Genomic DNA, 144,179 nt, shown 5'->3' on the forward strand with positions numbered 1-144,179 from the left:
GTCTAGTAAAGTAATCAATTGCTTAGGGAAATTTTCACAACTCCTACCACCACTTTTCCACACTCGCTATACTAACTTTATTGCTTGTTTATCTAAACATCCCCTACTTTTTATTTACGTGCACCTTATATTCTTGCAAACCTATCCAAAAACACCTACAAAGTACTTCTAGTTTTATACTTGTTCTAGGTAAAGCGAACGTCAAGCGTGCGTAGAGTTGTATCGGTGGTCGATAGAACTTGAGGGAATATTTGTTCTACCTTTAGATCCTCGTTGGGTTCGACACTCTTACTTATCGAAAGAGGCTACAATTGATCCCCTATACCTGTGGGTTATCAAGACCTTTTTCTGGCGTCGTTACCCGGGAGCAATAGCTTGGGGTGAATATTCTCGTGTGTGTTTGTTTGCTTTATCACTAAGTAATTTTTATTTGCCGTTCTAAGTTGTTATCTATCTTTAGTTATGGATATGGAACACGAAATACCAAAAAAATTAGGTGTACCTACTACTCATGGAGATGGGGAACCTCCTAAAACCCTCGATGTTGGTTATGTGAAAAATATTATGTACTACTTTGATAATCCTGAGAAAACCCCATTCAATTATGTAATTGGAGACATGTTGGATCAACGTGAATAGTTTATGGATTATCGCTTGACTCAAAAATGGAAACTATTATGGGATCAAATTCATATGTTGCATTGGTATGCTCGGGAACTATGATTGCGATATGATTATACTTTTTACTCTAGGATGATGGCTCCACACCTTCCCTTTTCATACAAATTTAATAATGATAAAACCTTGGCTTCTTATGCTAATGGTATATATGATTACTATGATGTGGAAGAAATAGAAGAATTTGTTGCTTTTATGGGTGCTTATGAAATTGAATCTTTGTTTAAAGAGTGTGAAAATTTTGATGATTCAGTTTATAGACCTGAAAATTTAGCTATCCTTAAATATTGCTATGAGAATTATGAATTCAATTCTGATATTGATGATTTTATTGAGAGAGTCTCCGCTGTCCAAGAAGAGACTAATATTTTGCAGGAGTCTATGGAAGAAGAAATTAATGACATTGTGAGCTCATTGGATGAAATAGATGAAGAGGAGAGCGAAGAACAAAAGGAGGAAGAGCGGATTGATCACCCGTGCCCACCTTCTAATGAGAGTAACTCTTCAACTCATAATTGTTTAATTTCCCTTCGTGCTTACCGAAGGATGATTGCTATGATGACGGTTATGATCCCGTTGATTCTCTTGAAATATCCCTTTTTGATGATGCTTGCTATGCTTGTGGCCAAGATGCCAATATGAATTATGCTTATGGAGATGAACTTGCTATAGTTCCTTATGTTAAACATGAAATTGTTGCTATTGCACCCACACATGATAGTCCTATTAGCTTTTTGAATTCTCCCAACTACACTATATCGGAGAAGTTTACCCTTATTAAGGATTATATTGATGGGTTGCGTTTTACTATTACACATGATGATTTTGATAGATATAATATGCATGTGCTTGCTTCTCCTACTTGTAATTTTTATGAGAGAGGAACTATATCTCCACCTCTCTATGTTTCCCACACGAAATGTTTTGCAAGAAACTGTTTATACTATGCATTGGCCTTTACTATGTGTGCATGAATTGTTCTTTTATGACATGCCTATGCATAGGAAGAGAGCTAGACTTCGTAATTACATGATATATGTTACTTTGTGCTCACTACTAAATTAAAAATCATTGTTAATTAAAATTGGCTTTGATATACCTTGGGATCCGGGTGGATTCATTACTTGAGCACTATATGCCTAGCTTAATGGCTTTAAAGAAAGCGCTGCCAGGGAGACAACCTGGAAGTTTTAGAGAGTCATTTATTTCTGTTGTGTGCTTTTATAAAGTTTTAAAATAAAAATAATGTGCCAAGGTTTGCCTTTAGGATGTTTTAGATTACTTGTTAGTTTGTGCGGTGCAGGACATAAACTTTGGTTGTAGTGAGTGATTTTACATTTTTACTGGAACGTCAAACGGTTCTGAAAATTTTTGCACTGTCTTTCTATACAAATTTTTTATTTTTCCTAATTTTTGTAGAATTTGTGGAGTACCAGAAGTATGGTGAATGTTCAGATTATTATAGACTGTTGAGACAGATTCTGTTTTTGATGCATAGTTTGCTTGTTTTGATGAAACTATCGATTTATATCAGTGGATTAAGCCATGAAAAAGTTATATTACAGTAGTTATAATGCAAAAACAAAATATGAATTGGTTTTCAATAGTAATTAGAGTAGTGATTTTCTTTATTATACTAACGGATCTTACCGAGTTTTCTGTTGAGTTTTGTGTGGATGAAGTGTTCGAAGATCGAGGAGGTCTCGATGTGAGGAGAAGGAGAGGCAAGACCTCAAGCTTGGGGATGCGCAAGGCACCCCAAGTAAATATTCAAGGAGACTCAAGCGTCTAAGCTTGGGGATGCCCCAGAAGGCATCCCATCTTTCTTCAACAAGTATCGGTATGTTTTCGGATTCGTTTCGTTCATGCGATATGTGCAAATCTTGGAGCGTCTTTTGCATTTAGTTTTCACTTTTCTTTGATGCACCATGCTGGTATGAGATAGTCCATGGTTGATTTATAGAATGATATTTGCACTTCACTTATATATTTTGAGTATGGCTTTATAGAATGCTTCATGTGCTTTGCTTATATCATTTGAAGTTTGGATTGCCTGTTTCTCTTCACATAGAAAACCGCCATTTGTAAAATGCTCTTTTGCTTCACTTATATTTGTTAGAGCGTGGGGATATCTTTTGTAGAAATAATTAAAATCTCTTGCTTCACTTATATCTATTTAGAGAGATGACTGGAATTGGTCACTCACATGGTTAGTCATAAAATCCTACATAAAACTTATAGATCACTGAATATGATATGTTTGATTCCTTACAATAGTTTTGCGATATAAAGGTGGTGATATTAGAGTCGTGCTAGTTGAGTAATTGTGAAATTGAGAAATACTTGTGTTGAGGTTTGCAAGTCTCGTAGCATGCACGTATGGTGAACCGTTATGTAACGAAGTCGGAGCATGAGGTATATATTGATTGTCTTCCTTATGAGTGGCGGTCGGGGATGAGCGATGGTCTTTTCCTACCAATCTATCCCCCTAGGGGCATGCATAGTAGTACTTTGCTTCGAGGGCTAATAAACTTTTGCAATAAGTATATGAGTTCTTTATGACTAATGTGAGTCCATGGATTATACGCACTCTCACCCTTCCATCATTGCTAGCCTCTTCGGTACCGTGCATTGCCCTTTCTCACCTCGAGAGTTGGTGCAAACTTTGCTGGTGCATCCAAACCCCGTGATATGATACGCTCTGTCACACATAATCCTCCTTATATCTTCCTCAAAACAGCCACCATACCTACCTATCATGGCATTTCCATAGCCATTCCGAGATATATTGCCATGCAACTTCCATCGTCATCATATACATGACTTGAGCGTTTATTGTCATATTGCTTTGCATGATCGTAAGATAGCTAGCATGATGTTTTCATGGCTTGTCCGTTTTTTGATGTCATTGCTACGCTAGATCATATAGAGTCATAATTTGTTCTAGTATCGAGTTGTAATATTGAGTTGTAAGTAAATAAAAGTGTGATGATCACCATTGTTAGAGCATTGCCCCATGAAAAAAAGAGAGGCCAAAGAAGCCTAAATAAAAAAGGGGGGCCAAAGAAGCCCGCAAAAAAAGAAAAAAAAAGAAAAGGGGGCAATGTTACTATCCTTTTACCACACTTGTGCTTTAGAGTAGCACCATGTTCTTCATATAGAGAGTCTCTTGAGTTATCACTTTCATATACTAGTGGGAATTTTCATTATAGAACTTGGCTTGTATATTCCGATGATGGGCTTCCTCAAATTCCCGAGGTCTTCATGAGCAAGCAAGTTGGATGCACACCCACTTAGTTTCCAGTTTGAGCTTTCATACACTTATAGCTCTTAGTGCATCTGTTGCATGGCAATCCCTACTCCTCACATTGAAATCAATTGATGGGCATCTCCATAGCCCGTTGATTAGCCGCGTCGATGTGAGACTTTCTCCTTTTTGTCTTCTCCACACAACCTCCATCATCATATTCTATTCCACCCATAGTGCTATGTCCATGGCTTGCGCTCATGTATTGCATGAGGGTTGAAAAGGCTGAAGCGCGTTAAAAAAGTATGAACCAATTCCTTGGCTTGTCGTCGGGGTTGTGCATGATTTGAATGCTTTGTGTGGTGAAGATGGAGCGTAGCAATACTATATGATTTTGTAGGGATGAGCTTTATTTGGCTATGTTATTTTGATAAGACATAATTGCTTGGTTAGTATGCTTGAAGTATTATTGTCTTAATGTCAAATGATAAACTATTGCTTTGAATCATTCGTGTCTTAATATTCATGCCATGATTAGATTATATGATCAAGATTATGCTAGGTAGCATTCCACATCAAAAAATATCTTTTTTATCATTTACCTACTCGAGGATAAGCAGGAATTAAGCTTGGGGATGCTGATACGTCTCCGTCGTATCTATAATTTTTTATTGTTCCATGCCAATATTCTACAACTTTCATATACTTTTGGCAACTTTTTATACTATTTTTGGGACTAACAAATTGACCTAGTGCCCAGTGCTAGTTCTTGTTTGTTGCATGTTTTTTGTTTCACAGTAAATCCATATCAAATGGAGTCCAAACAGGATAAAAACTGACGCAGATTGTTTTGGAATATATGTGATTTTTGGGAAGAAAAATCAACGCGAGACGATGCCCGAGGGGACCATGAGGCCGGGGGCATGCCCCACGGGGTCAGGCGCGCCCTGGGCCCTCGTGGCCACCCTGTAAGGCGGTTGATGCCCTTCTTTCGCCGCAAGAAAGCTAATATCTGGATAGAGACCGTGTTAGAATTTCAGCCCAATCGGAGTTACGGATCTCCGAGAATATAAGAAACGGTGAAAGGGCAGAATCCCAAAACGCATAAACAGAGAGAGAGACAGAGAGACAGATCCAATCTCAGAGGGGATCTCGCCCCTCCCATGCCATGGAGGCCATGGACCAGAGGGGAAACCCTTCTCCCATCTAGGGAGAAGGTCAAGGAAGAAGAAGAAGAAGGGGGCTCTCTCCCCCTCGCTTCTGGTGGCGCCGGAACACCGTCGGGGGCCATCATCATCACCGCAATCTACACCAACACCTCCACCATCTTCACCAACATGTCCATCACCTTCCCCCATCTATCTACAGCGGTCCACTCTCCCGCAACCCGCTGTACCCTCTACTTGAACATGGTGCTTTATGCTTCATATTATTATCCAATAATGTGTTGCCATCCTATGATGTCTGAGTAGATTTTCGTTGTCCTATCGGTGGTTGATGACTTGCTATGATTGGTTTAATTTGCTTGTAGTTATGTTGTCGTCCTTTCGTGCCCATTGCTACCTCTTGAGCACTTGTGTTGGTTTTCCCTTGAAAAGGAAAGGGTGATGCAGCAGAGTAGCGTAAGTATTTCCCTCAGTTTTTGAACCATGGTATCAATCCAGTAGGAGGCCACGCACGAGTCCCTCGTACCTACACAAACAAATAAATCCTTGCAACCAACACGATAAGGGGTTGTCAATCCCTACACGGTCACTTACGAGAGTGAGATCTGATAGATATGATAAGATAATATTTTTGGCATTTTTATGATAAAGATGCAAAGTAAAATAAAAGGCAATAAAATAACTAAGTATTGGAAGATTAATATGATGGAAGATAGACCCGGGGGCCATAGGTTTCACTAGTGGCTTCTCTCGAGAGCATAAGTATTCACGACGGGTAAACAAATTACTGTTGAGCAATTGACGGAATAGAGCATAGTTATGAGAATATCTAGGTATGATCATGTATATAGTCATCACGTCCGAGACAACTAGACTTGCTCCTGCCTGCATCTACTATTATTACTCCACACATCAACCGCTATCCAGCATGCATCTAGAGTATTTAGTTCAGGAGAACAGAGTAACGCTTTAAGCAAGATGACATGATGTAGAGGGATAAACTCATGCAATATGAAATAAACCCCATCTTGTTATCCTCGATGGCAACAATACAATACGTGCCTTGCTGCCCCTACTGTCACTGGGAAAGGACACCGCAAGATTGAACCCAAAGCTAAGCACTTCTCCCATTGCAAGAAAGATCAATCTAGTAGGCCAAACCAAACTGATAATTCGAAGAGACTTGCAAAGATAACCAATCATACATAAAAGAATTCAGAGAAGATTTAAATATTGTTCATAGATAAACTTGATCATAAACCCACAATTCATCGGTCTCAACAAACACACTGCAAAAGAAGATTACATCGAATAGATCTCCACAAGAGAGGGGGAGAACTTTGTATTGAGATCCAAAAAGAGATAAGAAGCCATCTAGCCAATAACTATGGACCCGTAGGTCTGAGGTAAACAACTCACACTTCATCAGAAGGGCTATGGTGTTGATGTAGAAGCCCTCCGTGATCGATGCCCCCTCTGGCGGAGCTCCGGAACAGGCCCCAAGATGGGTTCTCGTGGATACAGAAAGTTACGGCGGTGGAATTAGGGTTTTGGCTCCGTATTTGGTAGTTTGGGGGTACGTAGGTATATATAGGAGGAAGGAGTACGTCGGTGGAGCAACAGGGGGTCCACGAGGATGGAGGGCGCGCCCAGGGGGGTAGGTACGCCCCCCTTCCTCGTGGCCACCTGGTTGATGTCTTGACGTAGGGTCCAAGTCCTCTGGATCATGTTCGTTCCGAAAATCACGTTCCCGAAGGTTTCATTCCGTTTGGACTCCGTTTGATATTCCTTTTCTGCGAAACCCTAAAATAGGCAAAAAAACAGCAATTCTGGGTTGGGCCTCCGGTTAATAGGTTAGTCCCAAAAATAATATAAAAGTGTATAATAAAGCACAATAATGTCCAAAACAGAATATAATATAGCATGGAACAATAAAAAATTATACATATGTTGGAGACGTATCAAGCATCCCCAAGCTTAATTCATGCTCGTCCTTGAGTAGGTAAATGATAAAAACAAAATTTTTGATGTGGAATGCTACTTGGCATAATTTCAATGTAACTCTCTTAATTGTGGTATGAATATTCAGATCCGAAAGATTCAAGACAAAATTTAATATTGACATAGACATAATAATACTTCAAGCATACTAACTAAGCAATTATGTCTCTTCAAAATAACATGGCCAAAGAAAGTTATCCCTACAAAATCATATAGTCTGGCTATGCTCCATCTTCACCACACAAAGTATTCAAATCATGCACAACCCCGATGACAAGCCAAGCAATTGTTTCATACTTTTAATGTTCTCAAATTTTTTCAATCTTCATGCAATACATGAGCGTGAGCCATGGACATAACACTATAGGTGGAATAGAATGGTGGTTGTGGAGAAGACAAAAAGGGAGAAGATAGTCTCACATCAACTAGGCGTATCAACAGGCTATGGAGATGCCCATCAATAGATATCAATGTGAGTGAGTAGGGATTGCCATGCAACGGATGCACTAGAGCTATAAATATATGAAAGCTCAACAAAAAGAAACTAAGTGGGTGTGCATCCAACTTGCTTGCTCACGAGGACCTAGGGCATTTTGAGGAAGCCCATCGTTGGAATATACAAGCCAAGTTCTATAATGAAAAATTCCCACTAGTATATGAAAGTGATAACATAGGAGACTCTATTATGAAGATCATGGTGCTACTTTGAAGCACAAGTGTGCAAAAAAGATAGTAGTATTGCCCCTTTTTATTTTTATTTTTTTGGCCTTCTTTTTTTCTTTGGCCTTTCTCTCTTTTTATTTTTTTTATTTGGGACAATACTCTATGAATGATGATCATCACACTTCTATTTATTTACAACTCAATGATTACAACTCAATACTAGAACAAATTATGACTCTATATGAATGCCTCCGGCGGTGTACCGGGATAGCAATGATGCATGAGTGACTTATATGAAAGAATTATGAATGGTGGCTTTGCCACAACTAAAATATCAACTACATGATCATGCAAAGCAATATGACAATGATGGAGCGTGTCATGATAAACGGAACGGTGGAAAGTTACATGGCTATATATCTCGGAATGGCTATGGAAATGCCATGATAGGTAGGTATGGTGGCTGTTTTGAGGAAGGTATATGGTGGGTGTATGATACCGGCGAAAGGTGCGCGGTATTAGAGAGGCTAGCAATGGTGGAAGGGTGAGAGTGCGTATAATCCATGGACTCAACATTAGTCATAAGGAACTCACATACTTATTGCAAAAATCTATTAGTTATCGAAGCAAAGTACTATGCGCATGCTCCTAGGGGGATAGATTGGTAGGAAAAGACCATCGCTCATCCCCGACCGCCACTCATAAGGAGGACAATCAATAAATACATCATGCTCCGACTTCTTAACATAACGGTTCACCATACGTGCATGCTACGGGAATCACAAACTTCAGCACAAGTATTTCTCAAATTCAAAACTACTCAACTAGCACGACTCTAATATCACCATCTCCATATCTCAAAACAATTATCAAGTTTCAAACTTCTCATAGTATTCAACACACTCATAAGAAAATTTTATTTATTTAATCTTGAATGCCTCAAATAATTAAAGCAAATTACCATGCTGTTTTTTAGGACTCTCAAAATAATCTAAGTGAAGCATGAGAGAACAATGGTTTCTATAAAACAAATCCACCGACGTGCTCTAAAAGATATAAGTGAAGCACTAGAGCAAAAACTATATAACTCAAAAGATATAAGTGAAGCACATAGAGTATTCTAATAATTTCCGAATCATGTGTGTCTCTCTCAAAAATGTGTGTGCAGCAAGGATGATTGTGGAAAACTAACAAATAAATACTCAAACAATCAAGACTCTCCAAGCAAAACACATATCATGTGGTAAATAAAAATATAGCTCCAAGTAAAGTTACCGATAGAAGTAGACGAAAGAGGGGATGACTTCTGGGGCATCCCCAAGATTTGGCTTTTAGGTGTCCTTATATTATCTTGGGGGTGCCATGGGCACCCCCAATCTTAGGCTCTTGCCACTCCTTGTTCCATAATCCATCAAATCTTTACCCAAAACTTGAAAACTTCACAACACAAAACTTAAAGTAGAAAATCTCGTGAGCTCCGTTAGCGAAAGAAAAGAAAACGCCACTTCAAGGTACTTTAATGAACTAATTCTTTATTTATATTGGTGTTAAACCTACTGTATTACAACTTCTCTATGGTTTATAAACTATTTTACTAGCCATTGATTCATCAAAATAAGCAAACAACACACGAAAAACAGAATCTGTCAAAAACAGAACAGTCTATAGTAATCTGTAGCTAACGCAAAATCTGGAACACCAAAAATTATAAAATAAATTTCTGGACGTGAGGAATTTATCTATTAATCATCTTAAAAAATAATTAACTAAATATCACTTTCCGTTTAAAAATGACAACAGTTCTCGTGAGCGCTAAAGTTTCTGTTTTTACAGCAAGATTAACAAGACTTTCCCCAAGTCTTCCCAACGGTTCTACTTGGCACAAACACTAATTAGACACAAAAAACACAACCAAAACAGAGGCTAGATAAATTATTTATTACTAAACTGGAGCAAAAAGCAAGGAATAAAAATAAAATTGGGTTGCCTCCCAACAAGCGATATCGTTTAACGCCCCTAGCTAGGCATAAAAAGCAAGGATAGATCTAGGTGTTGCCATCTTTGGTAGGCAATCCATAAGTGGCTCTCATAATAGATTCATAAGGTAATTTAATTTTCTTTCTAGGTAAGTGTTCCATGCCTTTCCTTAACGGAAATTGGAATCTAATATTCCCCTCCTTCATATCAATAATTGCACCAATCGTTCTAAGGAAAGGTCTACCAAGAATAATAGGACATGAAGGATTGGAATCTATGTGAAGAACAATAAAATCTACGGGCACATAATTCCTATTTGTAACAATAAGAACATCATTAATTCTTCCCATAGGTTTCTTAATAGTGGAATCCGCAAGGTAAAAGTTTAAAGAGCAATCATCAAAATCACGGAAACTTAACAAATCACACAAAGTCTTTGGAATCGTGGAAAGACTAGCACCCAAATCACACAAAGCATATCATTCATGATCTTTCATTTTAATTTTAATAGTAGGTTCCCACTCATCATAAAGTTTTCTAGGTATAGAAACTTCCAACTCAAGTTTTTCTTCATAAGATTGCATCAAAGCATTAACGATATGTTTAGTAAAAGCTTTATTTTGACTATAAGCATGAGGAGAATTTAGCACGCATTGCAACAAGGAAATACAATCTATCAAATATCAATTGTCATAATTAAATTCCTTGAAATCCAAAATAGTGGGTTCATCATATTTAAAGTTTTGACTTCTTCAATCCCACTTTTAACAATTTTAGCATCAAGATCTAAAGACTTCGAATTTTGGGAACACCGTCTAGGTAAAGGTGGATCATATTCAGTCCCATTATTATCAAGATTCATATTTCAAAACAAAGATTTAATAGGGGACACATCAATAACTTTTTGATCTTCATCTTTATCATCATGGAAACTAGAAGAACACGCTTTTATAAATCAATCTTTCTTAGCATGCATCCTAGCGGTTCTTTCTTTGCACTCATCAATGGAAATTCTCATGGCGTTGAGAGACTCATTGATATCATGCTTAGGTGGAATAGATCTAAGTTTCAAAGAATCAACATCAAGATAAATTCTATCAACGTTCCTAGCCAACTCATCAATCTTAAGCAATTTTTCTTCAATTAAAGCATTAAAATTCTTTTGCGAAGTAATAAATTCTTTAATATTAGACTCAAAATCAGAGGGCATATTATTATAATTTCCATAAGAATTGTTGTAGGAATTACCATAATTATTAGAGGAATTAGTAGGATATGGCCTAGGGTTAAAGTTTCCTCTATATGCGTTGTTACCAAAAATATTCCTACCAACAAAATTCACATCCATAGATTCGTTAGTATTCTCAATCAAAGTATACAAATGCATATCATTAGGATCAGAAGAAACACTTTTATTAGCAATTAATTTCATAAGTTCATCCATCTTTCCACTCAAAACATTAATTTCTTCTATCGCATGCACTTTCTTATTAGTAGATCTTTCAGTGCGCCATTGAGAATAATTAACTATAATATTATCTAGGAGTTTAGTAGCTTCTCCTAAAGTGATTTCCATAAAAGTGCCTCCCGCGTCCAAATCTAAAAGATTTCTAGAAGCAAAATTCAATCCGGCATAACATTTTTGTATAATCATCCACAAATTCAAACCATGCGTAGGGCAATTACGTATCATTAATTTCATCCTCTCCCAATCTTGTGCAACATGTTCATGATCAAGTTGCTTAAAATTCATAATATCGTTTCTAAGAGAGATGATCTTAGTGGGAGGAAAATACTTAGAGATAAAAGCATCGTTGCATTTATTCCACGAATCAATACTATTTTTAGGCAAAGACGAAAACCAAGCTTTAGCACGATCTCTAAGCGAAAAAGGAAATAGCTTCAATTTAACAATATCATTATCCACATCTTTCTTCTTTTGCATATCACACAAATCAACGAAGCTATTTAGATGGGTAGCGGCATCTTCACTAGGAAGGCCGGAAAACGGATCTTTCATGACAAGATTCAGCAAGGCAGCATTAATTTCACAAGATTCAACATCGGTAAGAGGAGCAATCAGAGTGCTAATAAAATCATTGTTGTTGGTATTGGTAAAGTCACACAATTTAGTGTTCTTGAGCCATCGTGACAAGCAAGCAATCCAACACACAAGCAAACGAGGAACGGGCAAAAAGAGGCAAATAGAGAAAGAGAGGTAGGATAGAGAGAGAGGGCAAATAAAACAACAAGGGTGAAGTGGGGGAGAGGAAAACGAGAGGCAAATGGCAAATAATGTAATTCGGGAGATAAGGGTTGTGATGGGTACTTGGTAGTTGACTTTTGCGTAGACCTCCCCGGCAACGGCGCGAGAAATCCTTCTTGCTACCTCTTGAGCACTTGCGTTGGTTTTCCCTTGAAGAGGAAAGGGTGATGTAGCAGAGTAGCATAACTATTTCCCTCAGTTTTTGAGAACCAAGGTATCAATCCAATAGGAGGCCACACACGAGTCCCTCGTACCTACACAAACAAATAAATCCTCGCAACCAACGCGATAAGGGGTTGTCAATCCCTACACGGTCACTTACGGGAGTGAGATCTGATAGATATGATAAGATAATATTTTTGGTATTTTTATGATAAAGATGCAAAGTAAAATAAAAGGCAATAAAATAAGTAAGTATTGGAAGATTAATATGATGGAAGATAGACCCGGGGGCCATAGGTTTCACTAGTGGCTTCTCTCGAGAGCATAAGTATTCACGACGGGTAAACAAATTACTGTTGAGCAATTGACAGAATTGAGCATAGTTATGAGAATATCTAGGTATGATCATGTATATAGGCATCACGTCCGAGACAAGTAGACCGGCTCCTGCCTGCATCTACTATTAATACTCCACACATCGACCGCTATCCAGCATGCATCTATAGTATTAAGTTCAAGAGAACAGAGTAACGCTTTAAGCAAGATGACATGATGTAGAGGGATAAACTCATGCAATATGAAATAAACCGCATCTTGTTATCCTCGATGGCAACAATACAATACGTGCCTTGCTGCCCCTACTGTCACTGGGAAAGGACACCGCAAGATTGAACCCAAAGCTAAGCACTTCTCCCATTGCAAGAAAGATCAATCTAGTAGGCCAAACCAAACTGATAATTCGAAGAGACTTGCAAAGATAACCAATCATACATAAAAGAATTCAGAGAAGATTTAAATATTGTTCATAGATAAACTTGATCATAAACCCACAATTCATCGGTCTTAACAAACACACTGCAAAACAAGATTACATCGAATAGATCTCCACAAGAGAGGGGGAGAACTTTGTATTGCAATCCAAAAAGAGAGAAGAAGCCATCTAGCCAATAACTACGGACCCATAGGTCTAAGGTAAACTACTCACACTTCATCAGAAGGGCTATAGTATTGATGTAGAAGCCCTCCGTGATCGATGCCCCCTCCGGCGGAGCTCCGGAACAGGCCCCAAGATGGGATCTCGTGGATACAGAAAGTTACGGCGGTGGAATTAGGGTTTTGGCTCCGTATATGTTAGTTTGGGGGTACGTAGGTATATATAGGAGGAAGGAGTACGTCGGTGGAGCAATAGGGGGCCCACGAGGGTGGAGGGCGCGCCCCCTACCTTGTGGCCTCCTGGTTGATGTCTTGACGTAGGGTCCAAGTCCTCTGGACCATGTTCGTTCCGAAAATCACGTTCCCGAAGGTTTCATTCCGTTTGGACTCCGTTTGATATTCTTTTTCTGCGAAACCCTAAAACAGGCAAAAAACAGCAATTCTGGGCTAGGCCTCCGGTTAATAGGTTAGTCTCAAAAATAATATAAAAGTGTATAATAAAGCCCAATAATGTCCAGAACAGAATATAATATAGCATGGAACAATCAAAAAATATAGATACGTTGGAGACGTATCACCCATCATATGAGCGCGCGCGTGGATCGCACCATAGGGTTAGTTGTATGTTGATAGGACTACGTATTGGAGGGCAAGAGTGGCAGAAGCTTCAACCTAGCATAGAAATTGATGCATACGGGATTGAAGGGGGACCAATATATCTTAATGCTATGGTTGGGTTTTACCTTAATGAACGTTAGTAGTTGCGGATGCTTGCTAATAGTTCCAATCATAAGTGCATAGAATTCCAAGTCAGGGATGACATGCTAGCAAAGGCCTTGATACGTCTCCAACGTATCTATAATTTTTGATTGTTCCATGCTATTATATTAGCAACCTTGGATGTTTTATATGCATTTACATGCTATTTTATATGACTTTTGGGATTAACCTATTAACCTAGAGCCCAGTGCATGTCAGGGGGTCAACGAGGAAGCCATGAGGCAGGGGGCGCGCCCACACCCCCTGGGCGCGCCCTCCACCCTCATGGGCCCCTCGTGGCTCCCCTGACGTACTTCTTCCTCCTATATATACCCATATACCCTAAAATGATCGGGGAGCACAATAGATCGGGAGTTCCGCCGCCAGAAGCCTCCGTAGCCACCGAAAACCAATCTAGACCCGTTCCGGCACCCTGCCGGAGGGGGAATCCCTCTCCGGTGGCCATCTTCATCATCCAGGTGCTCTCCATGACGAGGAGGGAGTAGTTCTCCCTCGGGGCTGAGGGTATGTACCAGTATCTATGTGTTTGATCTCTCTCTCTCTCTCTCGTGTTCTTGAGGTGGTACGATCTTGATGTATCACGAGCTTTGCTATTATAGTTGGATCTTATGATGTTTTCTCCCCCTCTACTCTCTTGTAATGGATTGAGTTGTCCCTTTGAAGTTATCTTATCGGATTGAGTCTTTAAAGATTTGATAACACTTGATGTATGTCTTGCCGTGCGTATCTGTGGTGACAATGGGATATCACGTGATTCACTTGATGTATGTTTTGGTGATCAACTTGCGGGTTTCTCCCATGAACCTATGCATAGGGGTTGGCACACGTTTTCATCATGATTCTTCGGTAGAAACTTTGGGGCACTCTTTGAGGTTCTATGTGTTGGTTGAATAGATGAATCTGAGATTGTGTGATGCATATCGTATAATCATACCCACGGATACTTGAGGTGACATTGGAGTATCTAGGTGACATTAGGGTTTTGGTTGATTTGTGTCTTAAGGTGTTATTCTAGTACGAACTCTAGGTCTATTTGTGACACCTATAGGAATAGCCCAACGGATTGATTGGAAAGAATAACTTTGAGGTGGTTTCGTACCCTACCATAATCTCTTCGTTTGTTCTCCGCTATTAGTCACTTTGGAGTGACTCTTTGTTGCATGTTGAGGGATAGTTATGTGATCCAATTATGTTATTATTGTTGAGAGAACTTGCACTAGTGAAAGTATGAACCCTAGGCCTTGTTTCCTAGCATTGCAATACCATTTGTGCTCACTTTTATCATTAGTTACCTTGCTGTTTTTATATTCTCAGATTACAAAAACCTTTATCTACTATCCATATACCACTTGTATCACCATCTCTTCGCCGAACTAGTGCACCTATACAATTTACCATTGTATTGGGTGTGTTGCGGACACAAGAGACTCTTTGTTATTTGGTTGCAGGGTTGCTTGAGAGAGACCATCTTCATCCTATGCCTCCTACGGATTGATAAACCTTCGGTCATCCACTTGAGGGAAATTTGCTACTGTCCTACAAACCTCTACACTTGGAGGCCCAACAACGTCTATAAGAAGAAGGTTGTGTAGTAGACATCAAGCTCTTTTCTGGCGCCGTTGCTGGGGAGGTGAGTGCTTGAAGTTATATCTTTAGATCTTGCAATCGAGTCTTTTAGTTTCTTGTTTTATCACTAGTTTAGTTTATAAAAGAAAATTACAAAAAAATATGGAATTAAGTTTGCCTCATACGCTTCATCTTTTTAATATCTTTCGTGAGTATGACGGAAAGGAATATTGTGCCAAAGTGTTAGAAGAAGAATTCATTAAAATATTTGGCACTAAATATTTGAATGATGATCATGATTGCAATGTTGTTAGTATGAATTCCTTGAATATCCATGATGCTAATGATATGCAAAGCCACAAGCTTGGGGAAGCTATGTTTGATGAAGATGATATTTTTTTGTCCCCCAAGCTTTGATGAGAAAATTTATTATGATGAAAGTGTGCCTCCTATTTATGATGATTATATTGATGAAAGTGGATTTGGAGAGGTCATGACTTTATTTTGTGACGGATCCACTATTCCGGAAGAGGTTCCAATTGATTATGAGAATAAAGTTGCTACGTATGATGATTATTGTGATGGCTTGTATGCTATAAAGAATAATGATATCCATAAAACTTGTCATCATGATTTTAGTTTTCAATTGGATTATGCCTCACATGATAATTATCTTGTTGAGTTTACTCCCACTATTCTGAATGAGAAGAATTTTGCTTATGTGGAGAGTAATAAAATTTCTATGCTTGTAGATCATGAAAAGAATGCTTTAGGTGCTGGTTATATTGTTGAATTCACTCATTATGCTACTGAAAATTATTATGAGGGAGGAATATATGCTTATAGGAATTGCAATAATATCAAGTTCCCTCTCTATGTGCTTAAAGTTTTGAAGTTTTGCTTGTTTTGCCTTCCTATGCTAGTTGATTATTGCTCCCATAAGTTGTTTGTTCACAAAATACCTATGCATAGACAGGGTTAGACTTAAATGTGCTAGTCATATTCTTCATGATGCTCTTTTTATGTTACAATTCTTTTCCTTTATGTGAGCATCACTGAAATCATCATGCCTAGCTAGGGGCGTTAAACGATAGCGCTTGTTGGGAGGCAACCCAATTTTATTTTTGCTCCTTGATTTTTGCTCCTGTTTAGTAATCAATAATTCATCTAGCCTCTTCTTAGATGTGGTTTTATGTTTTAATTTGTGTTTGTGCCAAGTAGAACCTTTTGGAAGACTTGGGGAAAGTCTTTGCGATCATGCTGTAAAAAATAGAAACTTTAGCGCTCACGAGATTTTCTGCCATTTCTTATTGGAGAGTCATATTTAGTTAATGCTTTTTGAAGATTATTAATAAATAAATTCCTCACGTCCAGCAATTTATTTTAGAATTTTTGGGGTTCCAGAAGTATACGTTTGGTCCAGATTACTACAGACTGTTCTGTTTTTGACAGATTCTGTTTTCTATGTGTTGTTTGCTTATTTTGATGAATCTATGAGTAGTATCAGAGGGTATGAACCATATATGAGTTGGAATACAGTAGATATTACACCAATATGAATTTGTAATGAGTTCACAACAGTACCTAAGTGGTGATTTATTTTCTTATACTAACGGAGGTTACGAGTTTTGTGTTAAGTTTTGTGTTGTGAAGTTTTCAAGTTTTGGGTAAAGATTCGATGGACTATGGAACAAGGAGTGGCAAGAGCCTAAGCTTGGGGATGCCCAAGGCACCCCAAGGTAATATTCAAGGACAACCAAGAGCCTAAGCTTGGGGATGCCCCGGATGGCATCCCCTCTTTCGTCTTCGTTCATCGGTAACTTTACTTGGAGCTATATTTTTATTCGCCACATGATATGTGTTTTGCTTGGAGCGTCATTTTATTTCATTTTGTTTTTCCTGCTGTTTGAATAAAATACCAACATCTGAAATTTTTAAATGTTAGAGAGTCTTCACATAGTTGCATACTTATTCAACTACTCATTGATCTTCACTTATATCTTTCGGAGTGGTTTTTTGTTTGCTCTAGTACTTCACTTATATCTTCTAGAGCATGGAGGTAGTTTTATTTTGAAGAAATAGATGAACTCTCGTGCTTCACTTATATTATTTTGAGAGTTTTAGAACATCATGGTAGTTTTCTTTGGTTATGAAACTAGTCCTAATATGATGGGCATCCAAGAGGGATATAATAAGAACTTTCATATAGAGTGCATTGAATACTAAGAGAAGTTTGATACTTGATAATTGTTTTGAGATATGGAGATAGTGATATCAAAGTTGTTCTAGTTGAGTAGTTGTGAATTTGAGGAATACCTGTGTTGAAGTTTGCAAGTCCCGTAGCATGCACGTATGGTAAACGTTGTGTAACAAATTTGAAACATGAGGTGTTATTTGATTGTCTTTCTTATGAGTGGCGGTCGGGGACGAGCGATGGTCTTTTCCTACCAATCTATCCCCTAGGAGCATGCGCGTAATACTTGGTTTTTGATGACTTGTAGATTTTTGCAATAAGTATATGAGTTCTTTATGACTAATGTTGAGTCCATGGATTATACACACTCTTACCCTTCCATCATTGCTAGCCTCTTCAGTACCGTGCATTGGCCTTTCTCACATTGAGAGTTGGTGCAAACTTCGCCGGTGCATCCAAACCCCGTGATATGATACGCTCTTTCACACATAAACCTCCTTATATCTTCCTCAAAACAGCCACCATACCTACCTATTATGGCATTTCCTTAGCCATTCCGAGATATATTGCCCTGCAACTTTCCACCGTTCCGTTTATTATGACATGCTTCATCATTGTCATATTGCTTTGCATGATCATGTAGTTGACATTGTATTTGTGGCAAAGCCACCATTCATAATTCTTTCATACATGTCACTCATGCATCATTGCTATCTCGGTACACCGCCGGAGGCATTCATATAGAGTCATATCTTGTTCTAAGTATCGAGTTGTAATTCTTGAGTTGTAAATAAATAGAAGTGTGATGATCATCATTAATAGAGAATCCCCCCCCTCAAAAAAAGGGGAAGGCCAAAAAAAGGCCAACTAAAAAAATAAAAAAATAAAAGGGACAATGCTACTATCCTTTTTCCACACTTGTGGTTCAAAGTAGCACCATGATCTTTATGATAGAGAGTCTCTTGTTTTGTCACTTTCATATACTAGTGGGAATTTTTCATTATAGAACTTGGCTTGTATATTCCAACAATGGGCCTCCTCAAGTGCCCTAGGTCTTCGTGAGCAACCAAGTTGGATGCACACCCACTTAGTGTCTTTTGTTGATCTTTCATACATTTATAGCTCTAGTGCATCCGTTGCATGGCAATCCCTACTCCTTGCATTGACATCAATTGATGGGCATCTCCCTAGCCCATTGATTAGCCGCGTCGATGTAAGACTTTCTCCTTTTTGTCTTCTCCACATAACCCCCGTCATCATATTCTATTCCACCCATAGTGGTATATCCATGGCTCACGCTCATGTATTGCGTGTAAGTTGAAAAAATTATGAGATTACTAAAGTATGAAACAATTGCTTGGCTTGTCATCGGGGTTGTGCATGATGAGAGCATTCTTGTGTGATGAAAATGGAGCATGACCAAACTATATGATTTTGTAGGGATGAACTTTCTTTGGCCATGTTATGTTGAGAAGACATGATTGCTTAGTTAGTATGCTTGAAGTATTATTATTTTTATGTCAATATTAAACTTTTGTCTTGAGTCTTATGGATCTGAACATTCGTGCGAAAATGAAGAGAATTACTTAGAGAAATATGTTAGGTAGCATTCCACATCAAAAATTCTGTTTTTATCATTTACCTACTCGAGGACGAGCAGGAATTAAGCTTGGGGATGCTGATACGTCTCCAACGTATCTATAATTTTTGATTGTTCCATGCTATTATATTATCAACCTTGGATGTTTTATATGCATTTATATGCTATTTTATATGATTTTTGGGACTAACCTATTAACCTAGAGCCCAGTGCCAGTTTCTGTTTTTCCCTATTTTAGGGTTTCGAAGAAAAGGAATATCAAATGGAGTCCAAACAGAATGAAACCTTCAGAAAAGTTATTTTTAGATAGGAAGCAATACAGGAGACTTGGAGTGCATGTCAGGGGGTCAACGAGGAAGCCACGAGGCAGGGGCGCACCCACCCCCTGGGCACGCCCTCCATCCTCGTGGGCCCCTCGTGGCTCCCCTGACGTACTTCTTCCTCCTATATATACCCATATACCCTAAAATGATTGGGGAGCACAATAGATCGGGAGTTCCGCCGCCAGAAGCCTCCGTAGCCACCGAAAACCAATCTAGACCCGTTCCGGCACCCTGCCGGAGGGGGAATCACTCTCCGGTGGCCATCTTCATCATCCCGGTGCTCTCCATGACGAGGAGGGAGTAGTTCTCCCTCAGGGCTGAGGGTACGTACCAGTACCTATGTGTTTGATCTCTCTCTCTCTCTCTCTCGTGTTCTTGAGGTGGTAAAATCTTGATGTATCGCGAGCTTTGCTATTATAGGTGGATCTTATGATGTTTTCTCCCCCCTCTACTCTCTTGTAATGGATTGAGTTTTCCCTTTGAAGTTATCTTATCGGATTGAGTCTTTAAAGATTTGAGAACACTTGATGTATTTCTTGTCGTGTGTATCTGTGGTGACAATGGGATATCACGTGATTCACTTGATGTATGTTTTGGCGATCAACTTGCGGTTTCCACCCTTGAACCTATGCATAGGGGTTGGCACACGTTTTTGTCGTGATTCTCCGGTAGAAACTTTGGGGTACTCTTTGAGGTTCTATGTGTTGGTTGAATAGATGAATCTGAGATTGTGTGATGCATTTCGTATAATCATACCCACGGATACTTGAGGTGACATTGGAGTATCTAGGTGACATTAGGGTTTTGGTTGATTTGTGTCTTAAGGTGTTATTCTAGTACGAACTCTAGGGCTGTTTGTGACACCTATAGGAATAGCCCAACGGATTGATTGGAAAGAATAACTTTGAGGTGGTTTCGTACCCTACCATAATCTCTTCGTTTGTTCTCCGCTACTAGTCCACTTTGGAGTGACTCTTTGTTGCATGTTGAGGGATAGTTATGTGATCCAATTATGTTATTATTGTTGAGAGAACTTGCACAGTGAAAGTATGAACCCTAGGCCTTGTTTCCTAGCATTGCAATACCGTTTGTGCTCACTTTTATCATTAGTTACCTTGCTGTTTTTATATTTTCAGATTACGAAAACCTTTATCTACTATCCATATACCACTTGTATCACCATCTCTTCGCCTAACTAGTGCACCTATACAATTTACCATTGTATTGGGTGTGTTGGGGACACAAGAGACTCTTTGTTATTTGGTTGCAGGGTTGCTTGAGAGAGACCATCTTCATCCTACGCCTCCTACGGATTGATAAACCTTAGGTCATCCACTTGAGGGAAATTTGCTACTGTCCTACAAACCTCTACACTTGGAGGCCCAACAACGTCTACAAGAAGAAGGTTGTGTAGTAGACATCAGGCCTCTCCCACATAAAACTTGCTATCGGTCTAGTAAAGTAGTCAATTGCTTAGGGACAATTTCAACAACTCCTACCACCACTTCTCCACACTCTCTATACTAAATTTATTGCTTATTTTTCTAAACAGCCCCTACTTTTTATTTACGTGCACCTTATATTCTTGCAAACCTATCCAAAAACACCTACAAAGTAATTCTAGTTTTTACTTGTTCTAGGTAAAGCGAACGTCAAGCTTGCGTAGAGTTGTATCGGTGGTCGATAGAACTTAAGGGAATATTTGTTCTACCTTTAGCTCCTTGTTGGGTTCAGCACTATTACTTACCGAAAGAGGCTACAATTGATCCCCTATACTTGTGGGTTATCAATTTTCCACATCTGTTTTCTTTTGCACATCGCATAATTCCACGAAGGTATTAAGATGGAACGCGGCATCCTCATTAGGAGTACCGGAAAATTGGTCTTTCATAACAAGATTCAACAAAGCAGTATTAATATAACAAGTCTCCGCAATAGTGGTGGGAGGAGCAAGCGGAGTGCCAATAAAATCATTGTTGTTGGTATTTGAGAAATCACATAACTTGGTGTTCTCTTGAGTCATGATGACTAAGAACAAGATTGCACTCAAAAACAGATCCGGCAAGAAAATGGTGAACGAAAAAAAAGAGGCGAATAAAAATGGCAATTTTGTGAGGTGGGGGAGAGGAAAACGAGAGGCAAATGGCAAATAATGTAATTGCGAGGAGATGAGATTTGTGATTAGGAATCTGGTTATGATGAAGATCCTCCCCGGCAACGGCGCCAGAAATTCCTTTTGATGTCGCTTGAAGCTACGTCGGTTTTTCCCCAAAGAGGAAAGGATGATGCAGCACAGCGGCGGTAGGTATTTCCCTCAGATATGAAACCAAGGTTATCAAACCAGTAGGATAACAAAGCAACACAACGTAAACAGCCCCTGCACACAAATAACAACCACTCGCAACCCGACATGTTAAAGGGGTTGTCAATCCCTTTCGGGTAACGGCGCCAGAGATGGCACGTGGACGGGAGAAATTTGTAAATATTGATAGATCAAATGCCAAATAAAATAAATTTCAGCAAGGTATTTTTGGGTTTTTTGGTTTAATAGATCTGAAAAGAAAAGCAAATAAAAATAGATCGTGAAGGCAAATAATATGAGAAAGAAGACCCGGGGGCCGTAGGTTTCACTAGTGGCTTCTCTCGAGAAAAATAGCAAAGCGGTGGGTGAACAAATTACTGTTGGGAAATTGATAGAACCTCAAATAATGATGACAATATCCAAACAATGATCATTACATAGGCAACACTTCCAAGATTAGTAGACCGACTCCTGCCTGCATCTACTACTATTACTCCACACATCGACCGCTATCCAGCATGCATCTAATGTATTAAGTTCATGGCAAAACGGAGTAATGCAATAAGAACGATGACATGATGTAGACGAGATCCATTTATCTATGGCATTAGAAATAGATCCCATCTTTTTATCCTTAGTAGCAACGATACATACGTGTCGGTTCCCTTTTTGTCACTGGGATCAAGCACCGTAAGATCGAACCCACTACCGGGCACCTCTTCCCATTGCAAGATAAATAGATCAAGTTGGCCAAACAAAACCCAAATATCAGAGAAGAAATACGAGGCTATAAGAGATCATGCATAAAAGAGATCAAAGAAACTCAAATACTTTCATGGATATAAAAAGATAGATCTGATCATAAACTCAAAGTTCATCGATCCCAACAAACACACCGCAGAAGAATTACAACATATGGATCTCCAAGAGACCATTGTATTGAGAATCAAGAGAGAGAGAGAGAGATGAAGCCATCTAGGTACTAACTATAGACCCGGAGGTCTAAAAAGAACTACTCACGCATCATCGGAGAGGCACCAATGGAAGTGGTGAACCCCTCCGTGATGGTGTCTAGATTGGATCTGGTGGTTCTGGAATCTGCGGTGGCTGGATGAATATTTTGTCGACTCCCCTAGGGTTTCTGGAATGTTGGGATATTTATAGAGCAAAGAGGCGGTCCGGGGGCACCCGGGGTGGGCACAACCCACCAGGGCGCGCCTGGGCCTCCTGGCGCGCCCTGGTGGGTTGTCCCCTCCTCGAGACTCCCCCAGGTGCAACCAAGGCCCAACATCTTCCTTCTAGTCCATCAAAAATCTCCGTAAATTTTCGTGGCATTTGGACTCCGTTTGATATTGATTTTCTGTGATGTAAAAACATGGAAAAAACGGCAACGGGCACTTGGCACTATGTCAATAGGTTAGTACCAAAAAATGTTATAAAATGACTATAAAACGATTATAAAACATCCAATAATAAAATAGTATGGAACAATCAAAAATTATAGATACATTGGACACATATCAACATGGTAATTTGCTTTGGTTATAAAATTAGTCCTAATATGATAGGCATCCAAGAAGGATATAATAAAAACTTTCATATAAAGTGCATTAAATACTATGAGAAGTTTGATTCCTTATGATTGTTTTGAGATATGTAGATGGCGATATTAGAGTCATGCTAGTAAGTAGTTGTGAATTTGAGAAATACTTGTGTTAAGGTTTGTGAGTCTCGTAGCATGCACGTATGGTGAACCGTTATGTAACGAAGTTGGAGCATGAGATGTTTTTTGATTGTCTTCCTTATGAGTGGCGGTCAGGGACGAGCAATGGTCTTTTCCTACCAATCTATCCCCCTAGGAGCATGCATGTAGTACTTTGTTTCGATGACTAATAGATTTCTGAAATAAGTATATGAGTTCTTTATGACTAATGTTGAGTCCATGGATTATACGCACTCTCACCTTTCCGCCATTGCTAGCCTGTCTAGTACCGTGCAACATTCGCCGATACCATAAACCCACCACATATCCTTCCTCAAAACAGCCACCATACCTACCTATTATGGCATTTCCATAGCCATTCCAAGATATATTGCCATGTGACTTTCCACCGTTCCGTTTTTATGACACGTTCCATCATTGTCATATTGCTTTGCATGATCATGTAGTTGACATCATATTTGTGGAAAAGCCACCATTCATCGTTTTTATACATGTCGCTCTTGATTCATAGCACATCTTGGTACACCGCTAGAGGCATTCACATAGAGTCATATTTTTGTTCTAGTATCAAGTTGTAATTTTTGAGTTGCAAGTAAATAGAAGTGTGATGATTTTCATTATTAGAGTATTGTCCCATGTGAGGAAAAAAAGATATAAAGGCCAAATAAAAAAAGAAGGCCCAAAAAAATATGAGAGAAAAAGAGAGAAGGGAGAATGTTACTATCCTTTTTGCCACACTTGTGCTTCAAAGTAGCACCATGATCTTCATGATAGAGAGTCTCCTATGATATCACTTTCATATACTAGTGGGATTTTTCATTATAGAACTTGGCTTGAATATTCCAATGATGGGCTTCCTCAAACGCCCTAGGTCTTCCTGAGCAAGCAAGTTGGATGCATACCCACTTAGTTTTCTTTTTTGAGCTTTCATACACTTATAGCTCTAGTGCATCTGTTGCATGGCAAACCCTACTCACCCACATTGATATCTATTAATGGGCATGTGCATCTCCCGCTGATACGCCTAGTTGATGTGAGACTATCTCCTTCTTTTTGTCTTCTCCACAACCACAGTCTATTCCACCTATAGTGATATATCCATGGCTCACGCTCATGTATTACGTGAAAGTTGAAAAGGTTTGAGAACGTCAAAAATATGAAACAATTGCTTGGCTTGTCATCGGGGTTGTGCATGATTTGAATATTTTCTGTGATGAAGATGGAGCATAGCCAGACTATATGATTTTGTAGGGATAAGCATTCTTTGACCATGTTATTTTGAGAAGACATAATTATTCTGTTAGTATGCTTGAAGTATTATTGTTTTTATGTCAATAATAAACTCTTGTTTTGAATCTTACGGATCTGAACATTCATGCCACAATAAAGAGAATTACATGGATAAATATGTTAGGTAGCATTCCACATCAAAAATTACATTTTTATCATTACCTACTCGAGGACGAGCAGGAATTAAGCTTGGGGATCCTTGATACGCCTCCAACGTATCTATAATTTTTGATTGTTCCATGCTATTATATTATCTGTTCTGGATGTTTTATCTGCATTAATATGCTATTTTATATGATTTTTGGGACTAACCTATTAACCTAGAGACCAGTGCCAGTTTCTGTTTTTTTCCTTGTTTTAGAGTTTCGTAGAAAAGGAATACCAAACGGAGTCCAAACAGAATAAAACTTTCGCGATAATTTTTCTTGGACCAGAAGACATCCAGGAGACTTGGAGTGCAAGGCAGAAGAGCCGCGAGGTGGACACAAGGGTGGAGGGCGCGCCTAGGGGAGTGGGGCGCGCCCCCAACCTTGTGGGCCCCTCGGCGACCTCCTGACCTAGATCTTCCTCCTATATACACTCTTATACCCCAAAAACATCCAAGGGAGCCATGAAACCACTTTTCCACCGCGGCAACTGATACCTCTCCGTCGTATCTACTTTTCCAAACACGTTTTCCCTGTTTTTGACTCTAACTTGCATGATTTGAATGGAACTAACCCAGACTGACGCTGTTTTCAGCAGAATTGCCATGGTGTTATTTATGTGCAAAAACAAAAGTTCTCGGAATGACCTAAAACTTCACGGAAAATCTTTTTGGAAATAATAAAAAATCCTTGCAAAAGATGAAGACCAGGGGGCCCACACCCTAGCCACGAGGGTGGGGTGCGCCTGCCCCCTAGGCGCGCCCCGTACCTCGTGGGCCCCCTGGAGCTCCTCCGACCTCAACTCCAACTCTATATATTTTCTTTCGGGGAGAAAAAAAATAAAAAAGAAGGATTCATCGCGTTTTACGATACGGAGCCGCCGCTAAGCCCTAAAACCTCTTGGGAGGGCTGATCTGGAGTCCGTTCGGGGCTCCGGAGAGGGGAATCCGTCGCCATCGTCATCATCAACCATCCTCCATCACCAACTTCATGATGCTCACCGCCGTGCGTGAGTAATTCCATCGTAGGCTTGCTGGACGGTGATGGGTTGGATGAGATTTATCATGTAATCGAGTTAGTTTTGTTAGGGTTTGATCCCTAGTATCCACTATGTTCTGAGATTGATGTTGCTATGACTTTGCTATGCTTAATGCTTGTCACTAGGGCCCGAGTGCCATGATTTCAGATCTGAACCTATTATGTTTTCATCAATATATGAGAGTTCTTGATCCTATCTTGCAAGTCTATAGTTACCTACTATGTGTTATGATCCAGCAACCCCGAAGTGACAATAATCGGGACCACTCCCGGTGATGACCGTAGTTTGAGGAGTTCATGTATTCACTATGTGTTAATGCTTTGGTCCGGTACTCTGGTAAAAGGAGGCCTTAATATCCCTTACTTTCCACTAGGACCTCGCTGCCATGGGAGGGTAGGACAAAAGATGTCATGCAAGTTCTTTTCCATAAGCACGTATGACTATATTCGGAATACATGCCTACATTACATTGATGAATTGGAGCTAGTTCTGTGTCACCCTAGGTTATGATTGTTACATGATGAACCGCATCTGGCATAATTCTCTATCACCGATCCATTGCCTACGATCTTTCCATATATTGTTCTTCGCTTATTTACTTTTCCATTGCTATTGTTACCATCGCTACAAAATACCAAAAACATTACTTTTGTTACCGTTACCTTTTGCTATCATTACCACTACTATCATATTACTTTGCTACTAAATACTTTGCTGCAGATATTAAGTTTCCAGGTGTGGTTGAATTGACAACTCAGCTGCTAATACTTGAGAATATTCTTTGGCTCCCCTTGTGTCGAATCAATAAATTTGGGTTGAATACTCTACCCTCGAAAACTGTTGCGATCCCCTATACTTGTGGGTTATCAAGACTATTTTCTGGCGCCGCTGCCGGGGAGCATAACTCTATTATTATGGCAATCGGAGTCTTATTCTTCACAGTACGACCCCAACTATTATTATGGATATCCGCCAGGCCAGCCGTGGCCATAGACCAACTTAGGCTAAAAGCCTAAGCTTGGGGGAGTACGTATTTCTCACCGACATTACATTTATGTTCACACACTCATTGTTAGAAGTCGGTGCTCATACTTTTTCATTGTAATATCCATGCTAGTTTATTTCCTGTTTATGCTTTCTTCTTGTGTGTTTAGTAAACCTTAAGAAAAACAAAAAAATTAGTTGTAGCTTTTAGCTAGTTTTAATTTCCATGCTTGTAGTAGTAATTAAAAAGAAAACCCAAAAAGATTTCTTGTTCTTCTTTTTGCTTGTTGGGAGTTTTCCCATTTAAATAGTTTTATTTCTTTTCTTTTCTTTGGGGGTCGGTAGGAGAAGACCATAATTAAATTGTAGAAGTGGCTGTTATATGCATTATTGTTGATCTGACAAAAGAGCCCATACTGCCTTGTCTTCTCCTGTTTATTGAATGCTTGCAGATTCCAGCTTAGTCCAATGCACATGCACTATTATTATTATCCACATCGTTCGGTCATGCTAGTGAAAGGCAATTATGATGATATATGATGAACTGACTGAGATGAGAAAAGCTGGTATGAACTTGACCTCTCTTGTTTTTGTAAATATGATTAGTTCATTGTTCCTAATTCAGCCTATTATGAATAAACATGTTTGCAATGACAACTAGAGATCATAGTTTCTTATGCCATGCTTAATTAGCTAGGAGCTTATAATGGTTTACCTTGCGTGCCAACATGCTATTAAAATGGTTGTGATATGGTATGATAGGGTGGTATCCTCTTTTGAACGATTCGAGTGGCTTGACTTGGCACATGTTCACGCAAGTAGTTGAAACAAAATCAACATAGCCTCTACGATATTTATGTTCATGGTGCATTATATCCTACTCATGCTTGGATTCGGTGTTGATTAATTTTAATGCATGTTCATGACTATTGTCGCTCTCTAGTTGGTCGCTTCCCAGTCTTTTTCTAGCCTTCACCTGTACTAAGCGGGAATACTGCTTGTGCATCCAATCCCATAAACCCCAAAGTTATGCCATATGAGTCCACCATACCTACCTATTTATGGTATCTACCTGCCGTTCCAAGTAAATTTGTATGTGGCAAACTCTAAACCTTCAAATAAATATCCTGCTTTGTATGCTCGAACAGCTCATTTATCAACTAGGGTTGTTCGTATCTTCCATGTTAGGCGGGTTATTCTTAAGAGGAGTGGACTCCGCTCCTCACCCACGAGAAAGTGGCTGGTCACCGGGATGCCTAGTCCCATGCTTTATGCAAACTAAATCAAAATAATTGCAAACAAAACTCCCCCTGGGACTCTTGTTAGTTGGAGGCACTCATTTTCGAGCAGGCCATGGATTGATGCTTGTTGGTGGAGGGGGGGTATAAACTTTACCATTCTGTTTGGGAACTACCTATAATGTGTGTAGCATGGAAGATATCGCCATCTCTTGGTTGTTATGTTGACAATTAAAGTATACCGCTCAAAATATTATTCACCTCTATTTCAAAATCGAGCTCTGGCACCTCTACAAATCCCTGCTTCCCTCTGTGAAGGGCCTATCTATTTACTTTTATGTTGAGTCATCATCCTCTTATTAAAAAGCACTAGTTGGAGAGCACCGCTGTCATTTGCATTCATTACTGTTAGTTTACATTGAGTATGACTTGACTGGATCTCTTTTACCATGAATTACAATGTCTAGTCAGTCCTTGATCTTTAAAGGTGCTCTGCATTTATGTTTTGCGGTCTCAGAAAGGGCTAGCGAGACACCATCTTGTTATATCATATTATGATTGTTTTGAGAAAGTGTTGTCATCCGAGATTTATTATTATTGCTCGCTAGTTGATTATGCCATTGATATGAGTAAACATGCGACCTAAGCGTTATTGTGAATATGGTTAGTTTATAATCTTTGCTGAAAACTTGAATGCTGGCTTTACATATTTACAACAACAAGAGCAAACAGAGTTTGTAAAAGTTTTTCTTTATCACTTTCAGTTTGTCAACTGAATTGCTTGAGGACAAGCAAAGGTTTAAGCTTGGGGGAGTTGATACGTCTCCGTCGTATCTACTTTTCCAAACACTTTTGCCCTTGTTTTGGTTGAATGGAACTAACCCGGACTGCGCTGTTTTTAGAAGAATTGGCATGGTGTTATTTATGTGCAGAAACAAAAGTTCTCGGAATGACCTGAAACTTCACGAAACATCTTTTTGGAAATAATAAAAAATCCTTGCAAAATATGAAGACCAGGGGGCCCACACCCTAGCCATGAGGGTGGGGGGCACGCTTGCCCCCCTGGGTGCGCCCCCCGACCTCGTGGGCCCCCTGGAGCTCCTCCGACCTCAACTCCAACTCTATATATTTGCTTTCAGGGAGAAAAAAAATAAAAAAGAAGGATTCATCGCGTTTTACGATACGGAGCCGCCGCCAAGCCCTAAAACCTCTCGGGAGGGCTGATCTGGAGTCCGTTCGGGGCTCCGGAGAGGGGAATCCATCGCCATCGTCATCATCAACCATCCTCCATCACCAATTTCATGATGCTAACTGCCGTGGTGAGTAATTCCATCGTAGGCTTGCTGGACGGTAATGGGTTGGATGAGATTTATCATGTAATCGAGTTAGTTTTGTTAGGGTTTGATCTCTAGTATCCACTATGTTCTGAGATTGATGTTGCTATGACTTTGCTATGCTTAACGCTTGTCACTAGGGCCCGAGTGCCATGATTTCAGATCTGAACCTATTATGTTTTCATCAATATATGAGAGTTCTTGATCCTATCTTGCAAGTCTATAGTCACCTACTATGTGTTATGATCCGTTAACCCCGAAGTGACAATAATCGGGACCACTCCCGGTGATGACCGTAGTTTGAGGAGTTCATGTCACTATGTGTTAATGCTTTGGTCCGGTACTCTATTAAAAGGAGGCCTTGATATCCCTTAGTTTCCACTAGGACCCTACTGCCACGGGAGGGTAGGACAAAAGATTTCATGCAAGTTCTTTTCCATAAGCACGTATGACTATATTCGGAATACATGCCTACATTACATTGATGAATTGGAGCTAGTTCTGTGTTACCCTAGGTTATGACTGTTACATGATGAACCGCATCCGACATAATTCTCTATCACCGATCCATTGCCTACAAGCTTTCCATATATTATTCTTTGCTTATTTACTTTTCCGTTGCTATTGTTACCATCACTACAAAATACCAAAAACATTACTTTTGTTACCGTTACCTTTTGCTATCGTTACCACTACTATCATATTACTTTGCTACTAAATACTTTGTTGTAGATATTAAGTTTCCAGGTGTGGTTGAATTGACAACTCAACTGCTAATACTTGAGAATATTCTTTGGCTCCCCTTGTGTCGAATCAATAAATTTGGGTTGAATACTCTACCCTCGAAAACTGTTGCGATCCCCTATACTTATGGGTTATCAGCAACCTTCTGTACCCATGAGATCCCATCTTGGGGCCTTTTTCAGCATCCTGTCGGAGGGGGAATCGATCACGGACGGCTTCTACATCAATACCATTGCCTCTCCGATGAAGCCTGTCTAGTTTACTTCAGACCTATGGGTCCATAACTAGTAGCTAGATGGCTTCTTCTCTCTCTTTGATTCTCAATGCAAAGTTCTCCTCGATGTTCTTGGAGATCTCTTCGATGTAATACTCTTTTGCGGTGTGTTTGTCGAGATCTGATGAATTGTGGATTTATGATCAGCTTATCTATGAATATTATTTGAATCTCCTCTGAATTCTTTTATGCATGATTTGATACCTTTGCAAGTCTCTTCGAACAATCGATTTGGTTTGGCTAACTAGATTGGTTTTTCTTGCAATGGGAGAAGTGCTTAGCTTTGGGTTCAATCTTGCGGTGCTCAATCCTAGTGACAAAAGGGGAACCGACACGTATTGTATTGTTGCCATTGAGGATAAAAAGATGGGTTGTTCATCATATTGCTTGAGTTAATCCTGCTTCATCATGTCATCTTACTTAATGTGTTACTCTGTTCTTATGAACTTAATACTCTAGATGCAGGCAGGAGTCGGTCGATGTGTGGAGTAATAGTAGTACATGCAGAATCGTTTCGGTCTACTTGACACGGACGTGATGCCTATATTCACGATCATTACCTTAGATATTGTCATAACTTTGCGCTTTTCTATCAATTGCTCGGCAGTAATTTGTTCAGCCACCGTAATAATTTCTTTCTTGAGAGAAGCCTCTAGTGAAACCTATGGCTCCCGGGTCTATTTTACAACATATTAGTTTCCTGTCAACTTGCCAATTTCTGTTGCCATTCCCTAACTTTGCAATCTTTTACTTTCCGTTCCATAAACCAAAAATACCAAAAATATTACTTTACCGTTTATCCATCTCTATCAGATCTCACTTTGCGAATAAGTGTGAAGGGATTGACAACCCCTTTGTGGCTTTGGTTGCAAGTTGGTGTTTGTTTGTGCAGGTATTTGGTGGCTTGTTGCGTTGTCTCCTACTCGATTGATACCTTGGTTCTCAAAACCGAGGGAAATACTTATGCTACTTTGCTGCATCGCCCTTTCCTCTTGAAGGGGAAAACCAACACAAGCTCAAGAGGTAGCAGTGATAGAGCATATCATATCACGGGGCTTGGATGCACCGGCGAAGTTTACACCGACTCTCGAGGTGAGAAAGGGAATGCACGTTACCGAAGAGGCTAGCAAATTGCGAAAAGGTGAGAGTGCGTATAATACATGGACTCACATTAGTCATAAAGAACTCACATACTTATTGCAAACATTTATTAGCCATCGAAACTAAGTACTAATATGCATGCTCCTAGGGGGGTAGATTGGTAGGAAAAGACCATCGGTCATCCCCGACTGCCACTCATAGGGAAGACAATCAAAAAATTAATCATGCTCTGACTTCATCACATAACGGTTCACCATACATGCATGCTTCGGGAATCACAAACTTTAGCACAAGTATTTCTACCAATCCACAATTACTCACTAGCATGACTCTAATATCACCATCTCTATATCGCAAAACTATTGCAAGGAATCAAACATATCATATTCAGTGATCTACTAGTTTTTATGTAGGATTTTATGACTAACCATGTGAATGACCAATTCTTGTTTGACTCTCTAAATAAATATAAGCGAAGCATGAGAGTTTAATTCTTTCTACAAAATATATGCCCATGCTCTAACAAATTTAAGTGAAGCAAAAGAGCATTCTACAAATGGCGATTTTCTATGTGTAGAGAAACAGGCAGTCCAAACTTCAAAAGATTTAAGTGAATCGCATGAAGCATTCTATAAAGCCATACTCAAAAGATATAAGTGAAGTGCAAAGAGCATTCTATAAATAAACCAAGGACTATCTCATACAAGCATGGTGCATTAAAGATAAGGAAAAATAAATACAAAAGACGCTCCAAGAATTTACGCATAGCATGTGACGAATAAAAATATAGCTCCAAGTAAAATTACCGATGATCGTTAGAAGAAAGACGGGATGCCTTCCGGGGCACCCCCAAGCTTAGTTGCTTGGGAGTCCTTGAATATTACCTTGGGGTGCCTCGGGCATCCCCAAGCTTAGTCTCTTGCCACTCCTTATTCCTTCATCCATCATGATCTCACTCAAAACTTGAAAACTTCAATCACACAAAACTTATCAAAATCCTTGTGAGATCCGTTAGTATAATAAAGCAAATTACCACTTAAAGTACTGTTTCAAACCCATTCATATTTTATTTTTGCATTTTAGCTACTGTATTATAACTTCTCTATGGCTTATGCCACCAATAAAATCAATAATTTCATCCAAACTAGCAAAACAATGCATCAAAAACAGAATCTGTCTTAAACAGGACAGTCTGTAGCATCTGAACATCTACCATACTTCTTTAACTCGAAACATTCTAAAAAATAGGAAAAATTAAAAAAAAATTTATAGCAGTACTATGTAAAAATTTCAGAAACTTATTACATGCCAATAAAAAATGAAAATTCACGCACTACAGCAAAAGTTTATGTTTTTGCACCGCATGAACCAAACAATCAATCTAATCATCCTAAAGGCAAACCTTGGCACATTATTTTTATAATACAATGGATTTGTACAAGGGGGTAATTATTTTTGTTAAGAAGTTTTTGTAATCAAGGTTCACAAAGTTTCCATGGGCATGAACAAAAGTTCAAGGCTAGCTCCCACTTTAACAATGCTCGTATTTCTCACTTTCACTTTTATTTTTGAAAAAAATTATGTTCCCCTCTATATTTTTTGTTTTTAAACTTTATAAAAGCACACACCATAATAAAATGATTCTCTAAACTTTCGGGTTGTCTCCCTGGCAGTGCTTTCTTTAAAACCGTTAAGCTAGGCATATAGTGCTCAAGTAATGGATCCACCCGGATCCCAAGGTATATCAAAGTCAATTTTAATTAACAATGATTTGTAATTTAGTATTGAGCATAAAGCAATATATATCACATCAAAGTATAACTCACTTCCTATGCATCAGCATGTCATAAAAGAACAATTCGTGCACATCAAGTAAAGGCCAATGCATAGTATAAATAGTTTCTTGCAATTTTATCGTATTGGAAACACAGAGAGGCGGAGATGTAGTTCCTCTCTCATAATAATTGCAAGTAGGAGCAGAAAGCACATGCATATTATATCTATCAAAATCATCATGTGTAATGGTAAAAGGCAACTCATCAATATAGTCCATAATAAGCGCAAACTTCTCTGATATAGTGTAGTTGGGAGAATTCAAAAAGATAATAGGACTATCATGCGTGGGTGCAATAGAAACAATTTCATTCTTAACATAAGGAACTATAGCAAGTTCATCTCCATAAGAATAATTCATATTGGCATCATGGCCACAAGGATAGCAAGCATCAAGTTCATCAAAAAGGGATATTTCAAGCGAATCCAAGGGATCATAGCATTCGTCCCTCGGTAAGCATGAAGGGAAATTAAACAATGTATGGGATAAAGAGTTACTCTCATTAGAAGGTGGGCACAGGTGATCAATCCGCTCTTCCTCCTTTTGTTCTTCGCTCTCCTCCTCATCTTTTTCATCTAATGAGCTCACAGTGTCATCAATTTCTTCTTCCCTAGATTCCTGCAAAATATTAGTCTCTTCTTGGACATCAGAGAATTTCTCGATAAACTCATTAATATCGGCATTATATTCATAATTCTCATACCAATATTTAAGTATAGCATAATTTTCAGTTATGTAAACAGCATCATCACGATTTTCACACTTTTCAAACAAAGATTCAATTTCATAAGCACCATTAAAAGCAACAAATTCTTCTATTTGTTCCACATCATAGTAATCATATATACCATTAGCATAAGAAGCCAAGGTTTCATTATGATTAAGTTTACATGAAAAGGGAAGGTGTGGAGCCTTCATCCTTGAGCAACAAGTATAATCATATCTCAAGCATAAATTCCAAGCATACCAATGCAACGTATGAATTTTATCCCATAAGAGTTTCCCTTTTTGAGTAAAGCGATAATCCCTAAAGTATTCACGTTGATCCAATGTGTCTCCCATTATCAAGTTGAATGGGGTTTTCTCAGGATTATTGATACGCCTCCAACGTATCTATAATTTTTGATTGTTCCATGCTATTATATTATATGTTTGGATGTTTCATGTGCATTAATATGCTATTTTATATTATTTTTCATTATGGTGTGTTTGTCGAGATACGATGAATTGTGGATTTATGATCAGCTTATCTATGAATATTATTTGAATCTTCTCTGGATTCTTATATGCATGATTTGATATCTTTGTATTTCTCTTTGAATTATCAGTTTGGTTTGGCCAACAAGATTGGTTTTTCTGGCAATGGGAGAGGTGCTTAGCTTTGGGTTCAATCTTGCGTGATTTCACCCAGTGACATGAAGGAAATATTCCCTATAGGCAATAGTAAAGTTGTTATTTATATTTCGTTATATCATGATAAATGTTTATTATTCATGCTAGAATTGTATTAACCGGAAACTTAGTACATGTGTGAATACATAGACAAACAGAGTGTCCCTAGTATGCCTCTACTTGACTAGCTCGTTAATCAAAGATGGTTAAGTTTCCTGACCATAGACATGTGTTGTCATTTGATGGACGGGATCACATCATTAGATAATGATGTGATGGACAAGACCCATCCGTTAGCTTAGCATAATGATCGTTTAGTTTTATTGCTATTGCTTTCTTCATGACTTATGCATATTCCTCTGACTATGAGATTATGCAACTCCCGAATACCGGAGGAACACCTTGTGTGCTATCAAACATCACAACGTAACTGGGTGATTATAAAGATGCTCTACAGATGTCACCGAAGGTGTTTGTTGAGTTGGCATAGATTGAGATTAGGATTTGTCACTCCGAGTATCGGAGAGGTATCTCTGGGCCCTCCCGGTAATGCACATCACTATAAGCCTTGCAAGCAATGAGACTACTGAGTTAGTTACGGGATGATGCATTACGGAACGAGTAAAGAGACTTGCCGGTAACGAGATTGAACTAGGTATGATATGATACCGACGATCGAATCTCGGGCAAGTAACATACCGATAACAAAGGGAATAACGCATGTTGTTATGCGGTTTGACCGATAAAGATCTTCGTAGAATATGTAGGAGCCAATATGAGCATCCAGGTTCCGCTATTGGTTATTGACCGGAGATGTGTCTCAGTCATGTCTACATAGTTCTCGAACCCGTAGGGTCCGCACGCTTCACGTTCGATGACGATTTGTATTATGAGTTATGTGTTTTTGTGGACGAAGTTTGTTCGGACCCGGATGAGATCACAGACATGACGAGGAGTCTCGAAATGGTTGAGAGGTAAATATTGATATATTGGACGAAGGTATTCGGACAACGGAAAGGTTTTGGGACGTTTCGGATATTTATCGGGGAACCGAGGGGTTACCGGAACCCCCCGGGGAAGTTATGGGCCTTAATGGGCCATAAGGGAGTAGGTGATACGTCTTCGTCATATCTATAATTTTTGATTGTTCCATGCCAATATTCTACAACTTTTATATACTTTTGGCAACTTTTTATACTATTTTTGGGACTAACATATTGATCCAGTGCCCAGTGCCAGTTCCTGTTTGTTGCATGTTTTTTGTTTCACAGAAAATCCATATCAAATGGAGTCCAAATGGGATAAAAACTGACAGAGATTTTTTGGAATATATGTGATTTTTGGGAAGAAGAATCAACGCAAGACAATGCCCGAGGGGGCCACGAGGCAGGGGGCGCGCCCTGGGCCCTCGTGGCCACCCCGTAAGGCGGTTGGTGCCCTTATTTCGCCGCAAGAAAGCTAATATCTGGATAAAAATCGTGTCCCAAATTCAGCCCAATAGGAGTTACGGATCTCCAGGAATTTAAGAAACGGTTAAAGGGCAGAATCTGGAACGCAGAAACAGAGAGAGACAGAGAGACAGATCCAATCTCGGAGGAGCTCTCGCCCCTCCCATGCCATGGAGGCCATGGGACAGAGGGGAAACCATTCTCCCATCTAGGGGGAAGGTCAAGGAAGAAGAAGAAGAAAGGGGGCTCTCTCCCCCTCTCTCCCGGTGGCGCCGGAACGTCGTCGGGGCCATCATCGTCAACACAATCTACACCAACAACCTCACCACCGTCATCACCAACTCTTCCCCCCTCTATACAGCGGTGTAACCCCTCTTTTACCCGTTGTAATCTCTACTTAAACATGGTGCTCAATGCTATATATTATTTCCCAATGATGTATGACTATCCTATGATGTTTGAGTAGATCTGTTTTGTCCTATGGGTTAATTGATGATCGTGATTGGTTTGAGTTGCATGTTTTATTATTGGTGCTGTCATATGGTGCTCTCCGTGTCACACAAACGTGAGGGATCCCCGCTGTAGGGTTTGGAATATGTTCATGATTTGCTTATGGTGGGTGGCGTGAGAGACAGAAGCACAGACCCGAGTAAGTAGGTTGTTTGCATATAGAATAAAGAGGACTTGATACTTTAATGCTATGGTTGGGTTTTACCTTAATGATCTTTAGTAGTTGCGGATGCTTGCTAGAGTTCCAATCATAAGTGCATATGATCCAAGAAGAGAAAGTATGTTAGCTTACGCCTATCCCCCAAATAAAATTGCAATAATGATTACCGGTCTAGTTATCGATTGCATAGGGACAAATAACTTTCTTGTGTGACAACAAGCTCTCTACTAAAACTAACTTAGTTTTGTCTTTATCAAAACAGCCCCTACTTTTTATTTACGCGCTCTTTATTATCTTGCAAACCTATCCAACAACACCTACAAAGTATTTCTAGTTTCATACTTGTTCTAGGTAAAGCGAACGTTAAGCGTGCGTAGAGTTGTATCGGTGGTCGATAAAACTTGAGGGAATATTTGTTCTACCTTTAGCTCCTCGTTGGGTTCGACACTCTTACTTATCAAAAGAGGCTACAATTGATCCCCTATACTTGTGGGTTATCAGTAGGAGAGGGTAGCCCGCAGGGTGCCCCCCCAAGGGAGTCCGAATTGGACTAGGGGAGGGGGTGCGGCCACCTCTTTCCTCCCCCTCTCCCTCTCCTTCCCTCTTTCCCCCTCTTGTAATAGAAAAGGGAGTCCAACTAGGATTGGGAATCCTAGTTGGGCTCCCCCTTGGCGCGCCCCCTCATGGCCACCGGCCTCCTCCCTCTCCTCCTTTATATACGGGGGCGGGGGCACCCCAAAGGCACATCAATTGTTCCTTAGCCGTGTGCGGTGACCCCCTCCACAGTTTACCACCTCAATCATATTGTCGTAGTGCTTAGGCGAAGCCCTGCGCGGATCACATCATCAACACCATCACCACGCCATCGTGCCGACAAAACTCTCCCTCGACCATCTACTGGATCAAGAGCTCGAGGGACGTAGTCGTGCTAAACATGTGCTAAACACGGAGGTGCCGTACATTTGGTACTTGGATCAATTGGATCGTGAAGATGTTCGACTACATCAACTGCGTTAACCTAACGCTTCCGCTTTCCGTCTACAAGGGTATGTGGACACACTCTCCCCTCTCGTTGCTATGCATATCCTAGATAGATCTTGCGTGATTGCAGGAATTTTTTTGAAATTGCATGCTATGTTCCCCAACAGTGGCATCCGAGCCAGGTCTATGCGTAGATGATATGCACGAGTAGAACACAAAGAGTTGTGGGCGATAATAGTCCTATGATGACCCGCAAGTGTAGGGGATCTATCATAGCCTTTTTGATAAGTAAGAGTGTCGAACCCAACAAGGAGCAGAAGGAAATGCTAAGTGGTTTTCAGCAAGGTATTTTCTGCAAGCACTGAAATTATCGATAACAGATAGTTTTGTGATAAGGTAATTGGTAACGGGTAACAAATAGTAAAAGTAAATAAGGTGCAACAAGATGTCCCAATCCTTTTTGTAGCAAAGGACAAGCCTGGACGAACTCTTATATAAAGTAAAGCGCTCCCGAGGACACATGGGAATTATCGTCAAGCTAGTTTTCACCACGTTCATATGATTCGCGTTCGGTACTTTGATAATTTGATATGTGGGTGGACCGGTGCTTGGGTACTGCCCTTACTTGGACAAGCATCCCACTTATGATTAACCCCTATTGCAAGCATCCGCAACTACAACAGAAGTATTAAGGTAAACCTAACCACAACATGAATCATATGGATCCTAATCAGCCCCTTACGAAGCAACACATAAACTAGGGTTTAAGCTTCTGTCACTCTAGCAACCCATCATATACTTATTACTTCCCAATGCCTCCCTCTAGGCCCAAACAATGGTGAAGTGTCATGTAGTCGACGTTCACATGACACCACTAGAGGGATGACAACATACATCTCATCAAAATATCGAATGAATACCAAATTCACATGACTACTTATAGCAAGACTTCTCCCATGTCCTCAGGAACAAACGTAACTACTCACAAAGAATATTCATGTTCATAATCAGAGGGGTATTAATATGCATAATGGATCTGAACATATGATCTTCCACCAAGTAAACCAACTAGCATCAACTACAAAGAGTAATCAACACTACTAGCAACCCACAGGTGCTACCTCTTGAGCACTGCGTTGGTTTTCCCTTGAAGAGGAAAGGTGATGCAGTAAAGTAGTATAAGTATTTCCCTTAGTTTTTGAGAACCAAGGTATTAATCCAGTAGGAGATCACGCTCAAGTCCCACGCACCTACACAAACAAATAAGAACCTCGCAACCAACACGATAAAGGGGTTGTCAATCCCTTCACGGTCACTTACGAGAGTGAGATCTGATAGATATGATAAGATAATATTTTTGGTACTTTTATAATAAAGAGAAATAAAAGATGCAAAGTAAAATAAATAGCAATAGAAATAACTAAGTATTGGAAGATTAATATGATAGAAGGTAGACCCAGGGGCCATTGGTTTCACTAGTGGCTTCTCTCAAGAGCATAAGTATTACGGTGGGTAAACAAATTACTGTCGAGCAATTGATAGAATTGAGCATAGTTATGATAATATCTAGGTATGATCAATATATAGGCATCAGGTCCAAGACAAGTAGACCGAAATGATTCTGCATCTACTACTATTACTCCACACATTGACGGCTATCCAGTATGCATCTAGAGTATTAAGTTCAAGAGAACAAAGTAATGCTTTAAGGAAGATGACATGATGTAGAGGGATAAACTCATGCAATATGATATAAACCCCATCTTTTTATCCTAGATGGCAACAATACAATACGTATCGGTTCCCTTTCTGTCACTAGGATCGAACACCGCAAGATTGAACCCAAAGCTAAGCACTTCTCCCATTGCAAGTAATATCAATCTAGTAGGCTAAACCAAACTGATAATTCGAAGAGACTTGCAAAGATAAACCAATCATACATAAAAGAATTCAGAGGAGAATCAAATATTGTTCATAGATAATCTGGATCATAAACCCACAATTCATCGAATCTCGACAAACACACCGCAAAAGAAGATTACATCGAGTAGATCTCCAAGAGAATCAAGGAGAACTTTGTATTGAGATCCAAAGAGAGAGAAGAAGCCATCTAGCTAATAACTATGGACCCGTAGGTCTGAAGTAAACTACTCACACATCATCGGAGAGGCCATGGAGTTGATGTAGAGGCCCTCCGTGATCGATGCCCCCTCCGGTGGAGCTCCGGAAAAGGCCCCAAGATGGGATCTCTCGGGTACAGAAGGTTGCGGCGGTGGAATTAGGTTTTCGTGGTGCTCCTGGATGTTTGGGGGTACATGGATATATATAGGAGGAAGAAGTACATTGGTGGAGCAACGGAGGGCCCAGGAGGGTGGAGGGCGCGCCCAGGGGGTAGGCGCGCCCCCTGCCTCGTGCCTTCCTCCCTTGTTTCTTGACGCACACTTCAAGTCTCCTGGATCACGTTCGTTGAGAAAATCACGTTCCCGAAGGTTTCATTCCGTTTGGACTCTGTTTGATATTCCTTTTCTTCGAAACCCTAAAATACGCAAAAAAACAGCAATTTGGGTTGGGCCTCCGGTTAGTAGGTTAGTCCCAAAAATGATATAAAAGTGTAAAATAAAGCCCATTAACATCCAAAATAGATAATACAATAGAATGGAGCAATCAAAAATTATAGATACGTTGGAGACGTATCAATAGGTACCAATCTGAGGTTTGGATACAAAGATTGGATACAAGAGATGAACTAGGATTTGAGATGAGACTGTGCTGGTGAAGGTGTTGATGGAGATTGACCCCCTCCCGATGAGAGGATCGTTGGTGATGACGATGGTGACAATTTCCCCCTCCTTGAGGGAAGTTTCCCCGGCAGAACAACTCCGTCGAAGCCCTAGATTGGATCCGCCAAGATTCCACCTCCTAGCCGTGGAGTTTCGTCCGGTGAGCTTGCTTATGATTTTTTCCGCGACGAAAGACTCCATATAGCCAAATATGGGCATTGGAGGGCCACCAGGGGGCCCACGAGGTAGGGTCACGCCCAGGGGGTAGGGCGTGCCCCCACCCTCGTGGACGGTGGGTGGCCCCCCTCTGGTACTTCTTTCGCCCAGTATTTTTATATATTCTGAAACGTGCTCCCGTGAAGTTTCAGGACTTTTGGAGATGTGCAGAATAGGTCTCTAATATTTGCTCCTTTTCCAGCCCAGAATTCCAGCTGCCGGCATCCCCCCTCTTCATGTAAACCTTGTAAAATAAGAGTGAATAGGCATAAGTATTATGATATGATGTGTAATAACAACCCATAATGCAATAAATATCGATATAAAAGCATGATGCAAAATGGACGTATCAACTCCCCCAAGCTTAGACCTCGGTTGTCCTCAAGCGAAGCCGATATCGAAAAATATGTCCACATGTTTAGAGATAGAGGTGTCGATAAAATAAAATACGGACATGAGGGCATCATGATCATTCTTAGAACAACAATATATATATATATATATATATATAGAGGCACTATTCTAATCCCGGGATTAGAATAGTTATTTGGATCACGGAGCGCCTATATAGGGGCCGAGGGGATCCTCCTGAGATCGCTAGCAACCCACCCCGACCGGTACAAAAAAAGCCCATCCACCCCTCCCACGATCCCCTCATCGCACCTCCCTCGGTCCCCAAACTGCATCACACCGCCAGAGCCGCCTCCCACCCTGGCTCGCGACGCCGGCTAGCCCCGGCCAACCGCCCCGCCGCCAGCACCCCCACCTCCCACCTCCACCCACTCGCAGCCCTCGCGCAACTTCCTAGCATGGAGGCGCCCCAGGCCACCAACCCCACCCCCGCCGGCACCAGGCTAGGTGACGCGCGCCGCCGTTAACCAGGATCCCGCGCCGCCGCCGGTCCCCGGCCACCCCCCACGCCGCTGTGGGTCCCGTCCCCTTCTTCAACCAGAAATCCATCTGTCGTGCGCACCCTGCCTTGGGATCCATCCACCGTCGTCCCCGGATCCGGCCACCGCGATGGCGTGCCTACCCACAATGCGCTGCCGCCCCGCCTTCACAACAGGGATGCTGCCCGCCTTCCCCATCGCACCGCTGCCTTCTCCCACCGCCTGAGTCGCCCCACCAGCCCCTCTATGCTCCGCCGAAGATGACGGCTGCACCCACCGGCGAGGGTCGGGCACCATCTACCGGCCTCGCGGCCACCCTCCACCAGCGCTTGTCTCCCTCAACCTTCCTCTGCGCGATTAACACCATGGACAGGAGCTTTTGTGAGCTTAGTGGATTCCTGCACGACGATGCAGTTCAAAAAAAATACGGATAGAAGTTCGAGAAGACTGCAGTGCTATGGTGTCGTTGTTGTATTTGCCTTGTTCACTTTGGTAAAAAAGATTGTTATTTGTTCAGTACAGGTGACAAAAATGAACAACTTTGTTGTTCAGTGGAGAGTGCCAATGAACAACAAGTTCATTTCTTGCCCTCTTTTCTGTTTTAAGTAGGAATGATGATTTTAGATGCAAAAGAGAAAAAAATAGGAAATATGATTTCTTCATGGAAAGTGTATGGTAGTTGTGTGTGCGCGTGTTTTGTATGTGTTTGTGTGATGGGTGTGTCCTTTTATTTCATTCGTGTGTGAAAGGAAGAAGAATTCATATATGAGATGAGGAAAAAGTTCAAAAAATGTAACAAAAACAAGTTTATGCGTGAACAATTCACTTATTCTCTTTGTATGAAAAAATACACACAGAAGTTCAAATTTTAAAAGTAGAGCAGTACGATATCTATAAAAAATTCAGATTTTTCATATTACAAAAGGATAACATCATTTTGGCGTTTTATAAAAAAGCTTATAAAAGATGATGAATTTGGAAAAAAATGTGTATATGAAAAATTTCCCCTAGGGTTTATTTAACTTCACCGGGGGAGCACGTGAGCTAATTTTTTAACCGTTACTAAGAGTAGAAAACAAAAAGGTTAAAAGGTTTGTTGCAAGAAGTTCACGTGCTCCCCCGGTGAAGTTAAAGATCTCTAGTGCACACGTCCGACCTTCAATTATATATAAAAAACAGGCAAAAAACAACGTTGTTTTTTCCATTTATAAAACTGCTCTTAAACGATAAAAATTTGTAACGTGTGTCTACATGAAAAATATGCTCCTATTCATAAGCTTTCCAATGGTATATTATATGCTATATTCCGATGAATGGTTTAAAAGTTTTATGTATACCATTAAAAACACATTTTTATGCATTCAAAAAAATATTTTGAACCCCCGCGAGTATGAAAAACTGAACAACACGAAAAAGTTGCGTGTTTGCAACAACTTTCCATCGGCATATCATTGTCTCAATTCCGGTAAGTGGTTTGGGAGTTACACGCAAAAACATCACGTCATAAACAGAGTGAAGTTCAAACTGACGTCCCCGGGAAGTTCAACTACTTCACACAGTGCATTTCCATTCGCAATGAAGGCAGAAATTTTGATCTCGTAATTTTCTAATTTACTTCAAAACAGCAGGAATATCATTTGTGTAAGTTCAAGTCCTCGTCGGAGAAAATTAAAAAAATTATCTTGAGAGAGGTTTGTACAAAAATAATATCATTTATGTAACACTGACGAATGAATGAGAAAATTACAAACGAAAATACGTCATAGAAGTTCAACGTGAAAACAACAGGAAGTTCGACTACTATAGTGAATGAATTTGAGATGAAAAACTTTTAAAATTGTCGCGAGTATGAAAAAACGATCAACACGGCAAAGTTGCGTGTTTACAGCAGCTTTCCATCGGTATATCACTTGCTCAATTCCGGTGAGTGGATGGAGAGCTACGAGCAGTGGATGGAGAGATACGGGCAAACAAAGCACGTGAAAAACAGAGTGAAGTTCAGGTACACGCGCCGAGAAGTTCAGGTTCTTCACGCGGTGCATTTTTGAAGAATCTGTTTTGCGATAAAGGCAGAACAAATGATCTCGACATTTTTGTAATTACTTGAAAACGGCTAGGAATCAGAGAAAACCATCAACATGAAAAAGTTTCGAATTTTCCATAGCTTTTCAGCGGTATATTATTTGCCCCATTCCGATAAAGTTTGTATAAATTATGGAAAAAATACGTTTTTAGCCATTTTCAAAACTGACATAAAACCGTAATGAATTAGAAGAAACAATATATACAAAAAAGTTTGGCATTTCTTCAAGCTTTCCAACACCATATCATTTGCTGCATTTGGACGTATGGTTAAAAAATTAGCTCAAAAATACAAACTCGATGGAAGTTGTACCGTTTTCTAAATTACTTTTAAACTGTTCAAAATTAGAAAAAAAATTAACATGAAAAAGTAGCGCATTTTCATAAGCTTTCCAATGCCATATTATTTGCCTCAATTGGTGTCGGTGTACAAAAAGAGGGGTACACTTTTTGTACCCTTATAACTGTGCACGGGCAGTCTGAGCCACGGCACCACCACACTGAGCAAGGCAAGGGAGGTGAGCCAAGGTATGGCCGAAGCTCAGGAGAAGCAGAACGATGCCAAGACCAAGACCACAAAGAGCAAAGGGGACGAAGGGGACCCCCCCGGCAAGATCCTTGCCGGGAGGCGGTTTTAGAAACCCGGCAAGACCCTTGCCGTGGCAGCTCGCCCCACACCTACGAAGTGAGTCACCCTTGAGTCCACTGCCCCCATGGGGCAAGGATTCGTGAGACATCCCCGTGGTGGCATGCAGATCTTGGTGAAGACATTCAAGATCAGATACACCCTTTAGAAGATGATGATCCTTGGCGGGATCCCAGCCAAGGAGGACCACAAGGCCCCTGGCAAGAGCCTTGCCGGGGATGACAGCAGGAGCCACGGCAAGACCCTTGCCGGGGCCCCGGCAAGGCCCTTGCCAAGAACACCCGTAGGGCCACCATTAGGCCCACGCCAGTCAAACCTCCACCGTCGTTTGCATGCAGCTGCCGACCCAACCAGCTGGACAGGCACCTGCGTCGCGGCATGCGGATCTTCGTGGAGACCCACCACTGCGCCACCTCAGCTGCCTGCCTGCCTACATGGCACCGCGGGCGCCGCTGGCCAGGCCGCGTGTCGACACGAGAGGGAGCGGCGACGGACGAGACAGGGCTCTCCCCCGTCCCTGATAAAGCAAGGACACCTGGGCAAGACGCATTAAATGCGCCTTGTCATGTAATGCGAGGGATAACCTCACATCACTGTACCCTTTCCACCTCCTGTGTGCCAGTATGGCAACCCCTTTCCTATAAAAGGAGGCCCGAGGCGACCAGGAGGAGGATTCAGCTTTTTGGAGCTCCTCACGCCCCATAGCTAGCTCAAGAACACAGATATACAATCCACCAAAGCAGGAGTAGGGTTTTACGCATCCTCGCGGCCCGAACCTGGATAAACGAACCGTGTGCTATCTGTTTGATCCGCTCTTCTCACGACCCCGCGCCCCGCAACCGTAGTAGGGATTCTTGTGATCCCATAGGTGTCATTCCCACCGACATCTTTCGCACGCCAGGTAGGGGGCGCAGTTGTGAGAATCGGCTTTAGCAGTTAGTTCGACGCTTCTTCATCATCATGGCGCCCAAGAAGAAGATGACGGTGGCAGTTGGCCCGTCGGAAGCCGGACATCCCGTCCCGACGCGGGCGAGCAGCGGACCGGTCGCAGAAAGGACCCGAGGCGCCGTTCGCGAACACCAACACCATCCCAGTAGCCGAAGTTTGGGAGGCGGCAATGTTCGTGCACCTAGTAATGGGCCGCACGTCGCCAAATCCAAAGACGGAGCCAGGCCCTCCGCGGGTGGCGCGGGGCCTTCCAAGATCGCTACCACCCTGCCCGAAGGCGATGCGAGGGCCTCCAAGACTCCCACGCCGGCGCCGACGGCACGCTCCTCTCAAGCGGCGCGCGACGAGTGGCGCAATCACGCCGAATACCCCGGGCGTCGCCGCGGGATGGGCCCCGAGCGCCACTCCCGGGAGGTAGAAGACCTGCCCGCTCGCCGAGGCGCTGGTGAAGATGGCATGCGACCGTGGGGTCGTGATAGAGCTCCTTCTGACATGGTCAGAAGTCGAAGCGCGTCGCGATCCGTGCAGGTTTCGCTGCCACCAAGGCCAGGAGAAGCGTTGGTGCGCGCGTAGTTGCTCCTCGATTTTCCTCCCACTACGGGGAAACTCAATGAATGGAGAGCCACTATCTAAAGCCTTGTTGCGGTGGCCAACAAAGACGAACCGAGTCCGGTGGTGCCCCCTGGTCGACGCTCCGACGGAGTCCCATGCACCAGTGGCAGGAAAGCCGGCGGCGCCGCAACCACGGTGCACTCGCCTCCTCCTCGCCCGGTACCGCGGACGCCAGCCCGTCATGACGTTGCGGGCGACGAAATCTCCATAGCGTCGTCCGACCCACGGACCCACTGTGACCAGCGCCAAGTCCTTCGGGAACGAGAACATGAAGACGCTCGAACCACTATCGAGCGCCGGCATGGAGCGCGCCACTAGTCAGACAGGCGAGCAGGGCCTGCTGTGAACCACCCGGCACCGGAGAGCCCTGGAGGCCTACCTTACAAGGTAGGCTGTCCGGCTTTTACCCGTGAGCTGCGGCAGTTCGAGTGGCCCACTAACCGCACCTTCAAACCTGACGTGGGCGAAAAGTACAGTGGCAAGACCCACCCGTCCGAGTTCCTCGGCATCTACACCATTGCGATGCAAGCTGCCGGAGCCCGCGACGATAAGGTGCTTGCGAATTACTTTCCGTTGGCTCTTAAACCCAATGCCATGTCATGGTTGATGCACTTGCCGCTAGACTCTATTTCCTCCTGGTCGGATTTGTGACATGAGTTTGTGGGCGCCTTTACTGGAGGCCACCAAGCCCATGGCCAAGCGAGCGACCTGCACGTCATTCCCAGAAGGGAGGCGAGAGTCTCCGCAAGTATATACAGAGGTTCAGCCAGATACAGTACAATATCCCTGATGTTCACCCTGCCGCCATCATCAGCGTGTTCCATCAGAATGTGCGTAACCGCAAGATGCGCGAAGAGCTGGCAATGACCAAGGTGAAAGATATAGCAGAACTCTATGTTCTTGCTGACAAATGTGCCCGGGCTGGAGAGGGAGGGAAGTACCCCGGCGAAGACGCCGGCGTGGAAGCCGACTCCTCAGATGAAGATACTGCCGCCCCGGCGAAGAAGGGCCGGCACCGCAACAGGAAGCGCAAAGGTAAAGCCGTGCTTGCCGTCGAGGGATCTGATGACACCGACTCCACCAAGAAAACCAAGGCAGGTGACCCCGGCAAGGAAATTGCCGGATGTGTCGCCTGCCGGGCCTTGGCGGTTGCCGAGAAGCCAGGAAACTCCGACAAGCGATACTGCAAGATCCATCGCACCAAAGGCCATGCTCTCCAAGACTGCCGACAAGTTGAGCTCCTCGCTGAGAAGCAGAGGGCTGAATATGAGAGGCGGGACAAGGAGAAGGGCCAAGACGGTGCTAAGGGGTCCAGCAAGAAGCGTGATGGCCAGGCGGGCCGTCGCGGCAAGGATAAACAACAGGAGAGGCCCGCCCGGGGCCGTGACAAAAAGCCAGAAGACGACGATCACGAAGAGGATGACGAATCCGGCGACCAAGAGTTTCAGAAAGCTACAGAGGCCATGTGCATCGACGGCGGCGCCTCGCTGCATACTTCTCACCGCCAGCTTAAACAGTGGGCGCGAGAGATTACAGCGGCAGAGCCATCATTTGATGCCCAAAGACCGCTGAAGTGGTCCAGCACACCTATCATTTTTGACACTGAGGATCACCCTGATCGCACTACTGCGGTCGGGTGCTTGCCATTGTTGGTTTCACCAACAATACGCAACCTCAAGGTGACAAGGATGCTAGTCGATGGCGGGGCCGGTCTGAACTTGATCTCGCCTGCCGTGATCGAGAAACTGCAGATTCCTGATGAGACCTCAAGGAGACGGGTACGTTTCAGGGGGTCAACCCGGGAAAAAGCCAACCTAAGGGAAAGGTCACGCTGCCCGTGACTTTTGGAAGCGATGTGAACTACAGGACGGAGAGGATCGTGTTTGATGTTGCCAAGATCCCCTTGCCCTACAACGGGATCCTTGGCCGCCCAGCGCTGGCCAAGTTCATGGTGGCGTCACACTACGCCTACAACACCCTGAAGATGCCAGGACCTGTGATGATCATCACCATCCCCTCCGATAAGAAAGATGCGCTGATTTGCGCTGACCAACTATACCAACAAGCAGTTGCAGCAGCTGCCGCCACTAGGGCACTTGCTCCTGCCACTGGGACCCCGGGAGGGAAGAAGAAGAAGAAGACCGGTGAGACCTCGGACACCCACTCCGGCAAGCGCACCTCTCCGGAGTGTAGCGCTCCTGTCGAGGACGTGCCAGAGAGCTCCACCGGCGGAAACAAGAAGCCCAGGGCCATACCGTTGGGAACCAAGAAGGTTTCAGTCAATGAGGACAGCATGGGAGGGGCTTTCACCATAAGCTCCACCCTTGATGACAAATAGGAAGACACGCTCGTCACCTTCCTGTGGGCGAATGTTGGTGTGTTTGCATGGCAAGCTTCCGACATCCCCGGCGTTCCCAGGGAGGTGATTGAGCACCACCTTGCTGTCTGTCCTCATGCGCGGACCGTCAAGCAGAAGGTCAGAAAGCAAGCTTTGGAACGACAAGAGTTCATCACAGAGGAGATCCGGAAACTGGAAGCAGTGGGTTTGGTAAGAGCAGTGCTCCATCCAACGTGGTTGGCCAATCCGGTCGTAGTGCGCAAGGCTAATGGGAAGTGGAGGCTGTGTATTGATTACACAGATATCAATAAGGCTTGTCCTAAGGACCCCTTCCCGTTGTCGCGCATCGACCAGATTGTTGACTCCACAGCTGGGTGTGATCTGTTGTCATTCCTCGATGCCTACTCCGGCTACCACCAGATCTTCATGACAAGAGAAGACGAAGAGAAAACAACATTCATCACCCCATGTGGTACGTATTGTTTCATGCGGATGCCTTTCAGGCTGAAGAGTGCTGGTTCGACGTTTGCAAGGGCGGTCCAGATTGGTTTTGAACCCTAGCTCCATAGAAATATGGAAGCTTATATGGATGACATAGTGGTCAAAACCAAGGACATGGCAACCCTCATACCGGATTTGCAAGAAACATTTGCAAACCTGTGCAAGATCAATCTCAAGCTGAACCCTGAGAAGTGCGTATTTGGCGTCCCGTCCGGCAAGCTTCTCGGGTTCTTTGTATCATAGCGTGGGATAGAGGCCAATCCAGACAAGATCAAAGCTATAGAGCAGATTGAAGCACCCAAGCGAATCAAGGATGTGCGTCGGCTTGCTGGTTGCGTCGCCGCCATGGGCAGATTCATTTCCAAGTCTGCCGAGCACGCCCTTCCCTTTTTCAACATCCTGAAGAAGGCGGGCCCGATGGAGTGGACGCCAGAAGCCGAAGCAGCATTGCAAGATTTGAAGAAGTACCTCTCCTCCGCGCCAATACTAGTTGCGCCTAGGCCACAGGAGCCATTGCTGCTATACCTGGCGGCAACGAACCAGGTGGTCAGCGTCGCACTAGTGGCGCAGAGAGAGGTTGACGACGAGGTAACGGCAGCGACAGAGCCCGACACCACCAATGCAGAGACGACACAGCCAGTTGAAGTGCCACCGAAGAAGAAAATGATGCAGCACCCGGTCTACTTTGTTAGTTCCCTCCTGCAGGGAGCTAGATCAAGGTACTCCAGCGTGCAGAAACTGCTCTTCGGCCTTCTTATGGCCTCGAGGAAGCTGTGTCACTACTTCCAGGCACACGAGATCACTGTCGTCACTTGCCTCCCTCTGCAACAGATATTGCACAATCCAGATGCAACGGGAAGAATTGTGGAATGGACACTGGAGCTGTCCAACTTTGGCCTCAAGTTTGAAAGTACTTCGACGATTCAAAGCCGAGTCCTGGCAGAGTTCATTGCAGAATGGACCGCAACGCCTGACGAAGAAGCCCAAGAGACTGCTCTCCCCGGCAAGGAGGCAAGTTGCAGTTGGATCATGTACTTTGATGGAGCTTTCTCCTTACACGGCGCCGGGGCTGGCGTACTGCTTGTCGCGCCCACCGGAGAGCATGTCAAGTACGTGATCCAGATGCACTTCCCTAGGGAGGTGTCAACAAACAATACGGCAGAGTACGAAGGGCTGCTTGCCGGTCTTAGGATCGCGGCGAATCAAGAAGCTCATCGTCAGGGGCGACTCGCAGCTCATCGTCAAGCAAGTCAACAAGGACTACCAGAGCCCGTTGATGAAGGCCTACGTCGATGAAGTGAGAAAGCTGGAAGAGCGTTTCAACGGTATACAGGCTGAATACGTTCCCCGAGCGGAGAACGATATCGCTGATTACCTGTCAAAACGCGCTGCCCTCAAGCTACCTGTGGAACCAGGTACCTTTGTGCTCGAGCTAACTCAGCCATCCGTTGATCCATCAACAGAGCAGAACAAGAGGAGGAAATCAGGACCCGGCAAGTACTTTCCCACCGAGCTCCCCGGAGCCGCCGGCAAGGATGTTGCCGGGGACACTGAGCCCGCCACGGGACAGCTAGCTCCGGCGGAGCATCAAGCTCTTGCCGTCGAGACAGCCGCTCCTATAGCGGAGGAAATGCCTTTAGTCCTCGCCGTCGAGCCCCAGGCTCCAGCGTGGGCACATCATACCGTCCAATTCCTCCAAACAGGGGAACTACCTGAAGAGCAGGAAGAAACGGAAAAAGTAGCCCGTCGCTCTACCATGTACCAGTTCGTCGATGACGTCCTGTACAGAAAGAGGCCGAACGGTGTGAAATTGAAGTGTATCCCTCGGGAGGAAGGACTGGAGCTGTTGGCGGAGATACACGGAGGCATATGTGGATCCCACATCGGGTCAAGGGCCCTTGCCAGCAAGGCATTTTGGCAAGGTTTCTTCTGGCCCACCGCCCTCCAGGATGCGACAACACTAGTCACCAGGTGTGAAGCATGTCAGTTCCATTCAAAGAAGCTTCATCAGCCAGCTCAAGCCCTTCAAACCATTCCTCTCTCCTGGCCCTTCTCGGTCTGGGGGCTCGACATACTGGGCCCTTTCCCCCGCGCTGTCGGGGGCTTTGAGTACTTGTACGTTGCAATCGACAAGTTCACAAAGTGGCCGGAGGTGGAGGCAGTGAGCAAGGTCACAGCTTAGTCAGCCGTCAAGTTCTTCAAGGGACTAGTGTGCCGTTTTGGTGTACCCAACAGGGTCATCACCGACAACGGCACAGTTCACAAGCCGCACCTTCATGCAATATATCCAAGACCTCGGCAGCAAAGTCTATTTCGCTTCCATTGCTCACCCACGAAGCAATGGTCAAGCTGAGAGGGCAAACGCTGAAGTACTGCGAGGCTTAAGGACCAAGACCTTTGACAGGCTGCACAAGAGTGGAAGGCGCTGGATTGTTGAGTTGCCAACGGTTCTTTGGTCGATCAGGACGACGCCAAATCGAGCCACCGGCCAGACACCCTTTGCCCTGGTATACGGGGCAGAAGCAGTTCTCCCCACTGAACTCATATACGGGTCACCTCGAGTGCTGGCTTATGATGAGCTTGAGCAAGAGGAACTGCGGCAAGATGACGCAATGCTCCTTGAGGAAGATCGTCTTCGGGCGGTTGTGAGAGCAGCACGCTACCAGCAAGCCTTGCGCCGCTACCATAGCCGCAAGGTTCATGCCCGAAGCCTTGAGGAAGGTGACCTTGTCCTTCGGCGCGTTCAATCGGCCAAGAATTCCAACAAGTTGACGCCAAAGTGGGAAGGCCCTTATCGAGTAATACGAGTCACCAGGCCCGGCGCAGTCTGCCTAGAGACTGAAGATGCCGTTCCGGTGAGTAACTCCTGGAACATTGAGCATCTTCGCAAGTTTTACCCGTGAGGCGCGGCTTGCCGGGCCCCCCGGCAAGCCACCTTTTGTACAAGCATTGCCGATGATGCATGTAAACCTTTGTATAAAAGCCAGGCGCAGGCCCTGAGCATAAATGAATGAAGCGCTGGCGCCCTAAGTTATAGCATGGATGCTAGGTCGAGTCTCGTCCTTGGTTAGGGTTGATAGTGCTTAGCGGCGACTAACCCCTAGCTTAGAGGTCGAGTGTGCGTCGCTTTGCCGTTCTTTCGTCTTCTTTGGTTCGCAGGACTCACAGATATCCTTGCCGGATCACTTGAGGACGAAAAAGAGCAGAGGGACAGACCAGCATCTAGACCCCGGCAAGCCAGTATTGCCGGGGGCTACAAGAGCAAAGATTCACCCACAGCAAACCAGAGTTGCCGGGGGCTACAGCTTCAGATATGTTCTTCATCCCTTATCATGCATTCCCTTATGGACTGAGGTTTGTGAAACCTCGTTTTTTCCTAAAGCTACCGTGCTCCCCTAACTCTAGGCCCTAGGGCTCGTTCCTGGGGCCAGGTTTGGTCGTAGTCGCGGCAGCGAGAGGATGAAACAAGGAGCCTGAACCCACATCATCCCTGCCTCCACCAAAGGTGTGAGAAAGGTCGAGCGAAGTGGGGAGATGGCAAGGCCTGTTGCCGGGCAAGGAAATGTTTATCTTAAAGATATCAAGGATTTACTCCTTGTCGTGGGTTCTACCCACAAACAAATGACCCGGCAAGCATCCCTTTTCATTAAAAACATTCCACTCAGGTACAGTCCGTAGGGAATGAAAAACATGAATGATGGGATTACAAGTTTTAAATTTAGCTAAGGCCCGAAGGCTTACAAACTAAAAAGAGATAAGGTGGCCGTAATCCCTTTCTTGTCCCTCTCCTCAGGAGGCAGGTCAAGGAGGCGAAAAGGGCAAAAGGGGCGCCTAGGCGAGCTACGGATGGCAGAAGACACCAAGAGAACATCTCGGTGGCCGTCCGAAGGCTGGATGGTGATGGCAGCGCCAGAAGCAGAGCTCGAAGACAAGGCGGCCGAACGTCAGCATGCGTCGAAGGCGTCGTTGCCCGCGTACTCCGAATTGACGCCCTTGCCGCCCGCCCTCTTCCTCTTCCGCAGCCTCCCAACGCCAGCCGCCCAATGAGACGACCCCGAGAAGTTCAGGGAGCCGGTGACACGGATGATGGGGTCGCCAGTGCCGCATGGAGCGGCGCCCAACACCTAATCGGACCCGTCATCCTGCCGCCTACTACCCTCCTCGTCGCTGCCGCTGTCCTCCTCGTCACTCTCGCCCGAGGAGGAGTCTTCGCTATCAGAAGAGCTCACCACGCAGCACCTTGCACGGGTCCCGAAGCACCCGAAGACCTTGACAGAGAGAAGGCCACCCTCCATCAGCTTGAAATGGAGATTGAGCCCCTCCGTCAAGCGATGGATATGAGCGAACGTCTTCCATCCTCGACGAGGATACATCACGTGAGGGGCTGGGAAGTCGACGCGAACCCGCGTGCCGCTGATCCCACAGCCCCTCATGTGCAGCCGTAGCGACTCCGGCGAATCCAGCTCCATCTCCCGCGTGAATGGAGCCGGGAGATGAAGGCGACGGCGAGGCGGCCGGCGCAGCCTAACGAAGAACTCGCAAGGGTCATCCCCAACGTGGCCCTCCATGGGGGGAGGAACTGCTGGCGAAGGCGAGGCCGACGCGCCGCCCCGTCCTCCTCTTCCCCGAGCGCCTCGGCCTCGCCCACGGCCTCGCCCCCTCCCCCTTCCCCTCGCGGCTGGCTCTGCCATTGCGGGTGCAGGAGAAGGAGGGACGCGTTGTCGAGCGGCGACCCTCGCCGCCACCGTTGAAGAACCAGGATTCCCTCTCTCCATGGGAGATGGAAGGGGGGAGCAGAAGCTGAAGGAAGGAGGAGATGAAAGAATGCGGGACGCCATCCCCCCCTCCCGCTCTTTATAAAGGAATGGGGTGGGGGCTCGGCCGCCCCGCTCAGCCAATCAAGACGCGGAAGGCGCAGGGAACTGGGACCGACCCGTCACCCCAGCCCACGGCGACCCGGTTTCCTACCTCCACCGTTCGCCACCCCAAGCGCATGAGAGCCACGTGGCAGGCGTGGAGGACCGAGGCGACGGGTGAGGCGACCTCTCCCCACCCCGTGATCGTGGGGAGTGGACGCCTTGAAGACCACGCCTCGGCCCCTCCCTCTGTTTATGGGGAAGACACGAACCGCCCCCTTTACTATGACGTGACGCATGCATGCAGAGCTCAACCCCACGCATGCCGCCCACGTCACACATGCCTCCCCATGCCGTGCCACGCGTGGGAAGCATGGGAAGCGTAGCGCGTGAAGAGACTTACCGTGGTAAAAACCACCCCGCCTGCCCGCGCACCGTTTTTGGGCCTAGCCCAACGACGCGATTGCGCTTACGTGTGGCCCAGGCCCGGGGGCTCCTGTCGGTGTAAAAAAAGAGGGGTACACTTTTTGTACCCCTATAACTGTGCATGGGCAGTCTGGGCCACGGGCACCACCACACTGAGCAAGGCAAGGGAGGTGAACCAAGGTAAGGCCGAAGCTCAGGAGAAGCAGAACGACGCCAAGACCAAGACCACAAAGAGCAAAGGGGACAAAGCAGACCCCCCTGGGAAGATCCTTGCCAGGAGGCGGTTTTAGCAAACCCGGCAAGACCCTTGCAGTGGCAGCTCGCCCCACACCTACGGAGTGAGTCACCCTTGAGTCCACTGCCCCCATCAGGCAAGGATTCGGGAGACATCCCCGTGGTGGCATGCAGATCTTGGTGAAGACATTCAAGATCATATACACCCTTTAGAAGATGATGATCCTTGGCGGGATCCCAGCCAAGGAGGACCACAAGGCCCCCGGCAAGAGCCTTGCCGGGGATGACAGCAGGCGCCATGGCAAGACCCTTGCCGGGGCCCCGGCAAGGCCCTTGCAAAGAACACCCGTAGGGCCACCATCAGGCCCACGCCAGTCAAACCTCCACCGCCGTTCGCATGCAGCTGCCGACCCAACCAGCTGGGCAGGCACCTGCGTCGCGGCATGCGGATCTTCGTGGAGACCCACCACTGCGCCACCTCAGCTGCCTGGCTGCCTACATGGCACCGTGGGCGCCGCTGGCCAGGCCGCGTGTCGACACGAGAGGGAGCGGTGACGGACGAGACAGGGCTCTCCCCCGTCCCCGATAAAGCAAGGACACCTGGGTAAGACGCATTAAATGCGCCTTGTCATGTAATGCGAGGGATAACCTCACATCACTGTACCCTTTCCACCTCCTGTGTGCCACTGTGGCAACCCCTTTCCTATAAAAGGAGGCCCGAGGCGACCAGGAGGAGGATTCGGCTTTTTGGAGCTCCTCACGCCCCATAGCTAGCTCAAGAACATAGATATACAAGCCACCAAAGCAGGAGTAGGGTTTTACACATCCTCGCGGCCCGAACCTGGATAAACGAACCGTGTGCTATCTGTTTGATCCGCTCTTCTCACGACCCCGTGCCCCGCAACCATAGTAGGGATTCTTGTGATCCCATAGGTGTCGTTCCCACCGACATCTTTGGCGCGCCAGGTAGGGGGCGCAGTTGTGAGAATCGGCTTTAGCAGTTAGTTCGACGCTTCTTCATCGTCATGGCGCCCAAGAAGAAGACGACGGTGGCGGTTGGCCCGTCGCTACCACCCCGCCCGAAGGCGATGCGAGGGCCTCCAAGACTCCCACGCCGGCGCCGACGGCGCGCTCCTCTGAAGCGGCGCGCGATGAACGGCGCAATCACGCCGAAGACCCCGGGCGTCGCCACGGGAAGAGCCCCGAGCGCCACTCCCGGGAGGTAGAAGACCTGCCCGCTCGCCGAGGCGCTGGTGAAGATGGCATGCGACCACAGGGTCGTGATAGAGCTCCTTCTGAAATGGTCAGAAGTCGAAGCGCGTCGCGATCCATGTAGGTTTCGCTGCCACCAACGCCAGCAGAAGCCCTGGCGCGCGCGCGGTTGCTCCTCGATTTTCCTCCCACTACGGGGAAACTCGACGAATGGAGAGCCACTATCCGAAGCCTTGTTGCGGTGGCCAACAAAGACGAACCGAGTCCGGTGGAACCCCCTGGTCGACGCTCCGACGGAGTCCCAGGCACCAGTGGCAGGAAAGCCGGCGGCGCCGCGACCACGGTGCACTCGCCTCCTCCTCGCCCGATACCGCGGACGCCAGCCCGTCACGACGTTGCGGGCGATGAAATCTCCATAGCGTCGTCTGACCCGCGGACCCACTGTGACCAACGCCAAGTCCTTCGGGAACGAGAACATGAAGACGCTCGAACCACTATCGAGCGCCGGCGTAGAGCGCGCCACCAGTCAGACAGGCGAGCAGGGCTTTCTGTGAACCACCCGGCACCGGAGAGCCCTGGAGGCCTACCTTACGAGGTAGGCTGTCCGGCTTTTACCCGTGAGCTGCGGCATTTCGAGTGGCCCACTCACCGCACCTTCAAACCTGACGTGGGCGAAAAGTACAGCGGCAAGACCCACCCGTCCGAGTTCCTCGGCATCTACACCATTGCGATGCAAGCTGCTGGTGCCCGCGATGATAAGGTGCTTGCGAATTACTTTCCGTTGGCTCTTAAACCCAATGCCATGTCATGGTTGATGCACTTGCCGGTAGACTCTATTTCGTCCTGGTCAGATTTGTGACATGAGTTTGTGGGCGCCTTACTAGAGGCCACCAAGCCCATGGCCAAGCGAGCGACCTGCACGTCATTCCCCAGAAGGGAGGCGAGAGTCTCTGCAAGTATATACAGAGGTTCAGCCGGATATAGTACAATGTCCCTGATGTTCACCCTGCCGCCATCATCAGCGCGTTCCATCAGAACGTGCGTAACCGCAAGATGCGCGAAGAGCTGGCAATGAACAAGGTGAAAGATGTAGCAGAACTCTATGTTCTTGCTGATAGATGTGCCCGGGCTGAAGAGGGAGGGAAGTACCCCGGCGAAGACGCCGGCGTGGAAACCGACTCCTCAGATGAAGATACTGCCGCCCCGGCGAAGAAGGGCCGGCGACGCAACAGGAAGCGCAAAGGTAAAGCCGTGCTTGCCGTCGAGGGATCTGATGACACCGATTCCACCAAGAAAACCAAGGCAGATGACCCCGGCAAGGAAATTGCCGGATGTGTCGCCTGCCGGGCCTTGGCGGTTGCCGAGAAGCCAGGAAACTCCGACAAGCGATACTGCAAGATCCATCGCACCAAAGGCCATGCTCTCCAAGTCTACCGACAGGATGAGCTCGTCGCTAAGAAGCAGAGGGCTGAATATGAGAGGCGGGACAAGGAGAAGGGCCAAGACGGTGCTAAGGGGTCTGGCAAGAAGCATGACGGCCAGGCGGGCCGTCGCGGCAAGGATAAACAACAGGAGAGGCCCGCCCGGGGCCGTGACAAAAAGCCAGAAGACGACGATCACGAAGAGGACGACGAATCCGGCGACCAAGAGTTTCAGAAAGCTACAGAGGCCATGTGCATCAACGGCGGCGCCTCGCTGCATACTTCTCACCACCAGCTTAAACAGTGGGCGCAAGAGATTACAGCGGCAGAGCCGTCGTTTGATGCCCAAAGGCCGCTGAAGTGGTCCAGCACACCTATCATTTTTGACACTGAGGATCACCCTGATCGCACTACTGCGGTCGGGTGCTTGCCATTGTTGGTTTCACCAACAATACGCAACCTCAAGGTGACAAGGATGCTAGTCGATGGCGGGGCCAGTCTGAACTTGATCTCGCCTGCCGTGATCGAGAAACTGCAGATTCCTGATGGGGACCTCAAGGAGACGGGCACGTTTCAGGGGGTCAACCCGGGAAAAGCCAACCTAAGGGAAAGGTCACGCTGCCCGTGACTTTTGGAAGCGATCTGAACTACAGGACGGAGAGGATCGTGTTTGATGTTGCCAAGATCCCCTTGCCCTACAACGGGATCCTTGGTCGCCCAGCGCTGGCCAAGTTCATGGCGGCGTCACACTACGCCTACAACACCCTGAAGATGCCAGGACCTGTGACAATCATCACCATCCCCTCCAATAAGAAAGATACGCTGATTTGCGCTGACCAACTATACCAGCAAGCAGTTGCAGCAGCTGCAGCCGCTAGGGCACTTGCTCCTGCCGCTGGGACCCCAGGAGGGAAGAAGAAGAAGACCGGTGAGACCTCGGACACCCACTCCGGCAAGCGCACCTCTCCGGAGTGTAGCGCTCCCATCGAGGACGTGCCAGAGAGCTCCACCGGCGGAAACAAGAAGCCCAGGGATATATATAGGGTCGCGCTATTCATCACCCTGGGTAAGGAATAGTTATTCTTCACCCCCTCTATTTTACCATCAATGCACCATAATTTTACGTTCCGTAAGTTTTTTATTTTTTCCGACACAAAAAGAGACCGTAAGAAAATATATAATCGCCGTAAAAAATATTTTATGTTACGTTAAATTACAAACATAAAAACATAGTCTAAAATACACATAAACTGCAAATTTTCTTGTCTTATGACCTATATTTTTATTTTCTTATGTCAAATTTTACGTAGTGAATCAATAGGAATGTAACTATTTGAATTCCAAACGTAATTTAATTATGAAATGATCGTAAGATTACCTCGGATGAAGAATAACTTAGTCTGCACCCTGAATGATGAATAGTAACATTATATATATAGTCATATAATCTCTTATGCTAAAGTAACAATCTCAGTCATTGAAGCAATTGCAATTTATCATACCATAGGAAAGAGTCAATATAAGAGCTTCTCAGCAAGTCCACATACTCAACCATCATTTAGTATTTCACAATTGCTAACGCTCATGCGATATTTATGGTTATGAAGTTTTAATCAGACACAGAGAAAGATAGGGGCTTATAGTTTTGCCTCCCAACCTTTTACCTCAAGGGTAATGTCAACAATAATAGTTCATGAAAACTCACATCCAATTAGCCATATATATCAGGATCTTTCCAACACATTGTGCTTGCCAAAGGATAAAATGTAAAAAGGAAAGGTGAGATCACCATGACTCTTTGCATGAAGTATAAGACAAGAATAAAAGATAGACCCTTCACAGAGGGAAGCAGAGGCTGTCATGTGCTTTTACGGTTGGATGCACACAATCTTAATGCAAAAGAATGTCACTTTATATTGCCACTTGTGATATGTACATTTATTATGCAGTCCGTCACTTTATTCATTCCACATCACAAGATTGTATAAAGCTTATTTTCTCCACGCTAATAAGTCATACATATTTAGAGAGCAATTCTTATTGCTTGCAACGATGACAACTTACTTGAGGGATGTTACTCAATCCATAGGTAGATATGGTGGACTCTCATGGAAAAACTGGGTTTTAGGGATATTTGGAAGCACAAGTAGTATCTCTACCTGGTGCAAAGAAATTGGCTAGCAAGAGAGGGAAAGGCAAGCTCAACATGTTGGATGATCCATGACAATATAATTTATCTCAGATGTAAGCAAACATAACCCATTACGTTTTCTTCCTTGTCCAACCTCAACTCTTTAGCATGTGATATTTTAATGAGTGCTCACAATCATAAAAGATGTCCAAGATAGTATATTTATATGTGAAAACCTCTCTTTCTTTATTACTTCCTATTAATTGCAACGATGACCAAAACTATGTTTGTCAACTCTCAACAATTTTTATTCATCATACTCTTAATATGTGTGCTCATTACTCTCCATAAGATCCATATGATCTCTTTATTTCTTTTTATTCTTTCTCTTTTATTCTATTATATTCCCTCAAGATCATAGCAAAATAATCAAGCCCTTGACTCAACACTAATCTTTATTATATATAGCTCACAGACTCGATTACATAGAAGGATCATAAAGCAAAACTAAAACTAGATCATACTAAAACTTCATTCTACTGGATCAAGATATTACCAAAAGGATCGAACTAAGAAAAATGGTAAAAATAAAAGTGATAGTGATATGATACCGGGGCACTCCCCCAAGCTTGGCATTTGCCAAGGGGAGTGCCCATACCCATGTGTTTATGTCTCCTTCTTCGGAGGTGGTGATGAAGGAGTTGTTGATGATGTAGGCTTGTCGTCCATCTTTCGAGGCATAGGCTCACCATCATAGAAGGATGATCGAGTCTCCGGGATTCTCAAATCTGCAGCCAAACTCATCCTCTTGAATCTATATTCATACTCACAGTTTTGGTTTTGCAGGTCATAGATCTGGGCTTGGAGGTGCTCGATTTTCTCGTGAAGCTTGAAGATGGCCTCCCCAATGTTCTTGTCATCCAGCTTGTGGTTGTTGGTGAACTCCATGATCATTATATGATTGGAGTCGAGTCCATGTTCCACCATATCCTGGCATTTGAAAACTTGTTGCTCCAATGCCTTGAGCCTTGTCTCCATGCTTCCGGTCCTCCTTGGTCCCTCAACATCGCGGATGTGCAGCAACCCCTCGCGCATCTCAATGGTTTGAGGGTGTTGCAGCACCTCCGCGAGGTAGGGGTTGATGACCTTCTCGAAGAACTTGCCCTTGGGGGCACTTGAAGACGCCATGGCGATCTAGATCTGTCAGAAAAACAGCTCGAAACAAAGACAGGAGATATTTGCGTGATACGGTGGTCAAAACCTTCGAGAGATTATATAATGAATTTTTACCGACAAAAAGAAGTATCGTGCAAGAAAACGGAGTCCAGAGAGCACATGGGGTATCCACGAGGCGAGGGGGGGCGCCCTCCACCCTCGTGGAAGCCTTGTGTCCTTTCCGGTCTGCTTCTTATTTTCCTATTTTCTTAAATATTCCAAAACGGAGAAAAATTGCCATTAAAACTGTTTTGGAGTCGGTTTACTTACCGTACCACGTACCTATTCCTTTTCGGAGTCTGAAACGTTATGGAAAGTGACCCTTATGTATTCCTCCGGGGTTACGGTTTCAATAACATTAGTTTCAACATTTATAGGATTACCTGAGATATAATGTTTGATTCTTTGACCGTTCACCACCCTCGGATTTGTGCCTTTGAAGTTGTTGATTTTTATGGCACCGGAATGGTAGACCTCCTCGATGATGTAAGGACCTTCCCATTTAGAGAGGAGTTTGCCTGCAGAAAATCTAAAACGAGAGTTGTGTAACAATACATAATCACCTACATTAAACTCATGTTTTTGTATCCTTTTGTCATGCCATCTTTTAACTTTTTCTTTAAACAGTTTGGCATTCTCATAAGCCTGGGTTCTCCATTCATCAAGTGAGCTAATGTCAAAAAGTCTCTTGTCACAAGCAAGTTTGAAGTCATAGTTGAGCTCTTTAATAGCCCAATATGCCTTATGTTCTAATTCAAGAGGTAAGTGACATGCTTTACCATAAACCATTTTATACGGAGACATACCCATAGGATTTTTGTATGCAGTTTTATAAGCCCATAATGCATCATCAAGTTTCTTGGACCAATTCTTTCTAGATCTATTAACAGTCTTTTGCGAAATTAATTTAAGCTCTCTATTGCTAAGTTCTACTTGACCACTAGGCTGTGGATGATATGGAGATGCAATTCTATGATTAACATCATACTTAGCAAGCTTTTTATGAAAAGCACCATGAATAAAATGTGAACCACCATCAGTCATTAGGTATCTAGGGACTCCAAACCTTGGAAAATAACTTCTTTAAGCATCTTAATAGAGGTGTTATGATCAGCACTACTAGTTGGAATAGCCACTACCCACTTAGTAACATAATCAATAGCAACTAAAATATGTGTATACCCATTAGAGGAAGGAAGCGGTCCCATATTGCCGGGGTTGCTGATCCACGGGCACCTATGGGACCGGCGGACCGGGTCCCTTTCGGTTCGGCGGGGGCGGAGGTCGCGCAAAGAGCAGATCAAGGCGGAGCACGCGAGCGATTTACCCAGATTCGGGCCGCACGGATGCGTAAAACCCTACTCCTGCTTTGTGGTTTGGTATTGATTTCTAGCTCGGGAGCGCGGAGTGCTACAGTACACACCGACGGCTAGCAGGACCGAGCGTGAGTGTTCGAACTGGCTAACCCCCCCTCTCCGTTGCATACGGGCCTCCTTTTATATGCTCAAGGGGTTACCGACATGGCAACGGAGGTAAAGGGCAAAAATGGAAAGGTGCTGTGGTAGGTACAGCTACCTGCTACAGTGTTATCATACCTAACTCTGGCGGCAGGGGACAAGGGCATTAATTGCCTGTCTATGTCGCCTAAACAGTACCGAAATGGACCGCTAGGGACGCCACCGTTTGCCATGATGGTTATCTTGTCAGCGCCTGCTTGCCACGATGGTTATCTTGTCAGCGCCTGCTTGCCACCTCGCACCCCTAGCTGCACGGCCTCCTGCCACGTGTGCTTGGGAGAGTCCTAAAGCGACACGTTGGCAGGTGTGCTGGAGCGCGGGCACGAAGTGGGGGTTTCCTGCGGCAAGCTCCTTGCCGCGGTCGTCGTCTTGTCGTGTTCGGGAGCTTGTCACGTCGCGTCGCGGCAAGCTTTCTTGGTATGCCTTGAGTGGCCTTCCCGGCAAGCTCCTCTTTCCGGGGTCTTGTCTTCTTCCCGGCCAGCTTCTCTTGCCGGGGCCTTGGTTGGCCTTCCCGGCAAGCTCCTCTTGCTGGGGCCTCGGTTTGAGTACTTTGTTCTTGAATGGTCTTCAAAGTAGCCGCGGAGGGTCTTGGCGGTCGCTCGGCAAGCCTTGCCGCGGGATGCTGCGACTGCCCGTGCACAAGTTCGGGATACTAGGGTACCCCTACTCTAGTACACCGACAGGAGCCCCCGGGCCTGGGCCAGACACGGTGCCGAGCGCTGTTGGGCCAGGCCCAAAACAGTGCACGGGCATGCGCGGCCTAGGTCAGGCCGCATATCTCTCCGCTTCCACCACGCACGCCCAGAACGGCACGCGTCAAACGCGGCGTCGTGGGTGACGTGGGCGGCGTGCGCGGGGCTAAGCCCTGCGAGCATGCGTCAAGCCATCATGAAGGGGACGGTTCACGCCCTCCTACCTAAATGGAGGTAGGCGCGGGGGCGTGGTGCATTTACTGGACGGGGCTGATGCGCGGTTTTTCGAGGCGTCCACTCCCCGCGATAACGGGGTGGGGCGAGGCCGCCTCATCCGTTGCCTCGGTTCTGAATCCCCGGCACGCGGCTCCCATGCGCTTGGGGTCGCGGACGGTGGAAGTGGGAATCTGGGCCGTCGCGAGTAGCGGCAGCGGGTCGGCCCCGACTCCCTGCTCTTCCCGTGCCTTGATTCGCTGAGCGGGGCGGCCGAGCCCCCACCTCGCTCCTTTATAAAGAGCGGGAGGGGAGCACAGAAGCCCGCACTCTCTCATCTCCTCCTTTCTTCAGCTTCTGCTCCCCTTTCTCTCATTCGCCATGGCCCTTCATCGGTGGCGGCGAGGGTCGCCGCCAGACAGCGCACCCCTCCTTCTCCCGCGCTCGTGGTGGCAGAGCCAGCCATAAGGGGAAGAGGGAGGGGGCGAGGTCGTGGACGAGGTCGAGGCGCTCGGGGAAGAGGCGGACGGGGCGGCGCGCCAGCTTCGCCCCCGCCGGCGGCTCCTCCCCCCACGGCGGTCCATATAGGGGACGACCCTTGCGAGTTCTTCGTCAGGCTGCGCCGGGCGCCTCATCGTCGCCTCCGTCTTCCAGCTCCGTTTGCGAGCGCGATGGAGTTGGACCCGCCCGAGACACTGAGACTGCACATGAGGGGCTGTGGGATCAGCGGCACGCGAGTCCGCGTTGTATTCCCAGCCCCTAATGTGATGTATCTTGATCGAGGGTGGAAGACGTTCGCCCGTATCCACAGCCTGATGGAGGGGTTTACCCTCCATTTTAAGTTGATGGAGGGCGATCTCCTCTCCGTCAAGGTCTTCGGGTGCTTCGGCACTCAGGTGAAGTGCTGCGTGGACAGCTCCTCCGATAGTGAAGGCTCCCCCTCGAGCGAGAGTGATGAGGAGGAGAGCGACAGCGACAATGAGGGTAGCAGGCGGCGGGATGGCGGGTCCGACTAGGTGTCGGGCGCCGCTTCGCGCGGCACCGGCGACCCCATCATCCGTGTCGCCGGCTCCTTGAACTCCCCGGGGTCGTTTCCTTGGGCGGCTGGCGTAGGGAGGCTGCGGAAGGGGAAGAGGGCTGGCGACAAGGCCGTCAGGTCGGAGTACGAGGGAGTGGTGCCCTCGACAGCGTGCTGACGTCCTGCCGCCCCGTCTTCGAGCCCCGCTTCCGGCGCCGCCATCGCCGTCCAGCCTTCGGACGGCCCCCGGGATGTTCTCTTGGTGTCTTCTGGCACCCGTAGCTCGCCTAGGCGCCCCTTTTGCCCTTTTCGCCTCCTTGACCTACCTCCTGAAGAGAGGGACAGGAAAGGGATTACGGGCATCTTATCTTTTTAATTTGTAAGCCTTCAGGCCTTAGCTGCATCTAAAACTTGTAATCCTCTCTTTCATGTTTTTCATCCTCTATGGACTGTACCTGACTGGGATGTTTTTTAATGAAAAGGGGATGTTTGCCGGGTTATTTGTATCGCGGGTTGAACCCACGCCAAGGAGCAAATCCTCGGTATCCCTCGAACAGACAGTTCATCTCCCGGCAACAGGCCCTGCCGCCTTCCCACGTCGCTCGACCTTCCTCGTGCCTTTGACGGAGGCGGGAACGAGGTGGGTGCGGCCTCCTAGTTTCATCCTTTTGCTGCCGCGACTACGACCAAACTTGGCCCCGGGAACTGGCCCCAGGGCCTAGAGTTAAGGGAGCACGGCAGTTTTCGGGGAGAAACGCGGTTTCGCATTCCCCAGTCCATAAGAGGATGCATGATGAGGGACGAAAGACTTATCTGATATTGCAGCCCCCAGCAACTCTGGCTTGCCGTGGACGAATCTTGGCACTCGCAGCCCCCAGCAATACTGGCTTGCCGGGGCCTAGGTGCCGGCGTGCCCTTCTTCTCCTTTTCGTCTTCAAGCAGTCTGGCCAGGATATGCGAGCCCTGCGAACGAAAGAAAAGCAAAGGGACGGACACTCGACCTCTAAGCTAGGGGTTAGCTACTGTTAGGCACTATCAACCCTAACCAAGGACGAGACTCGACCTAGCATGCATGCTATAACCCCGGGGTGTCAGCGCTTCATTTACTGGTGCTCAGGGTCTACGCCTGGCTCTGTACAAAGGATTACATGCAACAGCGGCAAGACTTGTACAGAAGGGTGGTTGCCGGACAGGGTCCGACAACCGTGCCTTACGGGTAAAACTTACGAAGATGCTCGATGTTCCAGGAGTTGCTCACTGGTACGCCATCTTCGGTCTCAAGGCGGACAGCGCCAGGCCTTGTGACTCGCTTCACCCGGTAAGGGCCTTCCCACTTCGGCGTCAACTTGTTGGAATTCTTGGCCGACTGAATGCGCCGAAGAACAAGGTCGCTTTCCTCGAGACTCCTGGCATTGACTCTGCGGCTATGGTAGCGGCGCAGAGCTTGCTGGTAGCGAGCGGCTCGCACAGCAGCCTGGAGACGGTCTTCCTCAAGGAGCAGCGCGTCATCTTGTCACAGCCGCTCTTGCTCGAGCTCATCATAAGTGAGCACTCGAGGTGACTCGTATACGAGTTCCGTGGGGGTAACTGCCCCTGCTCCATAGACTAGAGCAAAGGGTGTCTGTCCAGTGGCTCGATTTGGCGTCGTTCTGATCGACCAAAGAGCCACCGGTAGCTCCTCGATCCAGTTTCTTCCGCACTTGTGCAGCCTGTCGAAAGTTCTGGTCTTGAGCCCGCGCAGCACTTCAGCATTTGCCCTCTCCGCTTGACCGTTGCTTCTCGGGTGAGCAACAGAAGCGAAGCAGATCTTGGCGCCAAGATTTTGGACGTATTGCATGAAGGTGCGGCTCGTGAATTGTGTACCGTTGTCGGTTATTATCCTGTTAGGGATCCCGAAGCGGCAAACAATCGACCTGAAGAACTTGACGGCTGACTGTGCGGTCACCTTCCTCACTGGTTCCACTTCCGGCCACTTTGTGAACTTGTCGATTGCAACGTAAAAGTACTCAAAGCCCCTGACAGCTCGGGGAAAGGGGCCGAGGATGTCGAGCCCCCAGACCGAAAATGGCCAGGATAAAGGGATCGTCTGGAGAGCTTGAGCTGGCTGGTGTATCTGCTTGGAATGGAACTGGCACGCTTCACACTTGGTTACTTGTGCAGTTGCATCCTGGAGGGCTGTTAGCCAGAAGAAACCTTGCCGGAATGCTTTGCCGACAAGTGCTCTTGCGCCAATGTGGTGACCACATATGCCTCCGTGTATCTCTGCCAACAGCTTTTGTCCGTCTTCCCGGTGAATACACTTCAATTTCACACCGTTGAGTCTTCTTCTGTACAGTGCCTTGTCGACAAACTGGTACATACTTGACTGCCGGGCTACTCTTTCCGCTTCTTCTTGGTCTTCGGGAAGTTCTCCTATCTGAAGGAAACGGACAATCTGCTGCGCCCATGTTGGAGCTTGTGGCTCGACAACAAGGACTAAAGGCAACTCTGCTGCTGCGGGAACATCCGCTTCTACGGCAAGAACCTGCGGCTCTGCCGGAGCTTGACGTTCCCCGACAAGCTTGCCGGGGCGAAACTTGTCGGGAGCCTCTGCTTCAACGGAACAAACCCTGGGGCTTGCCGGAGCATCTCGCTCCTTAGCGCTCTTGGTGTTGATCTTGGAGACTGCTGTGGGAACATCCGCTTCTACGGCGAGAAGCTGTGTCTCTGCCGGAGCTTGACGTTCCCCGACAAGCTTGCCGGGAGCCTCTGCTTCAACGGAACAAACCCTAGGGCTTGCCGGAGCAGACTGCTCCTCAGCCCCTTCGACGTTGATCTTAGGGACCTTCTTGGCGGCGGCTTCAGGAAGCTCTGCCGGCAAATAGTCACCAGAAATCAACTTCCTTTTCTTGCTCTGTCCGGTTGACGGTGTTACGGACGGTTGAGTCAGCTTGAGCACAAAGACTCCTGGTTCCACAGGTAGTTTAAGTGCGGCACACTTTGACAGGCCATCTGCAATGGCGTTCTGAGCTCTTGGAACATGCTCCATTTGCAGGCCGTCAAAGTGCTCTTCTAGCTTTCTCACTTCGTCAACGTAAGCTTCCATCAACGGACTCTGATAATTCTTGTTTACTTGGCGGACGACAAGCTGTGAGTCACCCCTGACAATGAGCTTCTTGATCCCAAGGTCTGCCGCGATCCTGAACCGGCAAGCAATCCCTCATACTCTGCAGTATTGTTTGTTGCTTGCTCCTTGGGAAAGTGCATCTGGACTACGTACTTGAGGTGCTCTCCGGTGGGTGCGATAAGCAGCGCACCAGCGCCGGCGCCTTGCAGCGAGAAGGCACCATCAAAGTACATCAGCCACTCTTCGCTTGCTTCCTTGTTGGGGATGCTCGTTTCTGGAATTTCTTCATCTGGTGTTGGCGTCCATTCTGCTATAAATTCTGCCAATGCTCTACTCTGGATAGTTGAAGTACTTTCAAACTTGAGTCCAAAGCTTGACAGTTCCAGTGCCCAGTCAACAATCCTGCCTGTCGCTTCTGGATTCTGCAGTATCCTCTTCAGCGGAAAGCGAGTGACGACTGTGATCTCATGTGCTTGGAAGTAATGGCGCAGCTTTCTCGAGGCCATGAGAAGGCCGAAAAGCAATTTCTGCACACCAGAATACCTTGACCTAGCCCCCTGCAGGAGGGAACTGACAAAGTAAACTGGGCGCTGCACCATTTTCTTCCGTGTCTCCTCGTGCATCTGCGCAGATCCATCTTTGTCGGGACCAGAGCTTGTCGGGGAAGCCCCCTGCTTGTCGCTGGATGCGCTTGCCGCGGTTGCTGGCTCATCATCTGCCTCCCTCTCTGCTACTAACGCAGCACTAACCACTTGATTGGTTGCCGCTATGTACAGCAGCAACTTCTCTTGTGGCTTAGGTGCGACAAGTATTGGAGGGGAGGACAGGTATCTCTTCAGGTCTTGCAGCGCAGCCTCCGCTTCCGGAGTCCATTTCATTGGACCTGCCTTTTTCAATAATTTGAAAAACGGCAGGGCGCGCTCAGCAGACCGAGAGATAAACCTGCTGAGAGCAGCCACGCAACCGGCAAGTTTCTGTACATCCTTGACGCGCTTCGGTGCTTCAATCTGCTCAATGGCCTTGATCTTGTCGGGATTGGCTTCAATTCCCCGCTGAGACACAAAGAACCCGAGAAGCTTGCCGGAGGGAACTCCAAACACACACTTCTCTGGGTTGAGCTTGAGGCTGATCTTGCATAGATTTGCAAAGGTCTCATCTAAATCTTGAATCAGGGTTGCTCTGTCCTTGCTCTTGATCACTATATCATCCATGTAGGCTTCCACATTTCTGTGTATTTGTGGCTCAAGAGCAACATGGACTACTCTTACAAATGTCGAACCGGCATTTTTTAATCCAAAAGGCATCCGTACGAAACAGTACGTGCCACATGGAGTAATAAATGCGGTCTTCTCCTCATCCTCTTCTGCCATGAAGATCTGATGATATCCTGAGTATGCGTCAAGAAACGAAAGCAAATCACATCCGGCTATGGAGTCAACAATCTGGTCAATGCGCGGCAAAGGAAATGGGTCTTTGGGACAAGCTTTGTTAACATCGGTAAAATCGATGCAAAGTCTCCATTTCCCGTTTGCCTTGCGCACGACTACAGGATTGGCCAACCACGTGGGATGCAGCACTCCTCTGACAAGGCCTGCTGCTTCCAGTTTCTTGATCTCTTCTGCAATGAATTCTTGGCGCTCCACCGCCTGCTTCCTGACTTTCTGCTTGACGGGCCGCGCATGAGGACAAACAGCAAGGCGGTGCTCAATCACTTTCCTGGGAACACCGGGGATGTCAGACGGCTGCCATGCAAACACGTCGACATTCGCCCGCAGGAAAGTAACGAGCGCGCTTTCCTATTTAGGGTCGAGCGTGGCACTGATGGTGAAGGTACCACCAGTGCCGTCCTCCTTGGCGGACACCTTCTTCGTCTCTGGCGGAGCTGCCATCGTCTTCTTGCACTTGCCGGTGGAGCTCGATGGTGCGTCCTCAACGGCAGTGCAGCACTCCGAAGAGGTGCGCTTGCCGGAGTGGGCATCAGAACTCTTGCCGGACTTGGTCTTCTTCCCCCCGGGAGCTTCAGCGGCAAGTGGATTGTGATCTGCCGTGGCTGCCGCTTCCCGGTAGATCTTGTCGGCACAGATAAGAGCATCCTTCTTGTCGCCAGGGACAGAAATGATGCGTAGTGAGAGGCTGCCATGAACTTGGCGAGTGCTGGACGGCCAAGTATCCCATTGTAGGGCAATGGGATATCGGCAACGTCGAATGTGACCTTCTCAGTCCTGAAGTTTAGCTCGCTGCCAAATGTTACCGGCAGCGTGACCTTCCCCTTCGGCTTGCTCCTTCCCGGGCTGATTCCTTGGAATGTGCCGGTCTCTTCGAGCTCGCTGTCAGGGATTTGGAGTTTCTGGAGTACAGCGGAGGAGATCAGGTTCAAGCCGGCCCCGCCGTCAACTAACATCTTAGTGACCTTGAGGTTGCGGATAGTTGGTGAAACCAACATCGGCAGGCACCCGACCGCAGTTGTGCGATCAGGGTGGTCCTCAATGTCAAAGATGATAGGCGTGCTGGACCATTTCAGAAGCTTGCATGATTCGACAGGCGGTTCCGCTGCATTGACTTCCCGCGCCCACTGCTTGAGTTGGCGGTGTGAAGTGTGCAGAGAAGCACCGCCGTCAACTCACAAGACCTCTGTGGCTTTCTGAAACTCCTGTTCACTGGTCTCAACATCATCCATGTCTTCGTCGTCGTCATCTTCATCGTTGTCGCGGCCGCGGGGAGGCCTGTCTCCTTGCCGCTGCTTGGCCTTGCCGCTGCGTCCTCCCCGTCCGGCGCGCTTCTTGCTGGATTCTCCAGCACCCCCTTGGGCCCTCTCCTTGTCGCGCCGCTCGTACCCAGCTTTTTGCTGCTGGACAAGCTGCTCGACTTTCTTGCAGCTCCGGAGGTCATGGCCCTTGGTGCGGTGAATCTTGCAGTATTGGTTGTCGGAGCCGTCCTGCTTGTCGGCGGCCGCCACAGCCTGGCAGTTGGTGCACATGGCAACCTCCTTGCCGGAGCTACCGACCTTGGCTCGCTTGGCGCCGCCGTCGCTGCTGGACTGCTCAACGACCAGCACCTCTTTGTTCTGCTTCTTCCTGTTGTTGCGCCGCCGGTTTTTCTTTGCCGGGGCGGCATCCTCGCTGTCAGATCCCCCTGCTCCAGTGCTTTCTCCGGGGAATTTCCTCCCTTCCTCAGCGCGTGCACACTTGTCGGCCAGGGCATATAGCTCGCTGACGTCCCGAATCTTGCACATCGCCATCTCCTCCCGCATCCTGCGGTTACGCACGTTCTGATGGAACGCGCTGATTACCGCGGCAGGGTGGATATTTGGGATGTTGTGCTGTACACGGCTGAACCTCTGGATATACTTGCGCAGGGGCTCTCCTTCCTTCTGGACGAGCAGATGAAGATCACTCTCTTGGCCATGAGGTTTGTGGCCGCCTGTGAAGGCGCCAACAAACTGATGGCATAGATCAGCCCAGGAGGATATGGAGTTGTCCGGCAAGTGCATGAGCCAGGACCTGACGTTGGGCTTGAGCACCAACGGGAAGTAGTTGGCAAGGATCTTATCGTCCCGCCCCCCAGCAGCCTGCACCGCGATGGTGTAGATGCTAAGGAACTCCGACGGATGTGACTTGCCGTCGTACTTCTCGGGTACATCTGGTTTGAAATTCTTCGTACTGAGCCACTGGACTTGCCGCAGCTCACGAGTGAACGCAGGGCAACCTACCGCGTACGGCAAGTCGCCTGGCTCCTCCAGCGCATGCATGTCAACAGAGGGCCCAGCGCGCTGGTCTGATTGATGCCGCGCTTCTCTCCGGCGCTCGATGCGAGTACGAGCGTCTTCTTGTTGTCGTTCTTGAAGAACTTGGCGCTGATCGCGACGAGCTCGCGGATCCGACGACGCGGTGGAGTCGCTGTCGAGGTGGACCCGGCGAGTCGACGATCTTGTCCTTCGGGGTGGAGAGTGCACAGTAGTTGCACCCCCACCAGTCTTGTCATCTCCGGCTCGTGCCTGGCTAGCTTGCCGCGGCTGAGATGTGCTCGGCTGCCGTGGAGAGTCACCGTTGGCGAAGCCGATGAGACTCTGGATGGTGGCTCTCCAGTCGTCGACCTTGTCCGCCGCTGGAGGGTAGTCTAGGAGTAGCTGAGCTCGCGCCAAAGCTTCTGCTGCAGTGGCGGGCGGCGGTGGCGAGCGGTGCGAGGAGCGGGATATGCTCGGACTTCTAACTATGTTAGAAGGAGCAGTATCCCATCCAGGCGACCGTGTCTCGCTCGCGCCAGCGGGTTGACGCGCATGGTGGTCCTGAGCGCTCCGAGATCCACCAGCTCGATCTTGATCTAGCGAACGCATGGTACCGTGAGTACCATGACGCTGCCGGTCCCGCGCCTCCTGAGATGGGTGCGGTGCATGCACGGACGCCGAGGTCTTGGAGTGTGCCCGGTCATTGTGGGAGCCGGCTACGCCGCCGATGGGCGGCGCAGCCTTGTCCTGGGACCTGGCAGCACCATGGGTTCCCCCGTCGACGCGTGCCCTTCCGCCGGTGCCCGCCCCACCAACCGTTTGCTCCGGCGGTGGCTGGCTCGGCGCGGACGGAGCAGCTGCCTCCGAAACTTTCTTCTTCGGCGGCATGTTGATGAAGATGATGAAGATCTAGCTCGCGAGAACGCCGGATCTGGTTCACACAACTTCGACGCCCCCTACCTGGCGCGCCAGAGATGCCGGGGTTGCTGATCCACGGGCACCTATGGGACCAGCGGACCGGGTCCCTTTCGGTTCGGCGGGGGCGGAGGTCGCACAAAGAGAAGATCGAGGCGGAGCACGCGAGCGATTTACCTAGGTTCGGGCCGCACGGATGCGTAAAACCCTACTCCTGCTTTGTGGTTTGGTATTGATTTCTAGCTCGGGAGCGCGGAGTGCTACAGTACACACCGGCGGCTAGCAGGATCGAACGTGAGTGTTCGAACTGGCTAACCCCCCCTCTCCATTGCATACGGGCCTCCTTTTATATGCTCAAGGGGTTACCGACATGGCAACGGAGGTAAAGGGCAAAAATGGAAAGGTGATGTGGTAGGTACAGCTACCTGCTACAGTGTTATCATACCTAACTCTGGCGGCAGGGGACAAGGGCATTAATTGCCCGTCTATGTCGCCTAAACAGTACCGAAATGGACCGCTAGGGACGCCACCGTTTGCCACGATGGTTATCTTGTCAGCGCCTGCTTGCCACGATGGTTATCTTGTCAGCGCCTGCTTGCCACCTCGCACCCCTAGCTGCACGGCCTCCTGCCACGTGTGCTTGGGAGAGTCCTAAAGCGACACGTTGGCAGGTGTGCTGGAGCGCGGGCACGAAGTGGGGGTTTCCCGCGGCAAGCTCCTTGCCGCGGTCGTCGTCTTGTCGTGTTCGGGAGCTTGTCGCTCACCGGGCCTTGCCGGGACGCGCGGCGCGTCGCGGCAAGCTTTCTTGGTATGCCTTGAGTGGCCTTCCCGGCAAGCTCCTCTTGCCGGGGTCTTGTCTTCTTCCCGGCCAGCTTCTCTTGCCGGGGCCTTGGTTGGCCTTCCCGGCAAGCTCCTCTTGCCGGGGCCTCGGTTTGAGTACTTTGTTCTTGAATGGTCTTCAAAGTAGCCGCGGAGGGTCTTGGCGGTCGCTCGGCAAGCCTTGCCGCGGGATGCTGCGACTGCCCGTGCACAAGTTCGGGATACTAGGGTACCCCTACTCTAGTACACCGACACATATAATCAAAGCCCCAAACATGAAATGGTTCAATAACAAGTGAATAATTCATAGGCATTTCTTGACGTCTACTAATATTACCAATTCTTTTACATTCACCCCAAGACAAGACAAACTTACGGGCATCCTTGAAGAGAGTAGGCCAATAAAAACTGGATTGCAATACCTTGTGTGCAGTTCTATCTCTAGCATGGTGTCCTCCATAAGCCTCGGAGTGACACGTGCATAGGATATGTTCCTGTTCATGCTCAGGTACACAACGTCTAATAACACCATCTACTCCTTTATAAAGATGTGGGTCATCCCAGAAGTAATTTCTTAAATCATAGAAGAACTTTTTCTTTTGTTGGTATGTGAAACTAGGTGGTATAAATTTAGCAACAATATAATTAGCATAATCAACATACCATGGAGTAGTACGAGAAGCAATTATGATAGCTAGTTGTTCATTAGGAAAGCTATCATCAATAGGTAGTGGGTCATCAAGAACATTCTCTAACCTAGACAAGTTATCTGCAACGGGGTTCTCAGCTCCCTTTCTATGAATAATATGCAAATCAAATTCTTGAAGCAAGAGGATCCATCTAATAAGTCTAGGCTTAGCATCTTTCTTTTCCATAAGATATTTAATAGCAGCATGATCAGTGTGAACAGTTACTTTAGAATCAACAATATAAGGTCTGAAATTATCACAAGAAAATACAACTGCTAAAAATTCCTTTTCAGTAGTAGCAAAATTTCTTTGGGCATTATCTACAGTTTTACTAGCATATTGAATAACATTTAATTTCTTATCAACTCTTTGTCCTAGAACAGCCCCTACAGCATAATCACTAGAGTCACACATAATTTTAAATGGTAAATTCCAATCAGGAGGTTGAACAATAGGTGCAAAAACCAAAGCTTTCTTAAGTATTTCAAATGCTTCTACACAGTCATCATCAAAGACAAAAGGAACATCTTTTTGTAAGAGATTAGTCAAAGGCCGAGAAATTTTAGAAAAGTCCTTAATGTACCTCCTATAAAAACCGGCATGACCAAGGAAACTCCTTATACCTTTAATTTCCTTAGGACACGGCATCTTTTCAATAGCATCAACTTTAGCTTTATCAACTTCAATACCTCCTTCAGAAATTTTATGCCCCAAGACAATACCTTCATTAACCATAAAGTGGCACTTCTCCCAATTCAAGACAGGATTAGTTTCCTCACATCTCTGCAAAACTCGATCAAGGTTGCTTAAGCAATCATCAAAAGAAGTCCTATAAACAGAGAAATCATCCATGAATACCTCAACAATCTTTTCACGAAAGTCAGAGAATATAGCAGGCATACATCTTTGAAAGGTAGCAGGTGCATTACATAAACCAAAAGGCATACGTCTATAAGCAAAGGTACTGAAAGGGCAAGTAAAAGTTGTCTTTTCTTGATCCTCTTTTGACATGGGTATTTGAGAGAAACCATAATAACCATCTAGAAAGCAAAAATGTGTATATTTGGATAATCTTTCTAGCAATTGATCAATAAAAGGTAAAAGGTAATGATCCTTTTTAGTAGCTTTATTTAATTTACGGAAATCAATTACCATTCTATAACCTGTAACAATTCTTTGTGGGATCAATTCATCTTTCTCATTAGAAACAACAGTAATACCTCCCTTCTTAGGGACACAATGGACAGGACTTACCCACATACTATCAGTAATACCTGCCTCCAGAAGCTTTAGTATTTCTTTTCTTGCCACTTCTTTCATCTTAGGATTTAACCGTCGTTGGTGATCAACAACCGGTTTAGCATCCTTCTCCAATTTTATTTTGTGCTGGCAGAGAGTGGGACTAATTCCCTTAAGATCATCAAGAGTATATCCAATAGCAGCACGGTGCTTCTTCGGAGTTTTCAATGATTTCTTTTCTTCATGCTCTGAAAGGTTAGCACTAATAATAACAGGATATATCTCTTTCTCATCAAGATAAGCATATTTAAGAGTATCTGGTAAAGGTTTAAGCTCAAACAAGGGATCACCCTTGGGTGGAGGAGGATCCCCTAGAATTTCAATAGACAAGTTGTGTTTCCAAATAGGTCCCTGTTTAAAGAATAGTTCATCTATTTCCCTTCTTTCATTCATAAACATATCATTTTCATGGTCTAGCAAATATTGTTCTAAAGGATCACTAGGAGGCACGGTAATAGAAGCAAGACCAATAATTTCATCTTTACTAGGCAATTCTTTATCATGGGGTTGTCTACGAAATTTAGCAAAATTAAACTCATGAGACATATCCCCTAAACCAACAAAAACAATATCTTTATTGCAGTCTATCTAAGCATTAACAGTATTCAAGAAGGGTCTACCAAATATAATGGGACAAAAGTCATCTTGTGGGGAACCAAGAACAAGAAAATCAGCGGGGTATTTAACTTTCCCACACAAGACTTCAACATCTCTAACAATCCCAACTAGGGAAATAGTATCTCTATTGGCAAGCTTAATTGTTACATCTATCTCTTCTATCTCAGCAGGTGCAATATCATACATAATTTCTTGGTATAAGGAATGAGGTATTGCATTTGCACTAGCACCCATATCACATAAGCCATGATAGCAATGATCTCCTATTTTAACAGAAATAACAGGCATGCCTACAACAGGTCTATGTTTATTTTTAGTATCTGGTCTAGCAATTCTAGCAGATTCATTGCATAAGTAAATAACATGCCCATCAATATTATCGGCCAAGATATCTTTAACCATAGAAACACTAGGTTCAACTTTAATTTTTTCAGGAGGTTTGGGTGTCTTAATATTACTTTTGTTCACCACAGTTGAAGCTTCAGCATGATCCTTTATTCTAACAGGGAAAGGTGGTTTCTCAATATAAGCAGTAGGATCAACAGGATCATTATAAGTGATAGTATTTTCTTCAACTTTAATAGGTGCAACTACTTTTACTTCAATGGGAGGATTATATTTAAACCACTTCTCCTTAGGGAGATCAACATGAGTAGCAAACAATTCATAGAAAGAAGCTACTAACTCAGAGTCAAGTCCATATTTAGTGCTAAATTCACGGAAAGCATCGGTATCCATAAAAGATTTAACACAATCAAACTTAGGTGTTATACCTGACTCCTTACCTTCGTCGAGGTCCCAATCTTCAGAGTTGCGTTTAATTCTTTCCAATAAATCCCATTTGAATTCAATAGTCTTCATCATAAAAGATCTAGTACAAGAAGTATCGAGCATGGAGCGATTACTGAGAGAAAGCCGAGCATAAATGTTTTGAATAATCTTTTCTTTTGAGAGCTCATGATTGGGCATGAATATAATCACGATGAACCAGATACTTTCTCCTTCGCGAGGCCAAAAATTATACATATGATTATGACCACGATGAACCAGATGCATAGGATAAAACTTCTGATGAAATTCCAATTTCAATCGTTGGTAGTTCCATGATCCAATATCATCACATAGCCTAAGCCATGTCAATGCATCTCCCTTCAAAGATAAAGGGAATACCTTCTTCTTTATAACATCCTCGGGCATACCTGCAAGCTTAAATAATCAACAAACTTCATCCACATAGATTAGGTGCAAATCGGGATGTAATGTTCCGTCACCTGTGATAGTATTAGCTAGCAGTTTCTCTATCATACCTGAAGGAATTTCAAAGTAAACATTTTCATTAGGTTCAGTAGGTTGAGGTGAAACTCTTTGCTCAACTGGTCGGGGTGAAGATACCCCGAACAAGCCCCTCAAAGGATTATGTTCCATAGTAACAAGTGACAGTAAATTTCAGCACACTATATAAATTTTTCCTTACCAAATTCCACCTACCAAAGGCGCTTCACTCCCCGTCAACGGCGCCAGAAAAGAGTCTTGATGACACACAAGTGTAGGGGATCTATCATAGCCTTTTCGATAAGTAAGAGTGTCAAACCCAACGAGGAGCAGAAGGAAATGATAAACGGTTTTCAGCAAGTTCTGCAAGCACTGAAATTATCGGTAACAGATAGTTTTGTGATAAGGTAATTGGTAACGGGTAACAAATAGTAAAATCAAATAAGGTGCAGCAAGATGGACCTATCCTTTTTGTAGGAAAGGACAAGCCTGTACGAACTCTTATATAAAGTAAAGCGCTCCCGAGGACACATGGGAATTATCGTCAAGCTAGTTTCAATCACGTTCATATGATTCGCTTTCGGTACTCTGATAATTTGATATGTGGGTGGACTGGTGCTTGGGTACTGCCCTTACTTGGAAAAGCATCCCACTTATGATTAACCCCTATTGCAAGCATCTGCAACTACAACAGAAGTATTAAGGTAAACCTAACCATAGCATGAAACATTTGGATCCAAATCAGCCCCTTACGAAGCAACGCATAAACTAGGACTTCAGCTTCTGTCACTCTAGCAACCCATCGTCTACTTATTACTTCCCGATGCCTCCCTCTAGGACCAAACAATGGTGAAGTTTCATGTAGTCGACGTTCACATGACACCACAGAGGGATGACAACATACATCTCATCAAAATATCAAACGAATACCAAATTCACATGAGTACTTATAGCAAGACTTCTCCCATGTCCCCAGGAAAAAACGTAACTACTCACAAAGCATATTCATGTTCATAATCAGAGGGTTATTAATATGCATAATGCATCTGAACATATGATCTTCCACCAACTAAACCAACTAGCATCAACTACAAAGAGTAATCAACACTACTAGCAACCCACAAGTACCAATCTGAGGTTTAGATACAAAGATTGGATACAAGAGATGAACTAGGGTTTGAGATGAGATGGTGCTCGTGAAGATGTTGATGGAGATTGACCCCCCCCCCCCGATGAGAGGATCATTGGTGATGACGATGGTGATGATTTCCCCCTCTTGGAGGGAAGTTTCCCCGGCAGAACAGCTCTGCCGGAGCCCTAGATTGCTTCCGCCAAGGTTCCGCCTCGTGGCAGCGGAGTTTCGTCCCGTGAGCTTGCTTATGATTTTTTCCTCGATGAAAGACTCCATATATCCAAAGGTGGGCATAGGAGGGCTACCTGGGGGCCCACGAGGTAGGGGGCGCGCCCCCACCCTCGTGGACGGTGGATGGCTCCCTCTGGTACTTCTTTCGCCCAATATTTTTTATATATTCTGAAACGTGCTCCCGTGAAGTTTCAGGACTTTTGGAGATGTGCAGAATAGGTCTCTAATATTTGCTCCTTTTCCAGCCCAGAATTCTAGCTGCCGGCATTCCCCCTCTTCATGTAAGCCTTGTAAAATAAGAGAGAATAGGCATAAGTATTGTGACATAATGTGTAATAACAACCCATAATGTAATAAATATCGATATAAAAGCATGATGCAAAATGGACGTCTCATCCTACTGCTTACCACCAATGTCTTACTTTGATTCGGCAGTATTGTTCGATGAATCGGTCCGGACCGACATTACATGACCACGTTCATGAGACTGGTTCTACCGACGTGCTTCGCACATAGGTGTCTAGCGGGTGTCTGTTTCTCCAACTTTAGTTGAATCGAGTTTGACTACGACCGGTCCTTGTAAAAGGTTAAAACAGCACACTTGACGAAAAATCATTGTGGTTTTGATGCGTAGGTAAGAACGGTTCTTGCTAAAAGCCCGTAGTAGCCACGTAAAACTTGCAACAACAAAGTAGAGAACGTCTAACTTGTTTTTGCAGGGCATGTTGTGATGTGATATGGTCAAGACGTGATGAGATATAAATTGTTTTATGAGATGATCATGTTTTGTAAAATTTATCGGCAACTGGCAGGAGCCTTATGGTTGTCGCTTTATTGTATGAAATGCAATCGCCATGTAATTGCTTTCATTTATCACTAAGCGGTAGCGATAGTCGTAGAAGCAATAGTTGGCGAGACGACAACGACGCTACGATGGAGATCAAGGTGTCAAGCCGGTGATGATGGAGATCATGACAGTGCTTTGGAGATGGAGATCAAAGGCACAAGATGATGATGGCCATATCATGTAACATATTTTGATTGCATGTGATGTTTATCTTTTATGCATCTTATTTTTCTTAGTACGGCGGTAGAATTATAAGATGATCCCTCACTAAATTTCAAGGTATAAGTGTTCTCCTTGAGTATGCACCGTTGCTACAATTCGTCGTGCCGAGATACCACGTGATGATCGGGTGTGATAAACTCTTCATTCACATACAACGGGTGCAAGCCAGTTTTGCACATGCAAAATACTCGGGTTAAACTTGACGAGCCTAGCATATGCAGATATGGCCTCGGAACACTGAGACCGAATGGTCGGACGTGAATCATATAGTAGATATGATCAACATAGAGATGTTCACCATTGAAAACTACTCCATCTCACGTGATGATCGGACATGGTTTAGTTGATATGGATCACGTGATCATTTAGATGACTAGAGGGATGTCTATCTAAGTGGGAGTTCTTAAGTAATATGATTAATTGAACTTTAATTTATCATGAACTTAGTACATGATAGTTTTTGCATGTCTATGTTGTTGTAGATCAATGGCCCGTGCAACCGTTCCCTTGAATTTTAATGCGTTCCTAGAGAAAGCTAAGTTGAAAGATGATGGTAGCAACTACATGGACTGGGTCCATACTTGAGGATTATCCTCATTGTTGCACAGAAGAATTATGTCCTGGAAGCACCGCTAGGTGCAAGACCCGTTGCAGGAGCAACTCTGAATGTTATGAATGTCTGCCAGAGCAAAGCTGATGACTACTCGATAGTTCAGTGTGCCATGCTTTACGGCTTAGAATCGGGATATTTATCGGGGAACCGAGGGGTTACCGGAACCCCCCGCAGAAGTTGTGGGCCTTAATGGGCCATAAGGGAGTAGGAGAGGAAAGCCCGCAGGGTGGCACCCTCCCCCCAAGGGAGTCCGAATTGGACTAGGGGAGGGGGCGCGGCCCCCTCTTTCCTCTCCCTCTCCCTCTCCTTCCCTCTTTCCCCCTCTTGGAATACGAAAGGGACTCCAACTAGGATTGGGAATCCTAGTTGGGCTCCCCCTTGGCGGGCCCCTTCATGGCCGCCGGCCTCCTCCCTCTCCTCCTTTATATACAGGGGCGGGGGCACCCCAAAGGCACATCAATTTTTCCTTAGCCGTGTGCGGTGCCCCTCTCCACAGTTTACCACCTCGGTTATATTGTCGTAGTGCTTAGGCGAAGCCCTGCACAGATCACATCATCAACACCGTCACCACACCGTCGTGCTGACGAAACTCTCCCTCGACCCTTTACTGGATCAAGAGCTCGTGGGACGTCATCGTGCTGAACGTGTGCTGAACACAGAGGTGCCGTACGTTCGGTACTTGGATCGGTTGGATCATGAAGATGTTCGACTACATCAACCGCATTAACCTAACGCTTCCACTTTCGGTCTACGTGTGGCACCCCGGCTCAGAGAAAACCAGAACGCCCCGTATTCCAGCCCAGAGATCGAGGTGAAGTCTTCTGGAATATGACACTACTTAGCATAGAACAAACTAGCTTTCTATTATAACACGAATATGAATACATGGTCTTCGATATTACAATGAATAACATCGGCACAGCGACACTATGCCATCCTCAGTTGCTCTATGCAAGCAGCATAACAAGTTGAGGCAGCGGAACAACTACTGGCAGCAGAACAATGAACAGTGATGATGGACTCCAATCCGCAGGGACTCTGGATGGAACTTTTATCCTACCTCGCGAACACAGGAACAACACCAAAGAAGCAAGCAATCCATGCACGACCTGCAAACTGGCATGACACACTAGGTCAGTACATTGAATGTACTTGCAAGCTCGCAATAACCAGAAGCATTCAAGACAAACAACAACAAGGCCATTATAGGTTAAGTAGGAATTATCATGAGATCATCAGGATAACATGGCATGAACAACATGAACATAATACCACTAGAGCAATATGAGCATGGCATGAACATATAAATCTGACGATACTAGGATGCAACATGATGACACTATATGCACCACTTATTCTGCTCGAGTTACCTCGTAACCATAATATGCATCACTTACCAACCTCGGACATCACACGATCATCTCAGGATCAAATCAAGCTTGGTATAAACAATACCGCCGTAATCATTAAATGACCACAAGGAGCTTGATCTTTACCCACGATTCTCGCACAACATCACAAATATCCAACAACTCGATATCCTCGATACCACGGTGATCATTCATGGATCACAAACGGAACCATTCTTGGATCAACGGGTTACCTCGTAACCACACGGTGATCATTCACGGATCACAGAACCAACTCATCTCATCATCAAACCGGGGTTGTTATTAAGCACATTATTATTATTATTATTATTACTGTTGACCCATAGTGTGACCGACACGAACTGGGCCCTTATCCGCGGGCACGGCTATCGATAGATTTAATACACACTCTGCAGAGGTTAGCACACTGTACCCACACCACGGAACCCATGGCCTCGCACTCCCATTCGGGTGGACCAACGGCGTTCCTACAAAACCGTCCTACTTCCATGACACTCTCCCGGCCACTCCGACCAACACCCCCTCAGGGTTCAGTCTTGGGTGGCCTCGTGCCAACCAAAGGCACCAACGGCCACCGTCGTGGCAAAACATAAACGGTCCCAAATGGGGACAAAAAGGTGCCTAAAAACTATAGGCACACAAGGCTTATGTCCGCCTACCTGATCAGGGTAGTGCGCGCCCATAACCTTCCCTCGTTGGATGCGCCGGCGAGAGGCACGACAATAGACCCAGTTAGGACCTTCCCATTAGGTAAGCGTGGTTGCACTGGTCAGCTCGATATGGTGGCACCATGACTCAGCCAACAGTTGTTAAAGTTCAATTAAGTCCGGTTAAACTTGAATGCAATAAGCTAAGTCATATTAAAATAACATGATGCAACAACGATGCATGAATATGAATCAACATAAGCATGGAGTTGCAACATATTCATCGAGCATAACCACAATGAAACATTAACTAGATGAGCATGGTAAGATGATGGGCATGACATTACACATGAGCATATCATGACCACTAGCATCATAAATAAATAACATCCAAGAACTCATCCACACTACTACCAAGTAAGCATATAACCAACAGGATACAAAGTAATATGCATAGCAATGACACTAGATAACAGCTCATAAATATGCATCCGAAAGAACACACTGCTACTACTATCAAGCATGACAGATAACAATAATACTAGTAATAAGTTCTAGATAACAAGATGCAGAAGAGCATAGTATGAACGTGAACACGAATCTATAAGCATCACTGAAACAATGATAATCGTATCAAAACAAGCAGACATTTATTAAATATTCAAGTTGAAAACCATGGCTACTGCATGACTATCATACAAGTGGTTGTTGTGGCTTGCCTGGGGGTGATGGAGACTCCGGGAAGAGGTGCGGTGAAGCCGCGGAATGAAACGCAAGACGGTTCTGTCTCAGAGGGGGCTTGTTAGAGGCAAGCGCAAAATGGTCATTTTCACTGTGAGACCTGTCGGGGTATGGGATCCCGGCAAACCCTTAAGGTTCAAACACTAGGGTGCGCGCGAAGTCTTTCCCTTCAACCAATCTACGCTCTAGCTTGCTAGGATCTCGCGGACGAACTCGACGAACTCACAACACAGAAGGACACAGGGTTTATACTGGTTCGGGCCACCGTTGTGGTGTAATACCCTACTCCAGTGTGGTGGTGGATTGCCTCTTGGGCTGATGATGAACGATACAAGGGAAGAACAGCCTCCTGAGGTTGAGGCGTTCTTGAGCTCGGTGAGCTTGTGTGTGGGGGTGGTCCCTCTCAAGCTAAGATCAGATCGTCCTCTCCCTTTTTCCCCTTTTCCACTGTGGTGGCTAGTCCTATTTATAGAGGCCCTGGTCCACTTCCCAAATGTCGACCAGGAAGGGAGCCAACAATGGCGGGCTAATTTGAAGGGGGACAGCTAGTACAAGCTATCCTGACAAAAGTAGTCTTCGCCTGCACAAAGTTCTGGTGGTGACGCTGTTCTGGGCTCCACGATGACCTCCGTCTTGCAGTCCATGGTCTTGGTCTTGTTTCACCGAAATGGAAACCTTTGCCTGAGGCCTCGATACTCCACGGCTGCGCTTGCCCACTTTGCACCAAAGAGGAAACAAGGACGCTGTGCGCGCTGGCGCCCGCTTGGTGTCGATCATCATGGCTCATGTCACGAGAACCTCGTGAGGTTCGCCTCGCCTTGATATCTCCGCTCCTCTTGAGCCTGCCTAGCTAGGCCACTCCAGAGGAGGTCTTGCGTCGTCCGCCTCGCAAGCCTTGGCCCCTCGCGAGGGTCTTGGGTGCTTTGTTGGTGACGATGGGCCGTATGGCCTGCTGGCTCAGCCACGCCGCGCGCCGCAGGCAGGCAAGTCTGGGGACCCCGTTCCCAGAACGCCGACAGTAGCCCCGGGGGCCAAGGTGCGCGCGGGCTTGGCTTCACGGCAAAGCCAAGGGTCAAGCTCAAAGCACCACGAGCCCCAAAAGCCTGCGGCCTCGGTTGACGCGTGGCGGTTGATTGGACGTGGGCGTCTCCGCTTCCCCACGCTGCCTTGACGACTGCACGACTTGACAAGTCCTTGCGACATGCAAGGGAAACCATCATTACCTGCGATCGCGGGGGACGCCGGTTGGCCTTCTCTTGCTATAAATGGGGAGGGGGGCGGACCCCCGTTGCCCATTTCTTCCTTGCTTGCTTCCTCCTTCTTGCTCCATTGCTTGCAGTGCCTCCGATGGCGCCTCAAAGGAAGTTCTCTGTCGTCGAGAAGGGTAAGGCCCCTCGCGAGGGCCCTGGTTCCCTGGTGCCCAACCGCGGTCGCGGCCGCCCGCGCAAGCACGCTGCGACCCCCGCCATGGCCCATCATCGAGGAGGCGCCACGGCATGCGGAGGGGGCCGTCCCAATCGTGGCGGCCCAGTCAACGGGGGAAGGTGCGCGATGGTGGCGAGGCCTCCCCGCCCGCGCTTCCATTCAGCGGAGGTGTCGCCGGAGTTCGCTGTTTGGTCAGAAAACCCGGCCGGCAACTGGCTCCAGCTTCCGCGCTTCTTTGTCGCTGAGCTGCCGGCCCCTGGTCCAGGGGGCTCTGGTTGCAGGTGAATGATTGCTGCAGCAAGGCCTCCTGGGTCGCGGTCGAGACTTCTGCCGCGGGCAACATAGCCCTGGCCCGCGGTTGGCAGACGTTCGCCCGCGCGTGCGGCCTGGGCAGGCGGTGCACGCTCCACTTCAAGTATGACGATGGGTCGACCCTCTTCGTGAGGGTGTTCGGGGAAAATGGCCGCCGCATCGGATGCTGCCCCGAGACGAACAACGGCGAGGAGATGCTCGGCCTTGGCGACAGTCGTGACGAGGGTGAGAGTGAGCCTGCCCTCAGCGGCGACCACATCTACTCCAGCTACGACGACTCTCCCTCCTGCGACAACTACAGCAGCTGTTGCTACAATCAGCCGCCGCGCTCGCTTGAAGGAGGCAGCGGGTCATCTCATCGCCACGCCTCCGTGAAGCGCGGGGAGGGGTCTAGCTAGGCTTGGGCGTCGCTAAGGGCCTGCCCCCGCAGATTGTTGAAACGCCGCTTTGTTTGGTTTTTTCCTTTGTTTCCCTGCACCAGAAAATGAAACCAGTATGGGCCCAGAGGGGCATGTATCAAACTATGGTTCTTTGTTAATGCAATGTGCGTGTTATTCCCATGCCATGTTGTTATTTTACGCAGAGATAACCTAACCTGGCGTGTTTGGGATGCCCCTTCCTTCATGAGATATCTGCGTTTGCTCAGGAACTGCAAGAATTTGTTAGGGGGTGCGTTAGAGGATTTTGCCATTCACCCGAACCTTGACTTGGCGCTTTGCATCACGGTACCCGAGGGGCACGGATTTAGGAGAGTTGCGCCAGCTTCCAGGCTCAAACAAGGGTGACTCGCGAGAAGGCAGGGAGAAGGAAAAGCTCGCGAGGGCACCTGCCTAGCCCCTTCGCGAGGTATGCGAGAGAGAGAGAGAGAGATCACGGGTAAACCAGAGCCGAAAAACGCGGTAAAAGGCGAAGGAACCAAATCAGCAAGGAACGCCAAAGGCAAACTCGATTAAGGAAAAGCAAGCCAACTACGGAAAGCAAATGAAAAGCCGCGTCCGTCACCTAATCTAGTCTTCAAGTCTTCTCACCAGCGTGGAGCTAAGTGTTGTCCACTAGGCGTGGGAGGGAGCCCCAGGGCCTGAGGCCGGCGCTCCTGAGACTCTGAGGCATGTATAGCCCCAACTCATTATTACGTGAGAGTGTCACGGGCGGCGATTCTTCACAGGCTCTGGGCCTTGCTTCACAGGCTCTGTGCCTTGCTTCTCAGGCTCTGCTCCTTGCTTCTCAAGCTCTGGGCCTTGCTTCTCAGGCTCTGGGCCTTGCTTCTCAGGCTCTGGGCCTTGCTTCTCAGGCTCGGGGCCTTGCTTCTCAGGCTCGGGGCCTTGCTTCTCAGGCTCTGGGCCTTGCTTCTCACGCTCTGGGCCTTGCTTCATGGGTAGAACTTCCGGAGGTGCTGGATGTTCCAGGCGTTTTGGATGGGTGTCCCCTCTTGCGTCTCCAAGCGCATGGCGCCAGGCTTGGTGATGTGAACGACCCTGAACGGGCCCTCCCACATGGGTGAGAGCTTGTGCAAGCCTTCCCTGGAGAGGACCCGCCTCAGGACCAGGTCACCCATCTCGAGCGTCCTGGAGCAAATGTTGCGGCAGTGGTAGCGCCGCAACGCTTGCTGGTACCTTGCCACCCTTAATGCAGCTTCGTGACGTTGTTCCTCCCCCAGCACGAGATCCATCCCCCGCATGGCGTCCTGCTGCGTTTCCTCGAACGCCAGGACCCGTGCGGCGTGATGCCTAACCCCGTGAGGGAGGACTGCTTCTGCTCCGTAGACGAGCAAGAACGGAGTCTCGCCCGTTGGCTTGGTAGCGGTGGTGTGGATGGACCACAGCACGGACTGGAGCTCGTCATGCCAGCCCCTGCCGTAGGCCTCCAGCTTCTTCTTGAAGGTCTTGGTCTTGAGGCCCCTTAGGACCTCAGCGTTGGCGCGCTCGGCCTGACCATTGCTCCTGGGGTGGGCTACCGAAGCGTAGGAGATCTGCGTTCCAAGGTTAGCATAGTAGGTTTTAAAGAGGTTACTAGTGAACTATGAGCCGTTATCTGTGATGATGCTGTTGGGGACCCCGAAGCGGCTCACGAGGCCCTTGATGAACTTGACGGCACAGCCGGCTGGAATGGTTCGGACGGCTTCCACCTCTGCCCACTTAGTGAACTTATTGATGGCGACATAGAGATAGTGGTAGCCCCCTGGCGCTCGCGGGAACGGGCCTAGGATGTCCAGCCCCCAGACCGCAAACGGCCACGTGAGCAGGATGGTTTGGAAGCCCTGAGCAGGCGGATGGATTTGCTTGGCGTGGAATTGGCAAGCTTCGCAGGACTTCACCATCTCGGCAGCATTGTTAAGTGTTGTAGGCCAATAGAATCCGCTGCGGAAGGCCTTGCCGGCGAGGGTCCGTGATGATGACTAATGTCCACAGTCCCCGCCGTGTATGTTAGTCAGCAGCTCCCTCCCTTGATCACTGGAGATGCAGCGCAGCGTGACGTCGTTCGGTCGTTTCCTATACAACTCGCCGTCTTGAATGCAGTATGATGTGGCCTGTCGGGACACGCGCTCCGCGTCCTCTTCTTTCTTCGGCAGTGTCCCGTGCATCAGGTACTCCCTGAACTCCTTGGTCCAGCACTCCTCCTGGGGCTCGAGTGCCAAGAGCAGCCGAACTCCTGAGGTTGGGCCGCAATCTGGGGCTCCCGAGGCCGGGGGCTGAGGGAGCTCCTCCCGAGTCTGAGTCGTGCTTGAAAGAGGCGGCGTAGCTGACGGCTTGAAGAGCCGCTCTTCCAAGACGCCGGGCTCCTGCGGTTGCCACTTGGATGCTCTCTTGGCGATGTCGTTGGCTTCCTTGTTGGTGCCCCGGGGCACGTGCTACAACTCCAAGCCTGCAAACTGTTTTTCCATTTTGCGCACCTCAGCAAGGTAGGCCTCCATGTGCTCGTCCTTTGGCTCGTACACTTTGTTAGAGAAGTTGACGAGGAGCTGCGAGTCGCCCTTGACGGTAAGGCGTCTCACCCCCATAGCCGCCGCAGCCTTCAGGCCGGCTATGAGGCCCTCGTATTCTGCGATATTGTTAGAGACCTTCTCGCCGTGCTGAAAGCAGAGTTGCACGGCGTAACAAAGCTTGTCCTGAGTGGGCGAGATGAGCACTGCTCCAGCCCCCGCGCCCTGGTGCACAAAGGCGCCATCAAAATACATGACCCAGCCGTCTGGCGCCTCGCTTCTTGGGGAAGTGGACCGGTCTTCTCCTTCCTCAAGAGCCGGGGCATCTGTCCATTCTGCCACAAAATCAGCAAGTGCGGCTCCCTTGATAACCCTGGTGGTGCTAAACTCCAGCTGAAATGCTTGCAGCTCGATGTTCCATTCAGCGACCCTTCCGGCTGAGTTTGGGCTCCTGAGTATCCTCTCCAACGGGTAAGACGAGATGACCTTGATGGGGTGCCCCTGGAAGTAGTGTCGCAGCTTGTGCAAGGCCACCAAAAGTGCAAGCAGGAGCTTCTGCAGCATGGGGTAGCGCGCCCTCGCGTCCCGTAGTACAGTGCTGACGAAGTACACTGGGTGCTCGACAAGGGCCGGTACACCATTGAGTCTCGGGTCCCGCGTAGATTGCGGCATGTCCTGAGGTGATGGGTCTCCTGAGACCTGACCGCCCTCGGGAGCCTTCATGATGTTGCTCTGCTGAGCTAGGTCTTCCGCCGCTGATGGCTTCGCTGCACCTCTCCGGCCCGATGTTGTATCAGCTCTACCCTTATCTTGACGCTCTTCCCGAACCGCCACCAATGCCGCGCTGGCAGAGTACGGGGTGGCGGCAAGGTAGAGCAAGAGAGGCTCGAGAGGCCGTGGTGCCACCATCACTGGGGGGCTGGTGAGGTATTTCTTGAGGTCTCGGAAGGCCTGGTCGGCCTTCGGGGTCCACTCGAAGGGGCCTTTCTTCTTCATGAGCTTAAAGAAGGGCAAGGCGTGCTCGCCTAGCTTAGAGATGAAACGCCCTAACGTGGTCACCCGTTCTGCCAGTTTTTGCATCTCCTTGAGGGTCTGTGGTGGGCTCATGTCTTCGATGGCCTTGATCTTTTCCGGGTTTGCCTCGATCCCTCTGTGGGATACGAGAAACCCTAGCAACTTGCCGGATGGGACGCCAAACACACACTTTTCCGGGTTAAGCCTCAAGTTCACTTGGCGCAAGCTCTCGAAGGTCTCCTCCAAGTCTTGAATCAACGTCCTCGCCTCGCAAGATTTAACCACTATGTCATTAACGTAGGTCTCTATATTCCTGCTGAGCTGCAGTCCCAAGGCGATGTGCATCAACCGCTAAAAGGTTGCGCCCGCGTTGCGAAGGCCGAAAGGCATGAAGGTGTAGCAGTACACCCGACATGGTGTCAACAAGGCCGTCTTCTCCACATCCTCCACCGCCATCTTGATCTAATGGTATCCAGAGAATGCATCCAAGAAACACAGCAGGTCGCAGTTGGCGGTGGAGTCGACGATTTGATCGATGCGCGGAAGGGGGAATGGGTCCTGGGGGCAGGCTTTGTTTAGGTTGGTGAAGTTGACGCACATCCGTTCCTTCCCGCCTTTCTTCCGCACTACAACGGGGTTCGCCAGCCATTCGGGGTATCGAACTTTCCGGATTGTACCTGCCGCCTCCAGCTTGCATGTCTCTTGGACGATGAAGGCCTGCTTCTTAGTGGACTGCCATCTTGCTCGCTGCTTCACGGGGCGTACGTTGGGGCACACCTTTAGATGATGCTGGATTACCTCTCTCGGGACCCCTACCAGTTGATCGGGCTCTCACGCGAATATATCCTTGTTTGTGCGCAAGAACCTCACCAAAGCTTCTTCTTGCCCCGGGTTAAGGCCGGTTCCTATGGTGAAGGTGGCTCCTGAAGACCCATCCTCGTTGACCGGCACCTTCTTGGTCTCTGCCTTGTCTTGGGTGAACAACTGCTTTTTCTTGGTGGGCACGGCCTCCTTGGCCTCCCGCGCACCGGCGCCGGCTGGCTGCGCTGCTGCCGCGGTCTTGAAGGCGAGCCTGAGCGCCATCACGGCCTCCTTAGCGTCCCCTTGGATGGTGAGGACGCCCTTGCTCTCTAGCATCTTCATGAGGTTGTAGGCCGGGTGAGTTGCCGCCATGAACTGAGCGAGGGTCGGCTACCCGAGGATGGTATTGTACGGGAGACCGATGCGGGCGATGTCGAAGTCCACTAGCTCGGTGCGATAGTTATCCCGCGTGCCAAAGGTGACAGGGAGGCGGATCTGCCCCAAGGGGTGAACAGCTCCATCGCTGCTACCTCTTGACCACTGCGTTGGTTTTCCCCGAAGAGGAAGGGATGATGCAGCAAAGTAGCGTAAGTATTTCCCTCAGTTTTTGAGAACCAAGGTATCAATCCAATAGGAGGCTACGCGCGAGTCCCTCGTACCTGCACAAAACAAATAAATCCTCGCAACCAACGCGAATAGGGGTTGTCAATCCCTACACGGCCACTTACGAGAGTGAGATCTGATAGATATCATAAGATAGTATTTTTGGTATTTTTTTGATAAAGATGCAAAGTAAAATGAAGGCAAAGTAAAAAGCAAAGGAAATAACTAAGTAGTAGGAGATTAATATGATAAAGATAGACCCGGGGGCCATAGGTTTCACTAGTGGCTTCTCTCGAGAGCATAAGTATTCTACGGTGGGTGAACAAATTACTGTTGAGCAATTGACAGAACTGAGCATAGTTATGAGAATATCTAGGTATGATCATGTATATAGGCATCATGTCCGAGACAAGTAGACCGACTCCTGCCTGTATCTACTACTATTACTCCACGCATCGACCGCTATCCAGCATGCATCTAGAGTATTAACTTAAAAAATAGAGTAACGCCTTAAGCAAGATGACATGATGTAGAGGGATAGACTCATGCAATATGATGAAAACCCCATCTTGTTATCCTCGATGGCAACAATACAATATGTGCCTTGCTGCCCCTACTGTCACTGGGAAATGACACCGCATGATTGAACCCAAAGCTAAGCACTTCTCCCATTGCAAGAAAGATAAATCTAGTAGGCCAAACCAAACTAATAATTCAAAGAGACTTGCAAAGATAACCAATCATACATAAAAGAATTCAGAGAAGATTCAAATATTGTTCATAGATAGACTTGATCATAAACCCACAATTCATCGGTCTCAACAAACACACCGCAAAAAGAAGATTACATCGAATAGATCTCCACAAGAGAGGGGGAGAACATTGTATTGAGATCCAAAAAGAGAGAAGAAGCCATCTAGCTAATAACTATGGACCCGTAGGTCTGAGGTAAACTACTCACACTTCATCGGAGGGGCTATGGTGATGATGTAGAAGCCCTCCGTGATGGATACCCCCTCCAGCGGAGCTCCGGAACAGGCCCCAAGATGGGATCTCATGGATACAAAAAGTTGCGGCGGTGGAATTAGGGTTTTGGCTCCGTATCTGATCGTTTGGGGGTACGTAGGTATATATAGGAGGAAGGAGTATGTCGGTGGAGCAACAGGGGGCCCACGAGGGTGGAGGGCGCGCCTTGGGGGTAGGCGCGCCCCCCTACCTTGTGGCCTCCGCTTCTGTGTCTTGACGTAGGGTCCAAGTCTCCCGGGTCTTGTTTGTTGAGAAAATCAGGTTCCCGAAGGTTTCATTCATTTGGACTCCGTTTGATATTCCTTTTCTTCGAAACCCTAAAACAGGCAAAAAACAGCAATTCTGGGCTGGGCCTCCGGTTAATAGGTTAGTCCCAAAAATAATAGAAAAGTGGATAATAAAGCCCAATAATGTCCAAAATAGAAGATAATATAGCATGGAGCAATCAAAAATTATAGATACATTGGAGACGTATCAACCATCCCCAAGCTTAATTCCTGCTCGTCCTCGAGCAGGTAAATGATAAAAACAGAATTTTTGATGCGGAGTGCTACTTGGCATAATTTTAATTAATTCTTCTTAATTGTGGTATGAATATTCAGGTCCAAAAGATTCAAGACAAAAGTTTAATATTGACATAAAAATAGTAATACTTCAATCATACTAACAAAGCAATTATGTCTTCTCAAAATAACATGGCCAAAGAAAGTTATCCCTACAAAATCATATAGTCTGGCTATGTTCCATCTTCACTACATAAAATATTTAAATCATGCACAACCTCGATGACAGGCCAAGCAATTGTTTCATACTTTTGACATTCTCTAACTTTTTCAGTCTTCACGCAATACATGAGCGTGAGCCATGGACATAGCACTATAGGTGGAATAGAATGGTGGTTGTGGAGAAGACAAAAAGGGAGAAGATAGTCTCACATCAACTAGGCGTATCAATGGGCTATGGAGATGCCCATCAATAGATATCAATGTGAGTGAGTAGGGATTGCCATGCAACGGATGTACTAGAGCTATAAGTATATGAAAGCTCAAAAAGAAACTAAGTGGGTGTGCATCCAACTTGCTTGCTCATGAAGACCTAGGGCATTTTGATGAAGCCCGTCATTGGAATATACAAGCCAAGTTCTATAATGAAAAATTCCCACTAGTATATGAAAGTGATAACATGAGAGACTCTCTACTATGAATATCATGGTGCAACTTTGAAGCACAAGTGTGGTAAAAGGATAGTAACATTTTCCCTTCTCTCTTTTTCTCTCATTTTTTTGGGCCTTTTCTCTCTCTCTCTCTCTTTTTATGGCCTCTTTTCCTTCTCTTTTTTTCTATTTTTCGTCGGAGTCTCATCCTGACTTGTGGGGGAATCATAGGCTCCATCATCCTTTCCTCACTGGAACAATGCTCTAATAATGATGATCATCACACTTTTTATTTTTCTTACAACTCAACAATTACAACTCGATACTTATAACAAAATATGACTCTATATGAATGCCTCCAGTGGTGTACCGGGATATGCAATGAATCAAGAGTGACATGTATGAAAGAATTATGAATGGTGGCTTTGCCACAAATACGATGTCAACTACATTATCATGCTAAGAAATATGACAATGATGAAGCGGAACGGTGGAAAGTTGCATGCCAATATATCTCGGAATGGCTATGGAAATGCCATAATAGGTAGGTATGGTGGCTGTTTTGAGGAAGGTATATGGTGGGTGTATGATACCGGCGAAAGGTGCTCGGTATTAGAGAGGTTAGCAAAGATGGAAGGGTGAGAGTGCGTATAATCCATGGACTCAACATTAGTCATAAAAAACTCATATACTTATTGCAAAAATCTACAAGTTATCAAAGCAAAGTATTACGCACATTCTCCTAGGGGAGTAGATTGGTAGGAAAAGACCATCGCTCGTCCCCGACCGCCACTCATAAGGAAGACAATCAAAAAATAAATCATGCTCTGACTTCATCACATAACGGTTCACCATATGTGCATGCTATGGGAATCACAAGCTTTAACACAAGTATTTCTCAAATACACAACTAATCAACTAGCACAACTTTAATATCACCATCTCTATATCTCAAAACAATTATCAAGCACCAAACTTCTCATAGTATTCAACACACTCATAAGAAAGTTTTATCATTAATCTTGTATACCAAGCATATTAGGATTTTAAGAAAATTACCATGCTATTTAAGACTCTAAAAATAATCTAAGTGAAGCATGAGAGATCAATAGTTTCTATAAAACAAATCCATCATCGTGCTCTAAAAGATATAAGTGAAATACTAGAGCAAAACTATATAACTCAAAAGATATAAGCGAAGCACATAGAGTATTCTAACAAATTCCAAATCATGTATGGCTCTCTCAAAAGGTGTGTACAGCAAGGATGATTGTGGTAAACTAACAAATAAAGACTCAAATAATACAAGACGCTCCAAGCAAAACACATATCATGTGGTGAATAAAAATATATCTCCAAGTAAAGTTACCAATAGAAGTAGACGAAAGAGGGGATGCCTTCCGGGGCATCCCCAAGATTTGGCTTTTAGGTGTCCTTATATTATCTTGGGAGTGCCATGGGGATCCCCAAGCTTAGGCTCTTGCCAATCCTTGTTCCATAATCCATCAAATCTTTACCCAAAACTTGAAAACTTCACAACACAAAACTTAAAGTAGAAAATCTCGTGAGCTCCATTAGCGAAAGAAAATAAAAGACCACTTCAAGGTACTGTAATGAACTCATTATTTATTTATATTGGTGTTATACCTACTGTATTCCAACTTCTCTATGGTTTATAAACTATTTTACTAGCCATAGATTCATCAAAATAAGCAAACAACACATGAAAAACAGAATCTGTCAAAAACAGAACAGTCTGTAGTAATCTTTAGCTAGCGCAAGATCTGGAACCCCAAAAATTCTAAAATAAATTTATGGACGTGAGGAATTTATCTATTTATCATCTTCAAAAATAAGTAACTAAATATCACTTTCCAAATAAAAATGGCAGTATTTTTCGTGAGCGCTAAAGTTTCTGTTTTTTACAGCAAGTGTAACAAGACTTTCTCCAAGTCTTCCCAACGGTTCTACTTGGCACAAACACTAATTAAACACAAAAAACACAACCAAAACAGTGGATATATAAATTATTTATTACTAAACAGGAGAAAAAAGCAAGGAATAAAAATAAAATTGGGTTGCCTCCCAACAAGCGCTATCGTTTAACGCCCCTAGCTAGGCATAACAAGCAAGAATAGATCTAGGTATTGCCATCTTTGGTAGGAAATCCATAAGTGGATCTCATAATAGATTCATAAGGTAATTTAATTTTCTTTCTAGGAAAGTGTTCCATGCCTTTCCTTAAGGGAAATTGGAATCTAATATTTCCTTCCTTGATATCAATAATTGCACCAATCGTTCTAAGGAAAGGTCTACCAAGAATAATAGGACATGAAGGATTGCAATCTATGTCAAGAACAATAAAATCTACGGGCACATAATTCCTATTTTCAACAATAAGAACATCATTAATTCTTCCCATAGGTTTCTTAATAGTGGAATCCGCAAGGTGCAAGTTTAGAGAGCAATCATCAAAATCACGGAAACCTAACAAATCACACAAAGTTTTTGGAATCGCGGAAACACTAGCACCCAAATCACATAAAGCATAGCATTCATGATCTTCAATTTTAATTTTAATAGTTGGTTCTCACTCATCATAAAGTTTTCTAGGGATAGAAACTTCCAATCCAAGTTTTTCTTCATAAGATTGCATCAAGGCATCTACGATATGTTTAGTAAACGCTTTATTTTGACTATAAGCGTGAGGAGAATTTAGCACGGATTGCAACAAATAAATACAATCAATCAAAGAGCAATTTCATAGTTAAATTCCTTGAAATCCATAATAGTGGGTTTAGCAACATCTAGGGTTTTAATTTCTTCAATCCCACTTTTATCAATTTAGTATCAAGATAAAAAATTCCAAATTCTTGGAACGCCTTCTAGGTAAAGGTGGATCATATTAAGTCCCATCATTATCAAGATTCATATTGCAAAACAAATATTTAATAGGGGACACATCAATAACTTTTAGATCTTCATCTTTATTTTCATAGGAACTAGAAGAACACGCTCTTATAAAGGCATCTTTCTTAGCACGCATCCTAGCGGTTCTTTCTTTGCACTCATCAATGGAAATTCTCATGGATTTGAGAGACTCATTGATATCATGCATAGGTGGAATAGATATAAGTTTCAAAGAATCAACATCAAGAGAAATTCTATCAACGTTCCTAGCCAAATCATCAATCTTAAGCAAATTTTCTTCAATCAAAGTATTAAAATTCTTTTGCAAAGTAATAAATTCTTTAATATTAGATTCAAAATCAGAGGGCATCTTATTATAATTTCCATAAGAATTGTTGTAGGAATTACCATAATTATTAGAGGGATTACTAGGATAAGGCCTAGGATTAAAATTTCCTCTATATGTGTTGTTACCAAAATTGTTCCTACCAACAAAATTCACATCCATAGATTCATTTTTATTCTCAATCAAAGTAGACAAGGGCATATCATTAGGATCAGAAGAAACACTCTTATTGGCAAATAATTTCATAAGTTCATCCATCTTTTCACTCAAAACATTAATTTCTTCTATCGCATGCACCTTTTTATTAGTAGATCTTTCAGTATGCCATTGAGAATAATTAACCATAATATTATCTAGGAGTTTAGTAGCTTATCCTAAAGTGATTTCCATAAAAGTGCCTCCCGCGGCCGAATCTAAAAGATTTCTAGAAGCAAAATTCAATCCGGCATAAAAAAATTGTATAATCATCCACAAATTTAAACCATGAGTAGGGCAATTACGTATCATTAGTTTCATTCTCTCCCAAACTTGTGCAACATGTTCATGATCAAGTTGCTTAAAATTCATAATATAGTTTCTAAGAGAGATGATCTTAGCAGGAGGAAAATACTTAGAGATAAAAGCATCTTTGCACTTGTTCCAAGAATCAATACTATTTTTAGGCAAAGACGAAAACCAAGCTTTAGCACGATCTCTAAGCGAAAAAGGAAATAGCTTCAATTTAACAATATCGTTATCCACATCTTTCTTCTTGTGCATATCACACAAATCAACGAAGCTATTTAGATGGGTAGCGGCATCTTCACTAGGAAGGCCGAAAAACGGATCTTTCATGACAAGATTCAGCAAAGTAGTATTAATTTCACAAGATTCAGCATCGGTAAGAGGAGCAATCGGAGTGCTAATAAAATCATTGTCGTTGGTATTGGTGAAGTCACACAATTTAGAATTATCTTGAGCCATCGTAACAAGCAAGCAAACTAACACACAAGCAAACAAAAAGCAAGCGGGCAAAAAGAGGCAAATAGAGAAAGAGATGGAGGATAGAGAGAGAGGGCGAATAAAACGGCAAGGGTGAAGAGGGGGAGAGGAAAATGAGAGGCAAATGGAAAATAATGTAATGCGGGAGATAAGGGTATGTGATGGGTACTTGGTATGTTGACTTTTGCGTAGACCTCCTCGGCAACGGCGCCAGAAATCCTTCTTGCTACCTCTTGAGCACTGTGTTAGTTTTCCCCGAAGAGGAAGGGATGATGCAGCAAAGTAGCGTAAGTACTTCCCTCAATTTTTGGGAACCAAGGTATCAATCCAGTAGGAGGCTACGCGCGAGTCCCTCGTACCTGCACAAAACAAATAAATCCTCGCAACCAACATGAATAGGGGTTGTCAATCCCTACACGGCCACTTACGAGAGTGAGATCTGATAGATATGATAAGATAGTATTTTTGGTATTTTTTTGATAAAGATGCAAAGTAAAATGAAGGCAAAGTAAAAAGCAAAAGAAATAACTAAGTAGTAGGAGATTAATATGATAAAGATAGACCCAGGGGCCATAGGTTTCACTAGTGGCTTCTCTCGAGAGCATAAGTATTCTACGGTGGATGAACAAATTACTGTTGAGCAATTGACAGAATTGAGCATAGTTATGAGAATATCTAGGTATGATCATGTATATAGGCATCACGTCCGAGACAAGTAGACCGACTCCTGCCTGCATCTACTACTATTACTCCACGCATCGACCGCTATCCAGCATGCATCTAGAGTATTAACTTAAAAAACAGAGTAACGCCTTAAGCAAGATGACATGATGTAGAGGGATAGACTCATGCAACATGATGAAAACCCCATCTTGTTATCCTCGATGGCAACAATACAATATGTGCCTTACTGCCCCTACTGTCACTGGGAAATGACACCGCATGATTGAACCCAAAGCTAAGCACTTCTCCCATTGCAAGAAAGATAAATCTAGTAGGCCAAACCAAACTAATAATTCAAAGAGACTTGCAAAGATAACCAATCATACATAAAAGAATTCAGAGAAGATTCAAATATTGTTCATAGATAGACTTGATCATAAACCCACAATTCATCGGTCTCAACAAACACACCGCAAAAAGAAGATTACATCGAATAGATCTCCACAAGAGAGGGGGAGAACATTGTATTGAGATCCAAAAAGAGAGAAGAAGCCATCTAGCTAATAACTATGGACCCGTAGGTCTGAGGTAAACTACTCACACTTCATCGGAGGGGCTATGGTGATGATGTAGAAGCCCTCCGTGATGGATACCCCCTCCAGCGGAGCTCCGGAACAGGCCCCAAGATGGGATCTCGTGGATACAGAAAGTTGCGGCGGTGGAATTAGGGTTTTGGCTCCGTATCTGATCGTTTGGGGGTACGTAGGTATATATAGGAGGAAGGAGTATGTCGGTGGAGCAACAGGGGGGTAGGCGCGCCCCCCTACCTCGTGGCCTCCTCTTTTGTGTCTTGACGTAGGGTCCAAGTCTCCCAGGTCTTGTTTGTTGAGAAAATCACATTCTCGAAGGTTTCATTACGTTTGGACTCCGTTTGATATTCATTTTCTTCGAAACCCTAAAATAGGCAAAAAAACAGCAATTCTGGGCTGGGCCTCCAGTTAATAGGTTAGTCCCAAAAATAATATAAAAGTGGATAATAAAGCCCAATAATGTCCAAAACAGTAGATAATATAGCATGGAGCAATAAAAAATTATAGATACGTTGGAGACGTATCAACCGCCCACCCCTGTGAAGGGCTTGCTGAGGCCGAGTCGTTCGAGCGGCACATGAAGAAGGCTGAAAGCTTCCACGAAGAGTAGGTTGAGACCAGCATTGCCGTCGATGAGGGTCTTGGTGATGGACACGTTACAGATGGTGGGCGTGCAGAGCATCGGAAGCATCCCTGAGCCGGCGGTGGAGCCGGGGTGGTCTTCCAAGTCGAAGGTGAGGTCGGCTTCCGGCGCGGCCCAACCCGGCGGAGCCCCCGGGCGCTTGCAGGCGGCCCCAATCTGGCAGAAGAAAGGCTTGATGTGGCGATCTGAAGGAGGTGCTTGGGAGCCGCCCAGCAGTGCCGCGACTGCTGGTGTGCCGGTGCCCCATAGCGCGTAGTGAAGAGGTCGCGGAGTTCCCCCCAGGACGTCATCATGGATCCCGGGAGGCCGAGCAGCCAGGCGCGCGGCTCGCCGGCGAGGGCCAGGGGGAACAAGTTTGCCATGATCTTGTTGTCACCTCCGGCTTCGAGGACGGCCTCCTCATATGCTAGGAGGAAGAGCGTCGAGTCTGCCACGCCATCGTAACGCAGCGGCATCTCCGGCCTGAACTTGACCGGCCACTGCACCCGCGGGAGAGCGGGGGCCAGGGCTCGGTACCCAGACTCCCTGCTGCTGGCGCCGGCCGAGGAGGTTGGTGGCGAGGTACCTACCATGGGAGCGCGGTGCGGCGGTATGGGGCGCTGGTTGATGGAGAAAAGCTCCGGCGCACCCCTACCTGGCGCGCCAAATGTCGGGGTATGGGGTCCCGATAAACCCTTAAGGTTCGAACACTGGGGTGCGCGCGAAGTCTTTCCCTTCAACCGATCTACACTTAGCTTGCTAGGATCTCGCGGACGAACTCGACGAACTCACAACATAGAAGGACACAGGGTTTATACTGGTTCGGTCCACCGTTGTGGTGTAATGCCCTACTCCAGTGTGGTGGTGGATTGCCTCTTAGGCTGATGATGAATGATACAAGGGAAGAACGGCCTCCTGAGGTTGAGGCGTTCTTGAGCTCGGTGAGCTTGTGTGTGGGGGGTGGTCTCTCTTAAGCTAAGATCAGATCGTCCTCTCCCTTTTTCCCCTTTTCCCCTGTGGTGGCTAGTCCTATTTATAGATGCCCTGGTCCTCTTCCCAAATATCGAGCGGGAAGGGAGCCAACAATGGCGGGCTAATTTGAAGGGGGACAGCTAGTACAAGCTATCCTGACAAAAGTAGTCTTCGCCTGCACAAAGTTCTGGTGGTGACGCTGTTCTGGGCTCCATGATGACCTCCGTCTTGCAGTCCATGGTCTTGGTCTTGTTGCATCGAAATGGCAACCTTTACCTGAGGCCTCGGTACTCCGCAGCTGCGCTTGCCCTCTTTGCACCAAAGAGGAAACATGGGCGCTGTGTGCGCTGGCGCCCGCCTGGTGTCGATCGTCACGGCTCACGTCACGACAACCTCGTGAGGTTCGCCTCGCCTTGATAGCTCTGCTCCTCGTGAGCCTACCTAGCTAGGCCACTCCAGAGGAGGTCTTGCATCGTCCGCCTCGCGAGGCTTGGCCCCTCGCGAGGGTCTTGGGTGCTTTGTTGGTGAAGATGGGTCGTACGGCCTACTGGCTAAGCCACGCCGCGGGCCGCAGGCAGGCAAGTCTGGGGACCCCCGTTCCCAGAACGCCAACAAGACCACCTAGTGAAAATGTTACCAACAAAAAGAGCTGGACGATACGAAGAAGTGAGCGCTGGTTTCACCTCGATCGGAGTTACGGTTGCGGAGTTATGAGGTTTGGAAGAAGAAGGACCAATCTGTGAATATTTCTTCAGCAAACAGGTCCCTGAGTGGATAAGGCAGAGGCGCATATTAGAAAATACGCTTTATTAGAAGAGAAAACGCATTCCAGGCCGTAGTATAAGGTAATACGTTTTCCAGAGGAGAAAATGCATCTAATGAAAAGAAGGAAAGGAGTACGCTTTCGTCAAATGAAAACGTACTCCAGGGAAACCCGTTTCCACTTACGTGACGTAGCGATGGCGGGGCCCGGCTTGAGCAGCTGACAAAAGGGGCCCGCGCGCAGGGGGAGGGCGCAGGTACGTCGTCTTCCTCCTCTCCTGCCTGGTCACGACAGAAGCAGAGGAGGGCAGGGGCGCTGCCGGCGAGGGGCCCTGGCAGCTCCAGCTAGGCCCAGCCAAGCAGAGGGCACCGGCAGGCGTGGCCCAGCCTCTTGCGTCCATACCTGTAGAGAGGGACCAACTGGACGCCAGGGTGCGACTACGGTGAGTGGCGGCAGGGAGGAGCAGAGGCGGGCGGCCGGTGGTGATGCTCGACAAAGCAAGGTGCTCCGGCAAGAGATGTGGGGGTGGGGCGTCTCTACGGGAGGTGGGGAGTTTGTTGGTGGATTCGGGGAAACACGAGGAGGCTCGAGACGGTTGGGCGGTGAGGTGCCCGAATGGGACGAGCAGCAGCCGGACTTGGGGACGCGGCCACGAGACTCTCAGCGATGGACAAGTGGGTGGGGCGACGCGCGAGGATGCGGGGAAGCTAGTGGACAACTCTGGAGGAGAGGAGAGGGGCTTGGTTTGCCGGAACCGAGGAGGAACCGAGGCGACCATGGTGATCTTTGGCGAAAATAAGAGGGACCGAGGACTCCGGTGGGCTAGGGAGGCAAATGAGGAGTGGATGGGCTGCGAGAGGGCTCGGAGCACCCTTATATAGCCGAGGGGAGGGCTCTAGAGCAACGCTAGCGAGCTTGTGCAGTGCTCTAATGGTGGACATAGGTTGGGCATGGCGTTTGCGACGCATTTAAGGTGAACCACGACGAGGCAGCGACGCAGTGAGATGCAGTCGATCACGGGGAAGCTCCAGGACATGGTTGGACGTTGAGACGAGGAGGGAGGAGACGAGCACAGTGGCCGGACCGAGCTAGAGCATGCAATGTGTGTGACGCTAGTGTGATCACCACAGGCACTGGTGCAAACGGTGCGTTTTGGCCGGGCCGACCATGTCCAGAAGATAGACCGTCGTGCCCTTAGTCAAAATGAGGAAATAAATCGGTCCAAGGGCAAATAAGTGATTTGCACTTAGCTCCAAAGTAAATCATCAGGAAGGTGCTTGTAACTTTCTGTGGTGACACCAGCTTGGTAACGTGGTAAATAATTTGTCTGGTGATTTTCACACACTAAGGTGATTAAGATGGCAAAGTTTCAGCTCAAGAAGGGGAGTTTAGCTAGTGGTTACTGTAGAAACCACCAGACTGGACAGAAATACAAAACATGAAGTAGCACTCACATATCAATTGGGATTGAGCTGAATTTGGTCATGGCCCAATGATTTGAAGATATGAAGATGCCTTGGACAGAAACTTGGAAAAATTGCACAGGGCGAATGGTGTAATGGATTGAGCCAAAAAATTTTGAAGAGAGTTTATATGGATAGGAGAATGTCCTTGAAAATTTCAAGCTGAAATGAAGCAATAGAAAATATAGTTGCTTCACAACCTGAAAATCTGACCAGAAACCAAGATTTGGAGCTGGGCTCACATAGATGAGTTACATGAGCTCAAATTTGGTAGAGAGTCATGATTTGATCATAGGAAGGACCTTGCAAAATTTCAACTCATTTAGATATGCCTAGCTTGTACTTCCTTCACAATCACTTCCCTTGGACAGGAACTTTGAAAATTTGCTCAGGAATATTTACTAGGAAAATTGAGTTGAATATTGGCATGAGGCAATTATATGGACAGTAAAAGATGTCCAAGAAGTTTGGGTTGAATTGGGCAAAGATAAATGGCACTTCCTTTGCAAAGTGCCATTGTTATGGCGCTCCTAGGAGGAGGGCGCGAGAGGGCCGGCCGGGGGCCTTTTTCCCACGGCCGGGCAAGATGGAAGGGATTTCTTTATTAATTCTTCCTTGATTAGATTGATACATCTCCTCTCTTTATATAGAGAGGTTTACTTGACTCCCAAGCAAGGCTTACTTGACCCCTAAGCAAGCGACTCTTATCTCTAATTAACCCTAAGACTAACGGGCCCATTAGGCCCATTACATACTCTAACACTACACCCCACCTAGACATGTAGCTTGTCCTCAAGCTGCAGCCTAACCAACTTATAACCATGACTCGATGCAACACAAACCGAACACCTAAAAACAAGCCTTTTACATCTCGGCTTGTTTTATTATTCTCAACCTGAAATGGACTGGGACGCTTTATTTTGGACCCCTTAACAAAAAGTGAACACCATCCGCACGTCGGACGTGCACGTGTACAGCCACCTGGATCCCATGGACACCATCTAGACAAAAGAAGTGCATGTGTAGGACCACCTGGAAGTGGTTGCAAGAGTGACCGGCAGAGGCGCTCTCGCGGCGGCCGGTGACGGAATGCAGTGGTGCTACATGGTGCGTTGCTGTCGGTGACACCATGGCTTCTTCCTGCCGGATGGTTGTTGGTCTGCACCGCACAGGGAAGAGTGGAGGGCCTGCGATGGAGAATGACGAGGAGGGGTGCGCCCTCCCAACCGTCGATGTCGCAGACTTTGAGGTCGCTGCCCGCGGGGAAAACAGCATGCCCGCTGCCCGTGGGGGAAACCGCATGCCCAAGATCCCCGGCGCAGCGGATGAGATCGAGGTCCTTTGTGCAGCGAAGGGCAACTTGGAGGAGCGGCAGCTGCAGACCACGCATCTCCCGCACACGCCGACGCGCTAGGAGGCCGCACGCAGTAGCCTGCAGCCTCACCGCCACCGACACGTGGCAGGTAGCGATCCAAGACGGAAGCGGTGACGACGACGGGGACTGGACTTGGTGGAGTGGGACTCCCGCCGGCGCGGTCGATGCGGGGCCGGAGCTGACCGGCGGTGGCTGCTGCAGCTGCAGCGGCTGTGGCGGTGGCGCATCGGGCAGCGGCAGCAGCTGCTACGGCGGAGCGCCGGGCATGGCCACTAGGAGCGGCGGCTGTCACTGCAGCCAGGGCTGGGCGGTGGTGGCGATGGATGGAAGCTACAGTGGTCCGGCGAGCGTGGCGAAGGCCGCCTGGTGCAGCGGCTGCCACGGCAGCCACGATGGCGCGGGGGCGGCGATGGGCGCTGGAGGCGCGGCGGGAGCCGGTGCCGGCCACTGCGGGGCGGCAGCGGGCGACAGCTGCAACTAGGGCAGCAGCGTCCCAGCGAATGCCGCTGAGGCCCCTGGATGCGGCGAGTACCACAACAGGGTCGGCGGCCCAGCAGTGGCGGTCAGCGGCAGGGGCGGCGGCCCGTAGGGGCTGGCCAGGTACAGCCGGATCCCCTGGACGGCGGTGACAAGGTCGTTGAGGACCCCGGTGATCTCCTCCGGGGTGTAGAAGGCGGACGGTGGTGCGATGGAGGGCGCCGGCATCTGGGCGGTGGCGGCGCCGGAGGATGCGACCAGCGGCGCGGACAGGGAGGGCAGCGGCGCGGTGTAGATGGCCAGCGGCGCGGTGGTGACGGTCGGTAGTGGAAGCGACGGGGTGGGCAGCGACGAAGACATGATCGGAACTAAGCTACCTGATACCAAATTGTTAAGGCGCTGCTAGGAGGAGGGCGCGAGAGAGCCAGCTGGGGGCCTTTTGCCCACGGCCGGGCAAGATGGAAGGAATTTCCTTCTTAATTCTTGCTTGATTAGATTGATACATCTCCTCTCTTTATATAGAGAGGTTTAGTTGACTCCCAAACAAGGCTTACTTGACCCCTAAGCAAGCGACTCTTATCTCTAATTAACCCTAAGACTAACGGGCCCATTAGGCCCATTACATACTCTAACAGCCATTTAAGGCAGAATAGGAAAAGAATTATTTGAGGAGTGTTTTTGAACATGGCAATGAAATGTTTTGCGAGATTTGAACCATATAGGACCCAAACAATTTATGATAATTATTTGGGAATTTAGGGAGTGAAAGAAATATAGGTTGCTTCACAGCCTAGGGTTTAAAAGGGTTATCAGAAAAGGAATATTCCCAATAAAAAGAATGTTGGGTTAGGTCAAGGATGGAAATGAAATGATCTAGGGATGATGATGAGGGTGACAAGCCACTATAAAACCTAGGAAGACATGATCTTCCCAAGTTTTAGAACCACATAGCCACGGAAAAGCAAATCAAATCAAAAATCCAAGAAAATCAAAGGAAAAAAGAAAAGGGCAAAAATCTAGGCTGTTACAAACCTTCCCCCTTAAAGAAATCTCTTCCTCGAGATTTGGTTGCTCAGGGTTAAATAATTTTTCTGACTTGAAGAAACCGTTTCCAAATCGGGTTTCTTTTATTCATTCTCATATAATATTTCCACTGAATTGGATCTAACTGACTGTCTTGATCTGGGGTGATTTGCTTCGCCGTATATGACATTCTAACAGGATGTACCTCATATGTTCCTGTTTATACTGACTCAAATTTTCTTTCATATCTGTTGGCTGAGCTAGCATCCCAAAATATTATCTTTACGGACATACTGGTCCTTCTTGATATAGATCCTTGCTGGAAATTCTATTCTCGTATTGAGTACCGAGAATATTCCACGGATTTGGGGAACACATCTTCCCGTGGAACAAAGAATCTCTTCTATCCAGGCATCGGGTTCCTTGAATATATGCACGCCTTCTGGGTTCAAAACAGTGATGTGGATCATATATGTTTTGCTAACGGATGCTGACATCTTGCAGGAGTTTCTGACTTATCTTGACTGCCTTCATAGTCTTGAGTATCCAAGTTGTACCAAAGGTTTGACTGTCGCTTGCAGTGACTGATAGGAAAAAAATGCACCATCTCCTGATGATAACATTTGCAGACTTGACTGGCGGTGATCTTGGCAAAGAATCCCATTCACACAGGCTATTCTTTAATTGCTTCCCATATGCGAGAGATAACAATCCTCAAAGTATGTGTTCTCACACTGATTCTTCATTTTTGACAGTATCTCCATGGGAATAACAGTCCATGCGATGCTCCATCACGGGTGTTGAGGTCAATATATTGAGTTGTCCTGGGTTCGGACTTGACAGACTCGGGCATTTAATGCCGACAGTTTTGAGCATACTATGGACTGAGATGGTTGCCTTGCCATGAGGTCCTTACTAGAACGGAGTAGACCTCTTAGGCCTATCTTCACGGGGTTTGATATGGAATAAGTCTGTCTTGGGCATACATACCACATTGCTCACACAATAACCAGCATATTTGTATTGTTGGTCTTGCTCTTTCATTATCACTTTCTTCATCTAGACCCTTAACTGCATGAGCGGGGCCTTATATATCCTTGATTATTTTTGCGGCCCTGAATACTATCATGTGCAATATCTTGCAATTATACCTTGGTCTGATTCATGTCTTGAGCCTTGGTATATTTATCCGGCTCACATGTGGTTATACAGATCTCAATACTATTGTTGATTCTGTCGGACAGTGCCAGGGTTAATAATATCACCTTGCGGGGCTAATCTTGATAATCACTGCCAAGACTATTGCCCCAATGTTGTCTTTCCGTAAATTCTTCCTTATGCGAGAGACTTGCATGGACTTGGCAGCATACTCATTGAATGAACAAATATCTGATTCTCGAGGCATACCTTTGTTCTGACTGATTTTTGTCTCAGACCCAACTGTTGCAGATCTGCCGCTTGGAAAACACTGCCATATGCTAACAATTCATAATTTAATGTCTTGTGCTAGTGTCATATAGAAGAAGACTGGTTAGCTTGCGTTTGGAAACCACCGGGGTAGCGTGCTGAGGAAGACCGGATGGCTCGTGCTCGAAGCCTTCAACGGATATCTTATTGAGGAAAACGGGGTACCGTACCTCATAAGCTTCCCCCCTTAAAGACTTTGCTAGGGAAGACTCGGCACCTTATGCCAGAAACTTTTGTAGTATTTTATTGAGAAGATTGAATATCTTGCATGGGAATCCATTCATTCCCTACCGATGCAGACTGGGCACCTTATCTTTGTACACTTCGTCAATAAATTAGGAGATGGACGGAAGATTTTCTTGGTGAATGGAATGGCATGTATATATTTTTGTCAGTCTGGTAGCAGATTATTTATATGAAAAGAATTGTCTGACTGTCCTTACTGAATTCATTGTGCATTTGGACTGACTTCTGGGCGTCGCAATGTTTTAAATTTGACTTATGGCAGATTCAATCATTGTGCATAGACCATACCTTTTACTTGAAATGCACTGTGGATCCAATTTTGTTCTCTTGCCGATTTAATCATTGCTGCGATAAGGTGTATCTCTGACGAGTACTTGTTGCTGAAAGTCTGATCATAATACAATTTGTATCTAGACGGATGTCTGCGGTACAATGTTGTCAGCTGAAAAACCTCATTGCTTTTAACTGAATTCCTTGGTGTATATCTGTACTGCTTAAGGCTTCTTCTCATTCGGTGTGGGTCGAGGAGTAATTTCCATAAGGGGGTAACACCGAGGATTCAAAACAAAGAAGCATGAGAAAGAAATTTATTGCAACAATGCACACAACAAACAAGCTACAAAGCTGCTCCACACAGGCACACACAAGCATGATACTACAACAGATGCACAAGTACTACACGAAATACTACACCCTACACTTGAGCAAACGCTCACGCACTGACGAGGAAGCTAAGGGAGTAGCAAGTGGAACCGCCGACTCTGAAAATCCGGATGGATGAGGTTGGAGAAGCTGGCGGAGACTGATGTATAGCGACACCAAGCAATCTCCTGGCTAGAATGGCGTCTCGGACTAACTCAGAAATAAGTAGACACTCGGTTGTCATGTAATGAGACATGGCGAGGATAGCCAAGTCATCTTGAGGGTTGACGGAGGGAAATTGGATCCGCCTAGGATTCTCGACGATGATGGGATAATATTGATAAGCACGGTTCTCTTGCACCATGCTCTCTTGATGACGAAGACCGGTGATTCCTGCCATTGCGGCAAGCTGAACGGCACGCTAGGGAGTAGCGTCGTAACCACCGTGGAAACTATAGGTGCGCTTACCGACAGGAATCGGGGCTGATAGATGAACATGAGCAACATATTCCCAAATTCTTCCACGGGCAGAACATTGGAATACTTGATACTGGGGTGGATCTCCGAGGGAATAAATATTGCGACACATATCGCCAAGGAGGGTGGCAAAGTTGAGAGGTGCAGGAGTGGGACTGAACTCAATGGGAACAGGACTGGGAGCTCTGGGGAGGGCACTGAACTCATGGAAGTTGACCGCCATCTACGCATGAAACAGGGGTTAACGGTAACCGAAATAAGACTATATGCAGCAAACAAATGCAACAACCAAATGCAGCAAGCAAGGGCAACAACTAGACCCTATACTACCGTTTTCTAATGTTCCAGCGGACTAGGACGCTCTATAGCCATACTTGCTCTGATACCAAGCCTGTGGCACTCCGGCTCGGAGAAAACCGGAACACCCCGTATTCCAGCCCAGAGATCGAGGTGAAGTCTTCTGGAATACATCACTGCTTAGCATAGAACAAACCAGCTTTCTATTACAACACGAATATGAATACATGGTCTTCGATATTACAATGAATAACATCAGCACGGCGACCACTACGCCATCCTCAGTTGCTCTATGCAAGCAGCATAACAAGTTGAGGCAGCGGAACAACGAACGGCGATGATGGACTCCAATCTGCAGGGACTCTGGCTGGAACATTTATCCTAGCTCGCGAACATAGGAACAACACCAAACAAGCAAGCAATCCAGGCACGACCTGCAAACTGACATGACACACTAGGTCAGTACATTGAATGTATTTGCAAGCTCACAATAACCAGAAGCATTCAAGACAAACAACAGCATGGCGATTATAGGTTAAGTAGGAATTATCATGAGATCATCAGGATAACATGGCATGAACAACATGAACATAATACCACTAGAGCAATATGAGCATGGCATGAACATATAAATCTGACAATGCTAGGATGCAACATGATGACACTATATGCACCACTTATTCTGCTCGAGTTACCTCGTAACCATCATATGCATCACTTACCAACCTCGGACATCACACGATCATCTCAGGATCAAATCAAGCTTGGTATAAACAATACTGCCATAATCATTAAATGACCACAAGGAGCTTGATCTTTACCCACGATTCTCGCACAACATCATGAATATCCAACAACTCGGTATCCTCGATACCATGGTGATCATTCACGGATCACAAACGAAACCATTCTTGGCTCAACGGGTTACCTCGTAACCACACGGTGATCATTCACGGATCACAGAACCAACTCATCTCATCATCGAACCGGGGTTGTTGTTAAGCACATCATTATTATTATTACTGTTGACCCATAGTGTGGCCAGCACAAACTAGGCCCTTATCTGCGGGCACGGCTATCGATAGATTTAATACACACTCTACAGAGGTTAGCACACTGTACCAACACCATGGAACCCATGGCCTCGCACTCCCATTCGGGTGGACCAACGGCGTTCCAACAAAACCATCCTACTGCCATGACACTCTCCCGGCCACTCCGACCAACACCCCCTCAGGGTTCAGTCCTGGGTGGCCCCATGCCTACCAAAGGCACCAACGGCCACCGTCGTGGCAAAACATAAATGGTCCCAAATGGGGACAAAAAGGCGCCTAAAAACTGCAGGCACACAAGGCTTATGTCCGCCTACCTGATCAGGGTAGCGCGCGCCCATAACCTTCCCTCGTTGGATGCGCCGGCGAGAGGCACGACAATAGACCCAGTTCGGACCTTCCCATTAGGTAAGCGTGGTTGCACTGGTCAGCTCGATATGGTTGCACCATGACTCAGCCAACAGTTGTTCAAGTTCAATTAAGTCCAGTTAAACTTGAATGCAATAAGTTGAGTCATATTAAAATAACATGATGCAACAACGATGCATGAATATGAATCAACATAAGCATGGAGGTGCAACATATTCATCGAGCATAACCACAATGAAATGTTAACCAGATGAGCATGGTAAGAATGACGGGCATGACATTACACATGAGCATATCATGACCACTAGCATCATAAATAAATAACATGCAAGAACTCATCCACACTACTACCAAGTAAGCATATAACCAACAGGATACAAAGTAACATGCATAGCAACGACACTAGATAACAGCTCATAAATATGCATCCGAAAGAACACAGTGCTACTACTATCAAGCATGACAGATAACAATAATACTAGTAATAAGTTCTAGATAACAAGATGCAGAAGAGCATAGTATGAACATGAACACGAATCTATAAGCATCACTAAAACAAGGATAATCGTATCAAAACAAGCAGACATTTATTAAGTATTCAAGTTGAAAACCATGGCTACTGCATGACTATCATGCAAGTGGTTGTTGTGGCTTGCCTGGGGGTGACGGAGACTCCGGGAAGAGGTGCGGTGAAGCCGTGGAACGAAACGCGGGACGGTTCTCTCTCGAAGGGGGCTGATTAGAGGCAAGGGCAAAATGGTCATTTTCACTGTGAGACCACCTAGTGAAAATGTTACCAACAGAAAGAGCTCAACGAGATGAAGAAGTGAGTGATGGTTTCACCTCGATCGGAGTTACGGTTGCGGAGTTATGAGGTGTGGAAGAAGAAGGACCAATCTGTGAATATTTCTTCAGCAAACAGGTCCCTGAGTGGATAAGGCAGAGGCACATATTAGAAAATACGCTTTCCTAGTAGAGAAAGCGCATTCCTAGCTGCAGTATAAGATAATACGTTTTCCATAGGATATAACGCATCTTAGCAAAAGAAGGAAAGGAGTACACTTTCGTCAAATGAAAACGTACTCCAGGGAAACCCGTTTCCACTTACGTGATGTGGCGGTGGCGGGGCCCGGCTTGAGCAGCTGATAGAAGGGGCCCGTGCATAGGGGCAGGTACGTTGTCTTCCTCCTCCCATGCCTGGTCACGACAGAAGCAGAGGCAGGGGCGGAGCCAGGGGACGAGCAGGGGCCTGCCCCCCCCCCCAACGATCGACAAATTTAGTAGCAGCGACGAGTAATTGCCAACGAGATTAGATCAATATATGTACTCGGCCCCTCCTATACTCGAATCCTGGCTCCGCCACTGAGCAGAGGAGGAGGTCAGGGGAGCTGCCGGTGAGGGGCCCTGGCGGCTCCAGCCAGGCCCGACCAAGCAGAGGGCATCGGCGGGTGCGGCCCAGCCTCTTGCGTCCATCCCCGCAGAGAGGGAGCAACGGGAAGCCGGGGAGCGACGGCGGTGAGTGGCGGCAAGAAGGAGCAGAGGTGGGCGGCCGGTGGTGATGCTCAGCGAAGCAAGGCGCTCCGGCGAGAGATGTGGGGGTGGGGAGGCTCTACGGGAGGTGGGGAGTTTGTTGGTGGAGTCGGGGAAACACGAGGAGGCTCGGGACGGCCGGTCGGTGAGGTGCCCGAATGGGGAGAGCGGCGGCCGGATTTGGGGACGCGGCCACGAAGCTCTCTGGCGAAGGACAAGTGGGTGGGGCGACGCGCGAGGATTCGGGGAAGCTAGTGGACAGCTCTGGAGGAGATGAGAGGGGCTAGGTTTGCCGAAACCGAGGTGACCATGGCGATCTCCGGCGAAAAGAAGAGGGGACGAGGACTCCGGTGGGCTAGGGAGGCAAATGACGAGTGGATGGGCTACGGGAGGGCTCGGGGCACCCATATATAGCCAAGGGGAGGGCTCTAGAGCAACACTAGCGAGCTTGTGCAGTGCTCTAGTGGTGGACAGAGGCTGGGCATGCCACGGGCATGGCGTTTGCGACGCATTTAAGGCGAACCACCACGAGGCAGCGACACAGTGAGATGCAGTCGATCATGGGAAAGCTCCAGGACATGGTTGGACGTCGAGATGAGGAGGGAGGAGACGAGCATAGTGGCCGGACTGAGCCAGAGCTTGCAATGTATGCGACGCTAGCGTGATCACCACGGGCGCTGGTGCAAACGACGCGTTCTGGCTGGGCCGACCATGTCCAGTAGATAGACCGTCGTGCCCTTAGTCAAAATGAGGAAATAAATCGGTCCAAGGGCAAAGAAGAGATTTGCACTTAGCTCCAAAGTAAATCAACAGGAAGTGCTTGTAACTTTCTGTGGTGACACCAGCTTGGTAACGTGGTAAATAATTTGTCTGGTGATTTTCACACACTAAGGTGATTAAGATGGCAAAGTTTCAGCTCAAGAAGGGGAGTTTAGCTAGTGGTTACTGTAGAACCACCAGACTGGACAGAAATACAAAACATGAAGTAGCACTCACATATCAATTGGGATTGAGCTGAATTTGGTCATGGCCCAATGATTTGAAGATATGAAGATGCCTTGGACAGAAACTTGGAAAAATTGCACAGGGCGAATGGTGTAATGGATTGAGCCAAAACTTTTTGAAGAGAGTTTATATGGATAGGAGAATGTCCTTGAAAATTTCAAGCTGAAATGAAGCAATAGAAAATATAGTTGCTTCACAACCTGAAAATCTGACCAGAAACCAAGATTTGGAGCTGGGCTCACATAGATGAGTTACATGAGCTCAAATTTGGTAGAGAGTCATGATTTGATCATAGGAAGGACCTTGCAAAATTTCAACTCATTTAGATATGCCTAGCTTGTACTTCCTTCACAATCACTTCCCTCGGACAGGAACTTTGAAAATTTTCTCAGGAATATTTACTAGGAAAATTGAGTTGAATATTGGCATGAGGCAATTATATGGACAGTAAAAGATGTCCAAGAAGTTTGGGTTGAATTGGGCAAAGATAAATGGCACTTCCTTTGCAAAGTGCCATTTAAGGCAGAATAGGAAAAGAATTATTGGAGGAGTATTTTTGAACATGGCAATGAAATTTTTTGCCATATTTGAACCATATAGGACCCAAAAAATTATGATAATTATTTGGGAATTTAGGGAGTGACAGAAATATAGGTTGCTTCACAACCTAGGGTTTAAAAGGGTTATTCCTTTATCAGAAAAGGAATATTCCCAATAAAAAGAATGTTGGGTTAGGTTAAGGTTGTAAATGACATGATCTTGGGATGATGATGAGGGTGACAAGCCACTATAAAACCTAGGAAGACATGATCTTCCCAAGTTTCAGAACCACATAGCCACGGAAAATCAAATCAAATCAAAAATCCAAGAAAATCAAAGGAAAAAGAAAAGGGCAAAAATCCAGGCTGTTACACTACGAGGTTATGTGGACACACTCTCCCCTCTCGTTGCTATGCTTCTCCTAGATAGATCTTGCGTGATCGTAGGAATTTTTTTGAAATTTCATGCTACGTTCCCCAACATGACAAAGTAGGGGTAGCGAGACGCGTATTGAATTGTTGTCATCAAGGATAAAAAGATGGGGTTTTCATCATATTGCTTGAGTTTATTCCTCTACATCATGTCATCTTACTTAAGGCGTTACTCTATTCTTTATGAACTTAATACTCTAGATGCAGGCAGTAGTCGGTCGTTGTGTGGAGTAATAGTAGTAGATGCAGGCAGGAGTCGGCCTACTTGACACGGACGTGATGCCTATATTGCATAATCATTGCCTTGGGTATCGTCATAACTTTGCACTTTTCTATCAATTGCTCGACAGTAATTTGTTCACCCATCGTATCATTTGCCTTCAAGAGAGAAGCCTCTAGTGAAACATATGGCCCCCGGGTATAGTTTCCATCATATTAGTTTCTGATCTACTATTTTGCAATCTTTTATTTTCAGATCTATAAACCAAAAAACCCAAAAATATGTTATCTTTTCTTTATTTTTATTTATCTCTATCAAATCTCACCTTTGCAAGTGACTGTGAAGGGATTGACAGCCCCTTTATAGCATTGGGTGCAGTGTTTGATTGTTTGTGCAGGTGCATCTATTGGGGACTTGCGCTTTTCTCCTACTGGATTAATACCCTGGTTCTTAACTGAGGGAAATACTTATCTCTACTATGCTACATCACCCTTTCCTCTTCAAGGGAAAAATCAACGCAAGCTCAAGAAGTAGAAACTATCAAAGTAGTGCATAATATTTTCCGCATAACGAGCATCGAGGGTTTTAGGAGGTTCCCCATCTCCATGAGTAGCAGGTACACCTAATTTTTTTGGTACTTCGTGTTCCATATCCATAACTAAAGATAAAGAACAACTTAGAAAAGAAAAGAAAATCTACTTAGTGATAAAGCAAACAAGCACACACGAGAATATTCACCCCACGCTATTGCTCCCCGGCAACAGCGCTAGAAAAAGGTCTTGATAACCCACAAGTATAGGGGATCAATTGTAGCCTTTCTCGATAAGTAAGAGTGTCGAACCCAATGAGGAGCTAAAGGTAGAACAAATATTCCCTCAAGTTCTATCGACCACCGATACAACTCTACGCACGCTTAACGTTCGCTTTACCTAGAACAAGTATGAAACTAGAATTACTTTGTAGGTGTTGTAAGATAGGTTTGCAAGATAATAAAGAGCACGTAAATAAAAACTAGGGGTTGTTTAGATAAAAGTACAATTAAGTTAGTATAGCGAGTCTAGAAAAGTAGTGGTAGGAGTTGCGGAATCCCCCCTAAGCAATTGACTACGTTACTAGACCGATAGCAAGTTTTATGTGGGAGAGGCCACTGCTAGAATGTCACCCCTTACTTGTAATTCTATGCACTTATGATTGGAACTATTAGCAAGCATCCGCAACTACTAACGTTCGTTAAGGTAAAACCCAACCGTAACATTAAGATATATTGGTCTCCCATCAATCCGGTATGAATCAATTTATATGCTAGGCTGAAGTTGCTATCACCCTTTCCCTCCAATACATAGTCCTATCATCATACAACTAACCCTATGGTGTGATCCACATGCGTGCTCACATGATGGGCACCAAAGGACAACAACATAACCACAAGCAAATTAAACCAATCATAGCAATTCACCAATCACTGATAGGACAACAAAAATCTACTCAAACATCATAGGATGGCAACACATCATTGGATAATAATATGAAGCATAAAGCACCATGTTCAAGTAGAGGGTACAGCGGGTTGCGGGAGAGTGGACCGCTAAATATAGATGAGGGAAGGTGATGAAGATGTTGGGGGAAGAAGACGGAGGTGTTGGTGCAGATCGCCGTCACACGATGATTGCCCTAGGGGCGTTCCGGCGCCACCGGGAGAGAGGGGGAGAGAGCCCCCGTCCTTCTGCTTCTTCCTTGACCTCCCCCTAGATGGGAGGAGGGTTTTCCCTCTGGTCCTTGGCCTCCATGGCGGCGGAGGGGCGGGATCCCCTCCGATATTGGATCTCTATTTCTCTCTCTCTCTCTCTCTCTCTCTCTATTTCCTTCTGTTTCTGCGTTCTCAGATTCTGGCCTTTCACCGTTTCTTAAATTCCCGGAGATCCGTAACTCCGATTGGGCTGAAATTTTAATACGATGTTTATCCGGATATTATCTTGCTTGCGGCTAAAGAAGGGCACCAACCGCCTTACAGGGGCCCCACAAGCCTGCCAGGCTCGCCCAGGGTAGGGGGCGCGCCCCTAGGGCTTGTGGGCCCCTTGGGCACCGTCTCACGTTGATTATTTTTCTCAAAAATTACATATATTCCAAAAAAATCTCCGTAAGTTTTTATCGCGTTTGGACTCGGTTTGATATGGATATTCTGCGAAACAAAAACATGCAACAAACAGGAACTGACACTGGGCACTGGATCAATATGTTAGTCCCAAAATTAGTATAAAAAGATGCCAAAAGTATATGAAAGTTGTAGAATATTGGCATGAAACGGTCAAAAATTATAGAAACGATGGATACGTATCATGCATCACCACTAACGGATAGTGTACGGCCCGTTAGTGGTGGTGTGGTTTCACTGACAAGCACCTCCACCAACAGGCTGTACTGATACGTCTCCAACGTATCTATAATTTTTGATTGCTCCATGCTATATTATCAACTGTTCTGGACATTATTGGGCTTTATTATCCACTTTTATATTATTTTTGGGACTAACCTATTAACCGGAGACCCAGCCCAGAATTGTTGTTTTTTTGTCTATTTTAGGGATTCGAAGAAAAGGAATATCAAACAGAGTCCAAACGGAATGAACCCTTCAGGAACGTGATTTTCTCGCCGAACATGATCCAAGAGACTTGGACCATAAATCAAGAAACAAAGGAGGAGGCCACGAGGTAGGGGGCGCGCCTCCCCCCCCCCCCTCCCAGGCGCGCCCTCCACCCTTGTGGGCCCCCTGTTGCTCCACCGACGTACTCCTTCCTCCTATATATACCTACATACCCCCAAACGACCAGATACGGAGCCAAAACCCTAATTCCACCGCCGCAACTTTCTGTATCCACGAGATCCCATCTTGGGGCCTGTTCCGGAGCTCCGTCGGAGGGGGTATCCATCACGAAGGGCTTCTACATCATCACCATAGCCCCTCCGATGAAGTGTGAGTAGTTTACCTCAGACCTACGGGTCCATAGTTATTAGCTAGATGGCTTCTTCTCTCTTTTTGGATCTCAATACAATGTTCTCCCCCTCTCTTGTGGAGATCTATTCGATGTAATCTTCTTTTTGCGGTGTGTTTGTTGAGACCGATGAATTGTGGGTTTATGATCAAGTCTATCTATGAACAATATTTGAATCATCTCTGAATTCTTTTATGTATGATTGGTTATCTTTGCAAGTCTCTTCGAATTATCAGTTTGGTTTGGCCTACTAGATTGATCTTTCTTGCAATGGAAGAAGTGCTTAGCTTTGGGTTCAATCTTGCGGTGTCCTTTCCCAGTGACAGTAGGGGCGGCAAGGCACGTATTGTATTGTTGCCATCGAGGATAACAAGATGGGGTTTTCATCATATTGCATGAGTTTATCCCTCTACATCATGTCATCTTGCTTAAGGCGTTACTCTGTTTTCATTAACTTAATACTCTAGATGCATGCTGGATAGCGGTTGATGAGTGGAGTAATAGTAGTAGATGCAGGCAGGAGTCGGTCTACTTGTCTTGGACGTGATGCCTGTATACATGATCACACCTAGGTATTCTCATAACTATGCTCAATTCTGTCAATTGCTCAACAGTAATTTGTTCACCCACCGTAAAATACCTATGCTCTTGAGAGAAGCCACTAGTGAAACCTATGGCCCCCGGGTCTATCTTCATCATATTAATCTTCCAATGCTTAGTTATTTCCTTTGCTTTTTACTTGCCTTTTATTTTACTTTGCATCTTTATCATAAAAATACCAAAAATATTATCTTATCATATCTATCAGATCTCACTCCCGTAAGTGGCCGTGTAGGGATTGACAACCCCTTATCGCGTTGGTTGCGAGGATTTTTTTTGTGCAGGTACGAGGGACTCGCGCGAAGCCTCCTACTGGATTGATACCTTGGTTCTCAAAAACTGAGGGAAATACTTATGCTACTTTGCTGCATCATCCCTTCCTCTTCGGGGAAAACCAACGCAGTGCTCAAGAGGTAGCACGTACCAATGGTGTTTTCCTAATGAGCTAGTTGGATGCTGCAAGATCACCACTAGCACCCCTTCTCACGTAGCTTATCAGTGGTATCTGTAGTATAAGAACAGAAGCAACAAGGGCCACTGTCGGCTAGTGCTCATGCCCTCATGGCTATAAGCGAGACCCCCCCCCCCCACACACACACACGCGCGCCTACTATTTTGTTGGCGTCGAATCTCACTCCCCAGTCTCTCCTCTCACTTCCCAAACCCATCATCCTCTCCCATCCCATACATATTTCCCTTCTCTCCCCCCTCTCCCTTGTCTCTCCCATAGACCCCCCCACATATCTTCATGTCTCTTCCTTCATAAATTTCACCCATCTACCCCTACACTACAAAAAAATACACTTCCGTGATGATACGTGTTTGTCACAGTAGGTCACGTTTTTTGTCATGCATGTACATCCATGACGATTTTATGACAGAATCAAGATAGTCATACCTGTGCTGTCGTAGAAGTGTTCCATGACATTACCAAAATTATCATCATGGAAGTGTCCACTTCCATGACAATAAATCGCGCATCACAGAAGTGCTTTCGTCAAGGGTGTACGACACGTGGCATCCACCATAACGGAACACCGTTAAGCTATCGGGTCGGGTTTTGGATCCGATAACCCATTAACAGCCCCGACCAATGGGGATTTTCCATGTGTAAAATCATCATTGGCTGGAGGAAACACGTGTCGGCTCATCGTTGGGACAGATGTCATCCACTCATTGGACGAAAGGCGCCTATGATACGTCGACACGTGGCACGGCCCAACAGAGGCCCATTCCTGTGAAAAGGCCGGCCCGTTTGACTTGGTCAAATGGTGGGGGCCGGCCCATGGAAAGCCTGTTAACGGCATGTTCGCATATAGCCCATTTACAGCCCGCTAACCCAAGGCCCGTTACGCCCTATCCGAATTAGGCCCAGTAGCGTCATCTAGGCCATCCAATATGATTCCAGCCCATTTTTCACTTCTGGCGCATGTATGGCCCATGACGTCTTTTGGCCCATATGAGGCCCTATGTAACTCTTGGCCTATTAACGGCCCGTGGTGAAACTGGCCCGTAATGAACAGTGTATCACTTTACACCAATTAACGGCCTGTGGTGAAACAGGCCTGTAATGAACAGTGTATCACTTTATACCCATTAACGGCCCGTTATTCCTTTGGGCCGTTTCCAGCCCATGTTATTTTTTGGCCTTCTCAGAGCCCATTTATTCTTGGGCTCATTTCCAGCATTCGTTTACTTACGGCCCGTTACTGTCATTTTCTGCTTGTGGGCCAAATTCAACCTGTGGTTACAGTCGACCTGTTTGTGGTCCGTTAATACGTTGGGCCATTTTCATAGCGTCATCAAATACGGCGTATTAACGATGGCCCGTTATGGTCGGCCCATGAACGGACGATTCCAACTCTAGCCCATTTACGGCCATAATGCGGTCTGTTTGGCCCATGTTTGGCCAATCGATCATACGGCCCATATAAGGCCCATTGATGATACGGCCCACAGAAGGCCCATAACTATGCTCAATTCTGTTAATTGCTCAACAGTAATTTGTTCACCCACCGTAAAATACCTATTCTCTTGAGAGAAGCCACTAGTGAAACCTATGGCACCCGTGTCTATCTTCATCATATTAATCTTCCAATACTTAGTTATTTCCTTTGCTTTTTACTTGCCTTTTATTTTACTTTGCATCTTTATCATAAAAATACCAAAAAAATTATCTTATCATATCTATCAGATCTCACTCTTGTAAGTGGTCGTTAGGGATTGACAACTCCTTATCGCATTGGTTGCGAGGATTTATTTGTTTTGTGCAGGTACGAGGGACTCGCGCGTAGCCTCCTAATGGATTGATACCTTGGTTCTCAAAAACTAAGGGAAATACTTACGCTACTTTGCTGCATCATCCCTTCCTCTTCGGGGAAAACTAACGCAGTGCTCAAGAGGTAGCAAGAAGGATTTCTGGTGCCGTTGCCGGGGAGTCTACGAAAAGTCAATATGCCAAGTACCCATCACAATGTTTATCTCCCGCATTACATTATTTGCCATTTGCCTCTCGTTTTCCTCTCCCCCACTTCACCCTTGCCGTTTTATTCGCCCTCTCTCTCTATACTCCCTCTCTTTCTCTATTCGCCTCTTTTCCGTTTGCTTGTCGCTATGGCTAGTCCCTTATCCACTCCGTTGTCCCCTGAGTTTGAAGTCTTTCACTTCAAACAAAGACAAGGAGAAAACTTAAAAGATGCTTGGTCGAGGATAATGGATTCTTATCGTAATTGTAGCTTTGAAGTGAACCTGAGAATTTTGCTTCACAATTTCTATATTGGATTAAATATGTCTCATAGACAACTTTTGTATTGCGTTGCCAAAGGTAATTTTATTGAAATTGATCCCAGTACTGCGCATGAAATTTATAGAAGGTATAGTGGGAACACTACCTCAACAAAAGGGGCCTCATCCTACCTAGGAAGAGACACAAGTTTTTGAAAAAATTTGTGAAGTCACTAAGATTTTACAGAAGTCTCTTGAACCTCTTAAGAACGTTAGCGGAAATATTCACCGCATGAATATGTTGATTACTCTTTGCAATAAGAGGTTGGATTCTTTAGATCTAAAAATTTCAAAATATGAAGGGAAACATAAATAACCTCCTGGATTTGAGCTTGATTCCGCTAAAAAGTTGAAAACCAAAGATGGCAATACCTAGATCTATCCTTGCCTTTTATGCCTAGCTAGGGGCGTTAAACGATAACGCTTGTTGGGAGGCAACCCAATTTTATTTTTATTCCTTGCTTTCTGCTCCTGTTTAGTAATAAATAATTTATCTAGACTCTGTTTAGTTTGTGTTTTTGTGTTTAATTAGTGTTCGTGCCAAGTAGAACCATTGGGAAGACTTGGGGAAAGTCTTTTTTAATCTTGCTGTAAAAAACAGAAACTTTAGCGCTCACGAGAACTGCTGACATTTTCATTTGGAAAGTGCTATTTAGTTAATTCTTTTTTAAGATGATTAATAGATAAATTCCTCACGTCCAGAAATTTATTTTAGAATTTTTGGGGTTCCAGATCTTGCGCTAGCTACAGATTACTACAGACTGTTCTGTTCTTGCCAGATTCTGTTTTTCGTGTGTTGTTTGCTTATTTTGATGAATCTATGGCTAGTAAAATAGTTTATAAACCATAGAGAAGTTGGAATAAAGTAGGTTTAACACCAATATAAATAAAAATGAGTTCATTATAGTGCCTTGAAGTGGTGTTTTGTTTTCTTTCGCTAACGGAGCTCACGAGATTTTCTACTTTAAGTTTTGTGTTGTGAAGTTTTCAAGTTTTGGGTAATGATTTGATGGATTATGGAACAAGGAGTGGCAAGAGCCTAATCTTGGGGATGCCCATGTCACCCCCAAGATAATCTAAGGACACCTAAAAGCCAAAGCTTGGGGATGCCCAGGAAGGCATCCCCTCTTTTCGTCTACTTCTATCGGTAACTTTACTTGGAGCTATATTTTTATTCACCACATGATATGTGTTTTGCTTGGAGCGTCTTGTATGATTTGAGTCTTTGCCTTCTAGTTTACCACAATCATCCTTGCTGTACACACCTTTTGAGAGAGCCATACATTATTTGGAATTTGTTAGAATACTCTATGTGCTTCGCTTATATCATTTGAGTTATATAGTTTTGCTCTAGTACTTCACATATATCTTTTAGAGCACGGTGGTGGATTTGTTTTATAGAAACTATTGATCTCTCATGCTTCACTTAGATTATTTTGAGAGTCTTAAATAGCATGGTAATTTGCTTAAATAATCCTAATATGCTAGGTATTCAAGATTAGTAAAATATTTTCTTATGAGTGTTTTGAATACTAAGAGAAGTTTGATGCTTGATGATTGTTTTGAGATATGGAGGTAATAATATCAAAGTCATGCTAGTTGAGTAGTTGTGAATTTGAGAAATGCTTGTGTTGAAGTTTGCAAGTCCCGTAGCATGCATGTATGGTAAACATTATGTAACAAATTTGAAACATGAGGTGTTATTTGATTGTCTTCCTTATGAGTGGCGGTCGGGGACGAGCGATGGTCTTTTCCTACCAATCTATCCCCCTAGGAGCATGCGCGTAGTGCTTGGTTTTTGATGACTTGTAGATTTTTGCAATAAGTACGTTTGTTCTTTATGACTAATGTTGAGTCCATGGATTATACACACTCTCACCCTTCCATCATTGCTAGCCTCTTCGGTACCGTGCATTGCCCTTTCTCACATTGAGAGTTGGTGCAAACTTTGCCGGTGCATCCAAACCCCGTGGTATGATACGCTCTTTCACACATAAACCTCCTTATATCTTCCTCAAAACAGCCACCATACCTACCTATTATGGCATTTCCATAGAAATTCCGGGATATATTGCCATGCAACTTTCCACCATTCCATTTATCATGACACATTCATCATTGTCATATTGCTTAGCATGATCATGTAGTTGACATAGTATTTGTGGCAAAGCCACCGTTCATAATTCTTTCATACATGTCACTCTTGGATCATTGCATATCCCGATACACCGCCGGAGGCATTCATATAGAGTCATCTTTTGTTCTAGCATCGAGTTGTAATCATTGAGTTGTAAATAAATAGAAGTGTGATGATCATCATTTTCTAGAGCACTATCCCAAGTGAGGAAATAAAAAAAGGCCATAAAAAAGGAGAAAGGCCCAAAAAATGCGAGAAAAAGAGAGAAGGGACATTGTTACTATCCTTTGCCACACTTGTGCTTCAAAGTAGCACCATAATCTTAATGATAGAGAGTCTTTTGTTTTGTCACTTTCATATACTAGTAGGAAATTTTCATTATAGAACTTGGCTTGTATATTCCAACAATGGGCCTCCTCAAGTGCCCTAGGTCTTCGTGAGCAAGCAAGTTGGATGCACACCCACTTAGTTTCTTTTGTTGAGCTTTCATACATTTGTAGCTCTAGTGCATCCGTTGCATGGCAATCCCTACTCCTTGCATTAACATCAATCGATTGGCATCTCCATAGCCCATTGATTAGCCTCGCTAATGTGAGACTTTCTCCTTTTTTGTCTTATCCACATAACCCCCATCATATTCTATTCCACCCATAGTGCTATATCCATGGCTCGTGCTCATATATTGTGTGAAAGTTTATAGGTTTGAGATTACTAAAGTATGAAACAATTGCTTGGATTGTCATCGGGGTTGTGCATGATGAGAACATTTTTGTGTGACGAAAATGGAGCATGACTAAACTATATGATTCTGTAGGGATGAACTTTCTTTGGCCATGTTATTTTGAGAGGACATAATTGCTTAGTTAGTATGCTTGAAGTATTATTATTTTTATGTCAATATGAACTTTTATCTTGAATCTTACGGATCTGAATATTCATACCACAATTAAGAAGAATTACATTAAAATTATGCCAAGTAGCACTCCGCATCAAAAATTCTGTTTTTATCATTTACCTACTCGAGGACGAGCAGGAATTAAGCTTGGGGATGCTTGATGCGTCTCCACCATATCTATAATTTTTGATTGCTCCATGCTATATTATCTACTGTTTTGGACATTATTGGGCTTTATTATCCACTTTTATATTATTTTTGGGACTAACCTATTAACCGGAGGCCCAGCCCAGAATTGATGTTTTTGCCTATTTTAGGGTTTCAAAGAAAAGGAATATCAAACGGAGTCCAAACGGAATGAAACCTTCGGGAACGTGATTTTCTTGCCGAACATCATCCAGGAGACTTGAACCCTACGTCAAGAAAGAAAGGAGGAGGCCACGAGGTAGGGGGCGCGCCTACCCCCCTCCCCCCAGGCGCGCCCTCCGCCCTCGTGGGCCCCTGTTGCTCCACCGACATACTCCTTCCCCTATATATACCTACGTACCCTCTCACCATCAAATTAAATGTGAATAACCCGTCCTCCTCTCTTTGAAACAAGGGGCGCTTCCGGTTCTGTGCGTGCTTCAAACAATAACGATCAGATACGGAGCCAAAACCCTAATTCCACCGCCGCAACTTTCTGTATCCACGAGATCCCATCTTGGCGCCTGTTTCGGAGCTCCGCCGGAGGGGGTATCCATCACGGAGGGCTTCTACATCATCACCATAGCCCCTCCGATGAAGTGTGAGTAGTTTACCTCAGACCTACGGGTCCATAGTTATTAGCTAGATGGCTTCTTCTCTCTTTTTGGATCTCAATACAATGTTCTCCCCCTCTCTTGTGGAGATCTATTCGATGTAATCTTCTTTTTGCGGTGTGTTTGTTGAGACCGATGAATTGTGGGTTTATGATCAAGTCTATCTATGAACAATATTTGAATCTTCTCTGAATTCTTTTATGTATGATTGGTTATCTTTGCAAGTCTCTTTGAATTATTAGTTTGGTTTGGCCTACTAGATTTATCTTTCTTGCAATGGGAGAAGTGCTTAGCTTTGGGTTCAATCATGCGGTGTCATTTCCCAGTGACAGTAGGGGCAGCAAGGCACATATTGTATTGTTGCCATCGAGGATAACAAGATGGGGTTTTCATCATATTGCATGAGTCTATCCCTCTACATCATGTCATCTTGCTTAAGGCGTTACTCTATTTTTTAAGTTAATACTCTAGATGCATGCTGGATAGCGGTCGATGCGTGGAGTAATAGTAGTAGATACAGGCAGGAGTCGGTCTACTTGTCTCGGACATGATGCCTATATACATGATCATACCTAGATATTCTCATAACTATGCTCAGTTCTGTCAATTGCTCAACAGTAATTTGTTCACCCACCGTAGAATACTTATGCTCTCGAGAGAAGCCACTAGTGAAACCTATGGCCCCTGGGTCTATCTTCGTCATATTAATCTTCCAACACTTAGTTATTTCCTTTACTTTTTTACTTTGCTTTTATTTTACTTTGCATCTTTATCATAAAAATACCAAAAAGTATTATCTTATCATATCTATCAGATCTCACTCTTGTAAGTGGCTGTGTAGGGATTGCCAACCCCTTATCGCGTTGGTTGCGAGGATTTATTTGTTTTGTGCAGGTATGAGGGACTCGCGCGTAGCCTCCTACTGGATTGATACCTTGGTTCTCAAAAACTGAGGGAAATACTTACGCTACTTTGCTGTATCATCCCTTCCTTTTCAGGGAAAAACCAACGCAGTGCTCAAGGGTAGCACGTACCAATGGTGTTTTCCTAATGAGCTAGTTGGATGTTGCAAGATCACCACTAGCACCCCTTCTCACGTAGCTTATCAGTGGTATCTGTAGTATAAGAACAGAAGCAACAACGGCCACTGTTGGCTAGTGCTCATGCCCTCGTGGCTATAAGCGAGACCCCCCCCCCCCCACACACACACACGCCTACTATTTTTTGGCGTCGAATCTCACTCCCCAGTCTCTCCTCTCACTTCCCAAACCCATCATCCTCTCCCATCCCATACATAGTTCCCTTCTCCCCCCCCTCTCCCTTGTCTCTCCCATAGACCCCCACCCCCACATATCTTCATGTATCTTCCTTCATAAATTTCACCCATCTACCCCCTACACTACAAAAAAATACACTTCCGTGATGATACTTGTTTGTCACAGTAGGTCGCGTTTTTTGTCATGCATGTACATCCATGACGATTTTATGACAGAAACAAGCTAGTCATACCTGTGCTGTCGTAGAAGTGTTCCATGACATTACCAAAATTATCATCACGGAAGTGTCCACTTCCAAGACGATAAATCGTGCGTCACAGAAGTGCTTTCGTCAAGGGTGACCGACATGTGGCATCCACCGTAACGGAACGTCGTTAAGCTATCATGTCAGGTTTTGGATCTGATAACCCGTTAACAGCCCTGACCAATGGGGATTTTCCATGTGTAAAATCATCATTGGCTAGAGGAAACACGTGTCGGCTCATCATTGGGACAGATGTCATCCACTCATTGGACGGAAGGCGCCTATGATACGTTGACACGTGGCACAATGTTTGCTAGAAACTTGTATTTACAAGAAAGTGAGTGGGAGCACTACAACATTTCTGATAAGTATATGTGGATGACATATTGTTGATCTGAAATAATGTAGAATTTCTAGAAAGCATAAACGGTTGTTTGAAGAGTGTTTTTCAAAGGAAGACTTGGATAAAGCTGCTTACATATTGGGCATCAAGATCTATAGAGATAGATCAAGACACCTGATGGTACTTTCAAAGAACGCTCACCTTGACATGTTTTTGAAGGAGTTCAAAATAGATCAGTCAAAGAAGGGGTTCTTACCTGAGTTGTAAGGTGTGAAGTTGAGTAAGACTCAAAGCTTGACCACGACAGAAGAAAGAGAAAGGACGAAGGTCGTCCCCTATGCTTTTGTCATAGGCTCTATACGGTATGCCATGCTGAAGTACCGCACCTGATGTGTGCCTTGCCACATGTCTGGAAAGAGGGTACAAAGGTGATCTAGGAGTAGATCACCAGATAGCGGTCAAAATTATCCTTAGAGGAATAAGGAAATGTTTCTCGGTTATGGAGGTGATAAAGAGTTCGACGTAAAGAGTTACGTCGATGCAAGCTTAACATCTATCCGGATAGCTCTGAGTAGAGATACCAGATACGTATAATGGAGCATCAATTTGGAATAGCTCCAAGTGGAATGTGGTAGCAGCATCTACAATATGACATAAAGTTTTGCGAAATACATAGGGATCTGAATATGGCAAGACCCGTTGACTACAACCTCTCTCACAAGCATAACATGATCAAACCCAGAACTCTTTGAGTGTTTATCACATAGTGATGTGAACTAGATCATTGAGTCTAGTAGACTCTTGGATGTTGGTCACATGCGATGTGACCTGTGAGTGTTAATCACATGGCGATGTGAACTAGATTATTGACTCTAGTGCAAGTGGGAGACTGTTGGAAATATGCCCTAGAGGCAATAATAAATTAGTTATTATTATTATTTCCTTGTTCATGATAATCGTTTATTATCCATGCTAGAATTGTATTGATAGGAAACTCAGATACATGTGTGGATACATAGACAACACCATGTCCCTAGTAAGCCTCTAGTTGACTAGCTCGTTGATCAATAGATGGTTACGGTTTCCTGACCATGGACATTGGATGTCGTTGATAACGGGATCACATCATTAGGAGAATGATGTGATGGACAAGACCCAATCCTAAGCCTAGCACAAGATCGTGTAGTTCGTATGCTAAAGCTTTTCTAATGTCAAGTATCATTTCCTTAGACCATGAGATTGTGCAACTCCCGGATACCGTAGGAGTGCTTTGGGTGTGCCAAACGTCACAACGTAACTGGGTGGCTATAAAGGTACACTACAGGTATCTCCGAAAGTGTCTGTTGGGTGACACGAATCGAGACTGGGATTTGTCACTCCGTTGTAAACGGAGAGGTATCTCTGGGCCCACTCGGTAGGACATCATCATAATGTGCAATGTGACCAAGGAGTTGATCACGGGATGATGTGTTACGGAACGAGTAAAGAGACTTGCCGGTAACGAGATTGAACAAGGTATCGGATACCGACGATCGAATCTCGGGCAAGTACTAATACCGCTAGACAAAGGGAATTGTATACGGGATTGATTGAATCCTTGACATCGTGGTTCATCCGATGAGATCATCGTGGAGCATGTGGGAGCCAACATGGGTATCCAGATCCCGCTGTTGGTTATTGACCGGAGAGTTGTCCTCGGCCATGTCTGCATGACTCCCGAGCCCGTAGGGTCTACACACTTAAGGTTCGATGACGCTAGGGTTATAGGGAATAGATGTACGTGGTTACCGAATGTTGTTCGGAGTCCCGGATGAGATCCCGCACGTCATGAGGAGTTCCGGAATGGTCCGGAGGTAAAGATTTATATATGGGAAGTCATCATACGGTCACCGGAATAATTCGAGGGTTACCGGTATTGTACCGGGACCACCGGAGGGGTTCCGGGGGTCCACCGGGAGGGTCCACCTGCCCCGGAGGGCCCTATGGGCTGTATGTGGAGAGGTACCATCCCCTTAGTGGGCTGGGCGCCTCCCCCCTAGGGCCCATGCGCCTAGGGTTTGGGGGAACCCTAAAGGGGGGCGCCCCCTTGCCTTGGGGGGCAAGGCAACCCCCCTTGGCCGCCGCCCCCTCCTCAGATTGGATCTGAGGGGGCTGGCCCCCCTCTCCCTTGCCCCTATATTTATGTGGGGGGTGGGAGGGCAACTGCACCCAAGTCTTGGCGCAGCCCTCCCCCTCTCCCAAGTCCTCCTCTTCTCCCGCGGTGCTTGGCGAAGCCCTGCAGGATTGCCATGCTCCTCCTTCACCACCATGCCGTCGTGCTGCTGATGGATGGAGTCTTCCCCAACCTCTCCTTCACCCCTTGCTGGATCAAGGCGTAGGAGACGTCACCGAGCTGTACGTGTGTTGAACGTGGAGGTGCCGTCCGTTCGGCACTAGGATCATCGGTGATTTGGATCACGACGAGTACGACTCCATCAACCCCATTCACTTGAACGCTTCCGCTTAGCGATCTACAAGGGTATGTAGATGCACTCTCCTTCCCCTCGTTGCTAGATTACTCCATAGATTGATCTTGGTGATGCGTAGAAAATTTTAAATTTCTGCTACGATCCCCAACAGTGGCATCAAGAGCTAGGTCTATGCGTAGTTTCTATGCACGAGTAGAACACAAAGCAGTTGTGGGCGTCGATATTGTCAATTTACTTGCCGTTACTAGTCTTATCTTGATTCGGCGGCATCGTAGGATGAAGCGGCCCGGACCGACCTTACACGTACTCTTACGTGAGACTGGTTCCACCGACTGACATGCACTAGTTGCATAAGGTGGCTAGCGGGTGTCTGTCTCTCCCACTTTAGTCGGATCGGATTCGATGAAAAGGGTCCTTATGAAGGGTAAATAGAAATTGGCATATCACGTTGTGGTTTTCGCGTAGGTAAGAAAAGTTCTTGCTAGAAACCTATAGCAGCCACGTAAAAGACTTGCAACAACAATTAGAGGACGTCTAACTTGTTTTTGTAGCATATGCCTTATGATGTGATATGGCCGAAAGGATGTGATGAATGATATATGTGATGTATGAGATTGATCATGTTCTTGTAATAGGAATCACGACTTGCATGTCGATGAGTATGACAACCGGCAGGAGCCATAGGAGTTGTCTTAATTTATTTATGACCTGCGTGTCAACTTAAACGTCATGTAATTACTTTACTTTATAGCTAAAGCGTTAGCCATAGTAGTAGAAGTAATAGATGACGAGACAACTTCAAGAAGACACGATGATGGAGATCATGATGATGGAGATCATGGTGTCATGCCGGTGACAACGATAATCATGGAGCCCCGAAGATGGAGATCAAAAGGAGAAAAATGACATTGGCCATATCATGTCACTATTTGATTGCATGTGATGTTTATCATGTTTTACATCTTATTTGCGTAGAACGACGGTAGCTTAAATAAGATGATCCCTCACTAAAATTTCAAGAAAAGTGTTCCCCCTAACTGTGAACCGTTGCGAAGGTTCGTTGTTTCGAAGCACCACGTGATGATCGGGTGTGATAGATTCTAACGTTCGAATACAACGGGTGTTGACGAGCCTAGCATGTACAGACATGGCCTCGGGACACATGCGAAACACTTAGGTTGACTTGACGAGCCTAGCATGTACAGACATGGCCTCGGAACACGGAAGACCGAAAGGTCGAACATGAGTCGTATAGAAGATACGATCAACATGAGATGTTCACCGTTGATGACTAGTCCGTCTCACGTGATGATCGGACACGGCCTAGTTGATTCGGATCATGTTTCACTTAGATAACTAGAGGAATGTCTATCTGAGTGGGAGTTCATTAAATAATTTGATTAGATGAACTCAATTATCATGAACATAGTCTAAATTGTCTTTGCAAATATGTTGTAGATGAATAGCTCACGTTGTAGCTCCCTGTTTCAATACGTTCCTAGAGAAAGACCAAGTTGAAAGATATTGTAATCAATGATGCGGACTAGGTCCGTAGTCCAAGGAGTGTCCTCACTGCTACACAGAAGGCTTACGTCCTTGATGCACCGCTCGATGTGCAAACCCCTACAACGTCGTCTGTGGATGTTGTGAACACCTGACAGACACATCCTGATGACTACTTGATAGTTTAGTGCACCATACTTTACGGCTTAGAATCGGGATTCCAATGACGTTTTGAACGCCATAGAACATATGAGATGTTCCAAGAGCTGAAATTGGGATTTCAGGCTCATGCCCGTATTGAGAGGTATGAGACCTCTGACAAGTTCTTTGCCTACAAGATGGAGGAGAATAGCTCAGCTAGTGAGCATGTGCTCAGAATGTCTGGGTGCTACAATCACTTGAATCAAGTGGGAGTTAAACTTCCAGATAAGATAGTGATTGATAGAGTTCTCTAGACACTATCACTAAGCTACTAGATCTTCGTGATGAACTATGACATGCAAGGGATGGAGTTGATCCCGGAGCTGTTCGCGGTGCTTAAGACCACAAAAGGTAGAAATCAAGAAGGAGCATCAAGTGTTGATGGTTTAACAAGACCACTGGTTTCAAGAAGGGCAAGGGCTAGAAGGGAAACTTCATGGATGGCAAACCAGTTGCCGCTCCAGTGAAGGAACCCAAGGTTGAACCCAAACCCGAGACTGAGTGCTTCTATTGTAAGGGGAACGGTCAGTGGTAGCGGAATTACCCCAAATGCATGGTAGATAAGAAGGCTGGTAACTTCAACAAAGTATAACGTGTTATTAATGTGTACCTCACTAGTACTCCTGGTAGCACCTGGGTATGGGATACCAGTTCAGTTGCTATCATTGGTGACTTGAAGCAAAAGCTATGGACTAAACGGAGACTGGCTGAGGGCGAGGTGACGATGTGTGTTGGAAGTGTTTCCAAAGTTGATGAGATCACCATCGCATGCTCCATCTGCCTTCAGGATTAGTATTGAACCTAGATAAATGTTATCAGGTGTCTACGTTGAGCACGAATATGATTAGATCATGTTCATTGCAATACGGTTATTCATTTAAGTTAGAGAATAATGGTTATTCTGTTTACATGAATAATACCTTTCATGGTCATGCACCCTATGTGAATGGTTCATTGAATCTTGGTCGTGGTAATACACATGTTCACGCCAAAAGATGTAGAGTTAATAATGATAGTACCACTTTCTTGTGGCACTGCCGCTTAGGTCATATTGGTGTAAGATGCATGAAGAAACTCCATGTCAATGGATGTTTGGAGTCACTTGATTTTGAATCGCTTGACACATGCGAGCCATGCCTCATGGGCAGGATGACTAAGACCCCGTTGTCAGGTATAATGAAACGGGCAAGTGACTTGTTGGAAATCATGCATGCTGATACGTGTGATCCAATGAGAATTGAAGCGTGTAGTGGATATCGCTATTTTCTCATCTTCACTGACGATTTGAGTAGATATAGGTATATTTACTTAATGAAGCACAAGTCTGAAACGTTTGAAAAGTTCAAGCGATTTCAGAGTGAAGTTAAGAATCATCATAACAATAAGATCATGTTCCTACGATCTGATCAAAAGGGGATTTTCTGAGTTATGAGTTTGGCAATCACTTAAGACATTGTGGAATTGTTTCACAGTTGAAGCCACCTGGAACACCACAGGGTAATGGTGTGTCCGGACGTCGTAATCGAATCTTGTGAGATATGGTGCGATCCATGATGTCTCTTATCAATCTGCCGTTTTCATTTTGAGGTTATGCATTAGAGACAGCTGCATTCACTTTATATAGGACACCATCTAAGTCCGTTGAGACGACGTCATAAGAACATTGGTTTGGCAAGAAACCAAAGTTGTCGTTTCTTAATGTTTGGGGCTGCGATGCTTAAGGCTTCAGCCGGAGAAGTTCGAACCCAAAGCGGACAAACACATCTTCATAGGATACCCAAGGGTGACAGTTGGGTATACCTTCTATCTCAGATCCAAGGGCAAATTGTTTGTCGCCAAGAACGGGTCCTTTCTCGAGAAGGAGTTTCTCTCGAAGGAATTGAGTGGGAGGAAGATAGAACTTGATGAGGTTGTCGAACCTTTACTTCAACCAGAGAGTGACGCAACACAAAAAGATGTTTTCTGTGGCTCCTACGTCTGTTGAATAGGAAGTTAATGATAGTGATCATGAAGCTTCGGATCAAGTTGCTATCGAACCTCGTAGGTCGACAAGGATATGTACTACTCCTAAGTGGTACGGCAATCCTGTCTTAGATATCATGTTGTTAGACAACAATGAACCTACGATCTATGGAGAAGCGATGGTGGGCCCGTATTCCGACAAATGGTTAGAAGCCATGAAATCCGAGATAGGATCCATATATCAGAACAAAGTATGGACTTTGGTGGACTTGCCCGATGATCGGCAAGCCATAGAGATAAATGGATCTTTAAGAAGAAGACGAACGTGGGCGGTAATGTTACCATCTATGAAGCTCGACTTGTGGGAAAGAATCTTTTCACAAGTTCAAGGAGTTGACTACGATGAGAATTTCTCACCCGTAGCGATGCTTAAGTCTGTCAGAATCATGATAGCATTAGCTGTATTTTTCGATTATGAAATCTTACAGATGGATGTCAAAACAAGTTTTCTTACCAGTTTTCGTAAGAAAAGTTGTATGTGATACAATAAAAGGTTTTGTCGATCCTAAGGATGCTAAAAGGTATGCTGGCTCCAGCAATCCTTCTATGGACAAGAGCAAGCATCTCGGAATCGGAATGTATGTTTTGATGGAGTGATCAAAGCTTTTAGGTTTATAAAATGTTTGCTAGAAACTTGTATTTACAAGAAAGTGAGTGGGAGCACTACAACATTTCTGATAAGTATATGTGGATGACATATTGTTGATCCGAAATAATGTAGAATTTCTGAAAAGCATAAACGGTTGTTTGAAGAGTGTTTTTCAAAGGAAGACCTGGATAAAGATGCTTACATATTGGGCATCAAGATCTATAGAGATAGATCAAGACCCCTGATGGTACTTTCAAAGAACGCTCACCTTGACATGTTTTTGAAGGAGTTCAAAATAGATCAGTCAAAGAAGGGGTTCTTACCTGAGTTGTAAGGTGTGAAGTTAAGTAAGACTCAAAGCTTGACCACGGCAGAAGAAAGAGAAAGGACGAAGGTCGTCCCCTATGCTTTTGTCATAGGCTCTATATGGTATGCCATGCTAAAGTACCGCACCTGATGTGTGCCTTGCCACATGTCTGGCAAGAGGGTACAAAGGTGATATAGGAGTAGATCACCAGATAGCGGTCAAAATTATCCTTAGAGGAATAAGGAAATGTTTCTCGGTTATGGAGGTGATAAAGAGTTCGACGTAAAGAGTTACGTCGATGCAAGCTTAACATCTATCCGGATAGCTCTGAGTAGAGATACCGGATACGTATAATGGAGCATCAATTTGGAATAGCTCCAAGTGGAACGTGGTAGCAGCATCTACAATATGACATAAAGTTTTGCGAAATACATAGGGATCTGAATATGGCAAGACCCGTTGACTACAACCTCTCTCACAAGCATAACATGATCAAACCCAGAACTCTTTGAGTGTTTATCACATAGTGATGTGAACTAGATCATTGAGTCTAGTAGACTCTTGGATGTTGGTCACATGACGATGTGACCTGTGAGTGTTAATCACATGGCGATGTGAACTAGATTATTGACTCTAGTGCAAGTGGGAGACTGTTGGAAATATGCCCTAGAGGCAATAATAAATTAGTTATTATTATTATTTCATTGTTCATGATAATCGTTTATTATCCATGCTAGAATTGTATTGATAGGAAACTCAGATACATGTGTGGATACATAGACAACACCATGTCCCTAGTAAGCCTCTAGTTGACTAGCTCGTTGATCAATAGATGGTTACAGTTTCCTGACCATGGACATTGGATGTCGTTGATAACGGGATCACATCATTAGGAGAATGATGTGATGGACAAGACCCAATCCTAAGCCTAGCACAAGATCGTGTAGTTCGTATGCTAAAGCTTTTCTAATGTCAAGTATCATTTCCTTAGACCATGAGATTGTGCAACTCCCGGATACCGTAGGAGTGCTTTGGGTGTGCCAAACGTCACAACGTAACTGGGTGGCTATAAAGGTACACTACAGGTATCTCCGAAAGTGTCTGTTGGGTTGGCACGAATCGAGACTGGGATTTGTCACTCCTTGTAAACGGAGAGGTATCTCTGGGCCCACTCGGTAGGACATCATCATAATGTGCACAATGTGACCAAGGAGTTGATCACGGGATGATGTGTTACGGAACGAGTAAAGAGACTTGCCGGTAACGAGATTGAACAAGGTATCGGATACCGACGATCGAATCTCGGGCAAGTATCTATACCGATAGACAAAGGGAATTGTATACGGGATTGATTGAATCCTTGACATCGTGGTTCATCCGATGAGATCATCGTGGAGCATGTGGGAGCCAACATGGGTATCCAGATCCCGCTGTTGGTTATTGACCGGAGAGTTGTCTCGGCCATGTCTGCATGACTCCCGAGCCCGTAGGGTCTACACACTTAAGGTTCGATGACGCTAGGGTTATAGGGAATAGATGTACGTGGTTACCGAATGTTGTTCGGAGTCCCGGATGAGATCCCGGACGTCACGAGGAGTTCCGGAATGGTCCGGAGGTAAAGATTTATATATGGGAAGTCATCATACGGTCACCGGAATAATTCGGGGGTTACCGGTATTGTACCGGGACCACGGAGGGGTTCCGGGGGTCCACCGGGAGGGTCCACCTGCCCCGGAGGGCCCTATGGGCTGTGTTGTGGAGAGGGACCAGCCCCTTAGTGGGCTGGGCGCCTCCCCCCTAGGGCCCATGCGCCTAGGGTTTGGGGGAACCCTAAAGGGGGGCGCCCCCTTGCCTTGGGGGGCAAGGCAACCCCCCTGGCCGCCGCCCCCCCTCAGATTGGATCTGAGGGGGCCGGCCCCCCTCTCCCTTGCCCCTATATATATGTGGGGGGGGGAGGGCAGCCGCACCCAAGTTCTGGCGCAGCCCTCCCCCTCTCCCAAGTCCTCCTCCTCTCCCGCGTGCTTGGCGAAGCCCTGCAGGATTGCCACGCTCCTCCACCACCACACCGTCGTGTTGCTGCTGGACGGAGTCTTCCCCAACCTCTCCTTCTCCCCTTGCTGGATCAAGGCGGGAGACGTCACCGGGCTGTACGTGTGTTGAACGCGGAGGTGCCGTCCGTTCGGCACTAGGATCATCGGTGATTTGGATCACGACGAGTACGACTCCATCAACCCCGTTCACTTGAACGCTTCCGCTTAGCGATCTACAAGGGTATGTAGATGCACTCTCCTTCCTTCGTTGCTAGATTACTCCATAGATTGATCTTGGTGTTGCGTAGAAAATTTTGAATTTCTGCTATGTTCCCCAACAGTGGCATCATGAGCTAGGTCTATGCGTAGTTTCTATGCACGAGTAGAACACAAAGTAGTTGTGGGCGTCGATTTTGTCAATTTACTTGCCGTTACTAGTCTTATCTTGATTCGGCGGCATAGTGGGATGAAGTGGCCCGGACCAACCTTACATGTATGCTTACGTGAGACCGGTTCCACCGACTGACATGCACTTATTGCATAAGGTGGCTGGCGGGTGTCTGTCTCTCCCACTTTAGTCGGATCGATTCGATGAACAGGGTCCTTATGAAGGGTAAATAGAAATTGGCATATCACGTTGTGGTTTTCGCGTAGGTAAGAAACGTTCTTGCTAGAAACCTATAGCAGCCACGTAAAAACTTGCAACAACAATTAGAGGACGTCTAACTTGTTTTTGCAGCATATGCCTTGTGATGTGATATGGCCAAAAGGATGTGATGAATGATATATGTGATGTATGAGATTGATCATGTTCTTGTAATAGGAATCACGACTTGCATGTCGATGAGTATGACAACCGGCAGGAGCCATAGGAGTTGTCTTATTTATTTATGACCTGCGTGTCAACATAAACGTCATGTAATTACTTTACTTTATTGCTAAAGCGTTAGCCATAGTAGTAGAAGTAATAGATGACGAGACAACTTCAAGAAGACACGATGATGGAGATCATGATGATGGAGATCATGGTGTCATGCCGGTGACAACGATGATCATGGAGCCCCGAAGATGGAGATCAAAGGGAAAAATGATATTGGCCATATCATGTCACTATTTGATTGCATGTGATGTTTATCATGTTTTACATCTTATTTGCTTAGAACGACGGTAGCTTAAATAAGATGATCCCTCACTAAAATTTCAAGAAAGTGTTCCCCCTAACTGTGAACCGTTGCGAAGGTTCGTTGTTTCGAAGCACCACGTGATGATCGGGTGTGATAGATTCTAACGTTCGAATACAACGGGTGTTGACGAGCCTAGCATGTACAGACATGGCCTCGGGACACATGCGAAACACTTAGGTTGACTTGACGAGCCTAGCATGTACAGACATGGCCTCGGAACACGGAAGACCGAAAGGTCGAACATGAGTCGTATAGAAGATACGATCAACATGAGATGTTCACCGTTGATGACTAGTCCGTCTCACGTGATGATCGGACACGGCCTAGTCGATTCGGATCATGTTTCACTTAGATGACTAGAGGGATGTCTATCTGAGTGGGAGTTCATTAAATAATTTGATTAGATGAACTCAATTATCATGAACATAGTCTAAATTGTCTTTGCAAATATGTTGTAGATGAATAGCTCACGTTGTAGCTCCCTGTTTCAATACGTTCCTAGAGAAAGACCAAGTTGAAAGATATTGTAAGCAATGATGCGGACTAGGTCCGTAGTCCGAGGAGTGTCCTCACTGCTACACAGAAGGCTTACGTCTTTGATGCACCGCTCGATGTGCAAACCCCTACAACGTCGTCTGTGGATGTTGTGAACACCTGACAGACACATCCTGATGACTACTTGATAGTTTAGTGCACCATACTTTACGGCTTAGAATCGGGATTCCAATGACGTTTTGAACGCCATAGAACATATGAGATGTTCCAAGAGCTGAAATTGGGATTTCAGGCTCATGCCCGTGTTGAGAGGTATGAGACCTCTGACAAGTTCTTTTGCCAACAAGATGGAGGAGAATAGCTCAGCTAGTGAGCATGTTGCTCAGAATGTCTGGGTGCTACAATCACTTGAATCAAGTGGGAGTTAAACTTCCAGATAAGATAGTGATTGATAGAGTTCTCTAGACACTATCACTAAGCTACTAGATCTTCGTGATGAACTATGACATGCAAGGGATGGAGTTGATCCCGGAGCTGTTCGCGGTGCTTAAGACCACAAAAGGTAGAAATCAAGAAGGAGCATCAAGTGTTGATGGTTTAACAAGACCACTGGTTTCAAGAAGGGCAAGGGCTAGAAGGGAAACTTCATGGATGGCAAACCGAATGTTGTTCGGAGTCCCGGATGAGATACGGGACGTCACGAGGAGTTCCGGAATGGTCCGGAGGTAAAGATTTATATATGGGAAGTCATCATACGGTCACCGGAATAATTCGGGGGTTACCGGTATTGTACCGGGACCACCGGAGGGGTTCCGGGGGTCCACCGGGAGGGTCCACCTGCCCCGGAGGGCCCTATGGGCTGTATGTGGAGAGGGACCAGACCCTTAGTGGGCTGGGCGCCTCCCCCTAGGGCCCATGCGCCTAGGGTTTGGGGGAACCCTAAAGGGGGGCAACCCCCCTTGGCCGCCGCCCCCTCCTCAGATTGGATCTGAGGGGGCTGGCCCCCCTCTCCCTTGCCCCTATATTTATGTGGGGGGTGGGAGGGCAACTGCACCCAAGTCTTGGCGCAGCCCTCCCCCTCTCCCAAGTCCTCCTCTTCACCCGCGGTGCTTGGCGAAGCCCTGCAGGATTGCCATGCTCCTCCTTCACCACCATGTCGTCGTGCTGCTGTTGGATGGAGTCTTCCCCAACCTCTCCTTCACCCCTTGCTGGATCAAGGTGTAGGAGACGTCACCGGGCTGTACATGTGTTGAACGTGGAGGTATCGTCCGTTCGGCACTAGGATCATCGGTGATTTGGATCACGACGAGTACGACTCCATCAACCCCGTTCACTTGAATGCTTCCGCTTAGCGATCTACAAGGCTATGTAGATGCACTCTCCTTCCCCTCGTTGCTAGATTACTCCATAGATTGATCTTGGTGATGCGTAGAAAATTTTAAATTTCTGCTACGATCCCCAACATGTTTTCTACGAACCCTCGTAGACCAGAAGCGGAAGTGTTAGCACAACGCGGTTGATGTAGTCGTACGTCTTCACGGTCCAACCGATCAAGCACCAAAACTACGGCACCTCCGAGTTCTAGCACACGTTTAGCTCGATGACGATCCCCGGACTCCGATCCAGCAAAGTGTTGGGGAAGAGTTCCGTCAGCACGACGGCGTGGTGACGATCTTGATGTTCTACCGTCGCAGGGCTTCGCCTAAGCACCGCTACAATATTATCGAGGATTATCGTGGAGGGGGGCACCGCACACGGCTAAGAGAACGATCATGAAGATCAACTTGTGTGTCTATTGGTGCCCCCCTTCCCCCGTATATAAAGGAGCAAGGGGGATGCCGGCCGGCCCTTGGGGCGTGCCAAGGAGGGGGGAGTCCTCCTCCTAGTAGGAGTAGGAGTCCCCTTTCCTAGTCCAACTAGGAAGAGAGAAGGGGGAAGGAAAGAGAGGGAGAGGGAGAGGGAAAGAGGGGCCGCGCCCCCCTCCCCTAGTCCAATTCGAACTCCTCATGGGAGGGGGCGCGCCACCTCCTGGGCTGCTGCCCTCTCTCTCCCCTCAGGCCCACTAAGGCCCAATACTTCCCCGGGGGGTTCCGGTAACCCTTCCGGCACTCCGGTTTTCTCCGAAATCACCCGAAACACTTCCGGTGTCCGAATATAGCCGTCCAATATATCGATCTTTATGTCTCCACCATTTCGAGACTCCTCGTCATGTCCGTGATCATATCCGGGACTCCGAACAACCTTCGGTACATCAAAATATATAAACTCATAATGAAACTATCATCGTAACGTTAAGCGTGCGGACCCTACGGGTTCGAGAACAATGTAGACATGACCGAGACACGTCTCCGGTCAATAACCAATAGCGGAACCTGGATGCTCATATTGGCTCCTACATATTCTATGAAGATCTTTATCGGTCAGACCACACAACAACATACGGTGTTCCCTTTGTCATCGGTATGTTACTTGCCCGAGATTCGATCGTCGGTATTTCAATACCTAGTTCAATCTCGTTATCGGCAAGTCTCTTTACTTGTTCCGTAATACATCATCTCGCAACTAACTCATTAGTTGCATTGCTTGCAAGGCTTAAGTGATGTGCATTACCGAGAGGGCCCAAAGATACCTCTCCGACAATCGGAGTGACAAATCCTAATCTCGAAATACGCCAACCCAACATGTACCTTTGGAGACACCTTGTAGCGACCTGACCCGAATGGATCACGTCTACTGTGCTACGGTGTCATCCCTGGATCAGTAATGCTGACACCACACAGTACATCGAGGTTTTATAGCAGAGTTGCAATCACACACTTATTACATCGATGGCTTAAAAAGAACTTACTACAATAAATATGGCTGAAGGCCATCTAATATCGATAACAGCGGAAGACTCGGAAGATAAATGGGTCCATCAACTCCAGCGGCATCACTGAGTATAGGGCCACGACCTAAAAGCTCTTTACTCGTCGTCTGAGAAGTCTGCAAGATGAGAAGTTGCAGCCCGAAAACGGGTCAGCACATGGAATATGCTGGCAAAGTAACACATAGAGAGTAATGGAATGAAACAGCTATACTATATGCATATATGGCTGGTGAAAAGCTCTATGGTTACAGTTTTGCGTAAAGCCAGGTTTTCCCTACTGCAAAGGAATAAATTTATTTAACTATCATGGTGGTTGTGTAACATTGAGAATGGTTGACAGCATTCTCAATCCCAATTAAAAGTACAATTAAAACCCAACAATATTAATTAGAAGTAACATGTCGAGATTCACATGATGTTCAAGTACTAGATACTCAAGTTGTCCATAACCGGGGACACGGCTAATCATGATTAGTTTGTACACTCTGCAGAGGTTTGCGCACTTTTCCCCACAAGACTCGATCGCCTCCGTTTGGTTTCTCGCACTACAGGCTGTTTGAGAAGACGGATGACCGAGACATAGTCTTTCAGAAGCACTAGCACCTTACTTGTGGGGTAGACCGGTACACCTACATCCCCTACATCTGCTAGTCCACCCCGTAAGAGTTCGCACGACTTAGTCAACTATGCCAGAGCCCATAATGGCTTGTGGCTGCACATGTAAGTATTTAGCATGAAAGATCTTATGATCCCTTTGAGCCTGGGTGGCGGTCAAAAAAAAACAGGCAAGTCCTGATAGACATCAGGTGCCTCAATCCACCCAGATGTGTGTTTAAGTTTCCACCTTAGATAAACCATTAAAATTATCAATCTCACATCTGTCATGGATATCACTCACCCAATCCACGTCTACTAGCATAGCATGGCAATATAAGCAAACGTAGAGTAACTCCCAAAGGTTTCATAATAATACAGGTAATAGGTACTACCTCATCTACTTCCCATCCCACAATTTAATTAGATCCTAATCATGCAATGTGTGAGGATTGATCTAATGCAATAAAACATGGGTTGTAGAAAAGGTATGATCAAAGTGTTACTTGCCTTGCTGATGATCCGCGAGTCCTAGGGTTTCGAAGTAACAAGCGGCGCAATCCGGGTAATCTATCGCAGACAAACAACAAGCATACAATAAGTACTCATCTAATGCACAGGTAAAACTCGAACAAGAGAACGAACCAGAAATTTCAACTTAAGAACTCCGGTTGCAAAGAAAGAACGAACCGAACAAACGACGGAAAAACAAGCGGCAAAAGAAAACAACTCGGTTCTAGCAAGTTGAATCTAGGTCAAAATTTTACTGTAGCAAAAGCTTGTTCAAGTTGATTAGACGGAACGGCGGTTTCGAGACGAAACTCCAGGCGCTTGAATCACCTGATTCCGATAAACGAGCGAAAAGAAAGACTAGGAAGAAGATCGGATCTGAGATCGCGATCGCGGAATAAATCCGACGAAAAGAAAAAGAAGAACGGTTAAACGAACGGACTTCGTTAACCTAGAAGAATCCGGTGATCACGTTCGTTAGGACGAACGGTCCGGCGAACGGTCCAAAGTCAACTAAATCGGAGAAGAAAACGAATCCGATCTAGGGTTTCGGAGAAGAAAACCGAACGAAAAACCAATCTAGAAAACCGGAACGGTTTAGAGAAGAAAAGAATCGGAACGATTAGAAGAAAACGATCCGAGAAAAAGAATAGATGTAGCGCGGGGCTACCTCCGGCGAGGTCTCCGGCGAGGGGCTCCGGCGGCGTGGGCGTGGGCGGCGGCGGCAAGGTGCGGCGGCGGCGCGGCGCGGGTGAGGCGGCGGCGCGGCGGTGACGCAGGGCGCGGGCGGCAGCTTAGGGCAGCGCGCGGGTGAGGGGTGGCGCGGCGCGGGGTGTGGTGGAGCTCTAGGCTTTGGGTTTGATGATTTAGAGGGGGGGTGCTTGGGTATTTATATTGGGGAGGGGGGATTTTACTTGGGGTAGGGGACAAGAATTAGACTAGGAATAGGAATAGAAAAAAGGAAAGGAAAAGATCTAGAAATAGAAAAGGAATATACGGAAGTAGGACAAAAGTCCTACTAGGATTCGGTAGAAACAAGAGGCGGCGGCGGCCTCCTGTGCCTGCGCCTGGCGCGCGGCTAGCGATGGCCTTGGCCGTGGCCTTGGCCGGCTGGGCCTTTGGCCCAAGGCGCTGGACTTTGATTTTTTTTATTTTTTTTAAACAGTTCCGCGCTCGGAAAACACAGAAAAACAAAATCTACCGGACTCCAAAACTAATAAAGTAAATTTTCCTCGACTCCTAAAAATGAGCCGAACAAAATGAACTTTTCTCCGGACCTAAAATGCAATTTTTGAAAACGCGCATTTTTCCCTATCCAAATAAAATGCAAATAAACTCCGGCAAACAAAATGTGATCTATTTATTAAATCTTCATTTTTCCTATATTTTGGGAAAGTCATATTATTCCCTCTCTCATATATTTTGACACCGGAAAAATTATTGAAGATAAAATAAATAAATCGAATTATCCTATTTTCAAAATTCGAGAAAACTCTCAAATATGTAAATAACGAAATCTCCAACTCTCTCCGAGGGTCCTTGAGTTGCGTGAAATTTCTAGGATCAACCAAAATGCAAGAAAAATATGATATGCATATGATCTAGTGTATAACATTCCAAATTGAAAATTTGGGATGTTACACACCTGTAGAGCACCTTTATAATCACCCAGTTACGTTGTGACGTTTGGTAGCACACAAAGTGTTCCTCCGGCAAACGGGAGTTGCATAATCTCATAGTCATAGGAACATGTATAAGTCATGAAGAAAGCAATAGCAACATACTAAACGATCGGGTGCTAAGCTAATGGAATGGGTCATGTCAATCACATCATTCTCTAATGATGTGATCCCGTTAATCAAATGACAACACATGTCTATGGTTAGGAAACATAACCATCTTCGATTAACGAGCTAGTCAAGTAGAGGCATACTAGTGATGTTTAGTTTGTCTATGTATTCACACAAGTATTATGTTTCTGGTTAATACAATTCTAGCATGAATAATAAACATTTATCATGATATAAGGAAATAAATAGTAACTTTATTATTGCCTCTAGGGCATATTTCCTTCAGTCTCCCACTTGCACTAGAGTCAATAATCTAGATTACACAGTAATGATTCTAACACCCATGGAGCCTTGGTGCTGATCATGTTTTGCTCGTGGAAGAGGCTTAGTCAACGGGTCTACTACATTCAGATCCATATGTATCTTGCAAATCTCTATGTCTCCCACCTGGACTAGATCCCGGATGGAATTGAAGCGTCTCTTGATGTGCTTGGTTCTCTTGTGAAATCTGGATTCCTTTGCCAAGGCAATTGCACCAGTATTGTCACAAAATATTTTCATTGGACCCGATGCACTAGGTATGACACCTAGATCGGATATGAACTCCTTCATCCACACTCCTTCATTTGCTGCTTCCGAAGCAGCTATGTACTCCGCTTCACATGTAGATCCCGCCACGACGCTTTGTTTAGAACTGCACCAACTGACAGCTCCACCGTTTAATGTAAATACGTATCCGGTTTGCGATTTAGAATCGTCCAGATCAGTGTCAAAGCTTTCATCAACATAACCATTTACGATGAGCTCCTTGTCACCTCCATATACTAGAAACATATCCTTAGTCCTTTTCAGGTATTTCAGGATGTTCTTGACCGCTGCCCAGTGATCCACTCCTGGATTACTTTGGTACCTCCCTGCTAGACTTATAGCAAGACACACATCAGGTCTGGTACACAGCATTGCATACATGATAGAGCCTATGGCTGAAGCATAGGGAACATCTTTCATTTTCTCTCTATCTTCTGCAGTGGTCGGGCATTGAGTCTTACTCAACTTCACACCTTGTAACACAGGCAAGAATCCTTTCTTTGCTTGATCCATTTTGAACTTCTTCAAAACTTTGTCAAGGTATGTGCTTTGTGAAAGTCCAATTAAGCGTCTTGATCTATCTCTATAGATCTTAATGCCCAATATGTAAGTAGCTTCACCGAGGTCTTTCATTGAAAAACTCTTATTCAAGTATCCCTTAATGCTATCCAGAAATTCTATATCATTTCCGATTAGTAATATGTCATCAACATATAATATCAGAAATGCTATAGAGCTCCCACTCACTTTCTTGTAAATACAGGCTTCTCCAAAAGTCTGTACAAAACCAAATGCTTTGATCACACTATCAAAGCGTTTATTCCAACTCCGAGAGGCTTGCACCAGTCCATAAATGAATCGCTGGAGCTTGCACACTTTGTTAGTTTCCTTTGGATCAACAAAACCTTCTGGCTGCATCATATACAACTCTTCTTCCAGAAATCCATTCAGGAATGTAGTTTTGACATCCATCTGCCAAATTTCATAATCATAAAATGCGGCAATTGCTAACATGATTCGGACAGACTTAAGCATCGCTACGGGTGAGAAGGTCTCATCGTAGTCAATCCCTTGAACTTGTCGAAAACCTTTTGCGACAAGTCGAGCTTTGTAGACAGTAACATTACCGTCAGCGTCAGTCTTCTTCTTGAAGATCCATTTATTCTCAATTGCTTGCCGATCATTGGGCAAGTCAACCAAAGTCCACACTTTGTTCTCATACATGGATCCCATCTCAGATTTCATGGCTTCAAGCCATTTTGCGGAATCTGGGCTCACCATCGCTTCTTCATAGTTCACAGGTTCATCATGATCTAGTAGCATGACTTCCAGAACAGGATTACCGTACCACTCTGGTGCGGATCTTACTCTGGTTGATCTATGAGGTTTAGTAGTAACTTGTTCTGAATTTTCATGATCATCATCATTAACTTCCTCACTAATTCGTGCAGGTGTCATAGAAACCGGTTTCTGTGATGTACTACTTTCCAATAAGGGAGCAGGTATAGTTACCTCATCAAGTTCTACTTTCCTCCCACTCACTTCTTTCGAGGGAAACTCTTTCGCTAGAAAGGATCCATTCTTAGCAACAAATGTCTTGCCTTCGGATCTGTGATAGAAGGTGTACCCAACTGTCTCCTTTGGGTATCCTATGAAGACACATTTCTTCGATTTGGGTTCGAGCTTATCAGGTTGAAGTTTTTTCACATAAGCATCGCAGCCCCAAACTTTTAGAAACGACAACTTTGGTTTCTTGCCAAACCACAGTTCATAAGGCGTCGTCTCAACGGATTTTGATGGTGCCCTATTTAATGTGAATGCGGCCATCTCTAAAGCATAACCCCAAAACGATAGCGGTAAATCTGTAAGAGACATCATAGATCGTACCATATCAAGTAAAGTACGATTACGACGTTCGGACACACCGTTACGCTGTGGTGTTCCGGGTGGCATGAGTTGCGAAACTATTCCGCATTGTTTCAAATGTAGACCAAACTTGTAACTCAAATATTCTCCTCCACGATCAGATCGTAGAAACTTTATTTTCTTGTTACGATGATTTTCAACTTCACTTTGAAATTCTTTGAACTTTTCAAATGTTTCAGACTTATGTTTCATTAAGTAGATATACCAATATCTGCTTAAATCATCTGTGAAGGTGAGAAAATAACGATATCATCCACGAGCTTCAACATTCATTGGACCACATACATCTGTATGTATGATTTCCAACAAATCCGTTGCTCTCTCCATAGTACCGGAGAACGGCGTTTTAGTCATCTTGCCCATGAGGCACAGTTCGCAAGTACCAAGTGATTCATAATCAAGTGGTTCCAAAAGTCCATCAGTATGGAGTTTCTTCATGCGCTTTACACCGATATGACCTAAACAGCAGTGCCACAAAGAAGTCGCACTATCATTATCAACTCTGCATCTTTTGGCTTCAACATTATGAATATGTGTGTCACTACTATCGAGATTCATCAAAAATAGACCACTCTTTAAGGGTGCATGACCATAAAAGATATTACTCATATAAATAGAACAACCATTATTCTCTGATTTAAATGAATAACCGTCTCGCATCAAACAAGATCCAGATATAATGTTCATGCTTAACGCTGGCACCAAATAACAATTATTTAGGTCTAATACTAATCCCGATGGTAGATTTAGAGGTAGCGTGCCGACTGCGATCACATCAACTTTGGAACCATTTCCCACACGCATCGTCACCTCGTCCTTTGCCAGTGTTCGCTTAATCTGTAGTCCCTGTTTCGAGTTGCAAATATTAGCAATAGAACCAGTATCAAATACCCAGGTGCTACTGCGAGCTCTAGTAAGGTACACATCAATAACATGTATATCACATATACCTTTGTTCACCTTGCCATCCTTCTTATCCGCCAAATACTTGGGGCAGTTCCGCTTCCAGTGACCAGTCTGCTTGCAGTAGAAGCACTCAGTTTCAGGC

Source organism: Triticum urartu, chromosome 2 (genome assembly GCF_003073215.2).
Source record: "Triticum urartu cultivar G1812 chromosome 2, Tu2.1, whole genome shotgun sequence".
Taxonomy (NCBI): Eukaryota; Viridiplantae; Streptophyta; class Magnoliopsida; order Poales; family Poaceae; genus Triticum; species Triticum urartu.